Source organism: Bombus pyrosoma, linkage group LG8 (genome assembly GCF_014825855.1).
Source record: "Bombus pyrosoma isolate SC7728 linkage group LG8, ASM1482585v1, whole genome shotgun sequence".
Lineage (NCBI taxonomy): Eukaryota > Metazoa > Arthropoda > Insecta > Hymenoptera > Apidae > Bombus > Bombus pyrosoma.
The window spans coordinates 1,718,931-1,851,496 of NC_057777.1; the positions used below are offsets into that span (position 1 = coordinate 1,718,931).

General features: G+C 44.8%; 1 protein-coding gene across 6 annotated transcripts; it reads left to right on the forward strand.

The window, feature by feature from the left end:
- The first annotated feature begins 21,485 nt into the window (after positions 1–21,485).
- On the forward strand, positions 21,486–114,518 carry LOC122569917 (nucleolar protein 4-like). 6 transcript variants are annotated; one of them, XM_043731570.1, is made up of 9 exons: positions 21,486–22,778; positions 83,411–83,465; positions 91,221–91,454; positions 103,368–103,699; positions 104,838–105,041; positions 105,384–105,530; positions 110,114–110,328; positions 111,599–111,789; positions 112,628–114,518. In XM_043731570.1, the coding sequence occupies exons 1-9, from the start codon at positions 22,734–22,736 to the stop codon at positions 112,792–112,794; spliced, it is 1,590 nt and encodes a 529-aa protein (XP_043587505.1). In that variant the 5' UTR covers positions 21,486–22,733; the 3' UTR covers positions 112,795–114,518. The 6 variants fall into 6 exon arrangements, with proteins under 6 accessions (XP_043587505.1, XP_043587510.1, XP_043587508.1 ...); XM_043731571.1 differs by lacking the exon at positions 21,486–22,778 and adding an exon at positions 46,121–46,142; XM_043731572.1 differs by lacking the exon at positions 21,486–22,778 and adding an exon at positions 51,282–51,358.
- Positions 114,519–132,566: the final 18,048 nt, after the last annotated feature.

Here is a 132,566-nt window from a genome sequence, read left to right on the forward strand (position 1 = left end):
CCCTATCTCTCACTCTGTCTCTATCTCTCTCTTTCTTTCTTTCTCTCTCTCTCTCTCTCTCTCGTTCCCTTTACGGCAACGAGGACGTACTCTTCGTTAAAAGGAGAGGGTTGCCGCCCCTCTGCTTCAAGGGAGAAGCGGAACGGGGGCAACGGGCGGCGAGGGAGATACGATTTTACCCAGCTGCCGTGGCCGAGACATTTTTTCCCTATCTAGGGATAACCTCGAAACTGGAGTAGCCCCGTAGCTCCACAGAGGAAATCCTTCCTCCCGCCCCTCCTTCTCCCGTTCCTTGGATCCCTTTTTGCCTCCCCGTGCTCGTTGCGGCCGGAAAAGGGCGAAGACCTTCTCTCTCTCTGTTTGGTCGTAGTGATTTTTGCGCTTCCTGCAGTACCGCGCGCCAGCCTTCGCGGATATTAGCGAGGGGGAGGGGTGGCGAAGATAGGGAACACAGATACGCGGGGAATTGGTATTGTTTGATGGGAATAGTTGACGTGTTGGAGATTCTGAAGGGGATAATTGCGGAATGCTAATGGATACAGTGGGTCGGAAATGTTGTTGTTGGAAAACTCCGATGCGCTTAGGGCTGTTTCGGTGTTCCGTGTAACGCGGCACACAATTCGAGATTGCATTCCGTTATACTTTGAGGCAAAACGTTTTATTTCGAACTGGGTTCGATAGCGTGAAAATCGTTACGAATAGGGCGGACAGGTTTTACGATTGATCGTGACATTGTTTCGAGTAGATTTATTTGCGTTCATCGTTGCGATAGTGTTAATCGTTTTAAGTTTATACAATGGTGGAGTAACTTTCTAACTGTGGTTCAACAAACTGCATCTCCGAATATACATATATATATATATACATACATACATACATACATATGTAATAATAACGTTACATTGTATATATTTCAACATAGACTCGCATGTACACGTATTTATAATACGAATTCTGGTTCCACGACGAGCTTTTACGGACCTTATTGAGGGATCTCAAGAGAAACTACGTATTGTGTCGAGGGCGGAAAAGGACTGTTGCTATTGAAATAATAGCGGTAACTTTGCAATTGTCTACGAATTTACCCTCAAAAACATTTACATTTAACGTACACCGTTGTTCGTAATATTAGCCTTCTACGTTCTTAGTTAGAACGTTAGAAGAAAATTGCGCGGAATTTTATAAACAGTAGAAAAATTCGTCTATCTAACTGACACAATTCTTTCGTCGAAACAATATCATTATCCTACTGCATATTTAGTAAACGCCGGAGCAATATATCAGTATATATCATTCTACGAAATCCTATTACCCAAATTCAACTCCTATGTTGTTCGACGTTTCCAAATTTTCAAATTGCACGAACAACTCTTTCGTATCTTCCCACCCGTATCGTCTCTAAGTTCATGGGAGCGTCTTGACCGAGATAAGGGGTGAGGGTAGGCAGCCGTATCGGTTCCCTCCGAGAGAAAAAGCGCTTTAGGAGGACGTCTTAGCGGTGGCAGGATGACTGGCTGGTGCCTGGCTGTCGCGCAATAAAAAAATACCCTCTGGCTTGGTGGCTGAACGATCATCAGGGGTGGGGCTCGTGCAAGGAACGAGATAGTGTAGTAGAGGGAGACCTTCTTCCCCTTGCAGCCCTTTGCACGCACCAGAAATTCTACGACCAGTTTGTTGTTACAAATTGTTATCCTGGATCCTCGTATCTGACTGTAAACAAACCTCGGTGCTCGGCTCCGACCTGTTTATTTGCGCGACTGTATATCTTGGCCAAAAATGCCCTGTCGGCTCCTTGGAAGAGCGCTTCGCGCTCCACTGCGAAAATACTGTTGCGCAACGCTCGCATATGTTTCCTCGCGGATGTATACGTATGGCTGAAGATCAGGAAATGGGTTTGAAGATTTTTCGACATTACAGTTTATTATCGTAGTCTTCCTATCTTTTCTTCCTTTCCGAATTTTTCCATTATTGAGAATACCCGAATATTCGAATCGTTCGTTTTAGACCAGTATATAACTATTTGGAACTTGCTTTCTCGAAATTCAAACTTTTGAAGAGCATCACAACGAATCGTTCAAAGTAGAACAAAGAATAGAACATGTACGTGTACTATGTTCAAATATGATCGCGTCTCGAGTTCGTACACAGGAAGAATAACGCGCTATTACGAATTGATGGAGTTAGGCAACTGTGATTTATATTAATCGTTATTTATGTTATTCATGGGTGAACACAGAGGCAGAAGGGTTCATAAACTTATCCTTTCCCCTCTTCGAAATTCAACAAGAGTCGGAGTCGAAGATCAAAACGAGTGAAAGTTCCGTTGTACGAACTCTTGTATTTGTTTTAACGCGTGCAATCTAACGAAATTTTTTCTCCAACGTTTTGAAACGCTCTGTAGAGGCATGTTTTCCTTCTTCGGCGACCTATCGCCTGAAGACTGCCTTGTCTATTTTACGTCCGCTTCCGGCTGTACAGTATCAGTCTGTCGACCGCCGCCATCGACCGGATTCCAACAGTTACAGCTCTTTTTATCGCAACGACACCGTAGTCCCGATGTTTACCGGTCCTCCTCCTTTTCTCCTTTCGTCGAAATCCCGACAACTATTCCGCAGGAGCAGCCAACACGCTGTGGATAACAGATTCGAGGCGTTCTGCTATCTGTCCTGGTCCGGTAGCAAACACCCTTTCGTGCCGGAAGTGGGCGTGAAAGGTGTCCACGTCCCTATCTTCGGCCAGCTCCGTGCCAGCTATTTCGTATCGGACCCTGGTGAAGTGCACGTAGGTGGCGACGTGTGTGGCTCTGGGTTGCACGCGGACGCAATTTTGCCCGCTTATCTACAATTCTGACGATTCCTTGGGCGACGGAGAACGATGCACGTTCCAGCCAACTTACAAAGCGTGCGTTTGTCGGCCACACTTTTTCCTTTTCCTGGAAACGAGCAGCTTCTTTTTTGCGGAGGTGTTCTACGAAGCTTCAGTCGATCGAGGTAGAATGGAGATTATCGGAGGGGTCGTTGGAGGGTGTTTAACTGAGTCGAATCGATTTTGAATTATGCTGAGTGGGATTGGATAAATTTTGTTACGGTGATGGAGTACGATTGGAATTTGTGCGGCTATTTTAGAAGAGAATAATGTTTCTTGATAGAGCCAGTGAAGTATACAGGATGCTTCAGATTTTACCGAACAAACCTACGTATATTACCTGTGTGAAGAGATTTTATTAATCGAAGGTACACGGAAAAACACGTATCGTTATCGTTAACGTGTAGTAATTGTAGCAGAAAGTATTTCCAATTTCGAACTCTTTGTTCTAATCGTTTTAAGCCCAGGAACAGCATTTATCTTCTGAAATGATCAACGACAAACGATTTGACTCGCATTTACGACCACGCATTACGCGTAACTCATTTTATGCAACAACGTTGGTCCTGATTCTAGCTGGCTAGAGTTCAAAATATAACGCGTCCTTATGAATCGAGTCTCCATTGTTGCCTACGTTATTGCATAGAATGTGTAGCTTTATTGCCCGAAAGTACATAACCGTCTAAAGATGCATTTACGAAGTTTTATTACCGTATTACCTATTTTATACGTTCCTTTCGTATCATTCGTAATTACAAAATTCTTCTGATCAACTTTCGATCTTAATAAGCTCGTTGTATCATCGTTGGATCGATAAATGCGACACGCAGCTTTATTCTTTTATAATTGCACCGCGTTATGGCTAGTATCGTATATTAGATTTTTGTATGCAAATTATCTTTACACGTAATCCGTGCGTGACCACATTCGCCGGAAATTCAGCATGAGATCGGATTGGTATTTCAGGTTTAGAGCAGGTTTGAACAAGGCTCTCCTAATTTCATGTATTTGACCCTAACATGCATTAATTTCCCAATGACCTCGATTCAGACGGCACCACCTAGGGCATCTCACTGTCTTATCGATTCCTGTTTGATTGCATTGCGTTTGATATAACATTTAGCGAGGATAAACACCGCTCGAAGATGAAACGCAACATTCAAGACATCGTCCAACTCGTTTTCGTGAATGAATTAATTCCATGATCGTATTAACGTACGGAATTTTTAAATAAATACGCGCCGGATATTACTTGAAATTTATTGATATTTCCATTTCATTTAATTTCCCTATACGGTAGAAACCTAGCGAAATCGATGTAGCATTATTATTGAAATTTTACAAATTACAAGCTTCGAGTTACCAACCCGTATTCAGAAACTGCTGTGCATAGCAGGAACAGAATTCTACTCGCATCGATGTCGATTCTCCGGCAACAGCGAATGATCCGCTACAAAATTCTACCCTTCGTACTTCAAAGAAACACCTTCCATCTACAATTTCATACCGCACTTGCACCTCGATTTTTATCCCACGGTATGCTATCGCCGCGATGCAGGTGTACATTCGCGAGCACAGGCGAACAACTTCTTTCCTATCTTTCTAATTCAGTCGCGATCCTTTCTAGAGTAGAAGAAGCATCGATAATGCGAGAGATCGGAGCGGGCGAATGGTGGCAAAGGTGCAACGACAGGACGTATAAATTACTGGACCTATTTAAAGATTTTAAGACGAGTTTATGCCGCCGTTGGTTGAACTCGGCGAGACGGCACGTACGCAGGACGCGTCCAATCTCCTCCGCTACTCTTTCGCGATTTTCGTTTTTTCTAGCCTAGCGCGCGAAGTGATCTCTCGCGATACAAACTGGACTGGGAATATAAATTGTGGCAGTTGCGCGCGTGCCAGCCTCCTTTAAACTCTGCCTCACCTAGCGAGGGTGGAAAGCCGGTCAATGAGAGCCGTATTGGCACGCGGCAGTTCGTAATTCAACCCTCTTGCGAGCACCCACGCGTTCCCTACGTTCCTTTATCTTATTATTTTTTACGTCCCTCTGTCTCCTACTGCGAAAGATGTTAATCCTCTGTTTTCTAATTCGTTCTCTTCGCGTTTGTATTGACGAACGTTGATCGTTCAGGTCACTTTTTTATCGTTCCAACGTAGAGAGCAACAATTTTATTGCGTCGTTACGATATTTTTGTATTTATCGTAGTAACAGGGCGTTGTCGCGGAAAGGGGAAGATCAACCAGTCAATGAATGAACCAACGGTATACGTTAAACAGTAGTTTCGTTAACTTGCTCTTTATTTTGTTGCGTTTAATTATCTCCTTGTTTGTCATCAAATTCAGTGGCATTATTTTTCCTGTTCCAACAAGTACATATTTACATAGCTTATTTTGTACATGAATTTCCAAACGTAGTAGGCGCGTGGAAATCTCTATTTACTCGATTTGCATCTGTTTGCGTACAACTTTTACGTCTTTATCTGCGCTTAGATTGTACATCTTTCAGCGTTTATCATTGCTCATCGCTACTTATTACGCGAAAGATAATATTTATTTATTCGTGGCTTATTTGATCATTCGAGAGAAAAGAGGATTAGAGTGTTTGAAGATTGTATTTAGACTTCTCTTCTTTGGAATTCTCTTCTACATCTATTTCGTAAGTAATTTTCACAATCGCATCTCTTGCACGTGTAAATGAGCAATTTAATTGAAATTGAAAATACGATGGTTCAAGTTTACCACTATATTCAATGTTTTACAACAAAGATACATATTTTACACAAACATGTAACGGACCTAAACGTAAGAAACGTACAGTCTAATCTGAAAGAAGTAATCTCCACTACTATTATACGTGTACGACCTTTTGTTATCCTTTTCTTACATCACCCTCTACCGAGAAACCGCAAACTCTTAAGCAACCTTCCCTTATCATCCTCGTAAAATTTCACCTAAATTCCGAACATTAATGTCGCGCGCGCTTCCCGTCTGTCGTAACGTGACTAAACAAACAAGCTGGTCAAACGAAGCGACGCGAAATCGACCATAGAACAGCCGTCCTCGGTGTTTTTTCGCCCTGTGACGCACCCCCGGATTTCACGCTAATAGTCACGTATCGAATTAACCGATTCACTAATTAAACCTTCAGTGGTGGCATCGGTGAGCCGCAGCGCTCGAAGCTACGCATACCTCTACACCGTAGGCTGCGACACGTTCCTATCCGCGAACGGAGAGCTAGCAGAGAGAGCCAGGCAGAGGGTCGAAGGGGGTTGGAAGGGGCGAGGGGGGGAGGAAGCGTGTACACACGCGCGCCCGGCCAAGTGAAACGTCGAGCGACGCGGAGAGAAAGGGTGGAAGAGGGAAGCAAAATGGATAGAGGCAGGCGAGGGTCGTGCGCTAGGAAATCGTCGCTCGAGGGGGTGATGTTTTTAGAAAAATGTAGGTCGAAATTGTGCAACTGATTCCATCAACCCTTTGATTTTCAGCCATACGAGGGGTGTGGTTTCATAAATATACAAATATTGACGAAGGTTAAAAGGGAAACGCGTGGAGAGTCACAGTCTGCGCGCAGTCGATTCCTTCTTCTTCTTCTTTTTTTTTTTTTTTCTTCCGGAGAAAGAAAAATGATGGCAGGATTTTGAGGGAACCAAGAGGAGACGGAAGAATAAAAGTTAGTTCTAAACGAACGACTCGAGTAGAAGCGAATAACTTTGATTCAAGTTGGAAAGACTTTTCGGTATCGCGGTCTCCACCAAAATATCCGTGGCAGCAATTTTAAAACGGTGAGAAATTCAGTTTTTCGCCATTTTTTGTACGACTAAATCTCGTCCTAATTCGATTAAAGCCTGTATCGCTACGTTCTGTTGGTATTTCAGTCGAGGATCGAACCTGGATTTATCGCAAAGGTTGAAATCGTCATTGGAAATTTTTAATCTGCTGACATTTTCATGTGTGTTTGGCAAATATTTTCAATTGTATTTGCCGTGGTATTTTCTTTTTTGAATTTATGCAACGTACAATGTTGCGAATGGACTTCGCTCGCGTTCATCAGCGCGTGTCAAACGTCCAATTTAATTTTTTTAAAAAAACATTCTTTCAATGGCACAATGAAAAATTTATATACAGCGAGGAGTACGACGGAAGCAAAAGCGACGCGTTTTATAGAAATTATCGGTTATCGTTGTATACGGTATTCGATAATATAGAACGATTATACACGCTATTAGACATGAAAATTCATTTCTATTATTGCGAGTGTATTTCTCGAAACCTATTTGCACATTTTCTTCGTCGTCTTTGACTCGATAGCAAGCTGTTCGCAACGACTATCGATCATTTTTATTTTCCAGATCAAGCGTAGAAAAAGATTACAATTTAAAAAAGAATTGACTCGTCGTTCTACGCTCCTCCGAATAAATATCTCTACGATCTTATAGCCCCTTTTTTTAAACGCTGTACGAAGTGCATCGAATGCGTGGTGGGTATCAGGTTTCGCAGGGGTGGCGATGGTACACGCGTATCCAGCAGGCCGCGGTCCGCGGTTATTTCGACGATTGGTTTTATCGCGTTGGCAACAGTGTGTGCTGGTCCCTGCGACGTCAGGCCGGGCCGGCTGTCGCATTCCCGCGCCGCTTGTATTCGTCCGGACGTTCTGGCGTGGGACGTATAGACGGCCGCGCGTGAATGTGCATACAAATTCGTCAAATACTGGCCCGCGTATCGGTGGCCTTCGCTGGCTCGCCTGGTGGAACGATGAAAATGGGACGCGGTCGTTCCGTGTGCCTTCCCGCGAGCTGTTTGTCCACGATGACGCCGTGCCCTTTTTCCCCACCTCCTCTGACCGTCCGCCCTGCGCTGCTGCCCGCGCTATCGATTTTCCTTTTCCGTTTTTGCCCACGACGAAATGCTACTGTTTTTGGCGTCGCGCTGCGTTGCAGCTTTAATGCGACCCGACCGGTTCGGATATCGTTTCTGTCGCGTGTCTCGTCGCGTGTTACGCCTCAAACGATAGTAAGCACCTGCTTGATAAATATCGTGGTTTCGCCAGGTTAATTGTTTTTAACCCTTAACCGCCACGGTGAAATGGAATATCTGTGTTAAACCTTTCATAGTTTCCAGGAATACCAATAAAAAAAATTTAAGTTTCAAGTTACAATTACGATCGTAAAGCTCCAGCTAACCATTTCACACTCGATGTTGCGCACACTATCTCTCGGAGTTACGTAACGATTACGTGCCCGCCGAAAAATCGAAATGATTATTGAATAACTGAACGATTAGATATACTTGAACACATGCACGGTGAATTGGAACACCGGAAAAGCAAAAGTATGAAAAATCGCAGTTTCATCATCGAGTAATCTTGGCGATTCCTTTATCCCTCTGCGGAAGGTGAGTTCGTGAACTGTTGAATTTTGAAGCAGCTTTTTGGGGAGGAGGGGGGAACTTCGAATACTTCGTTCTCTGACCAGTTGCATCATGCCCCAAAACGCAAATGCACCTCGAAAGTGGAGCGTACGTACTTTTCACCCTTTGCGCAGTGCGGTAGAGTTTGCTCGGTTTGTGTCATCGCCGCTTTTGCAAGGAAGACGCTACCTTTCCGCCACTTTTCTCAAATCGCCAAAGTAACTTTTCTCTTAGGGATGTTAAGTCATCAGGAATGTCGTTCTAGGCAGAGAGTCCTTCGGCTACACTTTTAGGATTATCACATGTGGGAGGAGATAAACCGAATTTGAAATTCTACTTTTAAACGTCTTTCGAGCTTTCGTGTATTTTCAGATTTCCGACAAAAAAAAAAAAAAAGAAAAGAAAAAAGGAAGAAACTAACTTCACTGAAATATCATATATTTCGCTAGAATAATGTTTACGGCGAGTAGCAAATGAACAACGAGTAAATCGAATTTACTCGTTATCATTTATATCCGTAATTCGATACAACCGTTGGCCAACGTCGCGATATATGCACATTTTGCAAAATTTTCGTACGCTCCTCGCCTTTCATTAGCAGGCGGTTCGAAAAGCTGGATAACCAGCAATGAGCAGGGCGATTCGACGAATTCTGACAGATTACATCAGTACTGGGCTTATTAATGCCGTCGTAAATGCTGCTCCTGACAGATTTACGAACGGCAAGGCGGCCCTTCGCGCGTGCAATCGTTTATGGTGGTCCGCGGAGAGTGCATTCTCGGTGCAGCACTCGGATGCACCACGCTGCAGTGCATCGTTGCACGCACGATGTAACACACGCGTACATGCACCGAGCCCGCTTGAACAGCCTGGCTAGATCACTGCACGTTAAGGTACGTTGTACCCTCTGCCTGTGACCGCTTGATTAAATTTCACTTTTTCATTGTTTTTGCGCCTACTCGTAGGAGACGTTCCGAGTCTAGTTTTACGGTCAATTAAACGGCCGACTTTCTTCTTGTTGTTCCATGATTTTAGGTAAAACGGTGATATCGGTAGTGGGAACGCGATGAACCGAAACAAAAATACCTACACTTCGATTACCTTCCAGGTTTATTCGTCTACGTACTCGCTTAGTCCGCTTATCTCGGTTGAAACGATATCAGCGCTGGAATTATCGAATCCGTCAGAACGATGTTTTAATCACTAAGAACACGTAGGTGTTTTCGACAATTGCGAATCATCGATCTACGGCATATTAATTAAGTAGGCGGAAGAACGGACAATTGTCCGAAATGAAATCGAAAGCAACTACTCTTAGGAAAATTACCCTGCTCGACCGATATAGAAAAGATATTTATACGTGATCGAGGATTAAACGCGGAGGCCTAGAGTGGCAGAAATTGCGGAGGAAAAGGTACGTGCTAAATAACCAACGAGCAATGTTCGCGGACTAAAACTGAAAACCATCTCGTTCCAGATCTATATAACCGAGACGTTGGAACATCTTGCCTGTGATTTGGATAGCTGTTGCCAGCGTAGCGTGGCAGTGGCGACGGCGACTCCCATTCGCAGCAATTGAACGTTCCAGCTAAGCCGTTTATGCCGGTCCACGGAGTGCATTCTCCGTACGGTTCGGGATGTAGCGCGGTGCATCGTGTGCAACGCGTTCGTGTGCAAGAACGTGGCCATTGCCCGGTTGCCTGTACTAAAGGGGAGTCGCGGCTGTGGCCGGTGGCTTTACGTTTAGTGGGTGGTACCATCGCACACTGCGTTGCACGATACACACGCGCAACGGACACGCACAAGACGCACACATTGCCGCGTGCGTGCACGCGGCAACGCACGCGTGTCATCGAGGACACGCCAGCGTGTTTCGCGTCCCTCTCTGCGCCGCGCCGATCGAGTAAACCGAGGCGACGTTTTGCGATAAGCTGGATTCCCGGCGGGACTCGCCGCGCGGAGACGCACTCTCGATTGGATCCGGTGTATAAAAAAGATGGAATCGAGTATACTCGTCCTCCAAGCGGAATTTTATGAACCGACGCGGTATGACAAAGTCTCAAATTGAAGCGTCGAATATTTCCATGCGAACCATCAAATACCGACGTATGTACCGTTATACGTGTACTCGTGGTTGCGAGTAATAATTTAAATTTTCCATGCTCAACGAGGCCGTCTGTTCGATCACCCGAACGATCTACACCGCGAAAACTGCAAACAATTTAATACGATATCTTTTGGAAACGAAGTCTTCAACAACGAGTTTTTGGCGTAGCCGAATATCTAACAGTAACGCGATCTAACGGGTTCGTTAGTCGCTGCTTCGCTGCCAAACAGTTCATCGATATCACAAACATATATCTTGCGACGTCTCCGCTGGTGTTCACGATAATAGCACAATTTTTCGGAATAATAATAACGATCGCATTAATGATCACCGCGAAATATACGAGAACGAACCAGTGGCCGCAGCGTAATATAATTAATGGTCAAGTTTCGAGGTATTAATTATAGAAATAATTACGTGTGATACTACCGCCTAACGGTGGATAGAATAAACTCATACGCGTCCGTAAATCTTACGCGCGATGAAACATTTCCATTTGCCGATAATTTCACTTTTTAATGGGCCACGATGCGACTAATCGTTAAAACGTATGATATTTAATGACATCAATGGAGAGGTATCTGATGAAATTGATCAATGAATTGTGATGAAAATGTGATGGAAATTGGCGATTCGAGTAATTTGAATTGATACGAGGAAGGGAAATGATTTTCTCTTTCTATATATTCCGTTTCCTGTTTTTTTACATCAACGATCTACCATTTTTCCCTTTGCGGTAATCGCGAGCTTTTTTCTATAAATCTTCTACTCGTGCTACGCGCAATCGGCAATCGTCGACGATAACTTCGACCGAAAGTAATCGGTAAGTTTTCTGTGAAGGAACGCTTCACCCTTCGTTTTACTCTGTACTCTGTATAACGGTGCTTCCGTTCGTCCCCTAAGAAAAAAAAAGGCAGTAGCAACCGAGTAGTAATTCGCGTGTGACCGAGATCGCCGGTAAAAGCTAGCAATTGCAGACCACGTCACGCATCCGATCACCGAAACGCCTTCGTTCAAGCAATCGTCCCCGGAATCTCTGTCCACACGGATCCAGATCTATCCGGCTGCACGGTCGTCGCCTAATTGAGAACAATGAGCAACTCGTCCTCTTGTTTGCCACGGATATCTTCGTCCAGTGGACAACTTTAGGTATTCCCTGGACGCGTCGACCACACGGATGGACAGAGACGTGGAATTCGACGGTGCGTCAAATTGCTGCTTGATACAAACTTCACCTCGGCATAGGATACGTTTATGAAAATCATGGAACTTCACCGCTCTCCAGGGGATCAGGAAGAGACACTGTGCAAACGATGGCCTCGTTATCTACTCGTTTGCTTCGTGCATAGGGTATTAATTACGGTGGACGCCGTTAGGTTTAATCGAGTATCGCGACATGAAACGGACGCTGTTCGAGGTACAGGTTTAGCTACGGAGGAGTAAGCAAATATCTAGATTCTGGTCTTCAAATTTTATTCTCTCGTTACAAAGAAACTTGAACTATATTATATCGCAAAAATATCGCACAGATCTGATTCGACGAGTATTTCGTTTAAAATCAATAATTTATGGACGATAGGGAATACCCACGATCGGAAATTGTTGCTAATCTTCCTACGTAAGACCGACACCATCGAGACCGATCGAAACCATTTCGAAAGCCAAATCCACAACGCTAATGTCTACACCTGATGCAAAACTGGGCCATGTATTCCCAGGTTGAGCCACCGGCCCTCGAAACCACTGGCCTCCGTGAACCTTCCTAATTTCCCAAGAAACCTCAAAGTCCAGCCACGTCTAACTACCGAGTCTAACGGTAAGAGAGGAACGAGCAACGGCAGGACAAAGGGTCTCTCTAAGCAAGACACAAAAGACATCCATAAAATCAACGGAGAAAAAGTGGCGTGAGTTGAAAGTCATCCCGGTGTGGCTCTCTGTCACACGCGCGCTCGCGCGCTCTCGTGAAAGCTGCGGATCCTGTTCTAGCACTATTAAAAGAAGCCTCTCACCCCCGAGAGAGGTAAGACAACGCGAACCGTGTCCGCGAGACGGACAGAGACGGGTGTACGCCGGCTTGGACCTCGTCTTTGCACGTGTGATGGAGACAGAACGGCCTCGGTGAGCCTTCCTCGGGTATTAACGCCGGGGAATACATTAGAGGTGGAGGCGAGCCGTGCGCCGAGGAGGCGGCAACGTGGCCACCATGTGTGATGGCAAAGCTGAACGTTTCTTTCTCGGCTCGTAGCCGGACATATATCTGCGCCCCGCCACGTCCTGCATATAAGAGAGAGACTACGCAGCCGGAGATGCTTCTGCCGGCTGACTCGTACCTGGCCGCGGAGACCACGGATACGCTTCTCTTCTTCTTCCTCCTCTTTTTCATCTTCTTCTTCTTCTTCTTCTTCTTCTTCTTCTTCTTCTTCTTCTTCTTCTTACTTCTTCTTTTTCTCTCTTTGTGTGCGCTGCTTTATGGTTTTTGAAAGAACCGGCCAGGAATTTCAGACGATGAGACAACATTCGCTCGTGGCGGTGGAACCGTTTAGAAAACCGTGGCACGGCCAACCTCTGGCATGGGGGAGGGGGCTGGGTGAAGAAATTGGACGGTTTTGTGTGTTTTTGTTCTTTTTTCTTTTTCTTTCTTTCTTAGTTTTATTGGAATTTGAATACCAGCTAATTGATCGTGTAGAGTAATTAATGGAAAGGTACGAGATCGAACAAGTCTCAAAGAAATGGAAATATCTGAAAAGAATACAATTATGTAGAGTGAAGGGGTAGGGGGGTAATTATATTCTAACGTTATAAAAGGGACTTATGATCATCTTTTATTACGATATAAAAGTAATCTTTTAGATTAAAAAAAAGAAAAAAAAGAAAAAAGAGTGGAAGAAGATAAAATAGAGGTTTGGAAAGGGCAGGAAATTGTGAAATTAGATAATTTAATATCCGTAACAATTTTACACCCATTCAAGATTCATTTGTAGGTGTAATAAAATGCTTAAGAGGTAAAAAAAAAAGAGAACAGGAAAAAATGCCGTCGGTTCTCTACATGACAGCAACGAATAATGACGCGCGAATAATTGGACAACGTAACGGAGAATGGGCAAACAAAAATATTTGACGAAGCAAAGGGTGAAATACAGCCACCGCTCAGCCTTTTTTCAACAGAGGGGAGATACAGGGATAAAACGAGAAAAATTGGAACAGACGAAGAAAGGGCAGAGAAATTGTACGACTCCTAGCATCGATACGTATCGATATGATTCGAGTTCGTAACGTAGGAACGATTGAAAAGCGGATATGCTTAAAAGGAGGCAAAAGTGAAACGGAAAAATCGTGCGATCCCTTTACCTCTATCCCTGTACGCTGCTATGTTCAATAACAAACAATTCATCACGTGTATTCACGATTCTGGAACCATCGCAAATTGCTGATTAAAAAGAATTCGTCCAATTATCATGCAAAGAACAAATTTCTGGTGCATAACACGCGTAAGGGAATTGCCGACAAAATGAACGAATATGCCATTCATTAGAGCCATTACGCGAAACAAGATTCCAAATGCGCGAAGAAAATGAATTTTCATTCCCATTTTTCGCAAGATATCACGACGCGCGGCCGACGAAAATTCCCTTAGCAAATCACCATCGAAACGCGAACATCTGCGCGAAAATCCAATGCACTCGTAACTACGCATCTTTCTGTGTTATTTTTCAACATAGTTCCCTCCTAATGCAATGCGTAATCCATCGCCGTACGAGTTTTACTACATGCTTTACCGTACTCTGAAAATAAAATGCTCTCAGTTGAGAGATAAGCCAGGTACGCGCCGCTGCCTACGGTTGCTCATCGATGGAAAATCATCCACTTTCGAACTTGTTGATCCATTCACGGATACCGTTCCACAATAGCGTACCTGCATACAGCGCTGCGAAACCAACCTGTGTAACTTGAATTTTCTGAACGTCCCTCTTAACGAAGCTGATAAGAAACAAAGGGAATTGCTAGTGAATCATCGAAACCATTCGGTTTGTGTCGGGTTTCGGAGTTGTCCTGCCATGCCCGTCGTGTTCGAATAAACGGAATTCTATCGTACAATGTACATACGCGTTCACGACGAGCTTGGAACGTTGATGAAGTTGTGATCGAATGATCGACGTGTCGATAGTTCCCGCCAAGCTAACTCTAAAACTGTACGACGAGGGAGGGCGAAAAAAGAGACTGCTTTGTTAAAAGCTAGTAACACGACGGGACAGTTAAACACGCCTCATAGATCGCATCAGCAACGCGAAACAGCCATCGAAAGTAATCGCGTATCTCATTTTTCCCCCCCGCGTAAATGGAACAAGGTAATAAGAGGCAAAGGGAGTGGTTGGGATCGAGACGAGAGCGTTGCATCGCATGCGAGTCGCACGGCGTCACGTCGACGATAATTTACCAACGCGTTGGCTTTTACCAGCGTGAAACGTGTCTATCCTGCTGCTGATTCTTCGTCGATTTTAATGGGATTATCCGATTAAATGCCGATTCGTCTTAACGGTACGAAGTAACGCGTTTAGCCTGTGTCCAATCTTCTGACACGCGATCCCGTTACGAATATCATCGATACCTCAGATCGATACAATGCTACCGTGGCCGTCCGTGAACCAGTTTCCGCCTCCCTTTGCGCGACAACCCGTGAAACTTCTCGTTCGGGAACTAGAATGTCCGGGATTATGCCGATGCGGTGTTTTACGATCAAGAATGCTACTTTCGTCAGCTGCGAGAATCGCAGGTTGGACGAGCAACGTGTCTTGGAATGTTCGGCGCAGGTCTGCGTGTTCGATCGCGAGGTTAAATATCAGCACCGTGGATAATTGTAATTATCTTTGAATACAGCAAAGACTCGTTTGCTAGTGATTTGTGTTGTGCCAAGCGGTTAAGCGTTTTTTGAGCGTAACGATGGTGAAGTTTGAAGTGGGATTACGATTTTTAAAGTAGTTTCATCGTAATGCTATCGTGTAAGCGAAGCAAGTATATCATTATAATTTGAATACTTAATGTAAAAAAGGTTGTTGCGATTTATCAACCTTAAGATGTCTTCGATTTGACGATACTTGTAAGGCATACGATCTAATTTTAGTTGCTTGCGCGTATAAAGGAGGATGGAGTACCCATTTTTTAGTCTTATTAGTCGACTCTTAATACATTCTAAATGATCATTAGGAGTCAATTACGCTAAAAAAAAAAAAAAAAACGATTAAATTAATGCTGTCGTTAGTAATAAAAATCTCACGTTCGCGTATGTGGTGTCATTAATAAGGAACCGAAGCTCATTCCCATTTCTTCCGTAGGAAGTTATGACAAGAATTATAACGCAAGAGGGGAATAAGTCATTAAGCATACGCGGAGAAAAAAAACAACGAAACGACTTTATGAATATGCGAATCCGATTAAGCGGTTTCATTCGATTCAACTCCGATGATCTCGCTTCTCCCTTTCGAACTTGAGATATTTTAATCAGCGTGACGGACAGGCGTGAACAGGCGGCATTTTCGACTTATCTCTGTCGAGATTGTCGAAAATTCACAAAAGATCCGACGGCCGATCTTCGAACGCCAAATACGTGGTTAGCATTTAATTCCCATTTTAATCAAATTACTAGCATCGCGTCATCGCTATTATTACCATCGCCCACTCCATCAACGTTATTATTATTTACGATAGGACGCTTCGTAACACAATAACACAAGCCCCCGGTTTCCCTGCACGATCACGCAGTTCATTTGCCATCGATATCGCACAACGTAGCGAGCACCCCGTGCTCGTGGCCACCGTATAGAACCGAGAACATTCTCCCATAGAGAGAAGAGACGAGTTCTCTGGTGGAACGAGCGACTGCTCGAGTCATCGACTGACGTAGGTTGAGAGTCACTACCCAAGAGGCCGAAAGACAGGCAGCGAGAGAGAAGGAACGTCGGAGTGTCAGCGTAACTCAGATAGAGGGACGGAGAAAAAAAGGAACCGTCGGAGAAAGCGAGAAAGAGCAGGAAAGGGAGCCAAGAGAGAACAGAACGATCAGACCAAGGTATAGAGCATGATGAGACTTGGCTTGGAAGAGGGACAGAAACGGGAACGGAGGAAGGGGGAGCGGCGGAGCGGCGCTCGGCGGGGGAGAGCGGCGGAGGCGAAGGAGGAACGACGTACGATGGGAAGAGGGTAAAAGAAGGCGAAGGGAGAAACCCCCCGTTGCGCCTACACTGGACTTGGGTTTTTTGTGAAGGAGCAGCGTGCTGGCGAGCGAGGGGGACGAAGGAGGGACGGGGGCGACCGTGAGCCGTGAGGAGCGGCAGACCCATCAGAGAGAACAGGGGGCGGCGGACGGACGAGGGGACAGAGCAGGAAGGCGGCAAGGGGGATCAGCCGGGGGCTGCGGGGGCGGAAGAGGGGGAGAGACAGAACTGGCAGCAAGCAGGGGCTGCTCTAGGGAACGAGAAACATAGATAGAGGATGGAAGGGGTCGAGCCACAGAGAGAGAGAGAGAGAGAGGAGGAAACGAGAGAGAGAGAGGGAGGGTTAGGGTGAAGGCGGTGAAGGTGGATGGTGGTCGAGAGAGGAAGGAGGGTCGTTGCGCTCAGGGGGGAAGGTTGTGGGTCGGGTGGAGAGAGATACATAGGGGTGCTGGCAAAGGGTAGGGGACTACCGCCCAAGGCTTCAGAAACCAAGGGTGTCTAATGCCGAGTGGACTTTGTTCGCTCGCGAGATGACACACTGTGTACACACAAGCGCGCATGGAGCCAACACACGCGAAAGACAGCACGACACGGACGTGTAAGTACACACGGGGACACGAACAGGCAGGTTGCACGCGTCGCGTACACGCGCGTGTTCCGTGTATACCGTGCTCGTGTACTACGTGTGTGCATGGAACGTTGCGCGAAATGCACGCGCGTATCTTGCGTCGATAGCAGCGTAAATGGATCCAGTACATGGTGCCACGAGCCACCGCTGTATTAAGTACGAGTACCGACCAAACGTCAGGCCGGCGTTGCATTATGGTCGCATCGGAAAACGGGACACACGTATACACGCGCGCCGCTCTAAGGGGGATGGCGGCCGGGTCTGGGTATTATAGATCTAATTCGACCGCTTTCAGACACGGACGGGACGTAGTTTTTTGCCGTGGACGAAGGGAGCAGCGGGGCGAGGAAGGCGGCGTGGTTCAACGCTTCTGAAAGTGTGCGGGGGTGTGCGACGGGTCGAGTGGTCTTTGTTCCCTCGTGGGATGACACGTTGCGAGGGCGCGAGCGCGCCGCTTGCATCGCGATTGCGGATATGTACGTGTATACACGTATACGTCTCTGCTAGACTGAGAAGCGAAGCTCCTCGTGGCTTTTTGCGTCTTGAGAAAGTTCGTTTGGCGTGCTGCCTGGTTGACTCGTTCCGCTTCTAACTGCGTCTTGCTATTCCTTAGAACGGCAGGGACACGAACACTCACGGAAGCTTTTGCAAATGAAGATATTTGATGGGAGATTGAAACTGGTCGTCGGAGTCACGAGACGTTTGGAATGAAAATGAATGAAACGAGACGTGGACACGTTGAAACTAATGTACAGGGCGCATAAACGTTGTATCTTCGTTCGTACGAGTCGAAACTAGGAAACATCTTACCTCGCACGTTTTAACGTCACTTTTCTTTACCTATAGCGAGCATTACACGTTACGAACTATCATGCTACATCGTACGCGAGAATTGTCCGATCGATTTTAAACGTAAATCGTCTATCTCTGGCCCTTCTTAACGATTCTACGACGTTGCACATCCGGTTAACGAACGATTCGTAAGAAGTACGACGAGAGAAGGCACTCTCACCCTTCTATCTCGTTCTTATGGAGCGCTGTCAGAAGTTTTGGGAGATCGAATATTCCGATACGCGTTTATTTTTAGAGACACGCTGCAATTCATTACTGTACCAGAGGCTCTACGTTACTTACGGCCAGAACGAAGCAATAGATCGTTGCAATTGCAAAAAAAGGTACAACCGTATCGCGATCCGCTGATTTGTAAAAGCATTCTAATATCGAATTCGTAACAGTACCGTTCTTGTATCTGCAATCTGTTACAAGACCTATCTTCGTTTCGATATAATATTTCCATGGAAGAAACCTCCCCTCCGGTTGTACGAACACTTCAATTTCAATGACTACGACAAAGTAGCGCGACCATTCAACTTTTTGTGTTCCAAGTTTCTCCCTTTTATCACCTACACGTCGTGTTACGGTGCATGCACTCGATTTCCCGAAATCTTTCCAACCCTCGGAAAATCCGGAACGTCGGAACGAAGAAACATGAAAGCAATCACGTAAAACAATCGATGAACTCCGGTATCGAGGAAGCGAACTAAAGCGCAAAAAGCGGTCGATCGAACGCGGAATCTCTTGTACGTACGCATCGTGACCTAGCGGCAGGGTGGTGTCACCCCCTCCCCCGACAGCGGCGGCAGTCGAATCGAAAGCGGAAGATCGCACTTTCACCGGAAAGTTTCGAGGTTTTTTATGCGCCGCCGTGTCCCGAAGTTTTCCGCCCCCGCGGCAAACTGTTGCTTAGATCGTTATCGCGTGTACGGCCGCGGCCGATAAGCCTCCCCTCCGCCCCTATCGACGGAGGTCGGAAGAATTAGAAACAATCTCGCCACCGACGTGGGGTCGCGGCTTTATTCCCCTTCCATTCGCTCCCGCGACTTTTCAATTCGCCGGTTAATGAGCGCCGTTTAAAAAGGGTACCGCAGACACGCTTTAATCTGATTACCGATATAAAGAGACGGGCCTCCGTTTCGTCGAGATCGTCGCGAATGAAATATGAACTCGCTAATAAAACGGTGGATGCCCTTTCGGAGCGAAACCGACAGCCCCATAGCGAAACGTCGGCCGATGTAACGCGTAAAAAGGGGCGTAAATCGAGCTTCGGACTCGATTGGTTTCATCGGTCGAAACGGAATGAAAGGAGTAATAATTTTTGCGGTTCGTTAGATTTTTGATCGGACGTAGGTGGCATCCATTCGACGCTTCTGCCTCTGTCCGGGAGGTAGGAGATTATAAAAATAACCGACGGTGAAACTTTTCGGTCAGGTGTGAATTCTCGATGCGAGTATGCCGAATAGATTATAGACCGTAAACATGCTTGTCTGTAAGCGTAGAATCACAGAGATGTTACGTGTTGACAAGAAATATGTCAAGTTTCTATGAACTGCCACTTGCTATGCTACATATTTCAGGCTGTTACTACGATATGCTAGGATCTCGATAAGAGAAGTACGCGAGAATGAAGAAAATTATACGTGTTACTCCAATCCAGGCTACTGCTAGGAACAAATTGTTAGTAGTTTCTTAGTTTCTTTCTATGTTTGCAAAATTATTTCTAATATGTAGGTAAACCTACGACGAGTAGAACTATCCACATCCGCATGATCGATACCGATTCAAACGCTGGAAACATCGTAGCTGGAGTAGGACGAGCCTGCTTACGACGCTACGTAACGTCCCATCGAATCGTTTTTACGGCAATTCCTAATGAAAACGTCGTACACGCGTAAGGGACGGAACCAGAGAATAGCTCACAGTCTCTCTGGCGATTCTAAGAAGCATGCATTTTCTACATATTCCAGGCATCGAGACTCGAGACGAGGCACCGAGAACAAAGTCTCTGTTGTAAGACCGTTGGTTGGACGTTACCCGTGACCAATGTTCCTAGAGTCAAAGCAGGACACCCTCTCGATCGTATCCTCCCTTATCAACCCGCAGGTGGTCGACGAGGAGGCCGTTAGCTTGGCCGGCTAATAACTCGAAAAACGTACCATTAAAGAGCCGTAGTGGAACACGCACTCGAGACGCGCCTCTCGGATGACTCGTCATCATCAACGACGTGCGTGTAAGTCGCGGTGTGCGCACACACGAGGAGAGCGGAACCGCGCGCAACGATATCGCACACAACGGTGTGCCACGAGAGAGCGAGAGAAAGAGCGAGAGAGAGAGGGAGAGAGGATGGGAGACAGAGATGGACATACAGATAGACGGCTGGCAACGGAGAGCACGGATCCCGTGTACGGCCGTCCACGTATCCATACAGACGTATCCATACACGCGGGGACGTGTCCATACAGAGAGAGAGAGAGAGAGAGAGAGAGAGAACGTGAGAGAGTGAGAGAGAGGAGAGCAGCAGTGGCGTGCACATACCCTCCTAAGCACAAGCCTAACACACCCGTGGAAGCCCCTTCGGCCGATGAGTGCCGACGTCCCTTTCCCCTCGCGCGCAACACTCCTGCCAGTCCCCCTTTACCCCAACACCCAGAGCTAAAGGTACTCTCTCTCGATTCTCCCTTCCCCCGAAAGCCCTGTGTGGATGCTCGTGTGCGGCCCCTTGCGCCCCTTTCGATCCCTCCTTTCCCTCGGAGAGTTACCCGTCCACCGGCCCCTTCGGTGTTCTGATGGTGACAGACCCTACCTTACCGCCTCCGCTGCCGCCGCCGCCGCCGCCGCCGCCGCCGCCGTGGGCCGGGGAGGGTCGAGGCGAACCGGCGAGGGCGCTGGAACGGTAGAAAGGAAGAACCGAGACGGACAGTTGGCTGAATAGAGAGAACGCGACGGACAGATAGAAGGAGAAAGAGACAGGAGTGGTATAGGGGAGCGAACGAGCGGAAGAGAGACGGAGGCAGAGACCAGAAAGGAATACCAGGGGTGAAGGAGAGAGGGTTGACGCGTTCGAGGAGGACCGCTCTGGGGAGTGAGAGCGGTACGGGTCATAGCAGGGCGCGGCATTAGGGAGAGACAGAGACGGAACGAGGGAATGGGAAAAGGGGCCGGGGTATGGCGGGGAGGGGGTGTGACAGAGAGCGAGAAAGGGAGAGAGAGAGTACCGGCGCGAGAAGGAGAAAGAGAAGGGAAGAGAGAGAGTGGGTTATGGGTGAAACGTGGAGTGAGGTTGGCGTGGTTGGGGTGAGGAGACGCGGGGGAGTCGAGAGGAACAGGGGAGCGGCGCGGAGGCGGTGAGGAGAGTAGTGGAAAGGGTGAGGTAGGCGAAGAGAGGGGGTCGCCGCCGCGTCGCCAGTCGCCAGTTTGCCGTGAGCGCTCGTGATGTGAGGACGTTCTATGATTTCGTTCAGGAGCGTGGCGCTCTCTCAGCACTGGCACTAGCAACGGGGAAGAACGCGTTTGTTTTCACGCAACTCGCGTTCCCTCTTCGCGCGTAACAGACAGACGTCGGTCGAGTCCAGTGGAATCGACCGTTTTACCAGCAAGAGGCGACCGAAGATCGTTGTGCGTCACGGTGCCCGGCCGATATTCGACAGTCAAAAAACCCGCGGCGTGCGCGGCCACGCGACGCGTACACGAGGAATACGAGCGTCCCTCGTGCAACAAGGAGCGCCACATTTTCCTTCTTATTTACCTTTGTGTGTCGAGGCCTGTATGTCCTTGCAGTTCGCGGGCATTCTGTTCGTCAGTGTGTAACGTTTGCCGAGACTGCGAGCTACCGATTACCGTGCTCACTCACCAAAGACGATCTCTCTTGGAACGTTTACGCGGCCTAGCCAGATACTACGTCTGTGCGTGTCAGTGTCTGCGTGATGCGCGAACATTTCCATCGACCAGCTGATCGCGATTCTGGCAGTGTTGCATCGGCTCAATGGACTTTATAGAGGCAGCTCGTCCGTGGAATATCGCGTACGTGAGCGAAAGGTTAGATCGTCGGTGGACGAGGGGACAGTTTTCGCGCGGGTACACAGCCCTTTTTTTGCTCACGCCCGTCAACGTCAACACCTGCGGTAACCGCGGGAATTTTATCGCGGCGGTTCGCGGCGTCGCTGCTGCGTGGTGTTGTGCGCCAGCTTAAAGTTCGCGGACCGTGCGCGGGAGAAGGACAGTGCGCGTTCTATGTACGTGTCTAACTAGAAGGTGACAGAGTACGAGTGTTGGACAGAGACAGAACTAAACTAAGAACTCTGAGAAAGTTGTAGCAATACGTGCCACCGTCACATACACCAAACATCTCGACTTTGCTACATTTTTCAATATACGTATACCACCTAACTGTACGTACGTGTATGCGATTCGTGTTATTGTTTCGTGATTGAATCAAGTACAAGGACAGGTCGGAAGATCGAGCGAAGCAAGTACGATAAATAAAGAACATCGGCCGATCTTTTGTATCGCGAGATCGTCCGTGCTTTCGTTGTTTGGAGCGCAGTTTGTCAGTGAGGGTAAAGCCGATAGCACGAGCGAGACAAAGAGCACTCGCGGAATAGCGACGCGGCAAGAAAGAGACAGAGATACGGTTGTCGCTCCACGAGGAAGAAGAAAGACACGCGCGCTGGAATTGAATATGTCCGCCAAGCGAAAGGCCACTGCCATCATGCAGCATCACAAGGTGAGTCGATCAAGATTGCCACCGTATCACCACGTGATCGCGCTTTTTTCGCGACAGGACTCCGTAAAGCGAGTCGTCGATGCGTCGATCTAGTAAAAACTCGTTGGAGTCAAAGTTTAATTCATGGGCTATAACAGCTCGAGGTTCAAGGTTGTCATTTTCTTTGCTACCAGTCGTACGTACCGTGTCGTCCTATGTAAGTGTGTTGCGCGAACACGACGTTTGTCGTTGTTGAATCGCGATACGATAATATCGTAAAGTCGTAAAGAGTATGAACGGAGGGGATGTTTGTCGCGTAAGCGGAGCGAGGTTGGGGGAGGGGGGTGATCTGACGGTACTGGGTGTTCGGAAAATTGGAGTTTTCTGCCGCCAGGTTGCGTTCCTTCCTCGTGCAACTCATTATTCCGTTGCAGTCTAATTTTTTCCCTCCATGTTTTTTGGAGTTGCGAACGAGGTAGTCGGCGCGAGGCAGTGGGCGGATGAGAGAGAGAGAGGGGGGGAAGATGTACCGCGCGCGAAAGTTTTAATTGAAAGAGTTACACGAATTTCGTCGGAGGGGACGCAAGCGCGGAAAAGTTGCGAGGCTAACACTTAACGCGTATTGACTCATTAACCGTTGCTTGCGTCGTTATTCCCAATTTTTGTTTTTCGAACTACTGGAACCCGTACGCGGACGCGTACGAGTACCGGCTTCAACATTTTCCTGTTTTTCTTTTTTTTTTTTTTTTTTTTTTCGATGTACATTGGTACTTTTGTATCGACCTGGAATTCAATGGCAACCTGAATTTTGTTTTTAATCTCGTTGCATATTCTAACGGATACTATGTACGTCTTTTCGTTCGTTCTTTCTCCGAAGCTTTAAAGTATGTACGTTGTATTTGTTGCGCGACAAACGTACCGAGTACTTTAACAATTTTGTGTTTCATATTGAAATAAGGGTACGGTTGGTATCGTAAAGAGAAAAGTGCTAATATATCAAAACTTTTTATCGAGAATAGCGCACAATTGGACGAAGCTTCCGAGCCATTTTTATATCATCGGGAAAAGATTAGAAATAATTTATACGAACACTGATCGAAGACATTAATCTTTCCCCGAATAATATATTAATATATCTAATGAAATATGAAAATTCACGATTCTCGTATGAGCCAATTGTCGTTGTTTTATTTTATTTCCTTTGGAAAAGGTGGAACGAAATTTTGGAGTCGCATAAAAGCTCCTATTCGTTACGACTTAAATGTACATATTATTAATAATTTCGCACGAATCGAGTAATAAATTAACGCAATTTAAATAACTTTGTGTAATTAACCATTTGTACTCTGATTGCATTTTACATTTCACTTGGTATAACCAAGTTTAACTTATACAGCTGTGCAGCGATACAATGAACAACTACGCACGGGAGCTTTGACAACTTTTATACAGCGTGAAATATTTTACTAACAATTCTTCGCACTTTCTAATAGTCGTTATACATTTTTAACGATTGTCTTCCTTTATTTTAGCAAGTTTTCTTGTAAAACGAATACGTTAAAATTAGATTTCGCTGTCGCGGTACTTCGATAATTTGTAGATTGTGAAAACATGGCAGAATTCCCGGATATTCACTTGACGACACGCAAATCGCAGAAATAAACGATACTCAATGACGAACTTGTCGGATCGGACTTATCGCGGGGCTTTTTCTTCTCCTTGGTTAGATTAGACCTGTGTATCTTGCACGAAAGATAATCCGTGGATCGCGTTTCTAGGGAGCTCGGTGGAGCACGTGCTCGATTCAAGAATCTCCGTGACTAGGCGCATCGACGCGACGTGGAATTATGTACCTACCCACTCCGTTTCCTTGGCTCGCGCGTTATTTAAATTTTAATATACGCTACATCGTTTTATTCCTTGTAAGCGATCATTTTTAGCTTCCTCCTTCATGCAGAATAATTTAAATAAATACACGGTAATTTCTTACTTAATGAATTTAGAAAATGGAACTTAACCCCTTGGGAATTAATATCTTTATTATAATACATTTAACGCAATAATATAGTAGGACAGGCATACGCATGTACATTTTCTTCGAAATAACACGGTCTGTAGTATTTCTCACGCGTTCTCCACGGCGAACATTATAATTTGTGTTGCTTTAAAACGATAGCATCTTGTTGGTTGTTTTACAGCATATACGTATTATGTACAGAAAATTGAGAAAATAGAACTCGAGAATATTTTGAACAATGTATTCATTTTATTAACACACAAACGCGTTAAGAAACTAGCAGCCTTTAATGATTCAGTTATTTGCGAATAATATCTTCCTCTTTATATTTTTGATCCAATTAAGAGGTAACGATTCTAAGATGTTAAGTATATATCCCGTTCTTGTTATTCGTCCAGAAATGCTGTCAAACGGTCTCGTTATCTATAAAAGGAAACGTAACTTAGTCACGAAACGAATCGAATTCAGTTTTAATTCATTGTTTGTACTTCGAACTCATTACCATTCATATTTCCTGTAATTTCATTAATATTTGAGGTGTTTTAAGTTACGGAGGCGTTAAAGGGGTGTCGATCGTAACCGAGCGTTATTTTATTATTATATTTGCATATTTTCGATTCGTTCCCCGGATATCTATTCTAATTATTCGTGCCCGGGTTAATTGACGCGGAAATGTAATTTTGAGGGTGGCGTGCAGATAGGGTGACCGAAACATCGTTAAAATCCGCGATTAATTGCATATGTTGCGGCGATGGGGTTCACGGGAATGTTTTGGGAGAAACGAAAGAAACCAGAAAATAACCAGAACCCCTCAAAAAAAATATTGTTCTAGGGCAAAAAATGTTTTTTCCGATACTTTCTTGTTTTTGCTATTTCACAGTCTGCAATCTATCCTCGCTCTCGACCGCGGTTCTTTGTTCCATCGATCATTTCGCTACCACGAATTTCTTTCCCAAAACGTGATCCTTTCGCTGGGCTAAAGATTGCTCTATATTTCATTTCTTTCGCCTTTGGTCCCTGCTTAATCGTTCATCTCTTTAAAGCACTTTGTAAATTTTCTATCGATCATTTGCATAACAGACGGAGCCATAATAGCGTATATTCAAGATCCATTTCTTCCACGATTAAGGGATATTCCAAACATTTTCGAAATTATCGATTTAAAAGAGCCAGTTCCTTTTATCCGTACTGTTCAACCGTGAATGAAATAAAATTCGTGGAAAACGATCGCGAGCCAGGCCTGTGGATATATTCAACCCTGTGAACTCCATTAGCCGATCGATCGTCCGGTTGCATAAATTAATCCTGGCTATGCCGACCGTATTTAGCTCCAAAAACCATATACCATCCTGTTAGCGTACGCAACGGTGTAACAATGATCGATTCGAAAAATGTACTCGTTTTGCCTTTGAATCTTTCGCGCGGCTGCAGTGCCCTTTTGTCCACGTTGAAACGCTGAATTTCCAACAATTCGCCAGTCAGGAAATTTTACTGGATAATTCAGAACAAAATCGAACACCAGCGTTTGTCAATCGGAACAAATGTTTTGGTTTTGCGTTACAATTAGAATTAACAGCGTCGCTGGTTTATTCGGTGCCCGGGTCTATTTTTATCTTCTTTTTAACACGAATAAGAGATTATAGAGAGGTTCGATGCACTTCGTATTTAGTTCAATTTCAGAGTACGATTTATCGAAAACGTCTGGATGGGAAGTGTGTTTCGTTCGCAAAGTAAAATTGCCGGAATAATTATTCTAACTTTATTCGTGTTTTATCGCGAACGAAATACAGAATAAACGAGTTATTTGTATCCTTAAGAATCGAGTAATTTATTTTATTTACACAAGTGAAGTAACTTTGAAACTGTTTTATGATTTATTTTGATAAAACGGTGCATTCGGTATTCGCAAATTGGAGAAAAAATAAATTCCACCTATTGGTTGGTCGATCAATTATGAACAGTCGGTGTGCGAAGCGTCGAGATTATCTGCTTCACGTTCGAAATACAAATTTTATACGATATCGGCTGGTATTCGCTGCATTCTTAGGTATTTTTTAACGAAGAAATCGTATATAATGGATTTGATATTTTTAATATTTAATCAAATTTAAGCGCCTTTTAACGTGGTTAAGTGCGTGCATGGTTTAAGCGCGATGGTTAACGTTTAAAAACTTTGTTCGGCAGATCTGTTACATATTTGTTTTTAAAAACTTTTTTTTTTGATAAAATTCTATGAGTTCTGTATCCTCAAATTAAAAACGTAAAACGTCTGGAACTTTTATTTCACCGAACACGTAACTCGTCGCTACACGTATCTCCTGCAGTTTCTATAGAAACTTACTAAACAGGATATATCTACAGTTGTAAAAAGTTTGGTAAATCTATTTGCGCCTTTACGGAGACATGGCGGTTTCGATGTAAAGAAAGCACGATGTATCGTTCCAAGTGAAAAACAATTACAGAATTTTTTACTTCGCGCGATACTCCAATTACGTCCATACTCCGACGAAAGCAAAGTTCTCAATAATAATGTCTCTTACCATTTGAAAATCCCGTACTTTGTCTGTTCAAACCTACAGGGATGCGATCGAACAACCTACGAAATGCTACTACAGTTACGTATTCCCAATACCGTGCAGTTTCATTTTCAAGGAAACTACGAACAAAGCAATGCGCTATCGGCTCTCTAATTCTTGCAATCTCGTCCATCGCGGCGATGCGTCCATTCCGACCGAAAGCAAAACAACGAACAGGACGAAGGGTAGAAAAAGGAAAAGAAAAATGGCAAAAGGAAGGACAAATGGTCCCGGTTGAAGAACGATCGCGGCTCACGCCGATCGAACGCGATGCAACACATGATAAACGGGCGGAGAAGGCGCGTGAGTAGAGCGGCGAGCGCGCGCACGACGAAGAGAGCAACAGTAAATACCGGTGGCCGGTTTGCTTGCCGGCGCGCTAGTTAGATCGATCCGATCAGAATCGAACCGCGAAAGTCAAGTTGGAGTTGAGGCAGGTTCGGGACGTCTGTGTCCTTCTCTCTCCCCTCTATGCATAGCCGTTCCTTCTCTTTCTCTTTTCCTCCGCTAGCACTCGCTCCTCGAGTTCCCCTCTTCTTGAACTAACGAGGCTGTCTCGCTTTGCCGCCTCTCTTTTCTTCTCTTTCTCGCTGTCGTTCACTGAATCGCTCGTCCTGTTCGCGCCTGCGCTTCTTCGCTCTCTCTCCCTCACGGTCCAACAGGTTATATTTTTCCAGCTCTCTCCCTCGACCCGTCTTCCTTCGCCCGTCTTTTTCTGCCCCTTTCCTCCACCTCCTCCTCCTACTCTCCTACTCTCGTGTACTCTTGTTTCTCTCTTTCGGCCGCGTACTCGCTGTGGCCAATCAATCTTCCCTCTCGACTCCCTTTCGTTCGTTGTCGCCTCCACGACGACCCGACCGAGCTTTCTTCCCGCTACGTTCGAAAGTTTTTCACGCTTGCGCCCGCCGGATACGCAACGCTCCAACTCACCCCACCGCGCTCACTCGCCCCCACACCGCCCTTTCAGCTACGTCAATCGCGCTCAGAACCAGGTAATTAGGAGGCTACGCGGAGCATCGCGCTATTTCTCATCGTCGCGATTCCACATCCAACGATTCGTCGCACAGCGTCGAATAACTCTGACTTTTCTATTTCGCGGTATTCCGCGCTTGGCAGGATCGAACTTTCGCAACAACGTTGTTATCTCGGAATCGAATTTAGGCGTTGTTAAATCATCGCCGATTTAGACGAATTATCGTTATTGAAACTTCATGATGGTATCCAAACGATATCACGCTCGCCTCAAACAGGATTAAGATATTTGTTACACAAGAAGCGAATCGTTGAACGTAACTGCAGAAAATTCTGCTTAAATTCTGTATATTTTATACATTTACATGTCTTTATATGATAAAAACAGCGATGTCGTTTTCTACACAACCAGATTAGATTGGATAGGCTCGTTGCAAGCGATTTCGATCTTAATAATACAATACCAGCTTTTCCGGCATTTTTTCATCGTGTATCGCGCTTCTCGCGTTCCGAACGCAAACTCATTACGCCTGATTCACGTTGTCCGTTTCCACTGACGTCAGACATTGTTCTCTAACAAAATACACCGGTATCGAATGATTTTTATGAAATCGAACGATCCCAGGTAAATGACGTATGGCTCGAACTTCGCTGCGAAAATATCTTGTTCTACGTAACGTTGAAATTTATTCTACTTCGTTGCGGCGATTGACAATAACGTAGAATATGCTGATAGTATGGAAAATGGAAAAAAAAGACGTCAAAGACCCGGAGAATCGTGTTCTCCCTTGAAACTATGACTATCTTATACTTAAATATATAGACTTTTATGAATAATTGGACCCCTGCCCCCTCCCCCCTCGATACTCTATTTTATACACCGTAGAGAAATTCGCGTTTTGCGATAATGGTTTAATTTAGAATTTGTCAAAGTATTCGTTATAATTCAACCGTGTTACGTACGTACATGATTTGCTATAATGCGCCTTTTAACATTTCGCACTGTTAATCCCACCATCTGTTCTTTTAAATAATATAGAAGCACGTGCACGTTTTTCATTTAACACGAATTGGATTAGTATGGTAGATTCGCGGCGCGTATTAACCGCACCGGTCTCGGTGTTACTTAAAAAAATTATTACCCTTTATGTTCCCGTCTGACCGTTATCCACGGATATGGAATTTTTAAAAAACCAGAGGAGGCAGCTGAAAAACCGGGCTTTCGAAAAATTATCGGGGATGAAGTATAGAAGCGAATGGGCTGCGCGCACGGCTTGTGAAAGTTTGCCGCCCAAACGTGTGCGTACGTGCTTATTAGAAAGATGGTGGCGTATCTAAATTAACGATATTTATATTCATAAAAGCGTAACATTTCCGGGGGGTGCCACGATAGTAATCAGGCGCGCTGACAGAAATGCGTCATTAGCGATTATCCTTTATTAATATTTGTTGTTACGAAAGGGGAATACCTAGAATCGTAAAATGGCCTATGTGTTATGAATGGAAGACACCGTCAGCGTCCACAGCGTATAACAGAGATCGCCTAGACCCTAGAGATTACGAAATACTATTTGCAGACACGCGTATTTTCAGCGTAAATTCGTGCGTGATTGCAGCACGGCCACTATTTCCTACGTTTGGCATTGCCAGTCGTGTAAAGCAATTTCAGTCGCAACGTAACGCTACTTTTAAAAACATATAGTTGCCAGGACTCGTAAAAAGCTCGCGGAGGAGAAAATAATATTTTCGAATGTTGGGACGTAATAATTTATTCCCTCTGATGTTAAACGAGGCTGAACCTCATGGATCTATATTGGCCACAATTATATCACGCTCAACGTAGATAAAATACCAGAAATGTTATTCTTACGTAAACGAATGCGCAAAGAAATATCGTTGACGTTCGCGTATAACGAAGCGAGTATAATATCTTTCGAGTTGTTCCCCTGTCTTTGAATAGAACGGCGAAACATAAAAAATGATGTGTGCGTTCCTTTTAAATTTTCCCGATTGATCGACGGTCGGGAATTCCCCGACACGTCGACGTTGTTGCCAGCGATGCGGTGGCGCGTCAAAATTTCTTATCGACGTCGTCCGCGGTTCGTCCACGATAATACGGACGTATCTGTCACGGAGATGCGAATTGAAAAATATTTAGCGCATGACCGAGCGAGCGACCATGTGAATCAGCCAGTTAAACGCGAAGGAACGGGACGCAAGATGAACGCGTAATTCGATACCGACGTATTCGTCGCGAATACATTATACGATTATCGTTTTCCCTTGTATTTCGGCCAAGTAATGTGGCAAGAGTTAAGCCGGATTAGCCGGGAATGGACGACGCGTTTAAAAGGAAACAGCAAGAAACGCTTGTAACTGGGACGCTTTTAGCGTATTATTGCCGCCTGTTCGCGATGTAATATTTACTCTGTGTCCTTGCTGCTCGCCTACTTGGACGATGGATGCTATTTATTTGCGTCGTTATTCTTTGGTTAAAAAAAGACAAAAGAGACAGGAGACGATGTGTTCCTGCCACGTGATATAATCTATGCGATGTGAGAGTGAAAAATATGGAGTTAAATTTTTTTATACGTGGGTGATGCAGCATGGAGGCGTTAAAGGTTGCACGGAATTCTATCGATTTAACGCGACAAACGTCTGATTTTCTTTACAACAGCGTTTTTCGATCTTTCTGTAGATCCTTCTTTGTAACAGTTGAGCGGTCAGCGGTGAACCCTGACGGCTTCTTCATATTTTCCAAGATTCGCCGCGATATCAGTTAAGGTTGATACACGCGCACGGCCGTACATACGCTTTTGATCAGCAAACGGCAATTTTCTACAGGCTTGTACACGTACGAGTACGCCATTCGGAGCCAAGGGTTGATAAAGAATTACTTAAAGTATTTAAAAAGGGGGTAGAGCTTATGGAAAAGGTGGATGAGTGGAAAAGTATATGTAAAATTATATTTGAAAGGCCGCCTTCTCGAGTGTCTCTTTAAAGAAAGGTAAACACTCGAGGGCAATCTTGAAGTTGTCTTCCTGAAAGAAAGTGACTCGAGGTTTTATTAAAATTGCACGTAAACCAGCGTTTTTAGTCTCATTCGGTTTATTTTTGTAGCAGCGGAAATGTAAGTAGCAGAATTTAGTTACACAGTCACGAAATTTACGTAAATTTACAAAACAAATTTACCCGATCACACATAAAGTATGTATGTGCAAAATTGATGTTTAAGTAAGTTTAAAGTTCGCCAAGTTAATTTGAATATAAAATTTACTTAATTACATGGAACACAGAGTGTGAAACTTACTCGATTACACGAAGTGCGAAATTTACTTAATTAGGCACGATCTAAAGTTTAATATAATCCAAAATGTGCTTTGTTACTTCAACGTTGACGCGCCGTACAAGGTGCGACACCTACGAAAGGAATTATTTGTTCGTTTCGTTCTTCATTCACCAGCTCTAAATATTATAATGTTGCGCAAGAAATTGATCATTCGCGTTATATTTGTAAGATCGTGCGTGTGTATGTATGAAAACGATCGTCGGCTTGTTTTATTCTGGCGTATCGAAGGCGAAGTATTCGAAATTCAGTACTCTCAGACAGTCGCTGGCAATATAAATTCTTGAAATCCTGCAGACAGAACTCTTAAAGGCTGCTTTGCAACGCTTCCCGTGCAGAATCCTGGGGCGCTAATGAGGCGTGCGATTCTCTCTTTAAAGGATTAAATTACTGAACGTGGAAAGTCGCGGCAAAAGGCTGAAGGTTTGGCATAAGAGGTTTCGTTCTTTAACAACGATCTCAAGGGCTTAATGGAGCTTGTAAATGACGGAAAATCGATTTGCCAGCAAAACGTTATTTTTCAATATGTCCGCTTTTTCTGTTCTTCTTTTTTTTTTCCTTTTGCTCCCAGCTCTCGTGCTTTCTATCGAAACACACATTTAGCATTTTGTTTTTAATTTTAGTATTAAGATCGATAAGGTTCGCGGCATAAATAAGGAAAAGCAGTGGATAGAAAGACCTCGATTGTCAACTTGTTTTATTTTACAAACGAAAGAACAAATTTTTCAATAAATATTTATATGAAATGAAATTGCACCATTATCGGCAAATCGAACGTAGTTCGAACGTAGAAAGGAGTCTAAATTTTTATTCCGATTTCGTGAAACATATTTCGTTGTGGAAATCACGCCCTTAATCGTGCTGTTGATACATCGCCACTTCAGTTAGTCGGCAAAGGTACTTCTACCATCGACTTCGAAGTCTCCGGTTTATCATTCACACGATCGTTCCCATTCGTTCAGCCAATTAACTCACCTACACACGTGCCAGCCTAACACGCAACTGTTGACGGGTGTTCTCTGCCTTGCGAATTTTCGAGTAGCCTGATATACCGAGTAATCGTATGGTATTCATTTTTTTAACTTTCACTCGCTTTCCAAAAAGTTGGAATTCGAAAGAATTTCACGCCAAATTTGAACGACTAGGTTATGTATAATAAAGCGAAAAATATTTTGACGCGTTGCATTTCCCGATTGGACAGTCTTCGCAGGGCGAGTTCATCAGCGATGGAAGGGGGCGTTAGCGGGGTGCTGTTCGTCCCACGACAGCCTTGCAAAAGAGGAGAAGGAAAGAGTTTGAGTGCGAGGGGTGTCTCGCACCCCTCGTATTCCCAGCGAGGTAAGGGCCAGTATGGATTTCCCATAAGATCAGGTATGCTGGTGCCTGGAACCGACAATAAGGGTGTGTCAGTGTGCTCGTTCGCTCTACGCGGTGAAAGGGAACAGGCGAGAAGGGGTGAAAAGGGAAGAACCGAGGCATCCCTTCTCTTGGCCCGTTTCGAGCGACCCCTGCGCTCTTTTCTAGCCCCCGTTTCATCATGTCGCGCGGTACGTTCCAAATATATACACGTATATTCGCTCGCATATTTCCTATCTTTCGTTGTATTTCGTGCACCAAGGGTTTGAGATAATCGTTTGACAAACGCTGATAACAGAAAAGGGAAGATATTTTCTTGTTTCGTAGAACCTACAGTTTCAACCGATTGTTTAACTTGCGTAGCAAAGAGAAGAGGATTAACCCCGTGCAATAATATTTTCACGGTATCGTGTAAGTACGCCGAAAAAATATTTGATACTTATCGCGTCGTCTAGGAAAATTGAATTTTAGTAAATGCGGAGAAAAAAAGCGGCCTCGTCGCACCTACTTTACGTAAATAATAAATTGGAAAACGCGTTCCTTTGACGAATGAAAATTTTCCCTTTGGTATTCACGGAGGACCATCGATGGCGTACGCGGCACAAAACGTGTTAACCGATTTCCCAAAAGCAACGATGCAATCGATGGATGCTTTTGTTCCTATCCGTGACGCGAGCACCCGAAGTGGAGTACATAGAGAGAGGAGGCTATTTCCACCCCTCCGATAGCAAGCGCTACCCCAAAAGCGGGAGCAGCCGATGTTCCAAAAGTATACTCTCCGGTAATGCACTCGGGGTGGAACCACGCCCTCTCGTCCTTCTTTCGTGAGCGAACCGCGAGCCACGTTGTTCACGTTCCAAGATCGCCTCTAGCCCTGGCTCCTTGGCAGAGTTGCTTTGCGGTTACCTTTATAGTCTGTCGGAGCCGCGGTAAAGATTCTGGGTTTACGTACCGTGAATTCCGCGCGTGAAGTATTAATAGGCGGACCGATCTTGGGGGCCGTCGTTGGGCTGTGGCTTTTCTAAAATCTCTTCTCAACTCGTTTTACCGTCGTACTCGCCTCTTAGGGATTAAATTTCCAATAGAATTTTCGAGAAAGGAGGAAATCTTTTTAGAAAAATCGTGTTCAAATTTCTTGAAACATCGATGCTGATTCCTTTAATAACCGTTTCTTTTTTCAACGGAACGTATAGTTTGGTATAACTACGAACTAAACCAGCAGGTAATATGCTGTTTGCTACAAGTGCGCGAACAACGTGTAAATGATGCTTATTTGCACGCGTTCATGTTTAGCCTTATTAGAGTCGTACGTTACAGTTGCACTCTCGAAAGATGAATTTATCATATTCGCAGCAGAAGTCGCAACTTCGTTTTCATTTCTAAATTTAACGCCTCTATAAATAACACTATCACACAGATTCATGTACAAATGATTCTATATTAAGGCTATTTCTCTCGCATTCGTCATTTCGCGAGCAATATCTCAACGGATTTTGATGAAAGCTGCGATGCATAAAGTAGACCCATCATCCTGCTTCTCGATAAAGCTACGTCCAGCGATTCACCTCCGAACGAATCCTTGGTGGGCCGGTAATATCAGCGGTCCGGCTCACGGCTCGAGGAAATGGAATTTCCTACGGAGGCAACGGTGGTGGTGGTGGTGGTCGTGCTCATCGTCGTTGGCCAGCCTGATGACGAGCTTATCGGCACCGTTCGTCAACCGGCACACACGCACGCACACCGCTATGCCAGCGTGCATTGGTGATCGTGTACGGTCGGTAGGCGTGTGTGATAGCGAAGTGATGTTTGTTGCTAGCTGTCGGCTGATTCAGGGAGCCATCCGTGTCAAGGTACACCACATCGACGTCCACATGCAACGTCCTGTGTTCTTTTTGCACCAGTCACGTGCACACGTACCGACAGAACGATCGACTCTGTAGCTTGCATGGCGTTCGCCTCGCGGTGTACAGGGTGGATTGGAAATCGGGCTACAATTAGGGGTGGAACGGAGAATGGTAGACGTTCGAGCCTGATGGAAAATTATCGGAACTAGAGTGGTTTGAAAGGAGTGGAACTGATCATTGGTACATTAATGAGATGCATCAGGTATGAAAGAAGTTGGGATTTAAAAGTCGCAGATCTTTGCTAGTATCTTTGATACGCGACGATTCACGTTCGGATTTTCGTATTTTGAAAATAAACTTCTCAGGCGAAATTGAATCTGAAATCTATTATCTTAAATTATAGCTATATTGCAGGAAGGTGTACCATTGACTCGTTACACTTCAGACGTCCAATTGAAACGTGTACATAATTACTTGGATCGAGCGCTTGTTTGCTTTTATCAGCAAGCAGGTGCAAGCGTTCGAGAGTGAATATTTTATAAAGATACGTAATAAAATTGTTTCACGAGTATCATTGCTTTGTCATCGAGTATCGTCGATGATTTCTCTGCCCTCGCGTAATCCACCACTCGTTCAGATATCGTGTTCTACTCGCAAAGGAAGCAAAAGATGATAAATGGCAATTAAATTCCATTAACGTTCCCTCTTTTCGGAATACAAGACGATCGTTACAAAGAGAAGAACGACAGATTCGCACGAACGATACACGTTTGTCCCTCTTGGTTTTATCACAAACCATTCTTCCTTCAACTCTATCCTGTTCCCTCTTATACCGAACTGGAGAAATGGGACGAAAATTCTGCAAGGTGCCAAGTGTTTCAAACGGCGAATGAATTACTCGCGAGATAATTTCGCTCGCAAGAAACACTGCTATACCGTCTTTTTAACCGACGATTCTATTAGCTGGAACACGCGATTCATCGATAAATTACGCGAAACGCGCCGCCGGAAGGAAATTACGAAGCGATCGAGAGCGCCGCAGGACAGGCCGGTTTTCTGTGTTGTTACGAAAACGTATCGACACTTGGAATGCAGCCGATCGATATAATCACGCGGCTGGTGACATTGTGAAATAAGGCTCGACCTGACGCGTAATTTTAGTCGCGCACTCGAGCAGATAATTAAGGCAACCGCGAGCCGATGAGTTATGTCGTTTCTGGATCGCACGATGGCTCAACCTGGCCGATTAGATCTTTCTTTTTGACTTCTGACCTGGTTCCGATACTTTTCGTCTTTCGTTCTTTCAGTTATTGAAGCCGCGCGAACAAAAGTTCGGTATGCAGAAGTTGCGGAATTATCGCACGTACAAATTAAAGTTGCCAGCAGTGAGAGTCGCGAATTTAAGAAAAATTATGCGAATAGTTTCTCGTTTCTTTTTCCGAAGGAGAATGGAAATGGCTGAGCTTTGGTTCTACTTTCATCCTTTATTCATGTTTTGGTCGGTGTATCGAACAGTTTATGCTCTTAAATTCTAAATATAGCGACCATCGGTCTACGCAATTTTTACACGCCATTATCATAACGTCGATGCCATCATCGACCATAATCGCGTAGATTCTAAACAATTTCGTGATCGAAACGCTGAAACCCGTTATGGGCTACATCCTTGGAGGAGAAATTCAAGCGATAACCGAATTACCGTCGGTTCGAAGGTCACCTACTGAGAATCTACCTGACCTGCCTCGTACATAATTCAACCATCTGCCCTCTCTCAGGCTCGTGAAATACCTGTTCGCTGACGACACTGTTTGTAATCCATGGAGAGCCGAAACTGGCTAGCGACTGCTGTTCGAACGGTTAGCTTGTTACCTGAACGCTATAAACAGCACTTAAAAGATACGTCGTTCGAATTTATGGAACAATGCTCGTCCCACCTTTTGCAGAGGTCCCCTGGAACGTCTCGGGACTTTTACGGGCGCGTACTAGGAACACGATTATGCCAGACGATTATTCGTGGTGTTCTCTCTGCATAGTTGTTAACGACGTTGTCGGGGAACAACTCTAAGCGCAATTTAGAGGCTTTGTCTGTAGTTTTGGGGATAAAGAACAGAGAGGTAATGTTACTCGTTAGCCGATTGGAATATCTAGAGTTTCAGCTTGGTCGATATTTTGTGAATTTATAAGCTTAGAGAATTGTGGATTTTAAGAATGAAACATCCCTTTCGGACTTTACGCTCTTATGAATATAAATCTTTACAGCGTTAACAATCCGAGTTATAGAATTTTATTGCATCAAATAAGCTGCTATATGCAATACCTTTAGTGGTCTTAGGGTGTGCTATAAAATATAATCCGCCTGTATGAATGTAAAACTCAACGATCTTTAAATTCGGTAGTTTCAAACGCATGAAAAACTCGTCACAGGCGAACGCGAAGACAAAAGAACCGTCTGTATGCGCTGTAGTAAATTCGTTTTGACATTCGAGGGAAGGATTCCCGTTTTACTTCAATTACCGTGCAACCTGAGAGGCATCTCCGGTGATATCGTTCACCCGATCCTCTTCCTCCCTTCTACCCTGTCGTCCTTTCTCCGTAGCCATTTGTTCCTCGTCCCGTGTCGCTTGTCAGTCAAGCAGAGCGGCGCGAATCGGCCGAGGCATGAAAGTTTTACTCGCGATTACTCCTGCAGTCAATTAGGGGCGAGCGGATTCGATTATCGTCGAGTAATCCCGAACCTAGGGTAAGCAACGCGTCGTTGTCCGTGTCGGAAAATGATTCCGGTCGAACGGCGTAGTAGCTGGGGTATCGCGAGTCAAAGGTACACCAACGACTTTCGACCGCTTAATCCGATTCTCCAACTTTCTTCCCTCTGTTCCTCTCCTTCCGTCGCGTCGCTAAAAATAAGATTGGATGACACACAAATGGAATTTCAGCGCAGAACGAGCAATCTTTCAAAGCTCGTGCTTACGTTCAATGTTGCAACGGTTAATTCATAAATTGGACGTAATTGGGGAACGATAATCTTCGCGCGCGATCAACGAAGATACGTCGAGAAATCGTTAACAACCCGACAGGAATTTTAGACTCTGTCGTTTTGTACTTAATTCTTTGGGATCGCGGTTAGTTACGGTTATGTGAAACCGAGACGGCAAATACACAGGCTGTCTCTGCATAGCGATGCCCACCTTTGTTCGTTCCGTGGCCGAAAACCGAAAAGCTCGACGACAACGATCGTCTAAATCGAGGCCGGATACGACGCTCCGCCGGTAATTATACCGAGTCTGTGGATTTTCATTATACATGCGCATAGGTAGGCGACCGAGCCTCGAGGTTGCCCTCCCACCTTTCGTTCCACGGGACACAGAGGATCCAGGAAATTACCGATGAAACGGCCTGTCAGACAGGCTGGGACCTAGGGGTCCGTCACGTACGGAAACGTTATTTCTTCGTGTATAGAACCACACCGGCCGATAGAAGGCCCCGTTTGTCGAGCTTTCAATTTCTTTGGCGGCTCGAGCGACCGCGGTGACTACATTTCTTGGCTGAAGACGCGACGTTTCGTGGAAACGAGTCGATCGGGATGTTATATCGCGCTCTTTTAAGCTTCTTCTCTGAGATAGATGTTATGGCTTTGTTTTTTGATCAGGCGAATAGGTGGAGAAGAAACGGCGTAGAATTTTCTTTAAACTTATTCGCAGATCAATATATTTGTACGGCAAACTCTGGCCTGGCAGAATATATTAAAACTTTGGTTTCTATCTGTTTTACGACGCACTAGTTTCGATTCACATTCTTCGAGGATGCGGTGTTCTCGGCGAAACAACGTCTTAAAACGCAAAAAGCTGTATGTAGTCCTCTTGAAAAGAAGAAACCACGTATGTAAAAGTTAGGCACTGATTTCTTTCGTAGCCTGGTCGAACAATTTTAAGACTGGAACAAACGTTGCCATCACAGTGTCTGTGATTTCGTGTTTCGAGCGAAGATTCGGTTTTCCACGGTGGAATAAAAACATCGGGAAAAATTTATTGGACGCGTTCGCGATACGAGCCCTACAGCGGTTTGTAGAACGCCACCCGGTACCCAGACGCATATATGTGCATACATCGCACATATACGTGTGCACATACCTGTCCGATTTCCAACAAGAGAGGACACAAAGGGGGTCGACGATGGCGGGCTACATTGGGGGTTGCGGTGTCAATAATACATCGTGCTGTTCGTATGTAGGTGACTCTTGGTAGCGGGTATTCGAGCCGCGTTCGTGCACGAACAAATATCGTGAATATCGTCTTTTATTCTCACGAAGGAAGATATCCTCGGAGATCGTATCTTTGAGTTCGAGTCTCGATTATGCTCGTAGAATTCGAACGATAGAAGATTTTATGGCCGTAAGAAGATTTCGAGTAGGAAATATGTATCGAGAACTAGGGAATTCGACGTTCTTGCAGTCCCTTGTCAAGCTGAATTCCATTCTAATTGAATTTAAATAATCTTGGAGTAATTCGTGCAGATACAAAATACATAAATTACGATACGCTATATCGATTCGAAGCGGCTCAAACGGCGTCGTACGCATTTACAAAATTTTATCGGACCGCTCGAATTACTAGCTTTACACGTTTCACCGTTCGATCAGATATCCAAAAAGCTCCTCCAAACTGTGCGATGTATCTTTATAAAGGAATAACGCTGCAGCTCGTAGTATCGGATGAATCGATGTAATGATATTTATGAAGAAATAAGAACGCAATAACGATCGCAAGATATTGTCTGTTGGCTCTGGGTACATTACGATTTCCCGGTCTTCTGCAGCCACAAATTTCCCAGTTTGACCGAGCATCGTGCAATTGGCGAGATCGTCCATACGCATTCGCCATCCGACATTTACATTTTCCGACGGTTTCGCAAAATACCGTGGTTATTTACACGGCATCGACACGTTCGACGGTTGCAGGGTGCGGCGGTCGGAAGGTGGCGGCGTCAAGCGCGCAATTTCCACGGCGGAATTTCGAGCGTGGACAGCGGCGCAGCAAAATTATTATTTTATTCGCGGAACTTTACTCATTTCCTCGGTCGTAGCCATCGTTGTATCTCCCTCGTGGCTGCTCTCTGGTCGAGTTTACGGCTCTCCCGCCTCCAACCCCGGCGTGGCCGCTTCCCATACACGGTGACGCGCGCACACATACGTATTCGACACACATACGAGCACACGTAAACATTCGTATGCACGGAGAGACGTATACGTGTATGGAACGCGGAGAGAAGGTGGAAGCTCGTGCAGCCGCGCCTGCGGTACATATATTAGCACGTTCGACGCACACAACGCCGTGAAACAGCGTCGCACGCGCGCACACGCCACACTCGTACGTGATATATGTCTGGCTGTACGTGGCGGTTGAGTGGAGTTGTGGTGGACGGGTGGGTGGCCGTGTGGGCGGGCGGACGATAGTTTATTCAGCGGATTATTGACGGGTGGTGTGTTCGGGTCCTACATGCCGTACGGCACACTCAAAATAGCCCCCGGTTAACCCCTGACGCTGGCATTTGAAATATCGACCTTTTCGAATTTAGTCGGGATATGCGGTTGCTGCGATCGACCGGCCATCGAACGGGGGACGCCGCTTGATCACCGCAGAGAGATCGTCGATCTCGTTCAGGTGTCTCGCATCTTTCCTCCTCTCTCCGAATTATTCTATTTCGAGGAATCCTCGTTCTTGAACGTTCCTTCGTTTCAGGGCTGCCGTGAGACTGTCTTGGCTGTAAAATTGTTTTACGTTTTACTTTACGGTGAATCAACGTCGCGAAAAAGTTTCTTTCGCATTCTTTTAAAACGACGATCTGGCCTGCTGCGATCTCGATTTGGTCGCTTTACTTTTATTTGTTCTTTTGTTCGTTATATTTCCTCATATTTGTATCCTCGAAACAAGTGACGAAAAGCGATCGCACCGATCTAGAGGCAAGTTAAACGTTGCATATTTAGGAAGTAGAGAAAATGTTCATTTATCGACTGACGTTTATTTCCGTAAAGAGCGTGAATCACCGCGAATCCCTTGTGTTGTAGCGTTGTTCTTTCAACGAAGCGTTGCTAGATTTTAAAAGTCCCGTTGAAGTTGACACGAGCATCGCCGATCCGTAAGAATATAACGACAATGTTTCACTATGATTCGTGGATTGGTTAATTTGGATAGTTCGGTAATTAACGAGATAATGGTAATTAATTGCGATTAATTTCAAATATAAATCACAGGCAAGTACTAACTGAAATTTGTTCGATTGAACGTCGTATCGATTCTCATGAAGTGCCGTGTACGCAATCAATTTTTAATGAAATTTTCACAGATTTCTATTGCGTTCTGGGCGAAATGAATTTTGCAACGGTACGAGTAGTAACAGCGCATTGGTTATTAAACTAAAAGCGTGCAGCGATGTACTCCACATATATACGAGAGGTCGAATTTTTAATTTTTAAAAAATTGTTTATGCCATACATGCAATATTTCGTTGCGCAGGTTTTACTCGATTGTTTTGTTTCGATACGTTTAATAATTTCTCGAGTGAAATCCTCCTTTAGAACACTAAACACCTATGCCGATACGAATATTTCATACTTTAAGCATTGAAAAACGATATTTTTCATAATTATACAGCATATTGTTTCAAACATTGTACCTTTACAATACCAATCGTTGTATATTTCTTTCGATCCGAATTAACGACGAAAAATCATGAAATCACGATGAAATAATATTTTTCAACGATAGATTCCGCTCGTTCCCAGCATCTTTCCCCGCGCTGAAAGCTCGAAGTACGAAACAACCGAATTCCAACGTAAATTATCTTTTTTTTTCTTTTTTGGAGACCAAATTCCCTTCCTATTCCGCCAGTTCGGTTCAGCGAATCAACAGCCAGCCAGTAATGCGTTCTGCGCATTAACCGTTATACAGCCCGAATCAAGCCTCGGTGGAAAAGAGCGAAGGAAAATTTGAAAAACAGAAAATTTCGTGTCAACGATCGCTGTTGTAATATTTAATTTTCCTCGTAGGCCGCCATATTCAGGCGAACCACAGTGTTCAGTTACAGATACCCACTGGCCTCTTCTCTTGCCCCCTCCGCGGCTCTGCTATTTTTCCTTTTTTTCCTTTCCATATACACTCTCGTTTGCTGGTGTACTCGCGTGATATCTCGCATTATCAAGGTGAGCCGACCGCGCCGCGCCGACAGAAGAAGAAAAAAAGAACGGCGCGCTTTTTTCATCCGGTGAGCTGACCACGGGTTCGCGCGGCTAAAGCCGCGTTTACACCGCGAATCGTCAGCAACGCGTTGCCATGCCGGCCGCTTCCTATCGGCACGGCCAGTGGGTGTTATTGATAATTCGATCGCGTCGGACGCTATGATGCAATTGATACAGTTCTGTGTTCTGTTCGATGAAATTGCATAAGTTGCCGGTTCGTATTGCGTAAACCGGAGGATTAAGGTTCCGTGTTCCGTTGCATCCATCCAAGTACGATGTAAAAGTGTTCGATCTCTCGTAACTGCAGTTTCATCTGCTTACGAAAGCACGTAATTGTGATCGATTAGAATTCCTTGAAATCTAGGAAATTATCGACATAAACGAGCGATCGGTATCGCTATAATAAAATGCCATGTGTGATTTAAGAACGACTCAGACGTATATCAACACGCATAAAATACGTACATGCATATGAATATATATGTTTTATTCATTTTTGTTGTTTCTTTGAATTGCAACTGGCTACGTCGATAGGTTTGCGAATGCGTTTAAAAATTAACAAACATAAGGAGTTGAATTCGTACACTTTGAACCTAGAACGCCGTAGGAAAATTCAATTAAATTTCTTCGTCGTATGTGAACTGGGCTTAAGCGAATACTTGAGGAGGAGTATAGCGTGTGTGCGTGCGTTAACACACACGTAGATTTTCCACACGGTCACGTGTGGACGAGCTGATAGGGATAGCCATGCAGGTCTGCGTAATTGCCGGCGCGGTGCTACCGACCACTTCCGGTCCACGTATCCGCTCCTGCAAGCACCTTCCTTTCGCCGGAAAGTAACACGCGCTTCCGCGAGAATGTAAAACGTTACGAAGGACTCTTATTGCCTGTGTAAATCCCCTTTTACTAAAACAATGACATATTTTAACTGGTTACCCCGAGGACATTGAGGAAATTTTATTTTATTACTTCTGATACGCGACGTTACAAATTTTATACAATACGCGACATTCAGTTTTCCACGTTTTGAACATCGTTAACGCATCGATCTCCTCGCAATCTTTTCCCAAGATCTTCTACAGCAGAAAAGAAACAGAAGAAAATAGCGTTCACCTACAAAATATTTACGTGGCTACCGGTATGCCTAAGTTTAGCATTCGAGTTTTCTGGCAACGCATCTGTCATTGAATTAATCTTGAAATTGAATAATTTGCATGATTCGTAGTACACGTTCCTGTCACCTCTTGCCATGTATATACATGTATACATGATATTTGCGACACGCGCGATCTGTTTCGAGTAAAGAGGTTATCACTGGCGGCAAAATTGATTCACGTATTTATATTTTGCTGTGTTCCGCTTATCAATGATACGACTTAGATGTGCAGAATACGTGTTCCGACTATATTCGCAAAGGAATATAACAGTCATAGCGAGTTACGCGTGTCGTGATCACCCTAAACCGTGAAATATGTTATGCACGATATAATTGAAATATAATAGACTTACCATATTATTTATTCATGCCGTGGCGGATTTTATATTTCTCTAATTGGGAAACATCGATTGTACGGATGATTATGAAAGCGACTTAGATCGTATATTTCTTGTTTCGAGATATTTCAAGTTATAGGTTCGACGCATGAGCTGTATTCCGTTTAATGACGCAACGATCAACTCGGTCCAACGGTTCAATTTCTACTACTTCGCGAAAACGGTTTCAGATTATTGTAGTGTAAATAGACGCGATGCAAAATAAGCGATAAACTCGTTCTTTTTTTAGATTCTTGACTTCGTCCACTTTCATAATCACCGGCACAATTAAACATCGGACAGTGTTTACTACGAAGCGAGGAAAAACTCGCGAAGGTGAACTTTAGTTAAATCAGAACCAGTTTTTAAGAAAAAAAGCATCCAGTGGTTCGACCGATTCGGTATTAAAATATTATGTAACAGTAAAAGAAATTTTATAGATCGAGGCTTATATAAGTTTTTAAACGGCTATATTGCTCAATTCGTATAGTGCACTATCTTCATTTTGTATTTTAATATAGAAATCCAAAGCAATAACATGTTTACAAATTTGATAATCTACCATTAAATAGATAGAAAGCTGGCGTTTCACCATTGGCAAGGTTTATTTATTGGCAACTCCGTATTACTACTAAAAGTACATTTGGTGTATCGATCAGGATCGCAAAGTATTCTTTATTAGCCCGTATCTACGTGGATTTCGTTATACGCGCGTGTCGTAAATCCGGAAGACTTGAACGCGTGTGTAGGAAGCCTCTAAACAGCAACGTGACGGTGTACGCGTGCGTCTATGTACACGGAAACCGAGAAGAGAGGTAACTAGAGAGAAACGAGGTTTCGCGCGAATCGATGGCTAATAGTCTCCCCGCTGTAATTAATGCAACAAGTTGATACCTAACACTTATCTTCGCTCACGCGGCTTTCACGGTTAACCCGCCACGAGTTTCGAAGCGAGCCGCGTGTACGTGTCGTCGTCGATCGAATCCGAACTTTTCAATTGCCTATCGTCTCGTTCGTTCCCTTCTTTATTCCCTGTTCTTTGAAAATCCTCCTTCCGAGATACTACACGGACTTTGCCCGCATCTTGATAATCTCCGATACGTTCGTTTCGTCACCGAGTCCTCCGCCGTATCGTATGGTCGCTTCCTCTGGCGATTGGCTAATTCCGTTAACATTTGTTAGATATCCGAGATCATTGACAGTAATTGAGAATGCATAGTGATGCGGGATTTAGAAAGTTTTGGCTTGGAAACGTGATATTATGAAAGTAGTACTAGAAAATAGAGAAACTGTGGACAATAAAGGTATAATCGCGAGGATCGTAAAAAAATATAAAAGCAAGAGGAATATAGCAGCGATTCGACGGAGATATTCGTTTGAGAAGATTTATGTTTTGAAAACCGAGCGTCCAAAGCCGTTTGAGCTTCGAACGTGGATAATTGTTTCAAACAGGAATCAGGATGCCGTATCGCCGTATCGAGGAGCTTGCGATGTCAGCAAAAGGGGGTTTAAAAGACGAATGTGCCTGACGATCGTTTAGAGTTCCGTTTACGATTCCGATGGAAGGATGTACGAGTTGTCATTAGGGGTGAGAACCCTTCTGATCTTCGTCCAAGTGTTTTATGATCCTGTTCAGTTTTATTAACCCCCCTTTACAACTTCGGTTACAACGCGTCTCGACAATTTAATCTTTTAATGCTCTCTTTCGCAAATCTCGTATTAAGCCTTAAACGCACTTGCTTCTCTGCCGTGAGAAATCGTTCGACGCGAAAATCTAGCGGCTAACTAACACTGCCAATTTGATCGAACTTTTCTCGATTGAAACGAGATTGGCGTCGATCGTGGCTTTCAGTTTGGTTTGGTTCTCGGTCGATTTTACTTTACGACGACTCTTTGGTTACGATACGTATTGTACAGGTATTTCGGATAGCGTCAAAAAACATTTAGATAGCGTTTGCAGGTTTAAAGTATTATTTATGGGCGATTTGTCCCTTTTATCTCTCTTCTTTTTCTCCATTCTTCTCTGTTTAGAAATTCTGTTTTCCATGGGATAGAGGTCGAGTCTTTTTTTCCATTGAACTCAAAAAATAAAGCGCGTTACTAAAAAAATTGTCAAAAAATCATTCGAGAGCCGGAACGCACTTGTTATTGCGACATAGAGTAAATAGGAATATAAATCTGGAAATTCTCGTATTTATTGCCGCTCTCGTATTTCACAAAATTTCGGAAACGTGTATCGTTACACGAAACAAAATGTGGAAAGGAGTATAAATTTCAAAATTTCATTAAGATCTGCCGTTGCTAAATTCCTGTTCGTTTCACGCTCCATTTTTTCCTAGTGCCGATAAACTTTAACGTTAACTAAAAATACTATTGAAAAAAAAACAACATATCGTACAAAAATAGAGAAATGCTACGAGAAAAGAAGGATTCGATCCTTTCGAAAGAATGTGACTAAGATGGAACATTGGATAAAAGATTCTTCCGTTGGCCAACATCTATAATTTATGGTACGTAGATATTTCTATATTCTGTCATCATCGTTATATTTTACGTTTCATCTGTCGGAACGAGGCAAAAGATCGATCTCCGACAACGATAAGGTGGCACGTAAGGACAAAAGGAAGGGCAAACAGAAACGTGGCACGATCCTAGAATATCGCGATTGGCCGGTGGACCAGTGGCGGGAAACGAATGTGTTTTGTAAACGCGATGAAAAGGTATTCTGATGGTCGTTTCCCGCTTTTTCGATTACGCAGGATTGGTAAATATTCGACGAATTCCGGGCCGGCGACTGCTGGAACAGATATAGGCGGGCATAGTTATTGGTTACGCGTTTATAATTGATATTACACCCCCGCGCGCGCGGAAGAGAGCTCGCTCGTGAAATTTACTGACGATTGCCGGCCGTTGTTTCGGCCGTTCGTTCGTGTTTGCCCTGGCAAAAAATATTTCCGATTTTAAAAGCTCGATGCCGGTTAAATGAAAAATATCCGCCCGAGCTGTAGAAACTACGGCCGTTGTTAATCTGCCGTTTCGGCGGGCGTGGGCCAGTTAGGACATTTTTCCTTTTTTTTTTTCCCCTTTTTCACCTTTTTATTTTATTTTATTTATTTTATTTCACTCTTCAATTTTCGCGAAAGTAGTAGCGGTCGGATATCTGTTCAGTTTAAACAGCAATTTTTCTTGCCGTTCGTCGTATTTCTCCCGGATCTTCCTTTTGTATTTTATTTCATTCTATTTTACTTTCTTCCTTTTTTGCCATACATATATACATACTTTATTAGTATTCCATAACATGTAATCGTAGAACAGGGTGTAATAAATCTTTTGGCGTTTTCGATGGAAATATTTGAAATTACTGACGGTGGCGGCAAAACGTTATAATAATAATAAAAAAAGGAGTGATTTATCGTTAACGGCGTATCTTCGCCGCGGAGACTCGCACAATTCAAAAACAGCGATTAGAACTTTTTACGATTAATATCATCGTATCCAGCTTATATCTCACGAAATGTAAAGAAATAAATCAGCTTCTGAAATGCTCCTCGAGCGAAACAGTAAGCGAATCGCCAAAGATAAGCCGGAAGCTCCCCTAAAACCGTCAGTCAAAGCGGGCACACCCTTTAAACGTTTCATTCATCGAATCCGAAAAAGATCAGCATCGTAGTACCCCGAGTAGTACCTGCGCCTATAGAGGCAGATCTGCCCTTTGACCGATCAAAAACCCACCCCTAATTACGCAACGCGGCTGTAATTCACGGACAGGGGGGAGGAGCTTTTATCGCGACGGGTAAAAAGAAGGTCCACCGGAGCAGGGCTTAAGATTCGGCGAGGTTGGCAGCCAGCCTGATGCAGCCTGGGGATAAAAGCGACCACCCCGCTCCGCAAACTCCGCGGACACACAATTAGGGGATCGTGCAGCCGCGGATATTTCTGCCAATTCTTGAGAACCTTCCGCCAGTATTAAATGCAAACCCCTTTGCTCGAGGTGCTGGGACTGGTGGCTATGGCAGTGATGGTAGTGGTTGGCGGATAAAGAGAAAGCAAGGAAACGAAGGGATCGGAAGAAAGAGGGTTGGAAAGAATAGAAAGAGGGAAAGAGGGACAGACGGCGGGGGCTGTTGCCTAGTTTTAGCTTTCGAAATGGGACTTGGTAAGAAGTTTCTGGCAGCCAGTTTTCTCTGTGCGCACCGTGGATGCACCTGCGCGAAAGAGTTGAAAGGGGTTGGCAGAGGGTTGCAGGACCGATTGGTGAAAAGTAACGAGGGTTGGGTCGCTATATAATTACCGTTAATTGAATTCTTAGTGGCGACCGTCCAACGTACCACCTACGACGCGGCCAGGCCCTTCAGGGTCTTCTGCCTGTTAGAGGACACGGTGCATGTGCGCGAACGTTCGAATACGTGTTTGTACGGGTGTGTACACGCTGGAACTCAGGAGTTCGCGTGTATTCGCGAACGCCTGTGACTCGGCGTGCCTTAATGGATCGGGAAATTATTGCGCGAGATCTCTCCGGAGGACGAGATCGTTTTGCTGCTTGTGTTTCTTTCACCTGAAACTGGGTGTGCGTCTCTTATACTGGGTGTCGCGTTTTAATCTGTAAATGGAAGCAGCTTGGCTCGGGGAAATTGAATGTATGGTCTCGTCATCGAAGAAACGACCGGAGGAGAAGGCGTTTTTTTTCGGGTTGTTGCTATATTTTTTAGTGTTTTGTGTTTCTTTTTCTTTCCTTTTTTCTCTTCTTTTTTTTTTTTTTTTTGCAACTACGTGGTACATCTAGTAGTTTTTGATATTAAAATCCGAGACTGTACAACGACGGATGAAAGTAAGTTAAGCGTGTAAAGTCAATTTGAAATTGTATAAAAATTAATCAAAATACGCTCGAACAGAAACCCGTTAAAAAAGATGATCTTCCGTTTATATTCCGAATAAATCATATTTTACATCGACTTCTGTAAAACATCTGCACTGTACGGTCCGAGCTGTATGTATGGTAGAGCTTGTATATCAGAGAGCGATCGTAATAGGTATAAAATTGAATGTACATAATTATCGCGTGCTGAGCAGGATTGCCAGAGCCAAAAATCAATCGTCATAAAATCGGGTCCGATGCGTTTCAATCGACAGTCGGGGATGTTTAGCCAACGAATTCAATAACGAAGATTAAAACGCGGCCATCGGCCTTATTATGCCAAATTACACCGGCAACAAACGCTAATAGCCGGTATACGTTATTCCTCTTTCCCATTAACGAGCTGTCGCCGTGGCGAGGCAGCTTCGAGAGGGAATATCGTTCACGGTGAACGCGACAGGGTGCCAGCCGAGCACTCGAACGTTTATTCATTAAGACGAGGCACATTTGTTTGGCGAGCATTAACGTTTAATTAGCAAATTACAACCAAAAATTGACGTTTTCCGGGTCGGCAAGGTGCGAACGAAGGTTCGAGCGACCGGCATCCCGACGCTCGCGTGTAACTCAATTATCATTTCAATTAAACGAATTGTTTTAATTGATTTAATTTTTTGATGTGCCGACGCGATGATGCGCCCGAGTTTAAATCATCGGGTAACCGGGGACCGTGACCGCTTGTCGATGGAAAATGTAAAATATCGTTGCACTATCGACCGGTTTGCGAGGTAGGAAAATTTAATTTATTTGCCGATGCATCGGCGAAAACACGTTGACGTGTGCGTGAGCAGTGTATACGTTTCGTCTAGGGGATGATTTTTGAAATTGTACGCCCCGCTACTGGGCTGGCTCGATGATCGTTGTTCCGGTTGAGTTTTATGGCACGTGAATGTTTGTGGAAGTCAGAGGCGAACGAAAAGGAAAATCGAGAGGCAAATGCGATAGCGATAAAGTTTTCTTGAATTATTTTTTTTTTCTTTTTTTTTTTTAGAATAGCTTCAATCAAAAAATCGTTGGTATTATTTGAGAACGAGAAACTAGAAATGTTAGCGATGCGATGATCGCAAAAGGTCGAATTTACGATAAAAGACGCAACCTCATTTTTTGTAAGCGTCATATACACCTGTATCATACTCATAAACGGTAAAATAAATCGAAAAATCCATATTCTCGGACACGGTATAAATTTCTTTATCGCTGCATTCTTTAAACGTTCATTTTCATTCGCGCTATCTAAAAAGTAATAAAGCAGAATCAATTAGCAGTTAAACAAGTCTTTCAAAAGAGACGAGTGTCTCCTCTTTCGCCGTGGTCCTTTTCCCCTCTTCTGCTTCTCGGCGATGCTTTCAACGGCTTTCATTCCGCCTCCGTCCGGCTCGTATCGCGTTCGGAGTATACTCGCAGCGAAAAACCGTCGGCGAGCACGGCACAACGTTACCTCTGACATTCGCCGAGCGAAATGTACGGCTCGGTTGTAACGTCGACAAAGAAATCGAGGTACGGTCTGGGATGGGATCGTAAACCGACTCTCGATGGAATTGCTCCGGGAAACAGTGAGAATTCGGTTGAACCTCCGCCATCGCGTTCTCCCCTGCTTCACCACCGTGCTCGAACGAGTATGTGTTAAACGAACGTGTATGTACGTTAGAAAAGAAAATAAACGGTCGCATGGATTCTTTACAGGCAAATAACAAACAGTGAAATTTTGTAGAAAAAATGACCGACGAAACAATTTTGAGATCGCGCAGTTACCTTTCGAATTTTTCACGCTTCGTGTATTATTCGAAAATTGCTCAAACACTTTCGCAAACTGCTTTCTGATCACATACACCATGTGTAAAATCATCTGCCGTTATCAATTAAATCTATACACTGTAGTGGTTAATTTATACGATGCGTTTCTCGTAGGAAAAGGTTAAATAACGAGGGAATGCTTCTCCTCAAGGATCAATGATGCACGCGTCGATGTAATCGCGTTCCCCTGGCTCAGTTCGTCGTAGATCTCGTAGATCAGGATCCTTGGCGGGCAGAACGTCGAGCATTATCGATCTTGCGCGATGAATTTAGCTCGATACACCTGACGACCTTTCCTGCCATCCACTCCGTTACCTTCGCCAAAGAATCCTCGCGATCCTCACCGTTACTTCTTCGAGCAGTCACGAACGGGCGCGAGCAGAACGAGCCAACGAAGCTGCGTCAAATCGCCTCGTTTGTCGAGCGCAATTTAGAACGTGGTTTCTGCACGCGTGTCGCCTCTTCGTTTTTATCCTTCTCTCTCCTTTTTTTCCCTTCTCTTTCTTTTTTCTTTTCCCACGAGGAATTCACCGGGACGAAAGAAGGTTCGCTCGCGGGGATTTGACGACTCGGTTAAATTGACCGCGCAAATCCGACAACCATGCAAAAACGCGTGTTTGTATTTGGAATTTGTATTCTTACGGTCGAATGTTCCCCGCTTTTTTAACCTCTTCTTTCATACAGGATGTTACATTTAAATCGATTCCCGCGAATATCTTTGAAATTGTTCACGTAGGACGAAATTTGTCCGATGAGTAAATTCTCAAACCTTTCTGCAACGTCGTAGGTATATGAAAGCGGAATCAAACTGGTTTCACCAGTTTTTAATTACATTTCATCGATGAATGAAAATGCCTTTCAAAGATAAACGCAATGTAATTGTACTCGTTACACTTGTAATTATATTTTGAGTAATTAAAAATTGTTCTCTGTTTCTTTATAGGTGAGTTGTAATTACTGAGTTCGCCACTGTGTCCTACACGGCTCTTTGGAGGGAAAGCGAACAGAAACAGATTGAAGGTAGTTCCAATCTTTCTTAAATTATATTATTTACGAATATTTGTTTAAATACTTCGGTTTAATTTCGCTGGATAAATACGGAAAAATTACATTCATTTGCAATCTTACACGCTTCGTATTGATTTTATAATGTAAAGAGTTTGATATTGGGTTTTATTTTTTTCTCACAACTAAAAATGTATTCTTTCCAAGTAATTTTACACGCAGGTAGAGAAATTTACAAAATTAGACGCGTAAGTTCGATTCAGTTTACACAAGAGCGTATACATCGCTCTTGTAACGCAAAAGAGTAGAAATATCGGAAAAAAGTTGGCAGACACGGGACGAAATATTAAAAATTCTAGAACGTCTCTGCTGGAAATTTGCTCTTGTAACTATAACTGGGATATTACTGATCCTTTTTACGTCGATCAATTTTTTTGCATCAATACGGTCGAAGAGAAAAGAAATTCCTACCACTCTGTGATGTCCGTCGGATTTTTCTTTGGTTGGCATAGCAGCCGAGTCATTCAGAGTGGGGTCGATTGAGAGCGCGGCAAAATTGAAAATTGCCATAATCCAGCGGCAGTTACGGTAATACCCGGTAATATCTGCACGCGCGCTCATACGGCATCGTTTCAAGGAGATTTTTATGCTAAACTCACCACCCGATGATGCACGTAACACCTAAGTTTCGTGGCAGTCGAGCTGCTGCCCGAGAGAAAGTATAGTAATCAACCGGTCGATTGCTTTCTAGAGTAGGATGCCTGAAACGCTACTACTGCTGCCAGCTCTCGGTCGCCGTGAACCTTCGATTTTTCGTCTCCTACTATCGATCGAAGATCTCTTTACGTTTATACAGCTTCGGCTATTTTTCTGCCGATATTTCGACGCGTCATACGAAAAACTATACAACTGCGTTTAAACACTCGCCGAAAACTCGTCTATTTTGTATCTTCCTTGCTATCTAAGCGTCTAATCGCTTCGCTTATTATACAGTCGTAAAGTTACCCACAAAGTTCATTGACGAAATCCTCCAGCGATTAAAGTAAAAAAATCACGGCCATCGATCAGACCTCCTGGTTCGAAACTACAGGCAATCTCGAGAAATCATGAACTCCTATCGAAAAGAGATAATCCATCCGAAACCCCAAAAACCGATCGCTCAGCCGCTTGCGCCATACTCTTTCCACGCGCAGAGTTAGGGGAACGATAACGAATTAGGGGTGACAGACGCGATTAATTGCGCAGGCCAGACACCAGTCTTATTCCGTGTACGACTGCATCAATCACGGTGCCGCGGAGGCCCGTTGCCCTTCCATTATCGCGACGAGTCGCAGATAAGCTATCACGGCTAATATCATCGATCTGGCCGGTTTGCATTTCGATTATGAGCGGCGGCGCATTCTGTCGCAGTCTCTCCCTCTCTTATTTCTCTCTCAGCCTGATGTGCTTCGTTGCACCGGTCAAGCTAATTGAAATCTACGACTTTGAACTTGCTCCTCGTCCTCGTCATGAAAGGGGGAGAAGAGTGATATTAACGAGCGAGCCACGATGCTCGGCCAAGCACCAATAACGGACGATTTGTCGCTCGATCGCTAATCACTGATTACAAGCGTCTCGGCTAACTATCACGCCAACACCTTCCCTTGATTTGTGTGCCGGATAATGGTCCGACGTACAGACTTCCACCTTTACGAATCTCATTTCTGCATGTTACTTCATGTAATATCGTTCGCGCGGCATAAGTTTCTCTCATTTTGAAACGATTTATACCAAATAAATTCTGAGAGTCCCTCGGATTTGTAGTAATTATTACATTTTATACAGAACACTGGCGTGGTACAAACGGGAAGGAAGCGATAAAAGTAAAAGTGTAAAAGTAAGTCGTAAATTGTTTCGCATAGACTTGCGTTTACGTGAAAATCGAATTTCAATATTCGTCAAGTAATCGAGCATCCCCTTGCCGGTTGTTTAGTTTCGAAATGATTGTTGCGCGGTTATTTAAATCAGACATCCGAAACTCTAATATCCTATCCGATCTTCTACGTCCTACTTATTTTCTCTTTCCCACATTCGCATTCGTCAGTTAATTATTTTTGTCATTGGGAAAGCGATTTTACAGGCTAACTTATCATATTGCCCTGGCTACTCGTAATATCGTTTCGTGAGTCAGCGAAGCGAAAGCAATTATAAAAATCTTCGATGATCCGCCGAACGAACGAAACCGTTCGCCTTGAACAAATCCGCGAAGAATCGCAGCCAAGCCACTTTCGATAGATCGATCGATGCAGGCGTGTGATCTCGGAAACGCAGTTGTGGGTGCAACAGCATTCAGCTCGTATTCATTGGCCGGATCGTGACTGCACCCGATGATTGGACTCTGCCGAGGTGTACGCCGTATACGCAGCAAACTCGCAACAGACGGTGACGCAGGTCATCGCGCATTTTTCGAACACCGGGTACATCGACCTGGCCGTGCCAGACGACGCACCGGTCGAGTGCAATTTGCAGACAATCCGCGACGATACCACGGTGGGGGACGAAGAGTATTTTTTTACTTATCACCCTGCTGGATTTAGCGATGGGCTGAAAAGACCTCGGCCACCGCAACCGTGCGCCGGAAACCACGAATTGCCTCGGATTGTGCTCGAAATTGAGAGTTTTCGAAGAGTCTCGGAGATCTTTAAATCACCGCATGCATCATCAACTTGCTATCGAGAGTATCGTTGTTGAAATTAAGAGGATAATCCTAATAATTGAAATTTCAATAATTTCCGTTTGTTCATCGACTGTACTTCTTCAAGAATCACGCATGGTGTAAAGTTTGAAGGAATTTTAATTTTAAGTACGAGACAAGTACGCCTGTTCCTTGTTTAATAAATGCGAATATTTATGCCACAAAGCGTATTATTTGCAAGAACATAGGTTTTTGCTAGCGGTATGTATTCGGAAATGGAACATGTCTTGGACTTTGCATTCGATGACGCATGACGGCGTTACGTCAGGTCGTTCGCTGTGAATGCGGGTTCCGTGGACGACGATATCTCGTAAAGTTCGCAAAAATCGTCGCGGTTGATTAAACATACAGTGGCGAGGTTCTTTCCTGATTACGGAGTGCTATTTGTCCAAGAAAGTTCCGTACAGTTTCAACGTCGGACGAATTCGTTCGAAAAGAATCTTGCCTTTCCGTTCGATGAATTTCAATCGCCATAAAAAGAAAAAAGAAAAAGAACATAGACATCTGAGAATACAAATATTTGTCGCATTGAAATCGTTTAGAAAAATCTCTTTGAACGATCGTAGAACGTACTCGGCTATTGCTGCCACGATCTAGCTAAGAGATGACAGAATCGCCTCTGCCAAATCGAGCGGGGCAGCGTTTCAACGTTGAAATGACGCAGGATGCGTCGATCTGGCGTGCATCTACGTAGGTAGTAGGTGTGCATCCGCTCGCATAAGGTGCGTGTGGTTACGTGTGAACCACGAGCATTGCACGCATATTCGCACGCGCATGTACGCACACATACACGGACAATACGTAGAGAGAAGCGACGAAACCATGAGCTACCGACAGACGTTCCATCGCTAGCGACGCCCACTCGCACGAGAGATGCCAAGACTTCTGACAATGAGTCCCGACCTCAGCAGTTCTCATCTGGCTGGCCGTGGCAATAGAAGGGGGTAGATATTTCGAAACGGGTAAATATTTGGGCGTCGCTGCGTTATGCACTCGCCCGACGAAAAATAGGATCGATATTCTGGCACCTATCGCGTTGTTGCGAATACGTAGAAAGAATTTTGTTGCAACGTGTTTTAAGGATAATTTTCTACTAAAACGATTTTTAAAGCGTAGGCAGAGAGAGAGAGAGAGGGGGGGGAGGAGAGATTAACGGAATTAGAATGGATTTGAAGCGATTAATGGATTAAAGAAGGAAACCAGCGATTCTTTCCTTTAGAACATAGAAGAGTTGAAAATGATAAAAATTAAAAGGACGTGGAAGTTGATATTCGTGTTACCAGGTATTATCGCTTAAACTAGTCTCATTGTCAATCTCAGTGGTAATCTAAATTTTTATCGATTTACGTGTAACGTCTGATAATCGAACAACAACGATAAAGCGAAATAATCGCAACGTTTCTTTATCTATAATTTCTTAATTGATCTAAATCGTTCCAGAAGCTGAGCAAACTCGCAGCAGCAAACGTGCGGATACTTTTAAACGATATTGTACGTAGATACGTGTTGCGGTCGAATTCTATCAAGCGATTCGGCATCGAACGCAAGGAGGAATCGAGATGGCCACTCGAAAACAGCTGGAACGTTCGGGGAACAGTCTATTTCCGAGTAAGTTTCGGCGCAACAGCGATCGTGCATCGCGGTAAAAGTCGTAGAAAGTGCGCGATTTCCCGTGCTTCTGGGGATCTTTTTAGCGATGACCGAGAGGTTTCTGCGAGCGACTTTCACACGTGGGCTTCCTGCAGTCGCAGCCGTCTACCCGTCTAATTATATCTTACTTTGTTTGAGTACAACGCACCTTTCGACACGCGGCCGCCACCTCTTCTCTTTCTTCGCCCGCTTCCAACTCTTCGTCTGCCTCCCCCGCGACTCGACTCTCCTCCTGGTCTCCCTTGCTCGGGGAACGAATACAATTGGATGCGGGCCAAATCGAACGATCGCTCGTTAAGTCGAACCGCGAATTAGCCGGATTTCTCTCTGAAACGATGATTCTTGGTCATTCACGTGAGAAGCAGGTATTACGTTGGAGGCAAGGGGCAAACTAATAGAGGAAGTCCTGTTTCCTTTTCAGGTACGACTACGTTTGCTTGACTTTCTATTGAATTTCCCTTGATATACGATTATGCTACGCATTAAGTATATATACACATCAAGGTATAATATTTATGGTACGCGTTAGGAGCAAAAATTATTCGATATGTTCAATGGAAACTATAATTTTATACGTCTTTTTACGAGTATACTTAGATAGTGAACGTAATTTAATCGCCCGCGACGATCATTCAGCTGAATTATAATAATCGATGAAAAATGTATGCACATGTTAAATAATACGAAGATAGGAATGCTTGAAAATATATGTACGACGATTTATGATTCATGTGTATATACGTATTCGGATAGAAACAAGCTACAAGAAATATCGATATGACTTTTATCGATGTTAGTGACGATTTTTATTCGCCAAATTTGATTAATTAACGTATTGTACCGATCATTAATTACATCGAAGAATCTGTATTTTCAGGCATCCGGTTGAAGCATCGAAGCAACATATGGTTGTAAAATGTAACAAGTGAAAGCCGTTGGTGATCCGTGATTCAACACCCCTGGTTAATTACTTGATTTATGCTTACCGTTCGCATAAATTTCATTTTAGAACATATCTACTATATGCAAGTGGTAATAAGTTTACGCATCTGCTATAAAAACTTCTATAAATCGTAGCCGTCCCAGTTTCCGATTTACGACGAAATTACTTGGTTGGAAATGTGAAAAAGGTAGTGGCGCGTTTAATAATCGACAAGCTAAAGCCGTAAATGACGTAATTGTCAGAAGTAACGTAAAATCTGGTTTGTTCATTTTGGCACTTGAACGCTATAAACTTCCAGCATTCACCTTCATCGATTCAAGCAAAACTACTTAAATTTATTTATTTGTTAGGTACACTCTATCTGGCACGCTATATATTTTTTTTCCCCACTTACGTCGTCAATCATTTTCAAATCTGCGAAGAAACTCAATCCCAAACCCTAACCATCGTTCTACATCGTGGAACAAATGCACGCGATTCCGCTCACCGCCAGATCAGAACCGAGCACCGGGGCCCGTTATCCAGGCCCAGCTATTTAGAAAATCACGTTCTTACCGCAGCGCGTGCTGGTCAAGCTACCGAAGAGAGGAGCCTATGTAATAGCGGAGGACACCGTAAAGCATCCCGCGCGACCTGCTTTCTCCGTTTTGTCGTTTGGCGGGGAAAAAAAAGCCGCGCCGTGACCCACTACCCTCGTGACTCGGTTCTCTACCCCTGCGGGAAAAAAAAAACGCGAATGATGAGAAGCGAGGACGGGACGGCCAGAGGCGAAGAGGGAAGGGATCGGAGCGTTTAACGAGTCAACCGCACGAACGCGAACGAGGAATAAAATGAGCAACTAATCGATAGCAGTTCATTGAGTTTTGGTCGTGCACGCGTGTGTACCACCCTCGCCTACCCCTCCATTTTTCGCTCGCTTCCCCTCTTCGTTACTCTCTTTCTCGCTGTTGAGTCTCTCCTGAAACGGTGGCGGCCCTTCGATCTGCCCTGTCAGCCCCGCGTCTCGCGGCGTGCTACCGCTTCTTGCGGCACTGACAAGCGCGGTCCGCGAACGCGTCAAGGAGCAACGGTGAAGAAAAGATCACGTGAGTTGTGTTCGAGTTTCGCGCAAAACCAGTCGTTCGGTACATCACCTCGGCAGATAGTTCGTCGTCTTTGGCTTTTTCCTAAGTGAAGTAAAATTCGTTGGAGAAAGGAAAGGAGCGATAGCGGATAACTTTTGATTGAATCAGATCCAATTAGGTTCCTTGGCCTCTTTAATTCGCGCGTACAGATTACATGTCAGCTACATCGTGAATTACGTTTTCAACCAAAGTTTCTAATTTCTACATCAGCCTCGTCTACACGCTACGTATCGTACGAAATAGCGGATCGTTTAGTATAATAGGTGTTAATCTAATTCTTTCCGTATCGAAACGATGAATTAGTCGATCCGGTAAGACGGTGGTCGTGTAACGAGTTACGCGAAACGATGATGTCTCGAGTGTACCGAACGATTTGACGAGTTCGCGTCAACCTCCGGTAGATCAGCGCGATTGATGAAAGGGACCTTGAATATGCCGAGACGGTTCGTTAAACCAGGAATGTGTGGGACTTCGTTACGGTGTTCTGGTTCCATTACTAACGGCTGCAGCCTCGTCAATGACTTAACGCCGGAAAGCTCGCGAAGTCTCTCCGTTGGAAACTTTCATCTGGTTCTCTCGACGGCTACTTAGCCTTGTTAATAAGTCAAGCTATGCTAATACTTCGCAGGTGTTCACAGCAATTTTAGCAGGCCATCCTCGCCTCCTCTTGTCAAAGAAGAATTCCATACCAGCTGTGAATTCGCTTGGCAACGGTAAAAGGTGCTGGATCGATCGGGATTCGGCGATAGATTTCAAGGAAATTCTTTGGTTCGAAGTTTTCGAGCTTCCCGAGGTAATCGATGAAATTTTGGTTGAAAAGTCTATCTTATTTATTTAAAAATATAAGGAAACTCGGTGGTTTTCGCTCTGCCGTATCCGCGAACTCTATGCCGAACTTGAGGATTTACCGTAGGATTTCAAAGTTTCAAGTTCAAGCTCGAGATTTGACACGTCAAAGTACCTGCTATAGAATTAATAAAGTTTCAAGCTCGCAAGTTCTTGCATATTTTCAAACTCTCTAATTTGCATAATCTTAGATCTCTAGATCGCCGAGTTCCCAAGACTTCGTAAGAAATTTCTAAATTTTCCAATTTCTGAACTTTCGACGAACAACATTCGACATCCCTGCTATCGCTACGTTCGCAGAGAGAAATCTTAATCCTCGAATCTTCTCGGAAAAGTGAATCAGAGTCGCAGGCGTTTAGCTGCACAGTCTGAATCCGCTTCAACGACGTCCTTTCATCTCTCCTGACGTATCATCGTCCTAGAGGTCGTTCGATCTTGTCAGTACCCTTGTTCTACCGTAATTCCGGTTCCTTGGCATTTTCCACGTCCTCCATTGGCCACGGCTACGGTAAGAAATTCCCAACGACTTCATTCCTATATAACACTCCCATCGCTGCAAGGATAAACTCCTATAAAGTCTCACTGTCGTTTTAAGGCTCGCCCAGCCTGGCCACCCCACGGACTAAAGCCCCAAGCCAATATCGTGCTCCATCGCGACGTATAACTCCCTCTTCAGACGATGCTTGGTGTTGGACGCGATACTGCTTCGTTTCTTATCCATTTCCCTGCGATTCTCGATGGCCTGTTAAAAAAAACACCATACCATACGTCTTGCTTTAACGAGATATATTGTCTTTGTCGAACGCTGTCGGTTGCCGTTTTTGAATTTCGTAAGTGAGATGTCGCGTTTATCTCGACTTTCCGAAGAGAAAAGCGAAAGAAATTATTTCAATATATTTTCGTACGTTGTTCTAGAATCAGAAGAAACTTGGCTAAAAATCATTAGAGAAGAATCGTGATTCTCCGAGAGCATTCGCGAAATCCGTAGAGAACGAACGAGAGACAATGCTGATTTAAAAAGCGTCGAACGAGCTGTATCACCGTTTCTCGTGAATCGCGGAACGAGCAAAAACAAGACCAGACGCTGACGCTTCTGCACCAGTAAAAGTTTAAGCCTTCGTCGTAACTCGGCGGCCCGTTATAGCGCCGCGACGCTGATCGTCCAGTGTGCAAACTGCCCCGCGATCGCTCCGCTTATACGACTCTTACCGCGTTCTGGCGTGAAGAGGTGCTTCAAAGACCTGTAACGAGTCGGCGTGACGGCGCGACGGGGTACAATGCTTTCAAAGGAACACGGCGATTCTCTGCCACGCATCGCCGCTAAGTGGCAGCATTTTTCACGCCTTCTCCCCATGACGAACTCTTGCTCGAATAGCGAGGAGTCGAAGCTTTGTGCGACGCGTTCCGAATTCCTTGGTTTTTGATTCTACAGAGGAAGATCGCAATGGAAGTCAGTTGACGAGGATGTGGGAGGAAAGCAAATGGAAGAGGGTGTGGTGATAAAAGAAATGGCCGAAAGAGGGAAGAGATTAGTCGAAGATATGAGACAGTGGCAAGAAGATGTAACGGATAGTGATTTTTCATAGGGTGAAGCCGGTTTTCTGAAAAAGCGTCTGTCGTTCGGACATCGTGCTTCTTCTTGCTTTTTTTTTATCATTTCGCAGTGAAAGCGGACTTAGAATTTTTTATAACGTTGGAAAGAAATTTTGATGAAACGCTTCCTTGTTCGATCAATGACTACATTTAAGTAGAACGAGTACAGTGCTGTTACGGCCAGACTTCGACGATCGTTTTCTGCTTAATATCATACTATAGACATAATTTTATAGTTTTCTAAATCGAACAGTTGTTCGTCCAATTGTTTCAGCGTATCCTATAAATGCTCTATCGTCTATGTCGATGTAATATAAAAGGAAAGAATCCTTTTGTCGAACGGAACATTTAAAGAGCAATGAAAAAATTTCCGAGAATTTCCACGGGAAGTTAGAGGCTGCTCGACAAACGTTTTCAAACGCATAATGAAGTAGCGTGAAAGTCGCTTACTGAAATTTCACGCAGGAATGGGACGAACTGCCGCCGTCTCTTCAGGATTCAGTAAAACAGATAAAAACCTGCGTTCTCGCAAACACACGTTTATCCGTTTAAACCGCCGTTAAATGTCCACGGTTTTAACGATATTCCAGAGAACAGTTTCGTAAATTCCCGTGCTCCATTAACCAACATCGTCTCCCACGCACCTCGGTCTTTCGCTCGTCCCAAGCTATTTCGTGGAAAAAGGTTTTGACCGCGGTAGCCTCTTGAAAACAAAACCCGGTCGTTCGACCCCGGTCACGTTACGAATTCTCTCCACTGCCGGTCGCTCTTCGTGGATTGGAACGAGGCAGGACCCTGTGACGTTCTCGCAACGGAGGGACGAAAGTTGGAACGCGGAGGGCCTCTCGTCCCAGGCAATTTGGCGCCCGCATGGGCAAACTGGCGAACGTATTAGCCGGTTGATTGGTATTCCAAAGATCCCCGGTGTGGGAGAGTCGAGGCACTTTCCTCCTTCCATTCCCCGCTTCACGAGCCATAGGATCTTCATCACGGTGCCTGTTACGAATAAGCTCTTAATTCCTTGTAGGGTTCTTGACTCCCACTTCTGGCGTCTCTGGTTCTTTCTGCCTCTCTTCTTCCCGCCCCCTCCCTTCGACCCACGCCTCCGTCGCCCTATCTACTCCTCCTTTCTCAATCCGACTCCAACAGTTCTCTCCTACCGATTCTCCCTTGCTCTGTCTGCCTGTCTGTTTCTCTGTCTCTGTCTGTCTGTCTGTTTGTCTCTCTCTCTCTCTCTCTCTCTCTCTCTGTCGTTTCGCCGACGCCAAAGCCAACGTCTCATAGCTTCTTCGTCTAACCCCTCGACCCAACCGCCCAACGACCCCCACCCCATGCTTCGCCGCTACTTTCTTGGCTTCTCTTGCTGGCTTTGTAGCCTCTGACTACGTGTGTTCTTCTCTCGTCTCTCTTTTTCCCGCTCTTTTGCTCGTGTAAGTACGAAAGCCGACGTGGCTTGTGCACGGACGTGCAGATGTGCCTAGCATCGCTGGGCCCGAATGACTCGCAGATAAGCGTATTTCCCGGGGACGACACGTGGAACGCCGACTCCCGAGCCGCTGGCGGTCGCTGTTCGAAATAGGTTGCCAGCATGGAGCTAGGATGACCAACCAGGTTGCAACCGACTGGTAACGGTGACTTTTACGTTGCTGACGAATTAGCACGACGAGCGATACCGCGAACGAGCGGAACTTCCGACGTTGTTTTCGGTCGGTGACTCGGATTTTGTACCGATTCGATTCTTGGCTCGCTGTCAATCTGCCGTTGCTCCGCTGTTGGTCTCGACGATGTTAAAAATTTTCCTAGCAATCACCCAGAATCAGATACACGGAAGCTTCTAAGTTATCCGCGTGTATACGCGTTTTATCGTTCGAGAGTATCGTGATTGTAAATAGTTGAAACAGAATACAGAATTTATCTGAAAGAATGTGCGTTATTGAAATACTTTTCCGGCTCGTGGTACGTATGGAAGCTTTTTACTTTTCGTGAAATTTTTAACGCATTTGCGGTCAGAATTTCCTTCCATTAACGTCGTCTAGTAATTCGTGTGACGCGATAAAACGTGGGACGAATAAAAGAATAAGTAGGAAGCGGAACGAAAGAGAGAAGGAGGAAAAGACAAAGCCTATAAAGATACAAATAAACGAAATATATTCAAAAATGCCACGAACTACTCTTACGCGGATACTTATTAGTGTTTTTCAAGGTATCCTAACGATATTATTTAAAAATCAGAATTGTAAATGTCGGAAGAGGTTTCCTCTATGTGACAAGATCAACTTAAAACTCGAAGCACGCAGAATGGATGGTATGAAACAGTTTCCGATACTTGAACTCCGCGGCAATTGAATTTGAAGCACAAGCAGCAGGCAGATAGTCCATGGTTGTTAGGCTCTTCAGCGTTGAGCACCGTTGTACGTACGTTACCGTAGAAAAATCGCTTCGACAGTCACGTGGAACGACGACGTTTCGCAACTAGGAGTGCCTTAAGATTCGTTGCAGCGTAGGCTATTCCGAAGCATTAAATTTACGTTTGTGAGAGTGACAAACTGTATGCATAACCAAACACGGTAATCCATCGAGTGGAATGGATCGATTCGGCGAGTTCGATTAATCGAACGCTAAATAAGATTTCGTTTCGGTACGTCGGGCTTCGAACGCAAAATGTGCTAAGTCCGATACTATATTAAATTCGACAGAAAACAACTATCCAATTTAGCCCATTACACGGTCGTGCACGACTCGTAAGTGAAAATCATATCTAATTCATCCGAAAGGCCTCGTCTTCCTGCTGCCGATAACTCCATAAGCTGTTCCAAAGCGATCAAAATACCGTTCGCGCAGGCAATCGATGAAAACGGATCGATAAGCCAGACAAGATCGCGAGGAACAGCAGGCTCTCGAAGCTGTTCTCCTCGCGAAGGACTTATCTTATCTGTCGGCCTTGTCGCACCGGTTGTCAGTCGATTTCGGCGCGACGGCTGATTCTCGCGCGTATACATACACCTAAGGCTGTCTCGCTCTGTGCGACGCGTTCTCCCAGGAGCGCGAGTAAAGCGGAGCGAAGCGAAGTGGAGGAGCGCGTGTATCGACCTCGACGACGAGGCCCCCGTAGGTGTGTGGGTACGTACGGCCGAGAACATTTGCCAGGCCGGCGACTACGAGTCGGCTTTCTCTCTCGCTCCGTTGGCCAAGCCCTCGAAAAAATCCCCCAATGCCAGGGGAAATGGGGGCAGGAGTGGTCCTGCGGGGCGGCAGAGGACCGAGTCTAGCTGAGAGAGGATGATGCCTGGTAAGGAGGAAGGAGAGTTACACCGTGGCTCCCCCATCGTGCAGCTCCTCCTCCTCTTTCTCCTCCTCCTCCTCCTCCTCCTCCTCCTCCTTTTCTTCTTCTTCTTCTGCTTCTTCTACTTCTTCGTCGTCGTCTTGGTCGTCGTCGTCGTCGTAGCCGTATTCCTCTTCTTCTGTTTCTTCTTCTTCTTGCACGCCGTTGGTGTTCCTTCTTTCTTGTACGGCCCTCCTCTCTTCCTCTCTCTCTCTCTCTCTCTCTTTCTCTTTCTCTCGCTCTCTCTGGCCAACCCGTCTCCGGTCGTATTCCATTTAGCAGGGGCGCCGTTGAAACCGACGAACCATCATAGAATACCTTATAGCGACGAGCGTGGCTGCCAGTGCTACGGGAGAAATAAAAAGGATCCTCCTCTCTCCTCGCGGCGTGCCAAAATAAAACGGGGACCGACCCTCCACCGTCTTCTTCCTCTTTCGCTCTTTTGCTCCGTCTGCCGCGTTTCTTTCAGCTTTTTCGCTCTGTCGGGAGATTCGCGATCAACTCGAGACCTCGGCAGCTGGTAAGAGCTGGCAAAAGAGTGGAGAAAGGGAGGAGGAGGAGGAGGAGGATGGCTTTCGTTCTCTTTCTTTGGTGGAGTGCGCGCGCGCGCGCGCCGCCGCTCCCGTCGATGCGGACCAGGTAAAAGACGGACAGAGACAGCGGCTCTTTATTAGACTCTGGGAAACCGATTCCCCTCGAGGGCAATTAGCGAAGTACAAAACGGAGGTAGCTCTCGATTTATGGATTGGACGGCGAGAGACGATCGAGTTCCGCGCACAGTCGCGCTCATTGTACTCCCTGTCCAACCGAGTGTCCCCGATGGCTCAATCTTGACGATTCCGTTGCCCCGAAACTCGGCCCCGGCCGATCGATTATCGAAGACACGGGCCGCCTCGCTGTGTCTGATCGAGGGCTGTTCATCATTCAAGCGTGCCGGATGCGTGCTCGTGTCGACCTCTCGCTGACACGCTTCCTCCCAAGATAGTCTTGATGGACTGTCTTGCTGCTGGCTCGATCGACGTAATAAGGTGCAGCTTGTATCTGGAGCGTTGCACGAGATTCGAACGTCTTATAGAAACGTGTAATTAATATTTATGATCCTCGTGATGTACTTCCTGTCGTTTTATCGTTCAACTAGTTCTGGTTTGTTGTTTCGTAGAGTTAACTCGAAGATGGAGCGGGTTTTCACCTTTGCTTCGATTACGATCAATGCCGTGTCTGTCTTAGAGAAGTAGAGGCCTTCGTTTCACACGTATCCAGATACACGCACGATACCAACGTTGGCAGAGTTTAGAAAACTTTCGACATCGTTGCCTTCGATTCGTTCGAGAACGAATCGTAATGCACTTTATTCGTCTCAATTGCCGTCATCTCGGTAGCGTTGTCGTTTACGTATTCCTCCGGCAGGTCGACGAAAGGTGCAGCCTAAAAGAAAAAGAAAGGAAATCCGATAATCGGGAAGACTGGAAACGGGGCCCTTGAGGATCGTCGATGTTTGGCTATCAAACTTGGATTAACTTGTTGATCTTCTTTTCTTTTTTTTTTTTTTAACGATTTCCTGCTTGGAATTGTTTCGAGGAGAAATACTGAATTCTGATGAAAGATATACAAATTGACTTGGTGCTGTTTATTCTACTTTAATCACAGAACGGGCGCGATCAGACTGGATTTAATTCGATACCTATTGCGGAGTTCCATCGAGCAATATCGTCCCTGCTGAATTTAAGAAAAGATTCCTTGGAAATAAAAGTTTCGTAACTGCGATTTAACTAGAAATTCGACGTACCACGGTAATCATCGCTCTAACAACCGTGATGCGTGGTTGATGCAACGTAAATAAATCCATAAAACGGTCCTTTCTAGCTACGCGTGTACTTTCATTTTCTCCTAATTGCATCTAATTACCACGTTCGATCGTTCTCACTCGTATCTCTATGGATCACGAACCTCGGTGCCGTATCTCAACGCCGTGCAAACCACACGCAAACATTCTCATACGCGCTCCACACGGTATCCGCAACATTTGTCACTCGAAATCAGCTCCGTAGTCCGGCACACGGTATTTATATTCCCCTTGGCGAACGCTTCTCTCGGCAGCGCGTGCCTCGCGGCTCGCTGAAATTCATCTTCATCTGTGCGACGAGTACCGCTCGCTCTAAAGATCCGTGCGGCGATTTACGAGGCTGGTTCGCGACGCCTCGCGTTCCGTTATCGAGCACCGGCCGAGAGAAACACGAAGCAAAGGGCAAACGCTGATAAGCACAGGCAGAATTGACCTCTGGTAGCGTTCGCTTTCTCCTCTCCGCGAACGTTTCCAACCAACAGCGGGACCGCAATCGTGTCGCGATCTCCCCGTTTTCGAGGTCCCTCGTGTCACCGGCCTGGCCGTGTTTGGTCATCCGGCTCAAGGACAGCTTGCTTCTCGACTCGTCAAGCACCGGCACACAAAACACGTGGCCAACCCGGCCTAAAAATGCGTCCGGATGTCTTGTATGATCAGCTTTTGAGATTTCTGCGGCGGAGTCGTCTGACGGGACCGGGGTCAATGCAAGAGGGGACCCTCGCAATTACATACTCAGTGCGCCAGTATATACCGGGTGACACGCAGTTCTCCCGTAGCTTTTAATTGCGCAATCTGTGGTTACGATAAGGCGGGTCTGTATTAAAATGTTTTAGCAACGCTCGAACGATCGTTCAAGGTTAATTTTTTGTTTTTTTTTTGTTTTTTTTTTGTAATTTGATATCGATTCTTTAGAAGCGGAGTTTCAAGTAAAACGTGCTAATTATTTCAGCCATTGCAAATCACGTACGAAACGATTTCGTTACTTTAACGAAAAATGATTAGTTTATCGCGACTAATAAAAATATGACCCGACCAAAAGCTATTTAAACAAATGACCGTTCAAATAACTGTGCTTATTATACGATACTTATCTAAAATTTTATTCGTATTATATCGCAACGTCGACGTTGAACTTGACCGAATTGCTAGTCAAAATTCCCTAGATCCCAATGGCCATCGGTGCTAAAGCGCAGACATACCGGCATACCTATGTATATATCTTCAATCGTTCGAATCGATTAAAGCTACCCCGGAAGTCCTTGGCATACCTTGCTGCCAGCGATAAGCGACGGTGCGATTATCAACGGACACATTTTACTTTCTCGCCGTCGCATTTCTACCGGGAATTCTCCGATATCCCCGGGACCACCCGTGGATCTTGCTTGGACGTCGACTTTTAAGGGACATCGGTTCCGCTTTCAACTAACGATTCCTTCATTTGCTCGAATCTACGCGTACCGAAAAGATTGATGCGAATGGTGCCGTTTGATTAAATCTTTGCTACGTCTATCTCCTACTCTTTCTCCTCTTTCTCTTTCGCTTTCCCTGCGTATCTTTTCCCTGCATTTTTATCGTTTTTATCGTTGCAACGTGGCTCGGCATTGAAGAAAAGAGTACGATAGATCTCTTCTTAACCGATCTCTGTGGAATCAAACGTTACATGTAATAAACTCTATTTTTTTCATTAGCCTGCGTCTTTTATTTCTATCTTAGAATTAAATTCTCGGATGCTCATTTATTTAATTGGAATTTTCTTTATGCTTTAGTTAATTAGTTTTCTTATCCGATCTCTGTGGAATCAAATATTATATGTAATAAACTCTATCCTTTTTTCTTTTTCTTTTTATTAGCTTTCATCTTTTATTCCTATCTTAGAATTAAATTCCTAGGCGCTCATTTATTTAATTGGAATTTTCTTTATGTTTTAAGCTAGTTGGTTCTCTTTATTCAACCTTTCGAATCTAGCGATGGAAATAGAAAAAGAAAATATGACGGCGATCGATCAACATACAGCTAAATAGGAAAGAATTCGCTTCCTAGATTTGAATTTTATCATGCTTGTACATATTTCCTTCCTTAAATTCTATATTTTCCTTCCTGTTTCCGCTCGTTCTTTTGTTCTACGCCCACACACGGTAACCACTTTTTCTACGTTATTATGTCCCGTGCTCTTGTTCCGTTTTTTTTCCTCCTTGATCCTTCAGTTTAACCGCGGGCCGCCCTCCTCTCGCTTTGTTCCCTTTTAAGTTTTCTTGCATTTTGCTTAATTGCGCCAATTTTTCGCTCTGTTTGCCCCTTGTCTCTCCAACTGTTTTCGCATTCTCAATTTTCATTTCAATTTCTCATTTCCCAATCGTCCCCTTTGCCCCCTTCTCGCTCCACGGCCTCCTTGCTCTCTTCTTTTTGCCACCGCTCCTCGGTCTCTTTAGCCTTCCTTCTTTTTACTCCCAAGCCCTGTTGCCCTCTCGGCTCGTCTCTCTTCCTCCTTTAAACTCTCAGACTCCTATTTTCCTCCCCTCTCTTATCCCTTTCCGCTCGTTTTGTCTCTGTCGGAAGCTCGCTATCTCCGTCTCTGTTCCTCTTCGTGGAGGTTCCTCCGCTCCGACGCGGAGGCGAGACAGGCCTCCTCCTCGCGGAGCGGAGCGTACGCGTCATCGTCAAGTATAATATTCCCTTGGCAGGCTTGGGCTCTGGCTTCTCTCGCATGCGAGTTCAGCTCGAGGGGCCCCTCGACGCTTGTGACGAGCGCGGAGAGAAGTTTCCCTCGATGGGCACGACGGATTTCGACGTCGCCGATGCTCCGAAAAGGGATTGCCGGTTGCCGACGACTAAGAACCAGGCCATTCGCCGTTTTATTCGCTCGCGTACAAACTATCTTTGTGTATCACGTCGAGACACGTTACTAATCAAAATTAGTAATATAATCCTCGTACTTCCTAGCACGTTGACAATTTGTTGAATCGAATATCATTTGTTATCTTGATTTACGTCGCTATCGCTCCGGCTTTTGGCGTAGACCGATATCTTTTAAAAGCCTATTTGTCAAAGCAGAATAAAGAAAAAACCTCGAATGTCACGAGTTTTATTCCATTTGAATGGCCACTGTTCGAAATCTAGGTACGCAAAGTTTGGAATAATTTTCTCATCTGGAACTTCTCCGTTCGCGCAACTCCAGCCTTCGTGAAACTATTCTATCGTCGAAGGGTTAGGGCAGATTACAGTTTAAGAAGAAACCGAGATTCGTGGTTTTAGTTAATTTCGAAACATCTGTTACATCTTTCACGCGGCATTTCTATTTTATCTCGCCTGTTTTCCAGACAACGAACGAATTACGATACAGACTATTTCTTTATTCGTGTAATTACTTGTAATTACTAGTTAAACACTGTTTCAACGTCGGTAAGACGCGAAAACAAGCGTGAAGCTCGCACAGCGGAAGAGGAAAACGAAATAAAAGGCGACAGCAAATGGAACAAAATTCGAGAAACGGAAAACAGTCGAGCTACTTTAACGCTTAAGCTATATTCACAATTAATTGAGAATTAATTGAGAACCGAGAATTAATTGTGAATTATGCGTCAGAATTACAGCGGATCGTGTTTTATGTCCGATAATGTTCACCGTTAACTTACCTACGAGTATCGTATCTCATTTTCCTCTACTCAGATACATCGAAACGTTTGAAGTTGAAGATTGAAATTTTCTATACTTTTTATGAATCATTTTATTTCACGCCTATCGAAACACGCAAAGTTATTTGCCATTTTATTCAATGAACGCGTTAGAAACTTGGCAGAAGAATATATCTGATCGATGACTTTAGCACGCAACTGTGCAAATTTGATCATTAATTTCGTGCTTATTATTTTTAACTCTCCTTCAAAAACATGTATCTCTTCAATCGCATCACGCAACAATCTCACATACTATCTATAGTTACTACATGTACTGTATACGGTTCTATATTCCTATCTGTTATATAAATTCTACTTTTAAAGAAAATTATTCGACATCTGTGATTTTAATGGTTTTTATTTAGCTTACTTTTCTGTTTGTCGATTAAGAAAATCATTTCCTTCATTTTACTACATTTTGGAATAAAAACCGTTCGCTGTTCATTTTTCTTCCAACATCAATTTGCTTAGCCGAATTGCTCGTATTCTTTATTATTTATTCTACCCACTATCCTGTACAATTTGCACCTTCTTAATTACATTAGACCGTTAATTCGACTATCTTTGTCAAAATACACACAACGCGATCTTATTTGTTACTCGTCGAACGTACGTGAAATGTGAACAAGCAATTATATACGCGTTAATTAAATAGAGGAAAATGAAACAAATAAAACGCGTGTACGATAGGACCGAAAAACACGGAGATATCGTGCGTAGAGACGTTGTTCTTCGAAACGGCGTGTCCGCTTCTAGACGATGTCAATTAACGTAGCTGGATTAGGTGTGCGAAACAACGGTGCCGACCAAGTGGTCGCGTAACGCGCGGTTGCGTTTAATAAGAATATTATACGTCTGGTTAGAAATTAGCATGAAAGCGACGCGATGAGCTCGTAATCGCTCATCTGTGCGGTCGCGTTGCGTTGCATAGATGCGTCGTGATTAATTTATGGGAAGATTAAATTAGCCCATCCGTTTCGCTCGCCGGGTGCCGCGCGGGACGGAAAGACAATTTTTGACTAACTCGCGTCGCTCTTCTGATCGACGAGGATCGTCACGTTTCGATGACTCGACGTTTCTTCGAGCGACACTGTTGCACATATGTCGTAAAAATTGATACGAAATCCTTGAAAGTCAGAGAAATAGGATAAAATAGAATGCCATTCGATTCGAGCCAAAGCAGCTAAGAACCGAGCTAGCGCTATAGCGACGGCATCCTTGGAAGTAAAAGCGTTTCCGGTGTGCGAATCGAGACAAGTTTTCTTGACACGAAAGAAACGCGAACGCAAACATTGCACAATGAATAATTAATAAAGGCATAACGCGTGTAAAGGAAAGTAGAGATGCTTCTGTGCTACAGTGAATAAACACGTTAGCTTTCCGTAAATTGTATGCATATCCTTCGTAGCAAATAGACAAACGAGTTTGAACAGAGCGAAGCACGCGTATGACACTTTTAATTAGCAGCGAAGCCTCGAAAATTGACGAAACGTTCCATTCAAACGGAAGACATTCTTTTATTTTCCGTAGCACGCCAGGCTGCGTACAACGCTAACTCCAAGTCAAGGAATTATTAAAATTTTCAACGGTTTCAAACGTGCATATTGAAGGTAATCTCGATGCTTGAAACGTAGCAGATTGATAAACACGTGGGAAAGATTGAATAAACATTGGTTCGTTAAGATGCTTGCTGGATGCATTTTAACGTTGGTTGCCAACTATTTTTAGTAATTTTAAGCGTGTATGTATGCACATTCGCTTCACAGGCACAACATGGAATATACGTTTCAGCCATGTGAATTTTCTGGGAAGAATTGTCAGAATTGAATGAAAACGTTGCTACTGCCTCTATATTGATTTAGCATTGAATAAGAGACTCGTTTGATAGCGCCGTATACGTTCAAACTGTTCTTTATTACACAGATAAGACCGTTATTTGTTGAATGACACGGTGCATCATTATTTATAAGTCTTGTATAAACGAATCTTTACGGGCGCAATTAACGGCAGGGTATAAAATACAACCAGCTTCACTTTGTTCGATGACTCAGAAAGCACTTGCTTCATGAGCCATGTCGATTGAAAAAAGTTTCACGATTGCCAATTCACGTTATCACATTTATTTATATCTTTCCGAGTGAAAGAAATATCATAAGCATCGAAGAAGAAGAAAAAGAAACCTAGGCGAGACAAAGCCAACAACTTTGCTCCCTTCGCTATTAAACTTGTTACTGTCGTACAAGAAGACAACTTATTACCAGCGTTAACTTGTAACGTGTGCTTTGTAAAATTTCGCTAATAATTATTAGTCGAATCGCGCGAGAAAGGATTCCAGAGTGTCTTTGGTTAATAGCGCTGGAACAATTCTATCGGTTAGACGGGGAAAAGGTGCTGAAATAAAAGTTTGAAACGAATAATACCGATCGAAACGAAGGATCGTCTGGTGATCCCAGCGATCGATATTGCATAATCGGTTTACCGCATGTGTTTCAACGTTCCTCCGTCGTTGGAACTTCTCGTTAACGTCAACGTTACCGAACCTCGAATCTTGATCACGTACTCGTCGACACGTCACGCAGGGAATGATGGAAAGAGGAAAAATGAAAAAAGGAACAAAATATTAGAATGATCCGGCGACTGCTAAAGTTAGAATTCAGCGCTAGTATCTTAGGAATACCGAGATGATATCGCATCTTTTATCTTCCTAATCGATTATCTCTTTCTGTCAAAAGGTGACATAATTAACTCGTTGTAGTTAAGATTCTGTGTATAGCGAATCGTGATATCGAATTACAGAGACGATGTATCTTTGCAAAGCATTTAAACGAGACGTATACTTTATACCGCGGATCGACGAGTTCTGGAGGAAACCGGTGACGAGGAATGCACACTCCCTGCTCGTGGCGTGAGACGCGACTGAAGAGAACGAATCGAACGCGTCTACGCGGCGGAAGCGGATAGAGTAGGGCGCGTGCTCGAAACCGAGGTTCTATTCTCTTCCTCTTTTTCGTACGTTCGCCTCCCTCGTGTTCTCTTCCCTCGTGGCCAAATGCCGCGAATACTCGATCAGGTGATATGTAGCTCACGCACGAGCATGCCAATACGGGTCTTGTCGATTGATGTTCGATACAAGGGGCGCTTCCGAAAAAAAAAAAGAAAAAAAATGAAAACAGGAAGAAAGGTTCGAGCTACGTTGAACATAAAAGCGAAGAACGTTGGACGAATCTATGGATGGTCTCTTTCTTTTCGTCGTCATTTTCGTGGATCCCTTTGAAGCTTTTTTTAATACACGATTTCAAAGTTTGACTAACTTCTGAAACGTACAATTTTCCGTGCAATATACCGGGTGTCCCGGGAACCCGTGCCAAGTCGGAATTTCAAAGCGACAGAAGAGAGGAAATTTTTATTCGTGGACGGAACGAAGCGATTTCCAAAGGTCGATTTTTCTCTCGTCCGAAGCAAAGGAGATAGGAATAAGAAACGATATTCTAACGGAATTCAAAAACGATCAAAGACAAGCGACAAGCTGAAAGAGAGAAAATAGAAGGGTCGAAAGAAAGAGATTGCACGCACACGTATCTACGTAGACGAGAATACGTTCGCAGACGCGACTGCACCGCGGGCATAATGGACGTGTTACACGGCCGTGGATTCAGAGAAACACGAACGGCCTGGATGGGACGAACAGCTCGTCGGATGGACGGACGGACAAACGAATGGGAGACTGTTACACCCAATTGTCCCTCGTTGTACGGGGGTCAAGTAAGGTAGCCAAGCGGCCACGCTGTGCACCGTTGTCATCCGTGACTGGTGCTGGATAAACTGCAGACCAGCTCGAAAATACAGCGACAGCCCGGTGGGAAAACAACGACGTTACTTTACGATATCGTCACGCCTGTCGCCTGATATAGTAACAGTCGACGTCGCCTCCGTGCCGTTTCAAGCCGGGGCAAGCCTGCCCCCGATGATTAGGCCATCAGCTCGAGATACTTGTGCCTGACTTAGCTTTCTGTCTCGTTCAAAACCTTCGTGGATTTTCCAAGCTCCTTCGGTGTTTGAAGCGAGACGTTCCAGACGATTTGATGAAATTTTCAGTTGAATAACAACGTGGTTCGTCCAAGTTAGTTCCTTTCTTTTTTCTCTCTCTCTTAAGAGGTATACGAATGGTCATGTTTTTATTCTTATCTACTAGCGAAATAGCGAGTTAAACCAGCTTCTGCGCACTTTAAACGATTTAACTCGAAACGTTTCGATACTCTTTTAATCGTTGCGCTCATGTTCCGGATCGTTTGAAATATCATTCGATATTATTGATTTAATGGTACTGCACGTTGCTATAAATTTTTCAATTCGCGGAAAAGAAGCAGTTCCACCTCAAGTTAATTAGGATGTCTCAGTTATTGACGCAAAACTGTTCTGTAGAACTTACAAACGTTTCAAAATGAATTACGAATTAAATTATATAATTCCTACAGACAACCATTATTCCAGTCGTTCCAAGATAATCGCGATCCGTTAAGTTACATTTGAACAAGAATCGAGATAATTTACAACGTTTCTCTCTCTCTCTTTTTTTCTTTTTAAACCAACTACCAGACTTCGCGACTAGCTCGAAACCAGTTTTCTCTGGATACGAATGGAAAATTTTTCACGTCCGCAGTAGCCCGTCCCAGAACGTCGACGGAAACGGTCGTTATCACCTGGGTTGCGCGATTAACTGACGATCATCGACGCCGCGGCCGATAAGAAAACGAGGATCGGCCTCCGTTCGTGGCGAGTCGGTTATTTTTCCGCGGACCGTCCTCTTCTCTTCCCGTTCCTTCCCCATCGACGGGCTGGAGCTTCGCCTCCGGCGTCGCCGTCGTCTTTCCTTCTTGGCCTTTCTTTTTTTGGGCCGCACACGTGTGAGGTTATCCCGGCGACGGTGACCCCGTCGTCCTCTCCTCCTACTCCGCGACCGCTTACCAGATCAGAAGAGCTCCGACCATCATCACGGATCCCCCTGACGCAACCTGAACGACGCCGCTTCGGAGCATTCGTTCCCGATGACGTCAGGCCAGCGCCGCTCCTCCGTTCCTCCTCGTACTCGTCCTCCTGTTCCAGCTCTCTTGCAACGCGTCGAATATGTTCCAAAACGGGCGTGCAAAGATCGGTATCCTTGGCCAGTCGCAACGTCCACGGACAGATATACGCTACGCGAATGTAATTACGCGATAGTACGTGAGTTTGATTAAATTGTGAAAGTTAATCGTGAATTATGGTGTCGGTAGATCACTTTTAATTGGTAGGAGGTATAAATTAGCTCTTTTTTGTCGCGCGATAATATATCACGGTACGCGTAACGGTATTGAGGTATAAGGAATTAAGATCGCTTGGATCATTTTTGCATCCTTTTGTAATTCTCGTTAAATCGTGTTTTCTCGAAGCGTACGATTGCGGATAGTTTTGAGCGTCAGCGTGTAGTATACACTGGCGCGTTCTCGAGCGATGGAAACGTTGGAAACGTCCGCCTCTCTTTTTGCCTCGTGCGTAGCTGATGGCTTGCAGGTGTGTCCTGTTGGATTGGCTTCTTTCTTCTTTCTGGGTACAACACGCTACGGAATCCATCGGCGGAACGTTTCAATTCCTCGGTTTTCGAAATGGGCCGTTAGAGGATGCAGTCTTGGTTTTGTTTAGAGAAAGAAGTGACTCGTAGTATGATTCATTCGTAGCTTGGCTGCGTGTATACGTCGGAGGGAATTGAACGACGTCGTGTGAAATTGCTGTGGTAGCTTTGATGCTTGGGCCTCTCGATCGGTGGTCTGGCTCGCCTTCTTCGTTCCACGTACATAGGTTTTGTCGATTTATTTTTCGAGGTTAATGTATCAAGGGGAAATTATTCAATGAAGCCGACGTCCTGCGTTTGATAGGTAAGTGTCTTTAGATGTGTTGTATCGTGCTCGCAATCAGTAATTTCTTTCATCGTGTCTCCGGTTAGTCTATTCGTTATGGCACCCTTCGTTTCAGAGGTGAACAGATACGGACAATTATAAAAGGTACCGCCTCTTTCTATAATTATCTATCGATACGATTAACATCGTTGTCTGAACAGAATTAATGCAAGAGGAAAGAGAGGTGGCCGGTAACACGAACCGTGAGAAGAAAAGTCGAAGATTAAGCGCAACGAAAGGGAATTTAATAAAGGCCCGACCGAATACAGCGGCAGGAACGATAAAAATCGAACGGAGCTTAAAAAAAGGCGAAAGAGAAACCGTCCGTACAAGGGCGTAGCGTCGTTGGTGAGGTAATTACAGATGACCTTGAGACCCGGTTCACCGAAGGAGTAGCCGTGTATTTATAGGCCGGCGGATTTGGTAGGCAAATGAGCCGAAATTGAGAGGCGCTTACCCAAGAGACAGAGTGACAGGGATGGGAAAATAGATAGAGCGAGAAAGAGCGGAATCGTCGATAGGTGCTTCGCTCCAGTCAAAACACACGGCCCTGAAATCACCGGCAGGCGACGATCATTTGCCCATTATCCAAAGAGCGGTGAAGCCACGGCAAACTAAATCAACCGGTGGACCGATTCCCCGGTTCTAATGGCCCAATCTCTTTTATTCCTCGGTCGGAGCCAGGACACGGTCGCTCGAGACGCTTGGCAAACCGTGCAACCTTTCGTCAACGATTTACGAGCGGATCTGCTGTACGCGCGAAACTTCTCCGCGCTGCAAACGTTTCTGCGCACCGATTAAAGCGTCTGGCTGCTGATTTCGCGCGGAAGAGCAAAGTCGAACAGCACCGTCTTCGATGTTTGAGAATGTCAGCAGATCGGTTGATCGATCGAAGTTAAAAAGTCAAGTTCACGCATGAGAATCGTACGCGCGTACGAAGAACGAAGTAGATCCCACGAGCGCAGCGCCAACCGTGGCAATCGATCGGCTGGCGCGGCGATCGGTCGTAGCGAATAAAAATTCAGAGCAGCCGGTCGGCGGGCACGGTCGGTCGCGTGACTTCGACGTACAATTCATCGACGTTCGTCTTACGAGCAGCCGAAGACAAAAGACAATCGTCCGAGTCGATCTCGCGAAGTGTCCGGCCGGTTGCCAGTCGCTGATTGGTTGGACACCGGCTACTGGACCCGGTTGACCTCTAACCCCGGCAACTCGCTCGGCTTTATCGTCTGGAATTGCGGTGTTGGTGGCGAGTTGGTACAACACAAGGCGCGCGCGGTACGCACACGCGTCCGCGCGCGCTTTATGACCGCGTATCCGCACGGTGGGAGCGGAATTCTGTGCTGAGCGACAAACAATTGCCGCCAAGTGGCTTAATTGCAGCCAACTAAACAAATGTTCCAACCGTATCTCCCTGGCCGTGTGTACCTCCCTCTTCCTCCAGACTCTCGACAATTTCTTCTCCCTTATAGGCCGGGTTCCAGGTCCATAGTCGAGGATAGTCCGGTCCTGCGCCAACCTCGTCCTTTTTCCTCCCCCCTGCCCCTTGGTATTTTCCATTTTTCTTACGCGTATCGCGCCGTTTCGTCGCCGAGTATTCCCTCGTCGGCCGCTCTTACGTGACAATTGCGAGACAAAGTTGTTCAACCGAGCAGCCGGACGGCGTGACGCGTTTGTCACGCCGTTAATGTACACGGCAAATACAGTTCTCGGGATGAGAGCGTTGAAACCGCTATATTAGCCGTCGGTGTGAACGAAACAGCCACAAGGAGAGAGATGCTACGTGTCATCCTGTCGTAGGTATCTCTCATCAGCGCCGCTCTATTTTCAGCGGCTTGAGCGGATAATCGGTGAACTACTACCGCGGAACCAGCTGCCCTTTTTCCAAGAAACGCTTGTGATTTAAATAGGAAACGGGTCGAAAGTCTCGCGTACCATCTCTACGACGTTATCTAGTCGCTGATAGAGCTTTCTCGGTGACGCGGCAATTTGTTGCCAAAAGAGATTCGACTGGGCAGCGTGAACTCGGCTTTCGTACCCCTCATTCCGGTGGGATTAATTTCGTCGTCACCGAGTAGACATCTGCCAATTCGTTTATTTTTAGCACTCTTTATTAGGGTGTGACAAAGTTGGAAATATTTAAGAAAGTCCCCGGAGAACAGCAGGGCGTATATTCAACGTGTTTCGTTTAAACGAAAAGTATACAGCGTTCACACGATTGAAATTGATGGCAGTAATTTCGCTAATTCGAAAGTTCGAATAAATGGAAATTAATTAAAGAAGCACGAGTTAACAAATCTCAATGTAAATTGTCGACTTTCGTATCAATTGGAAGTTTCGCTCATATTATCCGCTGCTATCTAACTTGGCGAGTTCTTGGGAGGAGTTGAAATCTTTTTTCATAACGCCTGATACGTAAAAAGTAAGCCGGGGAGAAACTAACATCGAAACGAATATCGAAAAACTGAAAACTGTCATTTCAGCACACAATCGCAATGTGTTAACTGGTCGCTTCCTTCTGGATAGTCGGACGGCCCCATGGCGAGCTCGAGGGAGCTCGTCCCCTCATTTTTCTCTTTCTGCCTCTTGTTGCCGGCCTCGAAGACGAGCACCGCTCCCGGCTCGTTTCTCATTCGGCGCGGTGCGCTATGTCGTAGGTGTATACGGCCGACTGGCCGCGCGCTCGCCGAGATTCCCATTTATCAGGGTACATCCGCCGGAAGTGGGGCGGCCCGTGCGTAGGTGAGACGGGGAGAAAGAGAGAAGATAGACGGTCATCGGAGAGAGAAAGCCAGAGGACATTGTTCATTACTACCTGCGACCTCAGGATACCTCGTCTCTGCTGTCGCATGATTTACGAGTCGGTTTAAGTCCGACGATCGGCCACAGTTGCTACGAATCGTCCGATTTTTGCTCACTCGTGTCCGCTGAACGATAAAAGTAAACGACACCTCACGAAGATACTCGGAAGTTGATCGAACATTTCGATTTTATAATCTTGTATTTCACGAAGGTGTCGTAAATTTATCTTCATCAAACTTTGGGACGTGGAAATGGAAAGAAAGAAACTAGCGTCGTGAAGTATTTGAAATTCCACAACTCGAATCCGCGATCGAAGAATGGAAGCGAGAAGTGTCGTAAGCGCCTTTTGAATGAAAATTCCTTTTCCCTAAAGAGGGTTGTTTATGCGAAGTTCGATATCAATAGGGAAGTGTTATCGCGATAATCGACACGGTCTTTAGCGTTTCATACGCGATATAGAATGTATCTTACACGATCAGGTTTCCAAATTAGGCTGTAATCGCCATGTGCCAGCGTGATCATTACCTCGTGCTCGAACATGTGCGTTCCGTCTTCGATTTCGAAAAGACGTTTCGGAAAATTCTTATTTCCGTCATTCGTCACTTTCTGGATTCCGACGATTCGCGATCTTTTTACGGAAACTACATAACGAACTTACATCTTTTCTTAAAACATAAAATTCCTGTTATCGTCAGCTGACAGATCGTCGAAACATTGCAATAAAAATATTGTAAAGTTATATAAAGCACGCGTAACAGATACGTTTTCCTATGATTTGTCAACAGATGACATTGTTTTCCATGAAACTCTAGTTACAGCCTTCTTTACTTTCGCGTTTTCTTCGATTATTCTATTGTTTGCGATTACGTAGCGTAAGTTCCAAGAAAATGCAACGTTTTACATTATTTCTCTATACGCTGAAACAATTAACACAGTCATCCACGTCGATCGCAGATCCGTGCTCGTTTGTTCGAAGTATCGCGGTGTGGCGCGTCGATTCTAATTGAGTAAAAAGAAGCAATTCGGACTGGTGTGCCGGTTGTCTGCTAAAAATTTGCCCGACTCCGTACTTCCCGGATGCCGGCGAATTTTAATTGCGACAACGATCGTGGAAGGCGAGACAGGTCGCAAGAGATTGAATTAATTAAAATTCTAAAATGAATTACTCGTATTAAAGCTGTCTGATCGATCGATCGTCGTAACCGGTTATGTTTATCGCCGATAATGAACGGATCGCCTAAAAATTCGACACAGATTGCTACGGATTCTTTCGCTCACGATATTCGATTGATAGACTGTTTTCCAGAGGGGTGAAACAGCAATAGGATGATTATCGGCTTCTCGATTTCGAATACAATACAATGATTTCATCTTATTGATATTTCCACGCGCGATAATAGTATTTTTTACATTCTGTTGGTCGATAAATTATTTAAAGATATAAAAAGGTGAACGATAGATAATTACTATCTCGTTTCGAAATTGATAAACTCGCAATTTCCTCGTGTTCGTCATTTTTTCCCCTTTACATCAGCTAGATATGTAGGTCATTCTTTTTACAGGCAACTGTAGAATCTGTCAAAAACGAGAAACACTGTCGCGAGATTCTCGTGATATGGAGGAAGCGCGACGCGGAACCGGCAACAAAAGTGGCGCCTCGCAAGCGTGTACCAATGGTTAGCCGGAACAGAGTTATATTAAATTCTTAATGAAAGATTCTTAAAATAACCCGTGCCGTGCAAAGTCGAAGCTGTAGTTGGAGAATGAAGATACGAGCTGTTAGCCAATAAATTCCACCGATTATTAAACGCAGAGGTCTCGGTAGCCAGCTATCGGATCGTTCGATCGTGCGATTACGAGAGGAATGCGCGGGAGGATTGTAACGGTAGACCCTCGAGAGGACGGTGTCTCGTTGTTCTTGGTGGAACGACGGGAGAAACGGGAGATCGGTGGTGGGTGTCGCGATTTCTCAGGATCGTAGAAACGAGAATGGCAAATCACCGACCAGTCGTTTTTCAAAGGAAGCTATTCGTGTCAATGATCCTCTCTTTTTTTTTTTTTTTCTCCTTTACTTCTTCCGTTTTTCCCTTTTTTTTTCCTCGAGCTCGAGAGGATTGCACAATTCACGCGATACCAGTAGGCGGAGAGATTTATCGCGGCGGGTATCCGGCAAATGGGTTAATGGATTCACCTTTTATTCGTGATCTGGACTATCAATTCGCCAGACGGCCGCGAGATTTCTATGGCCGCTTATGCGTGCCTTTTAATTGTTTCATTCGTTCTTCATTCGGCTCGTACGATCCCATCTACGTTTCAAGATTAATGAATTTGAAATATGACTGTATGCACACGAGACGTAAAGATCTTTTAAAGGATCTTGATAGATGACTGCGATCTTGGTCTCGATGTTTGTAAGGATATAGGTGTATCTTTACACCGGTAGTAAGGTAATATTCACAACATAATCAGCGGGACTTGTTGATTAATTAGAGGCTTATGTAATACATCTTTTCAAAGATCTCTGCTCGAGCGCTTTTGCCAATTAGATATGATGGACGCGACATCTGACGAGGCCTCTACGTAGTTTTCAATCGCTGGTTAATAAAATCGAGGAAACGAAACGCTTGAAAGTTGGAAAGTATGTCCGGTAAAGTAGCGAAGGAAACGATAGGAAACTTACACGGGATGAGAAGAAAGTAAGAGAAGGAACATTAAAACCAACGGTGGCTAACACGTTTCGCTTGTTGCGCACGACGTTCCATTCAAGTCACATGTACCACCGTTGGTGCATGTCATCGCTTGTTTTACATACGTTGGAAACGTTCGCGTGCACCGAAAACGGTACACGTGGTACAGATCGTGTTAAAGCGGGTGGTCAAATGACGTTACGAAGCTGCAGTTCGAACATCGCGAAGTTAAAATCGTGACTTCCTCCTATGCTTCTCCGAGCATTCGCAATGACTCTTTATGGTCACCGATATAAAACGAGTTCTTTGCTTTTCCTCGTTATCTATCATTTTTAGTTCAAGTAATAGGACACCGCGTTCAGACACGTAAATTACGAGCCATCTTGAGAAACGTAAAGACCGATGCACACGGTTCCATTCACGGGACGCTCTTCATGTTCGCATCGCGTAAGATCAGGTCGGCGTAAAAGCTCGTTCGTAAGACGATATCTACCGGGTCGTGTTCCATTCTGCCACGGGTCGATTATCCGATAAAACTTATAGTACCTGGCAGATTTTTTCGTAGCCGGATTCGGTGGAGCGGATCGCCGAACGGTCTCGCGCACGGTACGGAATTTCTCGGTTACATCAGCGGCAGTTTTTGCGCCGGTACAGCGCAAGTATGCGCGTGCAAGTCGGTCGTGCCGGTCGTCCTACACCGCCGGACAAAATTGCGGCCGGTATCAATTGGCCGTGCTCTCCGCGTACACCGGTCGACCTTCTGCAGTTGCAACACGAGACCTGACACAGATAGGAGAGCCGCGCTCGGTCGGTGTGACAGACCAGCCGCGCGCACACTGTGCACACGCCTTGCGAAACCGAACGCCGTTCGTTTGAACGGGAAACTCTGGGTGACGAGAAAAGGACCAACGTTGCCACGCGGACTCGGCATGGGAGGATACCACGACCTCGTGATCCTACAATCGATCGAAATGCCGTTTCGATCTAGAGTGTGCGAATGCGAACGGGAGCGTTTGAATGAACGCGTGACGGACTTGGATAGTGCGAACGTTTATGGGATATTCGTCGTAGAAAATTTGTCGAAATTACCTAAATTGACAATGGTATTCGTCATTAGACCGATTAATTTTTCACGTTATGATTATTCGAGAAAAAAGGAAACGACGTGTGTGTCCTGTTCGTAACTCGTAACTTGTAACAACGACGAGACATCTGGGAATACTTACGCATTACGATGATGGTAGTCGGCTATTAAGGACTTTTAAAAGTGGTTAATTGGAAACCTTCTATTCTCGTTAAGTAATAAGGAAATTATCTGTACCTTTTAGCGTCTGTATATTCTGTTATTATAATAATTATATAGATATCACAGGGAATATGACTATTATTCGTAGAGAATGACATTTGAATCTTGATCGGGAGATTAAACGGCCGTGCGATGCTGCAGACAGAATCACGAAGAATCGAAGAATGAAAATACATTACACAAGATTCTTTTTCATCGCAGCCGCGTCTAACGGTATAATACGTCAATGAACGTTCTTCGTTTTATATTTAATTACTTTGTGCAGCGTCTTCAGGCGCGAATAACCGATACGTTTTACGTTGCGATGAAAAATCTTATCTATGAAATTTCATTAAAATCGCTGGGGACCACGTCCGAAGCAGCCACAGTCAAACTTTCGAAAAGTACGTACGTTCAAAAACTTGTTCCCATCGGACGTAGGAACTTTGGTGAGAAAAAGCTATGGCCATTCTTGGTGACATGAACGCCGGACAGTTGGGTGGCAGGCGGGTTTCGGTTTTCCCGCGGCTCGCCGTCTTACGCTATCGATCGGAGATTCTCGACGTGCCTCGATTCTGTCTCCCACGGCACGTAGCGTCGCCGAGCCTAGCCGAGGCGTAAGTAATTTGCGTTCGGACGAACCACAAGCCGCCACAGCCAGCTCTCGATCCGGGACAATAAAGTCCACGGCCGTTCCGTGGGTGTACGGAAAGCCTTGTGTTGGTGTGTTTCAACGTGGCGCAATCGCGGATGAAGACAATCGCGATTCCATGAAACGCGTCGGACACCAAGCGTGCACGTTCGACCGCGGAACCGTGAGGTTCGTCTGAGGTTGCGGCCTCTTAATTTTTCAATAATCGAGTTCCCGGGAAGTCGACCCACTTCGTCGGTTTCTATGGATTCGCGTTAGCCGTCTCGTGTTTTTCCGAGACGACGCGTTTTAGGTTCGAGCTTCGTCTCTTCTAGTTTTAGTCGCAGGTATCCGCTTTTCCCCACGCGAAATTTATAACGCGGCGAGCCTTTCAATAAATTCAATTAAAAGTTACACGTGAAATATAATTAAAAGCCTTTATAATTTTTCTAAATATTTATTTAACGAACTTCCCAAATCCCCCTTTTCTCTGCAAATTCCATGGTAATCCTTCGTCCCGTTTCAGTAGCAGCTTGTCAATTTTCGATTAAACGACGATTAAATCGCTCCATTCGTTTAATGTTCAATCAATCATGTGCCGCGTTTTGAAATATCTTTCGAAACAAACTGAAACAGCTTCTCTTCGCTCGCGCCTAACAAAACGTTATGTATTACAATCACTAATCCGATATATAATGCTGTAAAGACACTGCATTCCGCGTTACTCGAACATCGCCACACGTATAATAAATACATGGCGATATCATTTTTCCTGCAAAGTAGCACGCGTCTCGTGGAATATTCAAAAGTAGCATAGCCTGTGTTTTCGTCGCGTCCTTTCTTATTAAGAATTACCGACGGTGAGAAAAACACGTGGAAACTATTTGGGAGGAAGTTGAAAAGCTCTTTCGCACCTCTCGCGCTCGCGCGACGAGATCGTTCGACTACGCGCGACAAGTGGCAATGTGCACGCTGCTAACGACGCGTTTGCATCTTGTTGCAGGAAAACATCTCGACCCCGGAGCCAGCCGACATATCCGAGGAGGATCACTACTCAAGTAAGCAAAACCTTTCATTACCCGTACACTCGTGGACCTTGTTGTTCTTCCATTCGTGTCAGAGGCGATCAGAACGCGAGAGACGAGGTTTTTACGTCACGCTCTTGCTATACACGCGTTCCCGAAGTCGTAGAAAAAATTATTTAACAGAGGAGAATAGACCTTTTGTTCGTATTCTTTAATTATAATACGAATAGACGAATACGGAATAAAAGCTTGCAAGTTTCGAAAATAATTACCGATCGCAAGTAGCATTCGATACGTTTAAAAGTAATTTCGTGATTCCCTAAAATACCAGAATATACATTTATCGTAACGTTCGAATCATACAGCGAACTTTAATGCATGTGTTTCATGTCCGATTAAATGTATTTTCCTTCTCCTATAACCTTTCCTGTACAATATTAAAGTCTCCTTTCTTGTACATTAAATATGTATGAAGAAATCTACAAATGATACATAACCATCCTAAATCCAAGCACGATAGCTCTTCGCTGTACGTAATATATCCGATCCATTTTTTTTTTTTTTTCATTTTCGCACACATTTTTACCATTGACCAATTGCATTTCGAACAAAATTGTCCAAATGATCGCAACATAATCGTGCAGACGAAATATTAAAACGATATAACAAATATTCATTTATTTTCGCTAAATCACTTTGCCGCACAATTCCATTTTGGAAGGGTTCATTCATACCTTTCTAAGAGAATGTACAACCCTTCCAAACTTCCATTCATCGAAGCATCCATACTCGCAAACCTTTGGAACGTTCTCCGCGACCATAGTCGCGCCTAAGCCTTCGTACGACTTTTTCGCGTGATCAAATGTTTTCCAGAAAAGACGCGAGACGGTTGCGTAAAGGTGGGATTTTCTGAAAGCGGTCACGGTGCGTCAGCACCGAAGTAGTGGATCTTTGAATCAGAAGAATTCAGGAACAAAATCGTTCAATTTGACTGTCGTGTCGTTCTATTTTGGAAATTCTTCGTGGCAAACTTCAATTGCTTAATTTCGAAATTAGATTTCTATCGAGATACGACCAAGTTTGAGATTCGATCGATCAAAATGCGATCAGCCCAAAGTTCTCGTTTTCTTTCCGTAACAGATGATGATTTTAGAAAATCCCCCTCTCGCCCTGAACGCATCCATGAAAACGCGTTCGCTATTTCTGCGATCGGTCGTCCGCTCGGAGATCGACGAACTCCAGCAGGAGAATCGTTCAATTTTACGTTCGTTGTCCCCTGGACGGGGTCAGGTCGCGGCCGTTTCGAGAATCTGACCCAAATCCTACGGTGGTGGCGTCGCGTTTCTGCATTATTGAACGGACTGAATGATTTAGACGTCACACCGTCCCCGTCAGCCGCCAACTTTATCCGGCTGCTAATAAATCTCTCTCGCTCTCTCGCTCCGTATGCTTTCGTTCTGGCGCGACTCGAGTACCCTTCTACGTGTCACTGCTAATTCTCCCGCTTGAACGAATCGACGCTGCAACTGGAGGGAAATGTGGAGTGCAGCGAGCTACTCAGCCGATCATGGTTTCGTGGCAGAGACCGATCATGGGGTGCCAATATCGATTCTCATCGGGCGACGTGCTTCGATTTGCACTGCGACTTACTTTGTCTAGGTTTCGCTTGTCGTATTTTCGTTTTCCACTTCTTTTTCGTTTCGTTTCGGTTGGTTCCTTCCTATTGGTGGATGGGTTAATTAATCCTTAACTGCTGGCGTGCAATGGAAATATATTTAAATGTTGAGAATAAACTTAACTCCGAAGCGATAGTTAAGGATCAGAGAGAAACGCGACAAATTAGCGGAGAAGAGTAATTTCGATTATGTAGATCGATCGTCTTTGAATTTATATCACTTCTGTGTGATTGATTCATTAACCTGAAAAAGTTTTAACGTTTAGAGTATGGTTTCTCAACGAGCCATTAGCAACGCGTCTTTCAAATCGGCAGATCGTTTTTATATCGTGTATATATTTTACGTATAAATACGATTCTGCGTTTAAGTAATTGTAAGTCATTAACGATTGAGTAATGATGTCTGGATAACAGCAATTTATTTCACACCGACTGTTTTTCTCTAGAATCGTATATTCATATTCTTTACTGCCAATGGCAAAAACGGAGGTGATAATTGAAATTGTTTTTCAGTCCTCGCTTTGCCGATCGACGATGTGTCGTTCTTTAACAAATTACAACTTTTATTCTATAATATTTATGATTTTATATGGTATAGAAGAAATTCAGGTACCGAGTGTTACGAACTCGTTAATGTGAAAGCAAGTGGACTTCGCTAACACGTTGTATTCTCGAGAGTTTAGTGCCTGTGGTTGGTCGAAGTGTCAGTTTCATACAATCCGAGTAAATGATATTTCTAAGCTGTGCGATCGCGGTTTTAGGTGAAAGGGGCGTGGCGAATATTTTTCGTCGTTAGGGCGAGGTGAATTAAAAATCTTGATACGTTAGTTTTACCATTGTTGCCGGCAGCTGTGAAACTTGTTACGCTAGGACCCAGTTGCCTACCATCGAAGAACTACTAAAGCGATCCACTGGAGCCAAATTTCTTTTTAAAAGTTCACCATGGACGAAGAAACATTTCCCAGGGCACGAAAGAGATAATTTTAATCCAACCTAAAGGGATACACAGAAACCCAAGTATGCCAAGAATCATGTATGCAAATCTATACGTATCTTTGAAGTTCCCATTAATTCAAGCAATTTTTTCTCAACGTGTTCTTCAAAGGTTGCATGAATATACAGGATCCGGCAATAACGACAGCCCAATCTTGCATCGGCTGGTCTTTTTTTCTGCGAAAACTAAGTCTAAACTTTGGAATAATCTCTCTTCGTACAGGGCTTCATTTTCGAGCAGGTCGAGATTGGGTATTTAAAACGGCAAAGGCACGGACTAAATGAATTTTAAACAATTGAACATTGCAAACGAATTGGTCGAAATTCAAATGACCATAGCACGTTGGTAAGACTTGCTTTGAAATACGTTTTTCGTTTCCGCCGTAAACATCGCCAACGAATAGTATGAAAATAGCCGTCAAAAGCAGATCTCTGGCTATTCGATGATCTCCGCTATTCTTCAATTCTGCTTGAAGTTTCTCGAAGAACCAACGATAGCATAATTTTTATTGAAAGAAACACCGACTTCTTTGAATGCGCACGAGCGTTCATAATTATATGCAGCAGTAGAATAATATTTTTCATCGCATATACATATGTCATCATGGGTCAAGAGTATGAATTCTGCTTGGGGGCATACAGCCAGGTATTCGTAGAATCGAAACGAGATTGATAATATTTTTCACGATCGCGCATGGCGATGTTACGGTTCGTTACATTGGCAATGATACAAACTAAAATAGAAACATATTTCTACGAAGAAACGCGAAAGCTTGCACTTCAGTGCACGCGTACTTGCACAAATCTGAATCGATTTTCTCGAAAACGAAGCCTTATACGCGACCCGTGGCTGCACTGTCACTGTCGATGCATTCTCTATAGCGATTATCGCATTCGCTGTAAAATGTGTCTGACTATAGACTACAGGCAATCCACTGTCACTCCGTTCGCCCCACTCTTCCGTTTCCCCTGCCTTCTGCTCGTAGATCGAGTGCGTTCGCTCATAGGTTCCTGTATCTTTCTATATTAACAGTTTGTAAACTGTTCTGGGAATTATTTCTACGAAGATTGCTCGGTTTAATAGAATTTTTCAAGATGCGCGTCTACGCTTCATTAATTGCAGTACGAATAGGTATACTTGAGTTTCATTCGTTTAGAAAATTGGCATCATTTTGTGGAGAGCGGCTGCTACTTTTTGCGTTTCAGTAATTTCTAATTCTTCATCCGAGTATCCCTCTTCGAGGAAAACAAATTTTTCATCCGCTCCTATTTCCCGATAAGGGTCTATACTCGACGTGAATATCCGAAAACATAAAAAAATGCATAATTTTACCATACAAGTCGTTAATCAGTTTATAGACGTCGTTATAAACGCGTGTCTAACGATTTTATTGAAATAACGATCGATTCGAACGATGGAGGCTCGAGCGTGTAAAAAGAACCTTTTGAAAAACGCGTTGGTAAAAGCGAGCCGATTCATCCGCGTCACGAACGAGCTACGTATTTATTAGCATGTACCGACACTTCAACCTCGTAATCTCGTTACCGCGGCCTCTTACATAAAAGAACGGGATACACTCGCGTCTCACGCGCGATGACGCTGCCTCGCGGTTCCGAGAATCCACCGATTAATCAGACGAGGATCTTCGCACCGACACCGTGGCGTCCTCCTTCGATCACGATCCCGCGGCATTTCGATCAGATGAAATTGTACGTAGCACGTTCCCGATCTCTTAGGATCTTCGACTCGCGCTACTCGATGCTATACGCGATGCTACACGATAGACGTAACCGAGTGTTTACGTCTCGTCGTTACTTCTACGTTCGTATTTACTTTGGACGATTATGAAAGTGATTCGACGAGCGAAAAATCGGAATCTAATGGATTTACGTCGCCAATTTTCAACGTTCGTATCCAAGTAGTCTCGCAATTAATCTTTCGACATGGAAATGAAAATTTTGTAGTCGCAATTTTCAAACGGCTCGTATCGTACGAATTCTTTTCAAAGCTTGTCGTCGTTCTGTCGTAAGCGATCATCGAGTCTTATTGTTCGAGATTCGTGTTACCGGGGCTCTCTTCAGGCTTCGTTAACCACATGCAAACTTTCCTCCGGTGTTGCAAGTTTGAACGCGACTGAAACCGGCGCGACACACGCGGCAACCAAAAAGGTGATCAAATTCCAAGTACTAGGATGTTATGCGAACTTGACGCTTACGTTAATAAATTTTCAAAGTGATATCCATCGGCGGCGATAGACTTGTCTGAAACGATCAACCCCGCGAACTGTCACCGTGACGCTCTCCTTATAAAGATTATAGGAAAATGACAGTTCCGTGTAATTTAATTAAATAACGTAACGTTCCAAGTTTTACACGCTTCGAACGAAAGCTTGCCGATTGGTTGATTATACCCAGTCGTTGTACGTGGTTGTATTCAATTTTGTTTCTATAGACAATGATTTTTAGATAAATGAAACACGGTGAAATCTACAACGGCGGGCAGAATCGGATTAATTCTATTTAATCTGATTTCGGGCTGATTAATTAAACGGAATTGCATTTGAAACATTTATATCATCACATTTTATTGTAATTACGAAGTATGATGTATATATTCAATACGCGAAATGTGGATCGTCGATTTAGTGAATTTTATAGTCCTCTCGAAGATTTAACGCGTTGCAACTTAATTCGTTTTAATATATTCGCATTGGCATTAACATATCCATTTCAGTTAATTCTAAGTGTTTTCATTCATATTTTACGGTTATTTTATTATTCAAATGTGATTTCAGACTTGGGTAAAACGACGAGATTGGCTGTGCCAAAAATGCTTCTACGAATGATTTCTCGTTGTAACTTGTTGCAGCGCAATCTGTCTTCGGGCGTAAGGGAATCTTTACTCGTACGAGACGACGAGAGATCGATAAGCACGATCGAGATGGGGCTCGTACTTATTGGGCATGAGATTTTAATTGACACTCGACCAACTCACTGTCGCCCTTCTGCGTCGTGTTTATCACGCTCCTGCTGTGCTTTCTCCTCTATCCGTACCACTTACGTGACACTTTTTCTTCCACAGTTTCGATACAGGATATCAAAAAGCAAGAGTTAAGCATTTCTAAGGCTTATCGTGACCTTCGAGAGAAAACCACCGATCGACAGTGACCGTTCTGTACATCTAAAATTCCTTATTAGAATTGTTCGTATGAAATTTCTCGTAAAAACATTTCTATGTTAAACTCTACAAGATTATCGACAACTTTTACCGCGACTATCAACGATTTCACGAGTCACGAAACTCGAATTTGAAATCGGCACTGCATCCAAATCCAATTAAAAGAAGGGAGGACCAGGCGGAAAACAAAAAATGTCACGCATGAAATTGCTCGGAATGGTACGCATTGTTCCGGGAATAAAAATATTCGACGAAACGCCTTCGCTGTTAGTCCAAACAGTATGCCCGTTCTTTGTTCGTGATTCCAAAACGTTTGCGCGTCTATTTGTGTGTGTGTGTGTGTGTGTGTGTGTGCGCGTGTGTTTGCGCGTGTGTGTACCTGTTGACGCGATCGAACGAAAATCCTGAAAACGCGGCATCCATGCGCGATCGGTGACGAAACTGTTAACGTAGCTGCATTTTCGCGCGAATGAGCTCGGGAATTCGTCGAATGCCGGAGAATTTCGATGGTTGGACCTGTTGCATCGCAGAACCCGTTCGAAGGGATGGGAACGTCGATCGACCGAGAAACGAATCGACGTAGATGCCACTAAGGAATCCTCGTGCGAGAAAGACTTTGTTCGATGCTTAACACCTTCGCTGCTGATCGGATTTTCATTATTTACGGTGCTATACGCGTCGATTATTACGCAAACAAAATAGTTCTCCGAATTGTACAATTTTATAATCGTCTTTTGATCAGGAATATATCGTCGAGATTACTCTCGATGACAGCAGATCGAGTTCTTTTAATCGCGCAGTCGGCAAAAAATGATTATTGAAGATATTTTTGAAGTATTTTCTATCTTAAATCTGACATTAACGTCAGACGCGTTAGGTTTCGCGTTTGAGGAAAGTGAGTTTGAAAGCATGTGCATTCGGCGAATGACCAATTAGTAGTCTTCTATATAGGATGAGAATACTAAGACCGCATACTTTTCGAGTATAAGTATTCCGAGTCAAACAATTTAATACATGCTCAAGTGGCAATAATCGTTATTAGTGCGAAGAAAGTTTATGTACGTGGTTTATAATTTTCCATGTTCTAAAGTATTTTAGAGAAACGTAGGGAATCAATTTAACGAGCATGGATGTAATTTAACTAACGTTTTAATTCGAAGCTACTGACACTAAAATATATTTGCCAAAGATCCAACGTTGTGTTCATAAATAAGTAATTTGTGTAAAAGATACAAAGTAATTTGTATTATTTGCATATACAAAGTATTTGCGTTATTTGCATAAAGATTACAAAACAAATGATATTTTTAACAAGAGTTACAAGCGTGCGTGACTGTTGATAAACGTTATCAGGAATATACGAAACGAAAGAGTTGTGGATTACGCGATTGTTAGCTCGTTTATTTTCATTGAAAGTAATTCATTGAAAATTTTCTCTGCTGTTAATTTTTTCCATCTTCGTTCAATCGCTAGAAAATAATGTTGACTGTAGGGCAATTTTTATTATCCATTAGTAAAGAAAAGTACAAGAGTCTTTAGATATTACGATTTTCACGGATATTCCTTTGCGAAAGACCAAAAAAAGGAGAGACAAAACGAACTATATTTCCCAACAGTTACCCAAATCAAACTAAATGTGAAACTTAAATCAAAGCATCGAATAAATCACCATGTCAAAATTCTCCAAGTATCAAACGATCATAGAAACTACGGTATCACGATCCTTAACGATCTCGATCGTTCAAGCACCACGTCACAATCTAACAATCCCAATATATTATGTATGTTATATGCAAGTCGCACTACCAGAAAGGTCCGGTCTCCGGTCTGGCCTCGGCCGGGCCGGAAGTGGGCGCGAAAAATCCGACTCTCACCCCTCCATCGGCACCATTCACCGTGTTAATCATGCCCTGAGACCAATTGGCACTTTTAATTTCGGCAGGCGCGCTCATGAAAGACGCGGATAAGCTGAAGCTGATGCTGCTCGCTTGGAATTATAATCTTCAACAGCAGGCTCAGGCTCAGGCCCAGGCCCAGGCACAGGCTCAGGCCGCCAACGCGGCCCTCTCGCCAAATAACTCCTCGACAACCACGGCCACCACCGTTGGCACACCTGTCACCAGCCAATCGGCCATTTCCACGGCAAACAACACCATTAACAACTCCACACTTACAGGTAACACCTTATTTCATCGACCGCGAACGACCGGCCGCGAGCTTCCCGCTGTTTCCTCGATTTTCTTTTTCTTTTTTTTTTTACAAAGAATTAAGATAATCGCTTCTTCCATGTGACCGTGGATCGCGAGTAACGAAACAGTACGGAGGATTTTTTATTTGCTTGAAAGATCGGTTGCTGCGACGTCGGTAGACATTTGCAGTTTCTCAACCGGGGTTGATATATATTTTTTTTTCCTTTCGCTTTTCTTTCTCGATGGGAAGACTAAAAAGGGCTTTGAGAATTTGATAACGTGTGTCGTTTATTAGCATGAATATAGGAAGTTGGTATTTTCGTATAGTGTATCTTGTTTGGTTGGTAATACTGTTGCAATATTTCGTTGACATTATTAGTTGTTATATGTACTTTGTGGTTGGTATGGAGTGTTTCTTCTTTCCTTTTTCTTTCTAATTTGGATATCTGTTTGAATCGTATTGACTCGCTCGCGGGAGGGAGGGGGATGGGGGGGGGAAGGCAAGCGTTTAACGTAGTGTACTCGTTGTACGGTTAAACAATTTTTAGTCCGAGGAATTTTCGTCAGAGCGATTCGTCTTGAAAACGATGGGAACGATACAATGACATCCTTTGAAATAAAGTTATGCGGTATATAAAGGAAGAAAGGCTTAATTCCACTTTGATGACGAAACGCTGGACGCAGGCTGAAAAGGATCTCGCGGCAACGACGGCATAAACATGGAGACTTCAATGCTCGAGTTTCGCGTCCTTCTGCGGCGGCCAGTGAATTGCAGGTTTCGCGGGGCCAAGGTGTACCGGCTATTTAGCTCGCGCGAGTTTTGTCGTGGTGGCTGACGTGACTAATGGATTGTCGGGCCGTGACGTGCCGCGCAGGAAATTCAGACTGCGCCTTCTTTGGCCCGCGAAACAGAGCCGTTTCGAAGGCGACATACTTCTCTCTGTTAATCGACCGTGATTAACGCCACTAATTAACCGTGCTTCGTTTCTCATGTCACCCACGCGTGGCCCGTTGTATCGCGCGGTACGTATTTACGCGATGAGGAAATTTGCTTTTGTCATTCGGCTTTCAACCTCACATAGAATGCTCGCCTGAGATGAAGAACGACCATTTTGCGGTTTTAAATCGTGGAAAAAGATTTAGCACTTTTGCGAATATTAACATCACTTACGGCATGTATTCCTTTGTTTTACCCGTGATCACGCATCGAACGATAAATCATAGAGCGAAGGAAAATCTTCAAATATTAACGAAACGTAATAACAATTAGACTTTGCATCGACACGGTCGAACGATTCGCAGTACTCGCAAATCCCTAGCGTCGTTCAGCGAGCAGAAATAAATCGCGGATATTCGGGAACGCGGGAGTACTTAGAGATATAGAATACACGGGAACGTTGAAGAAAATGCCTCCATCAACCGTGCACGGGGATTGGAATCGTTCGTTGGAATATTTTCGCGCTGGGAATCGTCTCGGGCTCGTGTCGCTTTATCGTCTGACGGAATCGCTCGACTAATGCTGCAATGTTACGAAGATTCATGCATGGGATTACGCGGATCGATCGGTTGACGTTTTACGTTGGATTATTTCGGGAACTTTCGTTGTCTGGAAAATCGCGACAGAGAGGAGAGAACGATGTTACCTTGCAACGTAAAAATGAAATTTAATTACAATCAAACGGTTTTGCAGCCCGATAGATGGATTCTAGCTCTTCGATTTTTATCGTCGTACTTTTCTCTGAATTGGCCAAATCGCGAGATTCTAAATTTTTGATTTCCGATTGTTAACGGCAGGGAAACGGCGCTACGTTTGAAATCGGTTTCGATTCAAGGTCGCGACAACTCACGCTTATTAATGGAACTAATTTTATCGTTATCCGAATGCGGCACGTGTACGTATTTTTCCTTAAATAATACCTATTTAACGTATCAGTTATTTCAAATACTCGAGTACGTAAGCAACTATTTCTTATCTTCCATTCAAGGTGGTAAGAATCGATACGAGCGAACAAGCATTAAAGCCATTCGGATACACGATTACATAGTGATCTTATCATATCAGACATCGGATACCCGGTTTCTTTCTCGCAAGAACGAATCGATTCAGATACGCGACTGCGTGCCGACGTTACTCTTTACCGTCGAATTAGACATTGAACTCCAAAGCAGTCCTTTCTCTTTCCTCGCTACATCGATTTGAATCAATGAATGCATTCAATTGAATGTTGATCGCCGAGATTAATATCGAAGGATCTCTTTCTCTTTCCACGCGATTATTCATTTAGATAAGCGTCTATACAACAAGGTTTAAATCTTCATAGTCGAATTAAGCGTACATTAGGCATCAAAGCGATGAATCAATTTCGTTCTGACAGCCGATTTGCAAGTATACATCGAGATTAATCGTACGATTAACAGCGACCTTACCATCGGAGTCTTTATCTCTCTCGATTCATGAAACTTTCGTCATAACATTTTCTAATAAAATAAATTTCGGAATTTCGGAATCTTAAGCAGACCGCTTCGCTATGTAATTGGCAAACGACGAGATAACTCGTCGTCCTGATTAATATCCAATTCGCTCGCGATCAAGCTTGTCGTAGAACGGTAGCATTTTTAGGACGACTCGGCCGTAGCGAAAGAGTTAAATCACGATGACATGCGCACCACCTCCTGTCGGAGATCGAGCAGCCTTCCCTTCTCCTTTTTCGCCGCTGACTCGATGCCGAAGCGGTTCAGTTAGGCGAGGTTGCGGAAGGATAATTCACCGTTGCCCTCTGTCCCCTCCTCCGGGATCCTGGTCGGCGGCGGCCGTTTCGCAAAACTGGTTTCGAACCGGGCCTCCGCATCTCGGACCTGGTCATTGCGTAATGAACCAGCCCGACGAAGACGCGATGGTACGCGCGCAAACCGGAGGATCGTTCCACGCCTCCCCTTCTGCCTCCCTGCGCTCCTTTACCGGCGGCGGTGACCAGCGCGCGGATTCTGCGTTTCACGTGGGACAGCTCGTCGTCGTTCTCCTGTCCCCGGACGCGCGTTTCGCAAATCGATTTCGCGATAAACACGCGCGGCCGCCGTTTTACGATCGCCGCGGAAAATTTGCTGGGAAAATGGCGGACGATATTTTATACCGGTTTACCGGTGTTTCGCCCCGTTCCAGCGTCCCTTCCATCCCGCTTGTCGTTCACGCCGGTTCCAGCTCTGCCTCCGCCTCGTCCCGTCTCGCCTGGCTGCGTGCACAGGGTGCGTTAATTGAAATGTTTATCACGCTTTGGGAATTCCGAGGATTTCGAGTTTGTCCGATTCTTGAATTTCGTTCCTGCAATGTTACATTGTTTTCGATAAAAACGACAAACGTATTTTAATCGCGTCTCTCTAGGTTTCTGCTTTTTGCAATGACAAAGCGTACGAATCTTGGATTTGTCCTACTCGACAGATGTTTCTACCGTAGCGACGCTCGTAATATAAATACATTGACAAACCATTCGAGTACTCGTTAGCGTCCGGTCCCTGTGTAAGTTTCCAACTACCAATCAAGCCATTAACAGTGGATAGAATTTCGAAACAGTAGCCAGAAAGATAAATCAATTTTTTTTCCCTAATAAAACACACATCGTGGGCCACGATGTATCTTACGGGTGAATTCTTCCAAGAAGGCTGCGCCTGTCATCCGACGTCGACGGAACAGCTTCGAGAGAGGAACGAATAAATCTTCGTCCTATCATCGTGTGGTTATCACGATTTTTAATCAGTTGATATACCCCTGCTCAAGTTGTGCCTTAACGGTAAAGAATCTTTCCTCGACGATGTTTGCCAAAGAGAACACGTACCTTCTGCACGGTAGATGCCTGATGTCGTGCGATTACCAAACCTGATTTTGCATAGCAAAAGTGATTTTCTCCCGCGACTGCTTTGTTCCTTCGTTAAATTACCGTTTGACATTCGCGAGAGTTCCCTCGCGATATATGGGAAATAGACGAAGAAATAAATTTTTAGATGAGCGCGCGCGTACAAAACAGAATTTTGACCAAAAGCGGCAAGAAACGAGTAAAGCTTTAGAGATACAAATACAAGCTTGAGAAATATTGTTTAACGAACCGTTCCTCATAAATCGCCGAAAACTCTTGCCACCAAAGACGTCGGCCATCCGTACGAAGCAATTCCACGTTCTTTCGCGTGCTACTCGGCCAAAGAATTTATTAATGTCCCAGGAAAATGAATTCTCGCGAAACGTTGGACTGCCAACGCGAACACGAGGTCGAGGGAAGAAAAAAGGAACAAAAGTGCCGGTGCGGTATCAGGAATCTCGTGGAGGTGTGGGGAGACGCGCGGATTGTTCCGTCATCCTCGCAAATGTCACTGACCATTAAGGGAAGGTTCGTCCTTTCTTTCCTCCTTCTTTCTTTCGCTCTCTCCCTTTCTTTTTTCCTTTTTATATTTTTGCAGAAAGGTGAATTCTCGTCGGATGATTCAAAAGGCAGATAGCAGCCGCGCTTGCGAAACGAAAGTTCGCTCGTTGTATATTTTCCCGGCGATCTTTTCAACGCGATCGCGGCGCGGAATGGCGGGGCCTTTATCGGGAAATCGATTTTGCGAAATACTCGTAGGCGAACAGACGTTGGTCAGAAACACGGCCGCTCGTGACAAAGGATAGTCGTGGCTGTTATGTAAATCTATTAATCGGCGAAAGAAATCTGTTTCCATGGTGTACGTTGTTTCTTTGGTTTTGTCTCCGTGGGAATAGAGATACGTCTGGTACGAACGATTGTAAAATTTCGGGTCGATAGATGCGAGCAACGCATTGTCATTTTAATTTGTACTTATACTACTTACGACTCGACAGCATGTTCGACTCGCATGTTCCTGCCTCGATGATACGATAAATATGAAATTTAAAATTCAACTTGCGATTAAAATTTTCTGCCAACTGTCTTTAAATTACCTAGGAACATCCGCGGCTCGTAATGAAATTACGAGATACGAATTTCTTTTATTCGGAGAAGAGCATACAGCGCTCGCGAGATACGCTCCGTACAGAATTCTCTCTTTGCCAGGGAAAAACGTCTTTCCGCGATTTTTCATCTTTCGAGCGAATATCGAGATTTTAAATCTCGCTGTTTCGCAGAAGCTGCGGTCGGCGACGCGATAAAGAATCTTCGCTTTAATGGCTGGTGACATTTACGAAAGCGACGCGAAGTAACGCCTGTTGCGAGGCGAATCGTGTCTCCGGTGATTTTCTCGTATGGTTATTAGCTCGGTTGCCACGGATACTTTCTTTCTCTCGTCATGGCCGTACGTGTCGTCAGGCGATTTTCGGATAACGCGAATCTTGATAAGACCCCTGGTGCCAGCGAATCTGTTCGTATTTGCGTTTACCACGGAATTACGTGGACGCTACGAGTTTCAGAATGTATTATACTTGGTGATTCAGAGAATTTTAACGTGAAAATTGACGCGAAGAAATCGTGAAAGTGTAGGGATAATCTCTTTCTTTCTTTTTTTTTTTTTTTCAAAAATGACGGTAGCTTCGAGTCGCAAAGAAGTTTCTAACAAGTTCGTAATCGAATTAGATTGCAAATAGTCTTATAATCGAAACAAGGGTACAATTTCTGTCTAATTACGAAACGTCGCTAACTCGATCAATTGTATTCTCTCGAGCAGAAAATGATACTACAGTTATGTATCGAGATGTAATATCGAGGAAGAGCGAAACTCGTTTCGTTTCGTTTCGTTAAACGTTCATTAAAATATATAACACCCATATAAGTTAAAATTGAATGAAACGTATCTATCTATGGGACGACAACTGGTGCGAACGTATCGCCATGAGATATGGAAACGATATTACGATTATGTACCGTCAGAGAAAGTGTTGCCAGACTACTTTGTATGCGGTAGGATTCGATGCTTGACAGTTTGTAAGATAGTTCTGAACGATCGTGCACTTACTCCGGTGTCGGGCGAATAGCAGCGGATCGATCGAACTGGAAATTTCTGAATTTCTGTAATCTGGCGTATACAGATATTTTATCCATCTAGATACGTTATCGAAAGAAGCCAATCGTGGAAGTAAAATATTCAAGGAAAACAAGGACGGGCAAGCTGTTACTCCAAAATCGTTGAAAGACAGAAATACGAATAGATTGCGAAAACAGGCAGACGAACCACGCATTCGCATTACGTTAATATAAAATTTTCCATCGACAGAACCATGTAAAGCGTAAAGTAAAAGGACGAAAGATCCTTATCCCTACCCTTAGCCGAACGAGCATCACACCAACGCAACAGAGTCGGAACGAAACGCGTAAACGTCCGGCGGTTGGTGCGGTATCGCGGCAGCGACCATGCCGTTAAAATCCACGACATCCTCTCGGATTCAAGCCCCGGCGTGTTCCACGCTATATCCCAGGCAACATTCTAGCGTGTATCGTTGGCTGAACGAGATAAAACACACGCTGGCTCGGAGTTGGTTTGCCGGTATGTATTCATAGCTGGCCGGACGGGGCCGTGGGCGTGCGCCAGCTCGTCCGTGAATTTTGTTGCACGGCCACGCATGTAGCGGCTAGAAAAAGAGGAAGTCGCCTGGGCCGGGTATTAGTTTCCTTTTGCGGGAAGCGGTTGAAAGAACGAGGAGGACGAACTCTGCCGGGTGGGGTGGCGAGGCGACTGATTTCAGGTTCAGGACGGCCATTCGAGTTCAGGAACGGTGCTGCCTGGTGGGATTGGGATTGCTAACCGGCTTTCTAGCCGAGCCTAGGCCGGGTTCCCCTGGCCCCTCTGCTGCTTTTGCAACGCCGGCATCCGCTCGCCGCAGGCCAGAAACCCTCGGTGCCTCGGTGTAAGCGTAGTACCGTACCCCGTATGCCGTATACCGTGCGTTGCTCCTATCTGCTGCACGTTGCGTGCGTATACCCGTACACGTACCAGTACCTATGTACATTCGGCTCAAACGACTCGCCAGCAGGACGAACACCGATGCTTCGATTCGTTTTGCGCGCTTTTTCACCGACGGCACTCGAGACATGGAAGGGGACGGGGGATGAAGCAACGGCTGGTTTTAGTAATTTTGTTTTCGGCCTGAAGCAGCTATTGACTATCGCAGAGGAGAGTTAATAAGAGGCAATGGCGAGGGTAATATTATATTACGTTTTGTTTGAAATAAATATCAAAATGAAACGTTGCATGGTGAGAGAATCAGGAAGTGAGAGTGAAACGATATTAGATACGATGTTATATTAGAGTTTTAGATACGCGAAATGAACTATTATTTACTACTTTTGTGCGTGGAATGGGAATATTCGTTCTCGGCAGAAATAAAAAAATTTATTTGTCGCTTTGTGTCGTAGCGTGCCGTAGCGGATAAAATATAAACGACGCAGCGAGAGGGTGCAGCGTAATTTTCTTGAGTTCACGGCATATAGGTTGGGTTCGAGTAGGTCTCTTACTAAGCATAATTACAACCCTATTATGTCCTTGCTGAATCTGCGATTTCTTCGGTCAAAGAGCATCGTGGCGGATTTGTTATTCCTTTTGAAGATCATTAATAGCTTTATTCATTGTCCTCGACTCGCTGAGTCGTTAAAGTATGCCCTCATGAGATCATCTACGTTCACACGGACTTTTCTCCCACATCGGATAGCTATTTATCCTCGCTAGTTAATTCGCAGCCTGTAAATCGCATTTCTGATACTGCAAACTCATATTGCACTTGTTTAGACGTGTTCGGTACTAGTATCTACAGCTTCAGAAATCCGATACGTCTATGCTTTCGTTCTACGTTAACGTTCTACATTCACGGCAACGCGAACATACATCCGCTTATCGTCTCGATTAATAAAGATGATATATACATAGACATGTATGTAAATGTAAAAAATATATCAAGGAAGCGTGGAACCGGACATGACTCTTCGATATTCTTCCTTAAGTTATGAAACGGGAGTTCACTCTACCCGAGCGATTTCCCTTCTCGAAATTATCTTCGATTTAATCGAACTTCGATTTCACTCTAAAACCGTTGCAAACTCGGTGAAAAAATCGAGCAAACGGTGTTTGTATCACGTCCGCCGCAAAATGTATCTGCAACACAATCGAGCATGACCAAACTGGGAAATCGTTCCCTGACCCAGGACAAGGGGTGGGGAATAGGGAAGCCGTTCCGCTCAGCGCGTTCCTCGTGGCCACGAATTGTTTGAGCCGAGTGTACGGGCGCAAGAACCAAGGTGCAGCAACCTCGGAGCCGTTTCAGCCGTAGAGAAAGAGGGAAGGAGAGCCGATGTTGCGCCGCCTCCTGGACGAGGGTCCAGTTTCCTGGGTCGTCTACTCGCGCGTTCAGTTACTGGTTCTACCGGAATCTTCCTGGAAGCGGCATGCGTGGTTGCGTGCGCGCGATCGTTGAACGCGCGGCGCGGAATTAGAATCGGTAAGCGACTCGGGGTGGTCAACGATGAGCGGCGCGGCGCCCGGCTTTCTACCAATGACATCGCCTTACGACGTAGACGCCACGCAAATCTCGAGTCGAACGGCTTCCGGGATGATGTCGCGTCCTGCAATTTGTCCCCTCGGCCGAACGAGACGCAGACGGCATTGAAAACGCGATTATTTAGCCATTAATCTTGTTGTTTTCGACGCTCGTGGCAGCCAGTTTCATTGTGGAGCGACTGGTCAGACTACTCTGCTCGCACCGTCGAGCGCTCCTCTAACTGTGTAAGTTTAGTATTGTGGCGGATTTTTTCTCTCGGTACAAGAGGGTTGGACTTCCTGTCCGATGACTTCTGCTCACGTTGCGCGCTGCTTCGTGGGAAACGCGGCAGAGAGTTTCTCGCCGATCGAAGCGTATGCGTTGCGCGAGTCTTTCGGGCATAGCCGAGTCGTCGAGTACGGAATTTGGTAGGCGATTAATTTTCTCGACGAGTTCTCTTCTATTCTCTTAATAAAATTATCGACGAACAATAAGTAAGCTTTCTACGCGGTTTACCATACATTTGTTCTGCTCGCTATACTTTAGCGGAATTGAAAAATCCATGCGATCTAAACACCCTGCGCAGACAATTACGCTTTCCTGCCAATCCTCGATATTTTTTTTTTTCCTAATCCAGAATCGATTACCGAGTAGGTAGAGTGGAAGAAGCGGACGAAGCCGAGGTAGCCTCTTTACGATTTCCCCCGCGGCGCTCCCTACCCACGGATCCGCGTCGGTGTCGGTCGAGTTCGCGCGTGTAGCCTCTCTCGCCGCGCCGATCCGACTCGTACCTGTCCTCGGCAACATCCTCGTGAAAGCACCTTCGCCCGGTACGTTCTCTCCCGGGACCGCGGTGGCGTGCCTGTTTCTTACACCCGGTGGAAGGGATCTACTTAGACTTATTACGGGTTTTGGAAACAGGTCGGCCTTTTTGCACGGCGGAAAGGATACGTTCCTAAGAGACGCCTCGAGACAAGCCTGTAAATAGCGGTTGGTGCGGAGACAGAGGCCCGTATTCGGGACGCCGCGCTCCATGTTGCACGCGTACTCGCGCCGACTTGTCGACGATGTTCATTATTCGAACGAGCGCGGGTCGCGGGCTGCAATTTTTCTCGGCGGAACCCGATCATTCGGAATAATACGGAGCCGTTAAAAGGCGAAGATGAGCCGTTTCGTTGCCTAAGAACGATTTTCTAATAGGCATCGCGACTTAACGCGGCTCGGCGCTCGAACTTTGCCGGGCGAGTTTCTTCGGGAACCGTTAAGATATCCTGTTGTTAACGCGACGACAGTGTTCCGTTCTGTTATGTTTTATTCCCGTGCCCGTTTCGTTGGCAATTTGTTGAACTCGACCGAGGAGTGATTATACCAGGAGCTAGGAACCGAGATGCGAGGTTCGGGCCAGCGAAGAACTTTAGAAGAGTAATTTTGGTGTGTGAAGAGCCGTTCGTTAAGTTTATGGTTTTCTAGGTGCAGGATTGTTAGAGAATGTGTGTTTTTAGTGGCGAGTTTACGAGGAACCGTCGAACATGGTTCGATAAACGGAGATCTTTAATTTTCGCGCTACGAATTCTGCTTATAGCGCGTTCAAATGTTAAAGAATCGATTTATTTAATTAATAATGTAAAAGTTTGCTGAATATCGTTGCATATACGTCGATCATGATAATCGTGTCCGTTGAAAGGAGGATTTATAAGTTCGTTTAACGATAAATGCCGATACGACTTCAGATAGTGTTCTTGTTTGATCGTGCTAGTACAACTGAAATTATCACATCTCCATCGTAAACTTGAATAACTGTAATGCTAACAGCCCCGTTCTCAGATACGATGCATACGGTAGAGCGAGCCGGCTCGCTGTTCCTTCGATCGTCCTTAATCAGTGGCGTCACGCAATTCAAACGTGGCATCGTTATTATATTTATGCCATAAATACCACCCACATGCTCGTTGTCAGTTGGTTTATTTAACCGGTTAGTGTTTTCCAGTTTAACCGTGGGAAGAAAGGGGATCGTCCTTCTCTTCCGCGAACAGGAATTCAATTGAACAGGAACGCCCCATCGATCTTCCTCCTGTTAACAGCTTGTGTTCCGCGTTTAAAGTCATCCGATATATCTTTGAGATTTTCAAGCGTGTTTTACTCTGCGTAAGAAAATCGAAGAAAACAGAATTAGCATAGTTGTCCAACTGTCAACCACATAGCACGACTGCTTTTTTTAAACGTAGTTTCAAACGTACATCCTTCCTAACGCTGAACGAAAATTATTTTGCTTACTCTGAATTTGCTTCGGAAAAGTATGGAAAAGTTCTACGATATCGATCGCATCGCCGCTAATATTCTACTCGAGTCAACACGCTATAAATGCGAAAGCTTTCCTCTCCGCTCGATATATATTGTCCTTAATAATTCTCTTTGGCGCAATAATATTTTCCCAATCGCGTGATTCCGAACGAACGTCGTCCCAGTGATCTATCGCTTCGCGAGATCCCGAGAAGCGGGAGAATCGAGGCTCGAAGGGAATTGCTAGATCGCCAGATGAGAACAAGTTCTACGGAAAACTGAGAGGTTATTTGAATTGTCTTCGCGGGTTGGCTAGGCGCAACAAGTTGACAGACGCCGTTGTAGATGCGGCGATAAAAACTTCACGGTTTAATGCCGAGCTACGCGACTGGTCGTTGATGTAAATGCGGAATTGGACGTTTCGTTTCACCGTTTCGCGTAATTCGTGAACGTCGGGGGAATTGTTTGATGGGAAGATTGACGACACAGGCATGGTTTTCGGCTTTTAGCACTTTAGTCGAACGTTTCGGGCCAATTACGTTCTTGCTTTTCGGCACGATTATGGTCGGGGTCAATTGGAATGCCTTTCTTCGCAGAAGGATACGGCGGGCAAAGAATTCCTTCGTACTTAAAAATAAAACCAGAAGAAAGACGAGCGCTTACGGCGGTGTTCTTTCTTCGTATGATCCGTGTGTTTGCTTTAAGTTTGATTTTCATTATAAATGATTCCCATTGCTTTCGAAGATCTTACCTAGAAAAGCATTTCGTCGCGGCGTAGCGAACATTCGGTGATTTATAGACAGCAACGTACCTCGGACTGCTTCAAACCCCGTCATCAAACATCTATAGTACCACCAAGTTCACGCGTTTCTCGAGTCACGTTCCAGCAGAAATTGACTCCTACTTTCTGAATTTCCTGCTTTTTCCACGATTTATGTGCTAAAATTCCGGAACGTTCGAGGCAGACGAATCTACGACAACGATCAACCATCATTTGTTCGAAGTTGTCTTTCAGCGTTCAACGGCTATGACCAGCTAAAATTCGCGATCTTTTTCGCGCTAACCCCAGAACCTAAATCCGCCAATCCACCTTTCTATTCTCAGCGGATCAATGACCGATATAACGACGAATAACCACGCTCTTTTATCGATATTGCAGACTCGCGAAACGGGTCCTCGGATTTGGTAGATATGCCAGCCGGGACCGTTCCGAATTTGGGAGCGGTGGCAGGAGTCGGAGGCGAGGATATGGCATCCTTGTGGGCTTCCTACGCCATGGGACTAAAGAAGACACCGCCGCCAGCATCCGCTGCCACGCCCTCGCGATCCGATCGCGATCGCGAGTCCAGTCCACCTGGAGAGGGGACGGGCAGCGCTCACGACGAAACGAGCAGCAGCGGTAATAAGGAGGACGAGGACGACGACGACGAGGATGCCGACGAGAGGTTGGATCCCAGACACCACGACCCAGAGCGCCAGAAGGCTTTCAACGTAAGTTCGCGATTTACGTAATTCCCTTCTGCCGGTCGTTTTTCCTTTTCCTTTTTATTTCGTTTCGGGGCGAAGACGAAACGCGAGGCTACCCTGCCGCGCCGCGGCGACGTGATTAATGACGCGAAACGGAGTTGGGAGTAGGTTTCGTATCTGCTTTTTTTTCCGAATCGAGGGTTGGCGAGAATGATGAATTTCAGCCGAAGCTTCGAGTTGAAGGGCGACCGACTCTCTTTTGGCTACGTTTAGAGACGAAGAGCGTCGCTGCGATTGGGATTTTGCGGATAAGAACGTAGTAACTGCGCCGAGATAAGTCACCTACCGTTGGAATTAACGTTTCCGCGGTTAATTTTTGCGTATCTTTTTCGACACAGCAAAGGCGTTCCGTTCCAAAGAATATCTCTAGCTTTTCTAAACATATAGTTGGAACGTTACATTCGCAAGAATATTCTTACGATTATGCAAAACACCATTACCGTAACACGCTGAAACCACCATTTTCCCAAGTCGCTAGCACGATCGTGTACGATCGAAAGAGAAACTCTGTTCTTCGGTGCACGGTGCATCACCGGCGAACGATCGTTTTCGCGTAATTATCCGCGCTAAACGTCCGTAGGAACACCTGAAACCGTAACCCCGGAGCAGCGTCTGCCGTTACTACCGTATGCTGGAGCAGCAGGCCGCATTAAACCGGAAACGGCGAGTTTATTGCGGCTGGTATTAGCCGGGGTGCTCCGTAACCGCGTAAAAAGATACGAAATTGTTGTTCGCGCGTTCGCAACGGAAGGGCCGAGGTGGCGGGCGGGGTCGTGTGTTCGAAATGAAAGCTAAACCAGACCGGTATTGGAGTTTTTCGCCCCGAAAAAGCCGCGATTATCGTAAAGTTTTACGAAGGCAACGTCGCGGCGGCACGCGGCCTCCATTCTGCCCTCGCGGAACCTGAAATCCAAGCGGGGCCCGCAGATGGCCGTGAGTCGGTCGGCCAGCCAGCGTCTCCTTAATTAATTACAATTAGTTTAATAGAGGGCCGCGGTACACGCTCCCACCATCGCAGAAATCCTTAATTCCTACGCCGGCTAAGTTGTACGGGCTCGTTTAATTCATTCCACGGCGGTCTGTCCGCGTCGCGTCTTTACAGATGTTCGTCAGGCTGTTCGTCGACGAGAACCTGGACCGTATCGTGCCGATCTCCAAGCAACCGAAGGAGAAGATACAAGCCATCATCGATAGTTGCACCAGGCAGTTCCCAGAGTTCGCAGAGAGGGCCAGGAAGAGGATCAGAACGTACCTGAAAAGCTGTCGGAGAAACAAACGTGGCAGGGAAGGTGCACCCTGGGACGCGGTGAGTCGAAGTTTATTTTGTCGTGTGAGCTCAGTGTGAAACAATTTCGAGCAATATGGGTGGGTGGTAGGTATCTGAAGATGTAGTGTCAGTAATCGGAAAGAAGGCGAATATTGCTTACTTTGGTAAGTTGCTGTGTTTCGCTATCGTAAAAACGTATTGGCGTCGGCGTGTCCTCGACTGTGTCGAACGTACGAAAATTCCACGGGAAAGATTCTCGAGGAACGTTCTCGGCGCGGACCACGGAAGATGGGCCGCGAAGGCTCGCGAATTCCGGAGGTCTGAGTCAAGTTCGAGCTTTTCGGTATGCGACGATCACGTGACCGTGGGATTTCTTTTTAGGCGAGGCCCACTCCGGCACACTTGACCTCCGTACAGGCCGAGCAGATTTTGGCAACGGCCTGCGAAAATGAGAGCGACAACGCGAAACGCATGAGACTCGGTCTGGAGCCCGTCTCACAGCCCATGCCAACTCTTCCGGCCGCAACGGTGAGTAAAATTAGAATGAAAAGAGCACGATCGCGCTCGTCCACGCGGTTTCAAGCTCTCTGCTTCGTGCTCTGTCTGTCGCGGTTTACGGTTCTTTCTCTTGACCGCCAGCTTTTTTATTTCAACCGAAAGTGCCTCTTGGAGAATGAAGACTTTTCAAGGTTTCTGTTTTCCGTTTCAAATTATTAATTCAGCGACGAGGAAGGAAATAACGACGCAACGACCACGGCGATAATATTACAAGATCGATTCTCTAAATATTCTGTATCACGTTTTAATAATGTTAACGTCGGCGTAATTTACGGTTATTGCATGTCAAAATCGAAAACTGGAAGAAACGATAACGTGTTTGCACTTTTGTTTTCTAATTCGATGCGCAAAGCAACGTAACTCGATACCATTTCACGACGACACAGTATCGTTTCAGCATACGAAATGGGAAATTATGTACGTACGTATCATCGTCAGCCTCCTCTATTGATGCTGATAAAACAAAAATCATCGTGCGTTAGAAACGCTTGCCAAATCATCACGTGATTATTATATGATCCTAACGACACTTTGCACGTGAATAGTGTTGCAACAGCATCGGCACTCTATACTTTTTCTTCTAATTGATGCGTACGTTCCACTAAATTATCGAAGAAACATCAATCTATTCTATGAAATATATCGATCGTATGACATCACCTGACGTAACTTTCTAGCTGCGTATCGAGCTTTTCATTCTAGGAAAAGTAATAAATAATTTGTATCGTTCAATACGTTTGTCGATAACCTCAAATGCTATTTTGTCGTAATTTTGACGTACGAGCGATCGAAAGTGCGATGCAAACAAAACCCGACGATTCAAATACGATACGAACTGAAATGCCACGCTTTCTTTTTTATTACCAATAGTTAATTAGTCGCAAATCGATGGACGATTTGTCAAATGCGACGTCCTACCGTTTTTAAAAACGAAAATGTGCGATCGAATACGGAGATATTTTACTGAAAGTGACCAAGTATAGGAGTCGAGATCTACGGTTCGCGACAGAGGATTCCGATCGTGTTGGTGACGCAACCGTGTACGATAAAGTTTTCCATGAAAGTAGCTCCGTCCATAAAATTATCGCGCGTCGAGATCCGAGAGAACGTCGCGCGGCTCCTGCGCAACGCTTCGGAGCGTGATACGTGAAACGAAGCTAGGATTGATATAGGTACACAGAGAGGCCGATGATAACCCCATGGGTCGCGCACCTCTCCCACTCTGATGCAACGCACACACGCTGACCACGTTCCACGCGTGGTCGTGTAACGACGGAAAAATCGAAATATTCTCTCTCTCTCTCTGTCTCTCGCTCTCTCTTTCTCTCTGCCAGGCCAGGAGTCGTCAACAAGCTACGGATAGCTCGATCGAAATTTTCACCGAGATTCCAGCCGTGAATAGCTTTGCCATGGTATGTTCGAAGAGCGGACGAAATACCATGTTCGAAATCGAAATTAGTCTTCGCGTAGCGGAGTTTGTTTTTACGGCAACAAAGCTCTGGCTACGATCGATAAGCCAGTGAAACAGACTTCTCGCGATACTTGGGCAAAATTAATTTTTTAATAGAGAACGCGACAGTTCGAAACCTTCGCTTCTACGACCATATAGCGTTCCTCGATTAAAAAAAAAAAAAAAACGAAAAATTATATCGTAGAGATCGTCGCGTTATCCAACACCGCGTATCGATGCTCTTTTCACAACGGAGAAATCGCACGAGAAAAATGGTTAACCTGAGGTTTGATTTTTCGTCGAAGCATCACCACCACTACTTCTGGCTATATTGTCTCAGATAAAAATCGAACGATACACATGTGTCAAAGGTGGTGATAACAAGCCCGAATCACCATCAGTCTCAGCTTTTTTTGCGTTAGTCATCATGGCGCGTCCGTGACATCGTTTAAAAAGGGCCACGGCTGACTTGCTCCGCCTTCCGATCAAGAAAATCGCACATTCTCGTTCGTCCAACCGCCGTATTCCAGCATTTCAACGAATTACCTCGTCCCTTGGTCGTATAACTGTATGACTGATGCGTTCTCTGCGGAGGCCGTCATCCGTTGGATCATGGCGGCGCAAAGCCAGCGACATCTATGCGGCGCTTGCTCGGTAGTCATGATGATGCCACGAATCCAACACGAATTTCACAAGTTGCAAGAGTCCGCACAGCGAGAGTCATTTTGCAACCGGTATCCTTGGCTACCCTGGCACCGTTCTGTTCGTTCACCCTGCAACAAACGTAGAATCGCGCGACGTGTTCGCCGTGTCGCGCGTCTAACGCGTGGGTGTCAGCAGCGTGTCACTGGCGCGCCTAATCCTTCCTTCTGCCCTCGTGAATATTACATACCTACTCTGGAGGATCCCTCCTCGGATCAGAGGCAAGAAGCTAGAACCATCGGAGTTTCTCGTCTCGAGGCTTATCTACTTTGAAAATCCCTAGCGAGGAGGAGCAAGATAGCGTCGTGGCAGCTTGGCGAGGAGCAGAGAGGGAGCTCGGAGAGACCGATAACCTCTGCGGCGACCTAAACCTAACCCATTAAGGAGAAGACCGGGGTTCGTGTACGGACGCGGCTATCTGCCGTGGCCACCTATATAATTGACGTCAACGCACACTGCTCGCCTTTCATAAAAACACCTCCCTACATCCGTTCTCCTCTCTCTTGACGATTTCATTCCTCCGTGCACGCCTGTGTGATCACGTTCTTCTTCCTTACCCCTCCCGCGGTACGCGCCCCTCTGCTGTCTCTCTACGCCGCTCTTTCTTTCCTTATTTCTTTCCTTCTTTCTTTCCTTTCCTTTCCTCGGTTCTGTTTCTTCCCTTTCTTTCGCCACTAGCACGCCTCTCTTTCCACGAATTAATTTCCTTGGCCACGAGAGAGAGCTTACTCACGCCTCGACGTCCCTGTCCGCCACATCTGGCCGCCTCTCGATCTCGTTGCTCCCGTCCCTCCGCGCCTTTTTTGCCACCGTTTTTCGCCGATCCGTCCGAACCGTTCTCGCGCCAGGTGACCCGACCCCGGGCTGGCTGCCCGACCAGAAGGATGATCGTGTCGCGGGTTCATCCGGCGGATCGTTCGTTCGACCGAGGATCGGTGGTCCGTTGATTCGGCCATCGCTGGCAACACGTGGTGTTTTGGTGACACGGTGTATCGGTCGAGTTTCAAGGATAGTCCGGTTCAGGAGGCCATGGTGTGCTTGTCATGGTGAGGAGTTGCAAGTGACTTTGCGAACATCTTCTCGTCGAGAAACGACCAGTGTGCGTCCGTCACGATGCATCGAAACGAGCAAGTGCAGGAAACATCGGCGAGTTGACGGTGACGACAAAGAAACGAACCAGAGAGCGAGGGTCAAACATGAGGAAAAAGAACCTAAGAGTGATGCACAAGCAGGTGTACGATCGCGTGCAGGTCCAGCAGGTACGAAGGAAGTTTACGGCCACGTGCTTCCATGTTTTATTCTCGAAAGGAGACGTCGCGTCCGATCGATTTTCGCGTACTCTCCGCGTCAAACCGATTCTCAATCGCCACTGGCGAAAACTGGGTCAGAATGCTTAAAAATGTGGAGCGTCGGATAATGGTTTCTCATGCGTTGGGGGTGGAGGGGCGTCCAACAGAGAGGAGGGATCCAGCCAATAAGCAGAGGCAACAAAATGTAACGATTATGGTCCATTTATCGAGCGATCCAAAAGTCGTGCCCCGTCTCAGACACGAATAGACTCGATTGCGATCAATTTACGTGCGAGTCGAGCTTGTTCGCTGAATTACGGATTCTCTACGACCGGCAACCTTTTACATTCTCCTTGTAAAGTTTGCTTACAAATCGGCTGCTGCTTCACGATACTCGAAATTATATATATGACGATGTATCGTGCATCGTGCATCTTCAAAAGTAACTTGTCTAACTACGTCGGTTGTCGTTTAATCTCAGCTGAGAATCGGTGAACTGGCTTGTCTCGAGTTGCTAATTATAGACGGTCGTTTGGAATACCATTTGTTGATACAGATACTCGTTGATGCGGAGTTTTGTTAATTATACAGAATTACGTGAATTGGCTGTTTATCGATACGCGCGATAGTGTAGAGAAAACATCGTTCAGAAGAGCTTCGAAGAAATTTTAAGCACGACGAGAATCCAAACTATGGGACTGTCACTGTTATTATTATTATTATTATTATTATTATTATTATTATTATTATTATTATTATTATTATTAGCTCACTTATAACACGATGTAACGATTGTAGTTATCGATATGCAGAAATAAAAGATCAAAGGATTAAACGATGAGTTATAGGCACTCGTTTAATGAATTTTATAAACGTTTTATATTTTCATATCAATGAAAATGTTTGAAGATTGTTCCCAACAAGATAGTCATCCCTTCAGCCATCAGTTTTAAGATTCGAAACGTATGTTTCCGATCAAGTTCGTTCGTTACCGAATAACAGAGAATAAACGGAAGTTCATTTTTCTGTAATTTGTCCAAAAGTCTGAAATTCAACGATCTTTCGATTCTACTGCCACTCGAACGAGAGCTAAGATGCACCGCTTGTTACAGCAAACGGATGTTCGGTCAAGTTTGGACCATTTCTCCAGTACACCGGTGAAATCGCTTCCTGGTAAGAGGGAGGACACACCACCGGCATCGCTAACGTCCCTGGCGCCTCTAACCAGTTTGGCGAACTTGCCGAGCAGCACCCTCTCTTCTACACCCCTGTCTCTCGCACCCGCGTCGAAATTGCTCGCGCCAGGGGACAACAAGGGTCTCATGAGGTCAGTATAAATTATCTAGTTTCGTTGGAGCGATTATTTTTGATAATTCGTACAATCAATAAATACTACAGATTCACAGTTCCAGATTACTTGTATTTACGCTGTTATCAGTCTGTTTAATAACCGTCATTGAATTTATAATCGTTCGATTTCTAAAAAGCGTAATTTATTAAAGTGTTGACTAATAAGTAGAAGATACTAGTACCATTTTTAGAACATACTGATAGAGCGAACTCTACGAAGGCTGCGAAATCTTCGTTCACGTTACGAAGATATTTTCATCTCGAGAAAAAATTTAAACAATAACGGTTCTGAAGAAATCTGTAGATTACGAAGTTACTTTTCTCTCTTTAGCGTTTTTACCGAATCCTTATAAAATTGTACATTGAATTTTCGATACGTTTCGTAATAGCAAAGTTCCTTCCGAGAAACCGTGATACTTTCAAACGTCAAATATAACATGTCAGATCGAATATGCTTCGTTAATCAAACGTTAAATACGTTGAAAAATGAAATAAACGACGAACTTCAAATGACTAAATCATATTATTTGGTCCGGTAATTCAACTTCGCGTCAATTACATCGCTACAAAGATAGACGATGGCTTCAAGTTTGCGAGAATACGTCTAAAGTGAACTGTGATGCTGGATTTTATAAAAATGAGGATAGAGTCTAGACGAGGTGACCGGATTTAGATCAGTGAGAAATTCGATTTCAAGTAAAAGGATTTCAGTAGACACAGTTATCCTTTCCTCTCGGCTTAAAAATAGCTTGACTTAGTATAATTAGTTAAATAAAATTTCAGTCCTAGCTTTCGTATTAAATTAGAAGAAAGGCGAATAGATATTTCTCTCCTCTATAACGTGAGAACGGAAATTTTTGTAAACGTGACATTCGGTTCGTCGTAGTAACACGAATACGAATAGAAACCATAAAAGCGGCGTCGATGTAAAATGTCTTCCACAAGTGGATCGTTACACGCCTCGAGCTCGCGCGTCCACACGACGTTCGACCGCTATGAAAAAAAGCACGTTCTCCTGTCGTAATCGGTGGCTCGACCGCCCATTCTCAGTGCGCGATCGACGATCTCTCATTCACAGCGAGAGCCGAGTTAGCCGCGGCGAAGGAAGGAGCTCGCAGATAAAACGTCTCGTAGACGGTCAAAGATCATGGAACGAAACTAAAAGAGAGACCGGAGGCGGAATCGGGCGGAGCTAATCAATGCTACATGGCGTTATCGTTAACACGAATCTCGCTCGCGTTTTTCAGCCAGGCGACGATAGTCAGCTCGTCGACGGTTAACGGTGTTGCCAGCGGCGGTGCACCGACGGCGATGTACAGACCGAACTTCAGCCAAGCGTTCCAGCGAGCTGGACCGACCACAGTGCCGCCAACCTTGTCAGCAGGCCTCTACCCCACGCAGAGCTTCACGTCGGGTCTATTGAGCAACGGTACACAAAGTAATATTGCTTATCGGTGTTCTTATGAGTTTGCTTATGCTGCGCTAGTTCCATCTTATTTTCGTTCCGCTGTATATTCCGTCGTTCGCGTATACGAGATTCGAGTAATCGCGAAGCACTCGCTGATCAGATCTGAGAATCTCGTTCAGCATCTACCGACAGAGAATTCGGTCACGTGCTGCACGAGTTTCGTCCGCAGGAATCGCTCGTACAAAGCGGATCGAGGTTAATCTCGGAAAGATACGCGTTCTTTTGACAAGTTGTTTTAACGTGTTGCCTATTTCTCTCTGTTCGATGATCCGCAGAATGAATGGGATGTTTCTTTTTGCTTTCGTTTGTATATAATACGGTAGTAGATAATCCGGTCGGTGTAGATTCTCCAGTAGTAAATTCGAACGATGTGTACGCGTGGCTTTCCAAATAATTACACGTTGGGATTATAATAGAAAAAGAAACGTTTATTTATTCGTTGCTTAGAACGAAACTGTAATATAGTAGAAAAAGGTCTGTTCTCTTTTCTCTGCACCAAATCGTTCATATATCATTACGTTATAACGTTTTAATTCGTTCGCCGCGAGGTCTGTATATATATATATATATGTGTGTGTGTGTGTATGTACTTTATAACGTAGATTAACAGAACGTATTAAGAAAAGCTGATTCCATGGTATAAGTATATATCGAGAACGCTTTCAATTCCAAAGATACCGCGGCGAAAGGATTAATTCGAATACCAGTCGATGTGTCGTAAATTGGACGATGTTCGCTTGAAAATACGCTTAAAGCCCAGCCGCGATAGGAACGATGAAACTTCTTCCAACCGTAATTACTTTTCCAGGACCGACGGATCTGAGCATGAAGAACACGAAGCCGCTTCTCAGTCACAAGTTAAACGCGACGGAGATGACCGCCGTGAGGCAATTGATCACTGGATATCGAGAATCAGCTGCGTTCCTCCTGAGATCTGCCGACGAACTGGAGCAGCTGTTGCTTCAACAACCATAGAGTTACATTTACGTAGCCAGTGGCCAACAGCTCGGCTCGTAAGTCTTTCCTAACGAGGAACCAGACTGCCATGCAACGCGAATACACCGACTAAACGGCCGATCCTCGAATCCGGAGACTTGAATGCCCGCATACGAACGAAACCCGTTTACCTTGCTCTAAGTGGAAATTACCGACTGTTGGTAACAAGATTCCGTTATCCACCACTGGGAAACACGATTCCCGAGAACAGATCGCCCCGAGGAAGCAACGAACGATGCAACCCGGCGAAACTCGCACTGGAGGACGTCGGATGATAGAATTTCCTATCGTTCGAGCATGACGGCCGTTAGCTTCTTCCGCAGACTGTAACGCCTCGAAAGAATAACGAGGGACGTCCATCTGGATCGATATGACGAAGCGGAAACGAATTTTATTCGTGCAAAGGGACAGAGTTCCAAGCGCCAAGCGAGGGGATCGCCGGAAAACACGCGGTTCTTCTAGGGCTAGGTTTAAGGGAACTATTCAAACAGGGTGTACATAGAGAGGATTTACAGATATTTACTTAACTACCGATAAGCTTAAGCTTAAGAGAATATGAGAGGATGCGTGTTGCGTGCGTGCGTGCGTGCCAGAATGCATGGAAGAGGCTTTAACGAGGAGCGACCCGGCGGAAGAATCGATCGATCGTTACTCGAAAGCACTGGCGTATCTTTTTAGAGTAATTCCGCTAGCCGCGCGAATCAATCCCCGATCGCAACGACCGGGGTTCCTACGACTTCCCTACGTTCGAAGTTGCCGTTTTTGTTCCATCGATCAAAGCTCGCTGCTTCGAACGTCTATCGTGTAACTTATCGAACGTCGCCATTGTCGTTTACCCGAGAACGTCGTTAATGTACATACGAATCAACGTGAAAGAAACAGGATCACGTACCATAATTGCGGGAATGAAAGACGAGAAGTCGGTGGGGGAGACGCGAGTAGCCTGAAAACGAAGAAGAACGCTGCAGTCTTTACGTGTATATAGAGCCCAAGCGTAACTACATGTACGTCCGCGCGAGTAAACGTGTGTACTACATTAGGTCGCGGGACAAGATGCAGGCCATGCTTTGTTACGCGAGAAAACGGTCAGTGGATCGAGACGATTAATCGTACACAGGAATCGTGCACTGGCTGAAAGCATAGTACTTGAATCGTGCAGATTGGCTTGGGGATTTCTAAGAATTTTATTGGCAAAGTGACCGGTCTTGTATGAAACTTTGCTTTCAAGGAAAAGTTTTTCGAGGCTGTTTCGACTCCGCTTCGAACGCGGTGAACGTACTTCGCGATAGAACATTTCGATGTATTTTTATTTGTTGCACTGGAAATACGATTGTATATATGATTTTTAAATAGTCGAAACGTTCTACGACATTTGTAAACGGTTCGTGTCTAATCTATGAGAAAACGTGTCGAAATATTTGTATCTATCATGGAATTTTATTTGTACCTCTGAAACTTTTCCTTCAAAGATAGAGACATTGCAACAAAACAACAAGTACTTGTCGTTTAATGCGCTTTATCATAAAAAGATATTAAAAATTACGATCCTCGACCAACGCTGCATATATTTATCGGGACCATCTTGTCACGATCGGACAATACGTTGAAATCGTATTCGTGGTCTCCGGACGCATCACTGTGTTACCAAAGAACACTGTTTTTTATTATTATTATTATTATTATTATTATTATTATTATTATTATTATTATTATTAATATTTTTATTATTTTTATTATTATTATCATTACCATTATACGATGATACATGTAGGGCTATATAGACACGCGTTTATTCCTTCTTCTCTCTACTTTTTCTTTATTTTGTCTCCGTTTTACTTTCTTCTAAGGCAAAACCGTTGTTTTATCGTTGGGCCAACGAGTCGTTCTAACGTGTTTACGAGGAAATAAGAAGAAGAAAAAAGAAAAGAAAGATTCTGCGCCACATCCGATATCTTCCGCCACGTAAGCATTATTCTTATCGATTCTATCGATTTCGTTGCGTCTGCCTATCGCTATTCGCTCACTATTACGTTTCATTACGTTTTACGTTATCATCGTGATTACGATTTTCCATGGTTACCCTCGAACCGACGATTCGAAAGGGAAGCTTTCTAGAAGAAACTTTCTAGCTTATCGCTAACAGTCTTCGCGCGTTAATTCAATTCTGTCGTTGTTTCCTTTTCTTTTTTTCTTTTTTTTTTTTTTTTTTTTTTTTTTTTTTTTTTTTTTTTTTTTTTTTGTACATAGTTTATAAAAGTCGTATCGCGACGCGACGACGGAGAAATCGAGAGATGAAAGAAAATTTCGAAAATGTGAATTGCTTTTAACGGGATACGAAGAGAGAATATATTATTATTAATTAATTAATTATTATTATACATATAAATCCATATATATATAAATGTATATGTACCATTGTAAAATATATTTTACGGACGATTGATGGCCGTGACGCCGTGAACTCGAGCTTGAGAATGACACGGAGAAACATTCCATCGGCAGGGATGAACGAACAATTGGAAAGAAGGAAAGGGTTGACGAACGACTCTCCGACTGTTTTACGATCAACCGACCCCTGTACACGATGTCGTACTTCCTTTTCCCTTCTCCGTTTCGACAACGACCACCGTTATCATTGAATTCGATCGCGCATTCAATTGCTTTCGTCTCTCGACAAACGAACGTATAATCGTTTTCAACTTGTCCCATCGGTCGGCGATCGCTCCGTTTGGAATATCTGTAGAAACAAGCGGGTTGCTAATTGTTCAAGTAATTCGATCAACCGTACACTGGAACCGAATCGAACGTTGCTGAAAATGGGAAGGCTTTAGAGAACCAGCGAGAAGTCGAATGGTTCGGAAGATTTGACGGTCTATTTAAAATTCTAATAATTTTCGATCGAAGTACAATGGAACTTCCAAAGTTCCTAAGGTTACTAGGAATTGGAAAATATTTGAAATCTCGGAGGAGATTGAGATCTCATTTCGAAAGATTTTGAAAATTGGAACGAGAGTTTCGAAGAATCTGTAAATTTTGAATCGTTTAAATGTTACAAGTCTATGTAATAAATGAATTCGGTGTTGAAGAACTTTGTCTTATGATTTTATTCTTTTGCGTCTGGCAAAGACTGTTATCTAATGTGTATATAGTTTGATTAAACTTTATTTATTTCATATACATTTCCATGATAATTTGTACAGTGCAATATTATAAGCCATAAGCAAACAGATCGAACACATAAACGCAGTTTATATGCTGTATCGAATAATTCGGTTGTTGGAAAAGACAAAGTAGCAGATATTTGAAAATTTATTGTTACCGACAGGATAAGAGTAGTAGAAGTAACTCGAATATTACAAAATAAATACCAATCGACACCTTAACATTTTCTTCTCTACATTTTATGACTGAACAAGACAAACGATCGGAAAGTCACTTTACCGTGTACGACAACCTTCGGAAAATTCGTATAAAAATTCCGGTTCATCCCGAAAGCCGCCAGATTTCTATCGATAAATAAATAGTATTCTCCAAACTTTCCCGAATAATTTCCAAGCTACGTTTCGGCAACGTTTGAAACGATCGAAAACTTTCGTCACACGTTCGAAGTGATTCGAAACGCTACGAGAGCCCACCATCGAACGTGTCTCGTTTGTGGAATCTCGACGAAACGCTGCCGCTGCCTAGTTAATCGAGCAAGTATCGTGAATCTGTATAGTGCAATAGTTCTCTACAAACACACAAGTGCTACTCTTTTTCTCTGTCTCTGTCTGTCTGCCTGCCTGCCTGTCTGCCTGCCTGTCTGTCTGTCTGTCTGTCTGTCTGTCTGTCTGTCTGTCTGTCCGTCTCTTTCCGTGTGAGCATAAAGTAGACTTCGCTTCGCGGCACCGTGGAACGCCTCCTTTCATTCGAACGTCTCCTCATCGCGAAATGTAATAATCGTTAGGATCGTCGTATCATACAGGATAGTTGTACCGCGTTAGATCCGTGTCTCTCAGACTTGTACACTTGTTCCGTGTGTAATGGGACCGCGTGCATCTACACGAACACGCCACGATAATTCCGTTTTGCATCACGGTTTCTACGGTTAGTCGCGCCACGATCGAATCGAATTTAATCGAAAAGGAGAATTAAAGAAACTTATTTACCTCGGTGCAGTTGAACTATAATAGATTCCGAACGATTTTTCAGTTGAACATAGGAAGAAATGAAATGCTTTTATAGTTGTCGTAATACGCGTACGGTATTCTTTTTATCATCGCGGTTAGACTCAGTTAGCTGGAAATTGTTCCGTTATATAGAATAAATGCAATTTTAAACGAAACTCGACGGAAATTAATTGTAATTACAGCTGAATTATATTTCATTTAAATAGATTTCCATCTTGTATGTGATTCGATTATCCTTTAATCAAAGAAATTGGATTGCGTTCGGTTAAGTTTGAATAACGATCGTCGTTGTTTCTACGTCCATCTACCAACACGAAAGTCTTATTTCTAGCCTCGAACACAACTGTTTTAAAGTCATTTCTCGTCTTCTTTCAATTAAAATCGTTTATAATTAACACGGTACAGCGAGTATCGGTTCGATTTTCTCCGCGACTGACCAAACCCTCCGTAGTTCCACTCGACGATGATCATCGAAAGGGAAAGTGAAATCGATCGAAGTCTCTTCGAAGACGAATCGCAACTACGATTCCGTTAAAAAAAAAAAAAAAAAACGTAGTATATCGAATCGTTCACGCAGGGAAAAAGAGCATCGAGTCGACGATACGCCCGACATGCGATCGAAAGGAAAAGGGAAAGACGAAGAAAGTAGCGAGAAACATGGAAGGAAGAAACAATACAAACACGCATTTACGGTTTCATTTATCTCTCATCTTCTTTTTCATTTTCGTATGCATACACGTACATATTCTCTATATATACATGTAACACGTATAATTTGTTTGTTCGTTCGATCGTCTACGAACGCGTGGAGGCACACTTCGAACAATGTGTCGAAATAATCTTATTTGCCTACACGGGGTGCAGTTCTAACACCGTTCAATGTAATCGCGAATTGATGTATATTGATTAAAGATTAAAGCAACAAAAAAAAAAAAATGGTATATATATAAATATATAAATATATTGAAAAGAAAAAAAAGAATATGTATTTGTTCCTGAGAAAGAATTAATAAGAGTAGTACTACCGTAATATTAATATCGATAGTAACGATAAAGATAATTTGATGGTACATACTTTCTTATAAGTAAACATTATACAATTATTACGATTATTGTAGAGTTGGTACGGTCTTTGATGATGCCTTGCCTGTAAATGTAACGTTAAATGAACAAAAAAAAAAAAAGTCTTATTACCTTGTAAATGTTTTACCAAATATAATCGATTATTCAACTTATAGTCCAGCCTGTCTTTCTCTCTCCGGTCCTGTTTAAGATCTTGGCAATCGTATTAGAAGCGCGATGCGTTCAAAACGAACAATCTGCGAGAAAAATCTCGCCGCACGAGAAATATTTATTCAAGCGCAAAGTGAGATTTGTTTCGTTGCTCGATAATTCCGACAATTTTAAATCAGATTCGAGCGAGACTGAGAGAAAAAAAAAAGAGGATCGGCGGCTCTCCGTGGCTGCGCGCCACGAAATCTCATAAATCTTTTGGTTGGTCGTCCTCAGCCGGGTGTGATTAACGTCGGGCAAAAATAAAAATCGGCCGAAGTTCCCGCGGCACATAAATATCCGAACGCATGCATAATCAGCGCCTTAAAAGCGGCGAACAAGCAGCAGGGTAATGTATTATGTGCGCGGTGTATCGAACGAAATGGAAAGTCGAATGAGAGCCGCGCGAGATCACGATCTTATAGTTCGATTGTGAAATAAGAGTTGCCCACGAGCGCGGCTCACAGCAACGAATGAAAGTAACATCGGGCCTTGTTCTTTTATTTGTCTCTTTGCCGTGTAACCGAGCCGAGTGCTCGAATCGTTCGATACCAACAACGAAAAACGTTAATATTTCGGACAATGGACGTTCGTCTTACGCGGACTATACCCGTCGCAGAAACAATTTAGAGCAAGTTTATTCCAAATCTGTAACCAGGTCGTTCCAGGTCTGTGGAAAATGTTATTCTCGGTGGATCTATTTTTATCCCGGTCGAAAGATTTTCGTCCGTGCCGCTACAGAACCGTCAGCTGCAAAATAACATCTCGGGACAACGAAAATTCAGGAAAATTGGTCAACGGGTTTGCGAAACGAACTGGTAACTTGAAAGGTTCAAATTTCGGATAGGAGAACGCGGCTGTTGTAACCCAGTTTCGAGGATAAATTGTCCCGGCGAGATCGATCAAAGCCGCGAAAATAATGGGTGCGGACGCAGTGAAGACCGAGCGAAGCGATTGAATTTGGCGCAGCCGAAGGCGACGACCCTTGAAACGAGCAGCCCGGTCACCGATCGACCAACGCCAATTATACCAATTACGACGTGGAATCGGCGCGCGTATCGCGCCAACCGAAAGGCGAAACCGCTCATTAAATCCGGCTTTAATGCTCTTCCACCGCATCCCGTAATGGGATGGACTCATCGCAGGCCTCCACGCCGCGAAATAGGGAACGTTGCCCGGCCCCCGCTGGGTCCGGTGCGCTTGTCAGGGTCATTCGATTCAAAGGAAGGTCACGTCAAGGTTATAGTATAGACTCACCAGCCAACGATTACGAGCCGCGATTTCGCTGGCATCGAACCTCCGGCTACCACTGCGTGCCTTAGGTCTTTGCTTTTGTTGCATGAATATATTTTCCTATCTTGTTGTTGTTTGCCTGTTTATTTTAACTGCTTGACGATGACGAATGCGTAATGGAAATCCCAGCTGCGATGTCGGCTAGCATTTGACCGACTGTCTTATCGTACGGTAGTGGCTAAGAAGAATTGTCTTCGGCTTTTTGATACATTCTTTTATCTTCTTGCAATGGGCTTCCAAGTGACGAAGATAAATTAGAATAGGAAAATGAAGATACCTTGTGGCTAATATATCTCAAATGATTGTCAGGGTCCAGGTATGGCGAACAGACAAAGGACGGATAATTTTTGCTCTCGTCTAAGTGAAATTCTGATTGTGGGGCTAAATTTGGCATCGGTACGACAACGCAGACCGCGTTTTATTAATTTCCAATTATGAGTGAAAGATTCCGGAGGAAAAACGAAGACTTTGTGGATCGAAGAGAGGCGTCTGAAAATTGTCTAGAAATCTCGAAGGAAACAGAGAGGACGGGAGGAAGGGGAGAGTTGGTGCAAGCAAGAAGGGTTTCCCTTTCTTTTATTTCCTTGCCGGTCGAATGATTTACACGACAGCGCGGACGATCCTCGAACTTTCACCTTCGCCAAAGAATATTTCTTTCGTGTCGATTACGTGACGCGAGAGAAATAAATCGACGCTTTTTACGGTGTATTTAAACGAATTGAAATCGAAGATTGCTGCATGTGCGAACGCGCAGTAAATTTCTCGTCGATTTTCGCGGATTCTTGTTAAATTTACGATCTTTTCCTCCGTTTCTATCGAACGTCAGCCTCGCGTCAAGTTCTTGAGAAGGCGAACCAAGGTAAAAAACTCTCCGGAGTTGAATCTGCGCGTGTACTCGCTCGACACGCAGCAGCAACAGAAACAATGTACGCTCGAAGCTCTCGAAAAGTTCCCTGCGATCCACCGATAAATCATCTTCCTACACTCGATCAAGCTGGCGCGATCGAGGAGCATCTGAAGCGTCTGAAAAAAAAAAGCGGAGGGGCACAAAGAAAGAACGTCAAAGATACGAAGGAGAAAGGAAAGAAAAGAAGGGTAAATTCCACGGTTGATCGGCAACCGGCCCCGTGTTTCAGAATCTTCAGAAGCCTGGATCCCAGCCGGTGGCCGGCCTTCGGTGTGATTTAACGCGGTCAAGCCGATATTTATTAACCGCATTAATTAGCTTTATTAATCGCGACGGCGCGAAAACTGTCTTTCTCGTCGTAAATATCGCGCGGAGACCGCGTGAGAAGCGTAGCTCGCTTAGAAATTCACGGAATACAACGTGAACGCGAACGGTAACAGGCTGGATGGCTACTCGCGAGTATAACTCGCGAGATCGTGCTCGGTACGCGCTGGTAGCCAACTTGCGGAGAAGATTAAGGGCTTATTACCGGCGCGACAGAGGATTAATGACGCGGACTGACTCGGTATATTGCGGCTACGTACCGAATAAATTCGTCCGCCTCTGATTGCGAGCGAAACGACGCGAGCGGCGCGGGGGCGTTCCTGACATTTATCAGCCCTAATTCGAGCACCCTCGTGCGCTCTAATTGCATCGTTAAGGGCCGACCGACCGCGATCTCTAACGACCCGGTGATTGGGGTTATTGATACTGGCTCGGCCACGATCTTCGATCACCGGTTCGATTGATTTCGTGTGCGTGCCACGCGTGATTTACGCCGTATTTGCGTTCACCTTCTCTTTCATTTCGGCCTCCGGCGTAGCCTGCCTCTCTGCTTCGCGCGTCCGACTGCTTCACTGCCTTTTGCTTCGCCTAGGTTAAGGCGAGCTCTGTTCCTCAGCCTTACGGATATGTTGCGCCGTGTTGCGGTCAAGGCGTGCACGCGTCAGTGAATCGATTCCAACGATCGTCGGACGTGACTCGAAAGCGAATCCGGTGGTGCGCGGTTTCCATCCGAAGGATTTATATTCGGCAAGGATTAGAGAAATCGATCCCTTTACGACCAGGTTTAATCCGCGATTCTACATATCGTTCGATCGGTAAATGCAACAGTTTAGGTAACATTTTTGTCGCGATAATTCTTCGATTTCGTTCTATCGACGTTCTATCGTGGCGATTAGACGTGATTGTATTCGCTTAATTGTTTAACAATTTCTCCGGCTTTCTATTGCGTTAAGCATAACGGTTTCATTGTATGCAACCGACATCATAAATAGGATATGTAGGTCGGCTTATGTTAAAGACACGTTATTCTCGATTTTATTTCCGATAAGGTCGGCTGAGAATTTCAAATACTCGAAACCATTAATTTCTTCGACCCGTTCCCTACATTATTATACGCATGTATATGAAGTTTCTGGAATTCGGTATCGAATATCTTTGTGATATTACAGATAATAAATAAATTCCTATGGACACGCGTGAAACGAGACATGTAATACCAGTGGAGTAACGGAGTAATTAATCCGACAAGGTCAATCTAAGGGGTATAAGAAATCGAAGTACACGTAGAGGTAACAAAGAGTGGGCTTGTATGGGTGGACTAGAACAAGTTACTTGCTACAAAAAACTACCTTATCGTTGCTGGAAGAAACTCTTGTTCCGAGCAGACTCTAGCGGACTAAGCGAAAAAAGGAGACTGGTTCTACGTTTTAAACATCAAGATCTTAAAATAGCTGTGTGTCGAGTGTACGCGGGACACGTATAAATAGTTGTAGCTGAGCTTTATTGAACAACTTATTGTTTCCTATTTCTCTTTATTATTATCATATAGCGACGTAAGGAACATTTTTCTTTTCCTTTTAGAAAAAAAGTTGCAGAGGTTTATCGCGAAACGTGTCGTTAAAAAATCGCGTTGTACAGCAGAGGTAAGTCTAATCGGACGTTAGATAAGGCAAAGTAAGCAGAGATTTTTAGCCGAATGCGATAAAGAAGAAAGGAACGGGCCGAAGCCGCTGTTAATTATCGATCAATCGCGATTATACGATAGGCGCTAGTTGGTAGAAGCACCTGGCTCTGTATCATCGCGACAAGGATATCAGGGATACTCTATCGGGTCTGTTCGGTTATACGATGCACTAGGAAGTGCGCCTTGTCCTGACAAATGTGATTAATCGACACCAAACACGGCGGCGGGTTGCTGCATTCGCAATTAAAGCCTGTTAATAAAGCACCAAGGCAAATCGTTTCGCGCTCGCTGGAATGTGAAAGTTAGATAAGTCGATGGGCTTTGCTTTGCCCTGTGTACACGTATACGTGAAGCTAGCGCGCGCACGCCAACACTAAGCCACCTCATTATCGGATTCAGTCTTAATTGAGATTAGTTTCGTTAACGAGTTCGCGGCCGAACCAGTTCCGTAAACCGATACCGGGTCCTATGTAAATGTCATTATCACGATCAACGAGCTGGAATAGAGGTCCAATTAGGCGGTCGAGAGCGGAAGCTGGCTCCTTTTTGGTGTCGATCGGTTCAAATCCACCGCGTGCCGCACCACTCTTGGCTAATATCGCTGTAGGTGTTGTTTTTTCCTCCCGTGATTGATTTTTTTCTTCGCTTTGGTTCCTTTACGCGAGCAAAATGGGCCAAAGGTTGGAACGTTCTTACTTTTAAAGCTGGATAAATCTCACGGGCCTCGCTGCACCGGTGATTGACTTTTATTGCTGCACGATTACTACCGAAGTTGCAGAGTTTATTATCTTTCGCTACACGCAATTAGCCGAGGTAGCCTTTCGTAATTCTGGTAGTTTAGCTTCGTTCTACGTCTCAGATCGATGGATATACAACGTTATATGTTCAACCTATTGGGACTAACGCTACCAATTACGTTGTGACCATTATCAGTCATACGGAAGAAGCATATCGAGGTGCGAGTAGCGATCCGACCTCGTTCGACCGAAATTACTTGAACAACTGGCCCTTAAAACCTTCTATACGTCCCTTCGTTTTCTATCTTTCGTCGCGCGTCAACGCACTCGCACACGACACTAATATGAAAACGCGAAGCGTCTGAAGGACGCGGAGAAGCGGACCGATTTTTCCGAGTGCTGCAGCACCAGCCGGTAGACAGAACGGACAACCGTCGCAAGTGCGCGAGTGCGTGAGGTATCTACGACCGCTTCCGACGTCGTAAATCAAGATGACCGATTCGAGAGGAGGCCCTTAGTAGCTCGGCGTGTCTGCGACCTTCTCGCACGCTCCCTCTCGGCTCGGCGAAATAATCGAGCACGTTGCTGCGTTCCACGTCCACACGGGAGCGTGTCGAGGATGCTGGCCCCTTGGGCGGGGTGAGTGCATTGTACAGTTAGGATTTCGAGCGGCCGCGGCCAGCATAATGAGAGAAACGTGCTGCCCCCTGGCCTGGCCGCCCCGGCCTCCACGTATATTCTCCCATCGGGAACCTCGCGAAATCTCGTTATTCGCAGGCCTGGGCAAGCAATCTCCATCGTAGGTACGAAAAATCGCTCGTACTAATTGTTTCGAAAAACACCGCAAGGCCGCTGACCGGATCGACCAGTCCCCTGGATTTCGCTTCGCTCGGAAAACGTACGCGTTTCGTCGAGAATTCCTATCTACCGTTCAAACCGGCATCGTGAGAACGAGGTCGAAGGATTTTCCAATAGCGATCTTTTCGTTCGCCACGTTATCGTTATTAGTCGGAAACCGGCTGCCAAGAACGCGGTTTTACGAGCTAGCGTGTGTCAGTTTTGTTTCGCCCGTATGCGCTTGTCTCTTTGGATTTATTTCGTTTAGAGCGGTTGATTGGGCAGGCTGTTTGGCTTGGTAGTTCGATGGAAATTGCCACGGAGAGGAAGCAGAGGGAGATTCGGCTTGTGGGAGGCGTTCTCGTATACGAAATAAGGTGTTGGAAGGTCTGACGAATAAGGATGGCAAGGGTGATTTATTTTAGAAATGATACAAGTTCGATTAAAGATTCCTCTGAAATTGACTTTTGTTTCTTTCAGGTCGAACGCATACACTGATCGGCGAGAAGTTAATTCGATCCCTTTAATGGAAAAGTGATCGTTATCCGAGACGATAATGGCTCCTTTGTCTGAAAATAACAAATGTTTGAGATAGATCGGGACGGGCGTACGCGAACAGAAATACGCGAGAGGGTATCCGAGATTAATTGAGAAATCGATTGTACTCGTCCGACACCTGTTGACGCGTAGGAACACCAGCAAATCGGGCAACTTAATTAATCCATCATTGAGAGAATAATCAAGTGTCGGATAGTCAACTAGAAAATAACGAGGGGCTCTCGATTACTTCCGAGAGAGGGTCGTCTTCCAGACGACGAAGGTCGTGGCAACGCGAAGAAGAGAGGCGGATAGGTATCGAGAATCACGTGTCTAATATCGCGATAAAACTAGACGCGTTCGAAATGCAGCCATAAATGGATAACACGTACGGCGGTTCAATTAGGAACAAAAAGATTGCGAATTGGAATTTGATATTGAACGGAGAACCTTGAAAAATCCTACTTATTAGATGATGTTGCAGCACTTTGATCCGATAATTTCGAAGCATACTTTTCCACAAGAATTGTAAAAAATCTTTATCGTATTCGAAAGCGAGATTCCTTGAATTCGCAAGATCCTGTCGAGGAGAAGGAGCGACAATGTCGCTTGTGGTTATACCAATCGAAAGGCGAAGCGTAGAAAATAATTAATTCTCGTCGCGAAATATGTCGCTTTCGCCAGGCACCGCCCCGCGAGGAATTCTCGAAGAACAGCGCTCATTGTGAGTTTCGTCGTCGACGGGGCGAGGGCAATTTCTAAACGAAGCGGCGTGGGCTGGCTATGATTGCGTTGTGCAAAATGTCGCAAGGAAACGTCACGCCCGCGCAAGGACTCTCACCGGGGGCGGGCCGATCATGAGGATCCTCGCGGGAGAAGCTCTAACGAGCGTTGCGTAACCGCGGGCGCTCATTAGCACGTCGAGATCCAATCCCACGGCTGAGCGAGCCGGCTGACTGACTGACTGACTTACTGACTCGGTCCGGAACGAGAGGACTCGACGTGCGCGTTACGAAACTATTCTTGCGCTTACCAATTATGCCAACGATTCATTGTTGGCCGCGCTTCCGCGTGGAAACGCATCGAAAATTTCCCACTGGATCGCGTTGCTGCATCGGAAGGCGAAAACACGCGAGCGAGCGAGCGAGTTCACCGATGAAAGTTTCGACTTTTAAAGAAGATCGCCGGTGAACGGATTGCTTGTGCTTACGTCGCGCGTTTCCTCGAAACTTTTTGGAAAGTGCAGTATCGAGAAACTTTGAATAATTTGAACGACTTCGCGGAAACGAAGAAAGGGTGCTGCAGAGACGCGGTCAAGAAGCCTTTTAAATTTCAGGCATTCACGGCGTACCGAATCGACTACGAACTCGTTCCTATCACACACGCACACTCTGTAGAGGACGGTTAAAAACGTTTTCCTACTTTTTTTTTAAGGAAAATAGTTCTCGCAAACGCGAGATCGAGAAAGAAGATACAGATAGCCTTGGATGGACGTTCCTTGTTCAACGCGTGGAAAGTAAACAGGTGGGATGCGATAACAATAGTCAAGGACAAGTCAGAGTTGGTGGAGGCAATTTACATTCATGACAGGGACGACGTGACACGGAATTTGATGCGTAAGCTAGAGGCTTGTGGGTCGAGGTTTGGGAATAGAGGATTTCTTTGTACACAGGATGAAAGAAATGCTTGTAACGTCGACACGTTGACAATTTCGACAATTTTTTAAACGAATGGCAGGTATTACATGCGAAAAGCATGTGGACTTTCGAACCTGCGAAACACTTCCGCCCGCAAAGATATAACACGCGTCGCGTCTCGCGTATCCTCAAGGAAGTCGAACAAAGTTTCATAGGATAGCTTCGTCTAAGCTATACCGTACGACGTAATGCGCACAGAAAGTTCACGATGGTGAATCACATTCGGCGCAGGATGAACGTAAATTGACGCGACACGTGGCCAAAGCCGAAGACAAGTGACTATGCGCGGCTGTGAATCGTCGGCTGGCCGGTTCGCGTGTTATCTAGCCATTCGATGAAACAGCACGCGGAATATGGAGCGCTTACCCTGATCACCGTAACGGCGGTCCACTTAGCCTGGGTAACGACCGACCCGGGGCATCATCAGACCGTCCGGCTAGGTTGGCGTGCATGGCGGTTGGCGACCTTTACGCCATGGGACCACTGTGTTCTATTTGCCGGCAGATTGAAATTCCGCTCGTGGCTCGGATTGCAGTGACGCTGGCTGGACGGTTTCTCGTAGTTCTCCCCTCGGACCGCGTGTCCGCCGGCCTCTCTTGAAAGCATTCGAATGTAATGGCGAGCTAACGACTGTATTTGCAATTCATCGGACCGGCTTAATTGCGTATCGTGCGCGGCGTCGACGTCCGCGGAATAATTCATACGCGTTTAAGCCACTCGAGTTCAGTCTTCCGAGTTTCCGTATTTTTCCGCGCGACTCGTGGCCTGCGCGCGGGTCACAAGATCATCCGGCCGCGAACGCTTTGTTCGCTTTGGCTCCGACTCAAAACGGCTTTCTATATTGCGGTAGGACTCGAATTCGATCACGTAACCGTGTTTCGCGATCGTACGCGCCTGATTTCTTTCGTTAGAGTTCCGTCCTCTCGGTATGGACGAACGCGCGCGTGCCTTGTAAAACCTCTGAAAGGCGGAAAGTACGGAACAGTCGAATAAAACGTCGACAAACGACGTTCATTATGGCATGACGTAATATTACGATCGTCTGCACGAACACCGTATACACGGCTATCTGTAAAAGAAAGGATACAACAAATAATTAACATACTCTTAACGTACGTAAGTAATTTACCTGGCCTTTTAAGTTCGAACAAATCTCCTGTCATGTTTCTCGAGAGGATTGCTCGTATCTCGAACCGCCCACGCCAATTACCGCGGCGGCCACGAAAATCTTTGCTCACGATCTCCGGGTCCATTTTTCGTCACGTGTCAATGCTGCACGCTCCCTTCGCATTAACGCCCGTGTCAGCCCAATGGAGATTAATTGCTCGCCCTTCTCAGCTCCAATTACAACCGATCGCTGACGTACTTTTTACCCTAACGGCCACGAGGCGCGCGTGAAAACAGCCTTTCAAGGAACGCGATATGGTTCGGTGCGCGTACGAATTGCCGGCGAAATAATGGTGCCGTGAAACGAGCTACGCGTCGATCTGTGGCTGCCAGAAATCTCCTGTACGAATTAGTGGTGGAATTCGATTACGCGAGCGTGCGGCTCGAGAGGGATACGACGATGAAGATTGATGAAAACGGCGATTGGATCGTTCCAAATACTTCACGCTTAGAATACATTGGCGTCGTTAGATCGTACCGATAATTCGATCCTCGTATTATACCGAACTCCTATTTCTAAATAAAGCGTGACCGAGCTTCTTTCCTTTTTATGGCATAGCCAGTGAAACTATTCGGCTACCTGCCTTTGAAACCTACCTAATATGTATCTGTTCGTATCGCTATTACGTTTGGACCCGTTGTAAAATTCTTACCCATTAGAAGAGATATTTTTTCGATGTTGTAAGGATTAGAGCGAAGCGTGAAGCGCCCGCATCAGTTCTCAATTAGCGTCAGATAAAGCTAACGGGGAAAGCGAGATCGATCTTTCCCGCTAATGGACTTTTGAAATTTAGATATGTTCTTTCGACAGATTGCTCGGAATACCAACTCTTTCTGAAATACGAAATCCGACGCATAAATTACATTGAAATTAGTCGATCGTTGAACGCGACTGGTATCAATTTTCAGCGTTGTTCAACTCCGGCCTCGCTAAATTCCGCGCTTTTGTCGATTTCTATTGTGCAACCTTTCGAACACAGCACGATACATTTTGCCAAGGATCGGCCCTTGTTTCCCTCAACCGACCGATGACGGGTTACAATGTCGAGTTCGCGTTCAACGTTTCCGACGATAACTTTCACTTTCTTTCACCACTTCCCTTTCAAGTTCCCGGAGACCACTATTTCCTGTTATAGTTTCTTCGCAACGACCGGCGTTCTTGTACTCGAGGAGACCAAATATCGGCGTTGCGATCGAACAGAAGTCGGATTATCGCTGCGATCGCGATCGTCGGCGATGTCCGAGATAGAACAACGGCATTGCAAACGGATAAATCGCCGTGGAGCCACGACTTCAAGTACCTTTTGTTCGTCTTTTCTCTAGCAGTTGTAAAGCGAGTAAAACTGTGTCGAAGTTGTCAGATCGATATACATTCGTGTTATTATATAAATTCATTTCTCTGTTAATAACGCGTTATAGGTGGTGCACAGCTATTGTAATTATCTCGAACGTGAATCGCGTGTGTCATGAAAAATGTAGAAAGAAACGAAACGGTGTCGGAATCTTAATTAAGCCGTCGCTAGTGTGAAATAATTGGTAAGCGAATTTACTGTTCCTCCGATGTCAGATAACATGGATTTCTCCTAATTAAACTTATGCCAACGAGATTTGTCTATCGAGTTCTTAAAACATGAAATTAGGCTGATACTTTACAGCAGATACGACATGAAATCGATTCCACGTACTCGTAGATTTTTACGTAAAGTATCGTTGCAAGTAAAAACGTTGCCCTTAAATTATTCAAATTTCCCTACGAACTTCTCAAGCAAGCTCGCGATACCTTCTGGCGGATATTCTCGCGTCAGAAAATTCCGATGCGAGTCAATGATCGATCGAGGAAAACACGGAGGTCACCGTCCGTTCCGACCGAAAGGAGACCTCCAGGATCTCGAGGGGGACAGGCACGGCGACTTCAACAGGGAATGGAAGCGTCGTTGATAATTATCGACGAGGCTGATCGTGCGTGAGAGCGGAAAAATAGCGAGCAACGGGACAGGTCGGCAACGGCGGGCAACTGCTAGACCGCGGCCTGCTGTCGATGTCGAATGAAGACGTCCTGGCTACGTTCCCTTGCCTACGTACCAGCGGGAATAAGTGTGGGTAATTTGCTCGACTGGCTAGACCACTTGTTTTGCGGAGAGCACCGATGCCGTTTAAGAGACCGTGCCAGCGAGCTAATGCACGCGGTTCGTCCCTGTGTTTGCACGCGACCACGCGTGTTACACGCGTGTGTACGTGAGATTCTACGTTTGACTGCGTCTCAGCGATGGAGAAGGAAAACCGTGGAAAGTTCAGAGGCTGAAGGTCGCACGAGACGTACGAGCAAGAAAGGAAACAAAATGCTAGTTGCTGTATAACTATAGCTGAAATGTCAGATGGTGAAATGTGGATTTTTAGAGCGCAGGTCGTATCGTGCGGCCAGGATTGATTAAAATTCGCGATTTTCGAGAACCTCAAGGTGGTCTAGTTTGTCAAGACACGCGAAAAACGTGGTTTTTAATCGCGCGCCGGAGTACTCGATAAAACCAGATTGAAATGCATTCTTTTTTCGAAAAACGAATTAGCAGAGACCGTTGCGTGTCACACGCGAGGCGAGAAAGAAGAAAATAGGTGTCGAACATGGAATAAGGGCAACAAAATATCTAATTGAAATTCTTAGATCAGTTGGACACGATAGCAAAGGCAATTGGCATGTAACGATTTCGTGTTTAATAGAGCACTGTGAGGCACAGCTGGTGGAAAATCATCGTTGAGATTATTTTAAGATAAAGGAATAATTATTTAAGGTCAGATCGGCTATATAAAGTCGTTCATTTTGAGTAACCCGTGCAGCGGGTAATGCGAAAGTGAAATCGAAAAGAAACTATCGATACCGCGGTATAGCGTATGGCAAACGCGAGCAAAGAAACGAGAGCGCGCAGTGTTTCTGTACGACCTCTGGCGACTCCCTTCGAGCACACAGAGAGCCATGCGTCAGGAAGACCGGTTAATGGACACGGAGGATCTAGCGGCGGGTTTGCCTTCCCCTGTGCCGTGCATTTAAACAACAAGGGCCGCTGGATAGAATTAATGAGGCACCAGTTTCCAGTAATGTTAGCCATGATAGGATCAGCGGATCAAAATGCAGATTTGTACGAGCGAAGCGTCCGGTACCGGTTCGATCACCGCTGAAACCGCGTGTACGTTCTTGTGTTTAATGGCTCGGAAGCTGCTGGGTGTCACGAGGGTCAACCTGGATGCATTCAGAGCTCGCGATGGGGCGTTCGATCCTCCGTTCCTCGATTCTTCGACCGATGCCGTTCCAAAGAAACGAGAATCGCTTTGGACGTTTGAAATTGGACGACGATTGAAATCAGAGTTCGAGAAACTCGCGTACCTGTGTATTTTTACATTGGAAATCCGATGCGTCTGATAAGGCTTTCAACTTTGAAAGTTAGGCAGCCCTATTTATTCGTATCGTTGGCATCGACAAAGAAAATCAAAATAATCGATATTAATTAAAGCAGCAATGGCAATTCTACGATGTGCATAGTACATAACATATGTAGGTGCGTGGTATCCAGCGGTGTAAGTACCAACATAGAAAATTATACGACGTATTGTTGTCATTGAAAGACCCGCAGCACTCTCTATTCAAACTTGTCAGATATGTATATGAAGTCTTTCTAAGATTATGACGAACCTACAGTTTCGAACGATGCTTCGAGTGACTGGACGGTTTTGTACCGAGTAACCTGTGATGTGCCATTTCCATGAATTGAATCCTCTTTTTCAATGGAAATATTTAATGATTAATTAATGAGCGTCATCTCCGGTGTAATCTCTACAATCGTAGTCATCTTTCTGCTCATCGTCTCGAGTCTGATTCACGTTGACTGTACCGCGTATATTAACTAGATACATTGTTGCACGTAGACGAGAGCCAACTGTTTAAAAAAATTAAACTCATCTAATCTAATACATGAAATGCAACCGCGATATACGAGGCCATGGTACAAGAAAGATTCTTCGAGCTAAACCTTCGACCCGTTTCGCTTCGACCAAAGGCCCTGTCCGCTCGTCACGCTGCATTTCAACCTCGGTCAGCTCGTGCGGCAAGGTTGTTGCATCAGGAAACTTTGTTCGGAGTACAGAGAGCTGCCGTTGACCCGTGAAATTGCCCGTTGAAAATTTCCCGAACGCTCGTCCGCGTTTTCCTTGTACGCGCACTATCACGCAGCGGCGCGCCGCAGCGATCAGCCGCTCCGTCTACGTGTATAATGATAGATATCACCGCATCATCTATTGTAACGCGTGTAATGAGAATCGCAAATAGGCGTGCAATTTGATAAGCTTGTCAACCACCGTTACGGTTCGTGCGTACGCAGAATTGAATAGGGACTCTACAGTTAGATCGAAGGGCAGCAACGCGCAGACAGGCAGACAGAGACACCAAGAAAAGCTCTCTCGTACGTTACTAGCCGTATGACAATGAAGACGGACTAAGAAGAAACGCGTTTGAATATAAAAGAATAGAATAGAAACAGTTGTGACTTGGAAGGCGTGGGTGGATGGTAGAACCAAAGTGGAAGTAAAAGTGCGCCAAAAATGTAGAGAATAAAACAATTCCTATAGAAGAGAATTTCGAGAAAGACACAAGAGAACGGGAGAATGGAAGCGAGTTTTATCATTTTGAACGAAACTCGCTAACGAGGATAGAGGAGATGTTGTTGAAAGAACTTATTGAAACAGAGTAACCTTTCACTGTTCGTGTTTTAACACCAAAGTTCTTTTTTCTTTCTATTCGTGGAATGGCAATATCTCAATTAAACAAATATTTCATACGTAAAACGTCGAGAAGAAAAATGTTCGCCGGAGAAAGCGATGTAAATACGTGGTAGTAATAGAACGGCTATCTTGTTCTTAAACGTAATTGTATTCAACCTACTCGCGTACGCTTGGTACACGCATTATTGCATCTGTCCATTAAATAATGATTTTATAACGCTTTAAAAGGTTATCTAAAGATCGACGTATCATATTCAGGAAGAAAAAGAATCGACTTAGCTGTTCAGATCGTTGGACAGGTATCAAAGAACCCGGATCTTTCGTTTATTGGGTGATCATAATAATTAACTAGTAGGTATA

Coding starts and splice junctions, on each gene's coding strand:
- LOC122569917 (XM_043731570.1), top strand. CDS start 22,734: ATGTCCGCCAAGCGAAAGGCCACTGCCATCATGCAGCATCACAAG. Junction 91,455..103,367: donor TAACAACTCCACACTTACAG/GTAACACCTTAT, acceptor TCGATATTGCAG/ACTCGCGAAACGGGTCCTCG. Junction 103,700..104,837: donor AGCGCCAGAAGGCTTTCAAC/GTAAGTTCGCGA, acceptor GCGTCTTTACAG/ATGTTCGTCAGGCTGTTCGT.